Source organism: Panicum virgatum, chromosome 2K, assembly GCF_016808335.1.
Source record: "Panicum virgatum strain AP13 chromosome 2K, P.virgatum_v5, whole genome shotgun sequence".
NCBI lineage: Eukaryota > Viridiplantae > Streptophyta > Magnoliopsida > Poales > Poaceae > Panicum > Panicum virgatum.
This window is the reverse complement of record NC_053137.1, coordinates 26,898,733-27,042,911: the sequence shown is the minus strand read 5'-3', so window position 1 is coordinate 27,042,911 and position 144,179 is coordinate 26,898,733. Positions and strand designations below refer to the sequence as shown.

At 46.8% G+C, this 144,179-nt stretch overlaps 1 pseudogene; it reads right to left on the bottom strand.

The window, feature by feature from the left end:
- Positions 1-55,715: 55,715 nt before the first annotated feature.
- Positions 55,716-134,556, bottom strand: LOC120695213 (annotated as a pseudogene).
- Between the last annotated feature and the right edge of the window lie 9,623 nt (positions 134,557-144,179).

The following is a 144,179-nucleotide window of genomic DNA, read 5'->3' as shown; positions in this document are numbered from 1 at the left end:
CAAAAGAGAAATATAAATCTCAAGACAGAATACCACCAACAACTTGGCGACTCCTTTGACTATTCCAACAGCGACTTACATAATGTCATCAACATTGGTCGCAATGCAAAAACAGTCATCATCAACAAAGGAGAAGATCATGAAGAAGTCGAAGCCTACAGCCCAACATCCAACTTCAAACTACCTGAGAACTACGAGTACAACTTGCGAAAACGATGCAGTGACAGAACAGTACCTCCTCCTCAACCGACCAAGCAGTCGAAGATCGATTCCACACATCAAAAACTTCATTCAAGATGTTTTCTGCACCCCAAAGGGAAGCACTCGAGTTTCCAATGCATCAACCTTCGCAAAGCACTCGGAGCACCTCCACCTTCTGCCGACAAAGACAACAAGAAAAAGAGCCAACATGAGCAAAACCTCTTTTGACAATCAAAGAAGAAGGTGCTAGTCGGATGGGTTAAATATCCTCAGGGCCAACCCCCGGTCTTATACCCAATAAAGGCTAGGATGGGTCCGCCTGAACTCAGACTCAACCCCCGAACTACTCGAAGTCAAAGAAAAAGAAGTACTCCACCCAACATAGTCGGCTGGGTCCAACCACCTCAGGGCCAACCCCCGATCTTATATCCAATAAAGGCTAGGATGGGTCCACTCGAGGGAGGTTCAACCCCCGAACTATCAACAAAAACAAGATAGGAGTATAACAGCTACTCGCTTGAGCCACCTCAGGGCCAACCCCCGGTCTAACACCCAATAAAGGCTAGGATGAGTCAGCCCGAGTTCTGATTCAACATCCAAACCACTTGTGTCGGCAGAAGACAAATACTCAAGTCGAATCCCCTCAGGGACAACCCTCGGTCTTACACCCAATAAAGGCTAGGTTGGGTCCGCCCGAGCAAGATTCAAAAATAAAGAAGAAATCGAGTGCTTCAGAATCTGATGGAGTGTACTAAGAAAAATCCATTGTCAAGGACCCTAGAGACATATTCTCTACCTTCTTCAGGAGTTGTTACTCCATCAACTACATCGACTACCAATCTTTCTTTATTAAGTTAAAGTAAAAGGCACGGCGTATCGAGTAGTTGGGGTAAGAGACACGATCTCTGCGGCCCTAGAGACAAGTTCTCTACCGTCTTCAGGAGTTGTTACTCCATCAACTACATCGACTACCAACCTTTCTTTGTTAAGTTAAAGTAAAAGGCACGACGTATCGAGTAGTTGGGACTAAGAGACACGATCTCCGTGGCCCTAGAGACAAGTTCTCTACCGTCTTTAGGAGTTGGTACTCCATCAGCTACTTCAAATACCAACCTTTATTTGTTAAGACAAAGTAAAAGGCATGGCGAATCGAGTAGCTGGGGCTAAGAGACATGAGCTTCGTGGCCCTAAGAGACAAGATCTCTACCTCCCAAGAGGAGTTATTCATCCACGAAGATGAAAACCCGTCGACTACTACGGTACTCGACCCATGAAGAGATAAGATCTCTATCTCCCAATTATTCATCCATGAGATGACATGTCGACTACTACGGTACTCGACCCAAGACGAGACAAGATCTCCATTTTCCCAAGAGGAATTACTCATCCATGAGATGAAAAATCATCGACTACCAAGATACTCGACTCAAGCCGAGACAAGATCTCCATCTCCTAAAAGGAGTCATCATTCATTCACGAAAATAAAGACCTGTCAACTACTACGAAACTATTCGTCCATGAGATGATAATCAAATCGACTACTACGGTACTCGAAGACGCAACTCAAGGTAGCCAACGACAAGCTTCATGAAAAAGGCAACCACTCGACCAGTCGTCACCTCAAAAGAAAAGTAATATACATCCAAATGTTAAAAGTACTGCAGTGGACACACATCCACACAAGAGCCAAAAGAATATTACAACAAAGTGTTCAAGCCTCTCCCTCAGGCATCGGCTCCAAACCATTGATAACCTTATCAGCAAAGTGCTTCATCTCCGTGACATATTCAGAGAATTTCTCCTCTGAATATCCAACAGCCACCCCATCGCCAATAAGGGCCAAGTTCCCAGAAGGCAGAAAGGATTTCACTAATCCTAAGGCATGAGTCAAGTTTTCCCTAGATGTGTCAGAGAAGAAACTACTAAGTCGCAGGGGGACCTCATGAAGACGCTCCAACAGACTCTTGTCACCCGCATCTCTCTCCTCGACCATCCCAACAACTACTTGTGCCGCCGCCTCAAGATCAGCCAGCTGCTGGGCCTTCTGATCACAATCAGCCGCCAAGTCTTTGATTTGCTTTTATATCCCTGACCATTTGCTTGTCAGAGTCAGCCTTGATCTTGGTCAGATTCTCCACAGCATCTGTTTGGCGATACATAACATTGGTCAAGTCAGTCACCATTTCACCCTTTCTCAACAACAAGCTTTTAAGCTCAGTCAAAGCAAGGCGAACATGAGCACCAAAGAAGCCACTCGAAAAATACAAGCATCAATGAAGGAAAAGAATACCTTTCTTCTCCTTGGCGAGGCCCTTCGCCTTCGCCTGCAGCTTGGAGGCCTTCTCTTGGAGTGCAGAATTGTCCTACTCCAAAGTTTCAACCTGGACCTCCAGAAGATTAATATTCTCCAGCTGCTCCCGAGAAGATCTCTCAAGATCAGCCATCTTCTGCAACTGCTGCGCCTGGTCAATAGACAGTTGCAGACCCTCCCCGGTCCACCGAAGGTATTCGGCCTGCTCAGCGACTTGCTTAGCCAGATCTTGTCACGAAGACACAGTCAAGACAAAGTACTCGATTAATTACAAGTACTCAAATACAAAGCTACTTACAACAAGCACAGAGTGACAGCCCAAAATTCCCCAAGCCACGGTAGTCGACCCTTCGATCGACTTCTCCACCTCTTGATGCGGCATCTCCCGCACAACCAAGTCGGCACTGAAAGCAACCAAAGGACTCTTCGGCTGATCCTCAGCCTGCTTATCTGAAAGATACAAGAGAGTCAGCAAAACCCCAACAAACAACCAGTCGAATATATGTGGGAAACTACTCACCAGTGTCAGCAACGGGAGATTTCTTGCCCTCCCCATCCTCAGTCGCATGACTTTCTTGTGGCAGAACCACCTGAATTATCCCGGCTCAAGTGCGCTGGCCATCACCATAAAGGCAACACCGACTCAAACGCACTTCAAATGGAACAATTCTTGTTCTGTCGGGTAACATCCCGATACAACCACCGGATCTCGTATCGAACAAGCATACCCCGCACGAAGGCGAGTCCAGAGATATTACAACCATATATTTTACAACACAGGCATAGCAGTTATTACAACAAGTTCAAAGTATTATTACAAGTCCAAACTCAGTAAAACGTTATACAAAACATAAGTTTCAAGTTCAGAGTTTAAGCAGCAGAAAGAAAACACGACGGCTACAACACGTCGCAAAAGGATACCAAACTAGCCCAAGCAAGGTATCACTCGTCGGGGTCATTGCCGGCCGGAGACGGATCCCACTCTACGGACCAGCCAGGGGGCAAAGAGCAGGGCCAAGTCAGACTAGCGGTCTGGTCCTCAAAACTCATACCTGAAACAGGATTCAACAGCAAGGCTGAGTATACTAATACTCAGCAAGACTTAACCGTCAACGGATATACTTAGTCCACTTAGCTAGACTATGTAGGGTTCTGTAAGGCTCTGGTTTTCCTTTTGCTGAAAAGCAATAAAGAGTAGGTCCTTAATTTCACATTTTAGCTTTCAATATTCTAGTTGATTAACCATTCTATGTAAGCAACTAATTCTAATCAACCATGGTAGAACTTTAGTCAAACATCAAGATTGATCATAATAACATTACTTTTATTACTCTGTGTGGCAAAGGGATCAAGTAGTCTCAATATCCGCGAGAGACGGACGATTCGAATTGGATTTCAAACCTTGCAAGGTAAACCTAACACACACATTTGGAATACCGTCGGGTCGTTCCCAAACAACAGTTGACCTTTCATTCCGGCTTGTGGATAGGGTCACTCTCCCCGACTATAGGGCACCAACTTCCTCCCTGCACCAACATAAACATAAACCTATCTCTAAGAGAGAGTGAAAGGTATATCCACTCACCGGTCCGATCAGCTACTAGGCTTACCGCGTACCATATTTATGGCATGTGGCAAGTACATTCAAACACTTAACCACCGCTACCACACACCGCGACCTTAGCAGAATTCATCAACACAGACGGGGTCTCACCCAAGGTCATGATATCGAACATGACCCCGTCCGACGTCATTATAGTGATTACAGAAAGTAAACAAGCAACTCCTATAGAGCTCGCGACTGACAGGCAATCACTCGACTTTTACCGGTCCAATTAGCATAGCAATTACTCAAACTCAAGTCTAGTGTTTAGTACATAGGTTTCTAGGATCATGCATCAAGGTTTCAATTCAAATCCTAAGAACTGTAAATGCACAAGTAAGTAGTATATATAGTGCATAATTTAAAATACTGGGTTTATGTCCGGGGCTTGCCTTCTCGGTAGTCACTAGCTATATCAGCCTTGGGCTCTATCGGACTTTGGTCTGGGTCTTCAGTCAGTGTAGCGGTGTTCACCTGGGCTTCTTGATCAGCTAGTACGTCCCGTCCGCTGGAACAGTCGTATCTATATGCGATGCAAGAATCGGTATTACAACATACACATTTCGTGATTAAGTTGCAATCTAGCAATTAGCAAACATAACTTAGCATATGGGCAATCGTTTATAGAGTAGTTATTTAACATGTCTTACTACACAAAACAACATAATTAACTTCACAAGACAACTTGATTATCTTCACAAAGTAAGTTTTAGTTAATTCACATAGCATGTAAATCATGATTTGCTAAAAATTAAGTAACTCAGTACACAACCAGCATTTAAATTCAGAAAAATTACTTCAAATAGGAAGTACAGAGAGCAATCTATCCTGTAAATTTAATACCATTTCATGCAGTCTATTATTCAGAATAAAACATTTACTCAGACAGCACCTAGAACAAGATTGAATTCTACAGAACAAACTACAAACTTATGAAGCTCAAAATTTCTCAGAACAGGCTTCATATGCTTATGAACGTCCTATAAATTTTTTCAGAATTTATCTAGGCATAAAACAGAAGTAATAATTTTGACAAAATTAAACCATATATGATAAAACTAATTAGTACAGAAAGTTATGTGATGTTTGTGGATCCCAAATTTTACATAGATGAATATATGACCAAAATAGAGTTTAGCAAATATTCTTAGATTTTTCTAAGCAAAGAAACTATTTATCACAATTAAAGCCTACTTGAAAAGCATTAAATCAAATAAATAGCTAAAAACATATAAAATTTCTAAAACTTGCACAACAACAATTCTTTAGTGACATTCATGCATGGAAAAAGTTTCACACTCAGAACTTTACTATATCTACCATCATAAATACATTAGCAAAACTAGTAGATCTAGGAGTCTTGAAACTTTGACCTAGTTAATTGTGTCAAAAAGGGTTCAAATTTTTAACAGGTACTAGTAAAACTGCAAGACACATTCTAGCCAAAAACCACATGAAATTACTAAGTACAACTCTTAGAACAATTAAAGCCTATTTATTATATTCTTTTTCTTGGATTAACATGCAGACCAAAATTGAAATGTGTGTGTAACAAAACTTGCAGGTCTTGTAACAAGGATTCCAAAACATTTGGATTTGGATTTTTCTGTTTTTTCTACAAATTTCTAGGCATTTTCAAAGTTCAACCTAGAAACAAAAGAGAAGGAGCTGAAATCTTGCGGATAGGTCCCTAGAAAGAAAAAGATGCTTGCAAAATGACCCTTGGCCAGAGTCAGAGGTCAGGCGGGGTTTGACCGGCTGATTCTGACGGCTCTGGTCGTCGGCGACGAGGGTGGATGGACTGGGGAGCTTCAGGGCGCCAAGCGCTACCTGCTAGTGGGGTTGGGTCGATTCCAAAACACAATTAACCTTAAAATTTTAAAATAAGACCCTTGCTCAAGCAATTTAAGCACATGATGCATAAAATAAATGCAGTTCTACTATGCAGACACCTAGGGTGTCACATCTCTGCTGCACCAATAGCAGAATCATCCGGACGATCCCCAGCTTTCGACAGATAAGGGGGCAACTAGGCAATAGTGCTCAAGGAGTTGAAGATATCCTTCTCCGAATTATCAACTCCAAGAGCATCAGGGTTGCTACAAAACAAAGGAAGTACTCGTTACATTAGTACAAAAGCAAAGAAAGCAAAGACGAGTAGCCTATTAACAGCTACACTTACTGAGAAGATTGCTTCAACACGATTTTCTTCGACTTCATAAACTCCAGGACACCGCTCAGCCCCAAAGCACTCTGCACCCTGGCAGAACCACTCCCCCCAGACTCGCTCGGTGCAGCGGGTGTCGAGGCGGCCGGGCTCACAACAGAGCTCACTACCTACTTCTTGGAAGGAGAAGGGGGCCTAGGAAGAAGAAAAGTCGTCAAAAACAAATTCAAGACTTCAGAAAAAGCGACAGTCCGTACTCACCTATCACTGCTACCAGCAGAGGCAGACCTCCACTTCCGGGTCCTTGCCGACTTGACGGACGGCTCGTCCGCCGCCCCATCCCGGACATCTGATGCCGTCCGACTAGCCGACGGACCTGCACAAAAACAACCATGATCAGTCAAAAATCCAACAAACTCAATTGAGGAAAAGAGCAAAGCAAAGGTAGTCAGATGCACACTTGAGTTAGTATGCGCCACAGGCACAACTTCAAGCAGCGGAGGCCTGCTCTGATAATTTTTGGGATTAATCTGCACGAAGGACACCAGATCAACTCGACGACTCGACAAAAGTACTCGATTTAAACTACAGTCGACTACTCGAAGCAGTACCTCCCGAGGACGCCTTCTAGATCTGAACGTCCTAGAAATACTAGGCTTTCGGACTGCTGTGACACCCTAGGTGTCTGCACAGTAGAACAACATTTATTTTTGTGCTTCATGTGTGAAATTGCTTGAGTAAGGGTCTATTTTAAAAATATCAGGGCCATTTGTGAAAATATGAATTGATGTAGGGTCATTCTTATAGTTTTATTTGAATAGGATGTGTGATTATTGTTTTGGTGGAGGGTTTATTTGCAAAATTCAGTGCAATCATTACATGGCAGAAAATTTTACTTTTTAGTCTGAATTTAAGGTGAATTTGCATTGGAAAAGACAAAAGTCCATTAAATTCAAAATCCTTCTTATGTATTCAAAATAACTATTTAACCTTTGGTCAAATCAATTTTTCCACAACACCAAAGTTGTAGATCTTGAAAAGTTGAACAACTTTCATGTTGGACACTTTTTCAATTGAGCCCTAGTTTAGGAGTTATTTTTGTTTTACAGTAGGGCCCCTAAACTTTTTGGAAATTGCAAATCAGTCCAGAATTCATCTCCCACCTCTCTGCTTCTTTGTTTCTCTCTGCCGCCGGCGCAAAACGGCGCCGCCCACCACCGTGGAGGGCCACAGGCCACCTCCTGCTTCGCCCGCCGCCTCACGTGGCACCTCCGCAGCCTCTGGACGCACTTCCCCGCGCGCTGTACCCCTCATCCCCTCGCCACGTCGCCCCAGCGAGCTCCGCGGCCGCCACCTCGCCGCCGTCGTGGCCAGCGCAGCACAGTGCCCCAGCACCCCAACTCGCACGTGCCTCAGCACCTGGAGGAGCCCCGCATCCTTTTCCCCTTGCTCTTTCACCCGTTCCCTGCCCAAAACCACCAGAGCACCACCGCCTCTCCTCCGCAATTCCGGTGAGCTTGACGCCGCCGCGGGACCACCCCTCCAGACCTCCTCCGCCCGCTCTGACCCCGCCTTGAGCTCCGCCCTAGCCTTGCGCAGCTCCCAGGCCCCTCCACACCCCCAATCCGCCACCGCAGCACGGTCGCCGGCGAGCAGTTCGAGCCGCCACCGCACCTCACCATGGGGAATACCTCAATCAACCATCCTGGACCTCACCAAACCCACGAATCGATGCGCCCTGACCTCCTCGAGCTCCCTAGCCACCTCTAGTTCGCCGCCGGTGAGTCCCCTGGCCGGAACACGGCCGAATCCCCTCCCTGTCTTCTTCTTCGACGAGCCAGGGGCATATCTACTAGGAATCAAAAAGTTCTAAGGGCCTATTTTCTAGTTTCCAGCTCTTTTCCTTTTGTTTCTAGAATTCAAATCAGTGAACTTTGAAAATGCTTATAAATTCGTAGAAAAATTAGAAAAATGCAAATCCAAATGTTTTAGAATCCTTAATACATGATCTACAATGTTTGTTACATGCAAATCATCATTTTTGGTCTGTATTTTAATACAAGAAAAAGAATAGAATAAATAGACTTCATTTGTTCCATGAGTTCTACTCAGTAACTGTATGTGGTTTTTGGCTAGGATGTGTCTTGCAGTGTTGTTAGCATCTGGTAAAAATTTGAAGCCTATTTGAAATCATTAGCTTGGTCAAAGTTTCAAGATTCCTTGGTCTACTAGTTATGCTAATATATTTGTGCTAGTAGAAATATTAGAGTTCTGAGTGTGAAACTTTTTCCGTGCTTACATGTTACTAAAACCTTGCTGTTTACCATGTTTTAGAAATTTTCGATCTGTTTGGCTATTTCTTTGATTTAATGCTTATTAAGTAGACTTTAATTATGGTAAATAGTTTCTTTTAATGATAAGTTAATGATTTTGAAATAGCTCAGCTTGACCATGAAGTTTTAACAACTGATCATGTCTAGAACAGAAGTTAATAATGAATCTTGATGTGTTAATGCTAGTTTTGTTCTTTTTATCAGAATTAATTCTGTGCAGATAAAATCATGAAAAAATTACAGAAGCTTAGTTAACACTGTGTTGGTTTTCTGTTAAATTTATAGCTTCTGTTTTGCTTTAGTTTAACCTGTAGAATTTAATCTTATTCTAGGTGCTGTCTGAGTGAATGATTTATTCTGAATAATTGGTTGCATGAAATGGCATGAAATTTTCAGGGTAGATTGCTCTCCGTACTACCTGTGTGAAGTAATTTTGTTGCATTTAAATACTAGTTGTATTCTGAGTTACTCAATTCTTAGCGAACCATGTTTTAAATGCTATGTGAGTTAACTAAAACTTACTTTGTGAAGTTAATCAAGTTGTCTTGTGAGGTTAATCATATTGTTTTGTGTAGTAGGCAATGTTAAATAACTACTCTATAAACGATTGTCCATATGCTTAGTTATGTTTGTTATCTTTTAAATTGCAACTTTATTGTGAAGTGTGTGTTTATAATACCATTTCTTGCATCACATATAGATACGACTGTTTTAGCGGACGGGACGTACGAGCTAATCCCGGAGTCCGAAGAAGGTGATCAAGAAGCCCAGCTGAACGCCACCATACTGACTGAAGACCCGGACCAAAGTTCGGAAGAGCCTAAGGCTGTTTTAGCTAGCGACTACCGAGAAGGCAAGCCCCGGACATAACCCAGTATTTCAAATTATTACAATTTATCATTATTACTTACTTGTGCATTTACAGTTCTTAGGATTTGAATTGAAACCCTAGATGCATGATCCTAGGAACCTATGTACTGAACACTAGACCTGAGTTCGAATAATTGCTAAGCTTATAGGACCGGTAAAAGTCGAGTGATTGCCTGTCACTCGCGAGCTCTATAGGAATTGCTTGTTTACTTTCTGCTATCAATATAAGGACGACGGACGGGGTCGTGTTCGATATCATGACCTTGTGTGAGACCCCGTCTGTGTTGATGAACTTGCTAAGGTCACGGTGTGTGGTAGCGGTGGTTACGTTTTTGAACGTACTAGCCACATGCCGTAAATATGGTACGCGGTAAGCCTATTAGCCGATCGGACCGGTGAGTGGATATACCTTTCACTCTCTCTTAGAGATAGATTTTTATTTATGTTTATGTTGCGCAACACCGCGGCTATAGGGAGGAAGATGGTGCCCTGTAGTCGGGGAGAGTGACCCAATCCACAGGTCGGAATGAAAGGTAAACGGTTGTTTGGGAACGACCCGACGGTGTTCCAAATGTGTGTGTTAGGTCTGCCTGGCCAGGTTAACAAATTCGATTCGAATCGTCCGCTTCTTACGATTTGGGACTGCTTGATCCCTTTGCCACATAGAGTAATAAGAGTAACATTATTATGATCAATCTTGATGTTTTCTTAAAAGTTCTACCATGGTTGGATAGGATTAGTTGCTTACATAGAATGGTTAATCAACTAGAATATGGAAAGCAAAAATGCGAAGTAAGGACCTACTCTTTATTGCTTTTCAGCAAAAGGAAAACCAGAGCCTCACAGAAACCTGCATAGTCTAGTTAGGTGGGCTATGTATACCCATTGATGATTAAGTCTTGATGAGTATTAGAATACTCAGCCTTGCTGTTGAAACCTTTTTCAGGTATGAGTTTTGAGGACCAGATTGCTAGTCTATCTTGGCCCTGCTCTTTGCCTCCTGGCTGGTCCGTAGAATGAGATCCGTCTTCGGCCGGCAATGACCCCGATGAGTGATACCTTGCTTGGGCTAGCTTGGTGTCCTTTTGCGACGTGTTGTAGCCATCGTGTTTTCTTTCCGCTGCTTAAACTCTGAACATGAAACTTATGTCTTGTATAATGTTTTACTAAGTTTGGATCTGTAATAAGTACTTTGAAACTTGTTGTAATAAATACTATGCCTATGTTATAAAATATGTATGGTTGTAATATCTCTGGACTCACCTTCATGCGGGGTATGCTTGTTCGATCCGAGAACCGGTGGTTGTATCGGGACGTTTCCCGACAGACCAAGAATGGTTCAGTTTGAAGTGCGTTTGAGCCGGTGTTGCCTTTATGGTGATGGTCACTGCATTTGAGCCGGGATAATTCAGGTGGTGCTGCCATAACTGCATTCTTCAGCAGTCTGTCCACCCGACCCTTCAGATCAGCCGCAGAAATCTTGGCACGAGTATATCGGGTGGGATCCTCTTCTCCGGTATACTGGAAACCAAGATGAACTCGTCATTGCAGAGGCTGAATCCTCCGAAGAGTCCAATGCACTATCATGGAAGTACCGGTAATCTGATGATCCGCCTTCAACCTCTCAATCTCTCGGAGGAGAAAATTGACCTGATCCACGCTATCACCCCTGGAGTTCCAGTTCGGTTTCTTCATAGGGGAGCCAGGAGTCTGAACAGGAACAGAAGAAGAAAGATTTCTAACATAAAACCACATCTCCTTCCAGTCGAGGACCTTGTCACTCAACTCGTAGGGCATATACTTCGGTTTCTTCCCCTAGCTAAACTGCAACCCAGCACCGCCAACTACGTCTATCTTAGACTCATTGGGATGGGGTTTCAGATGAAAGAAATACTAGAACAAGATGAAGTGGGGCTCGATCCCCAAGAAAGCTTCACAAAGATGGACAAAGATCGAAATGTGAAGAATAGAATTAGGGGTCAAGTGATGCACTTGAACCCCCCAATGGTGAAGAAGGCCACGAAAGAAATCAGAAACAGGAAAATCAAGGCCTCGAAGAACATAGGGATGAAATACAACAGATTCATTCAACCCCTCGTGAGGAGGAGACTCCCCGTCGGATCTCCTCCAATGGACCACGTTCCGGGGCTGAAGAAGATGCTCTTCTACAAGACCGAGCAGATCGAAATCGGAACACTTACTCGATTTCCACTCATGGGTTTCCGCGGCATCTCCGCCCGCCTCGCCCTCCTTCCCCCTTCCGGCAGATCTCTTGGGAGCCATGGGAATGAGGAGAAAATGATTCTCTCTTGCTTCATGCTCGGAGGCTAGCGGTGGCTAGTTTCTCCCGGCACTCGGATGCAAGAACAGATGAGTTAGCGGCGGCGGAGCAAACTAAGTCCGGAAACGTGCTAAACCTAGGTTTACTCGAGTAGTTAAATAAGCAGAGCTAGTGGCAATTATGGTAAATAACAAGAAGCTCAAAGGTCGTGTGCCAGTTTCAGAGTTATTTCGGAATCTGCTCCAAAGGAAACAAAGTCAACACATAGAAGGAAATCTACATTCAAATATTACATTCCAATGGAGGAAAATACACAGATCTGAATGAGCATACCACTCAAAAACCACTCAAGCTCTACTACAAAACAGAGGCGACAGCCCTAGGGCACATACAAAGATACAAATCTTGTTACTCCAAAAAGGAAGTAATTCAGAAATGTTCAGGGAGGAAAGGCTTGTTAGCAAGAAGAGATGCACGATCAAGAACATCGCAAATCCTCTTCTTGCATCTGCTCTTCTCCCTAACACGTTTTGCAACAAAAACAATGCCATCTCTACAGAAGCCATCGAGGGGGAACCACTGAAACTTCCACCCGGAGAATGGCTCCAACAGACCGCAAATGCTTCTGACACAGCTTCCACCATCAGCCCACCAGGTACAAGACGGCCAGAATGGATAAGCCTAGAGAAGCAAGGCCGGCAGCCACGAAGATAGCAAGTGTTTTTGCTGCTCGCAAATAATCTTCTAGCAACTACCAAGACAAATTGACCACTTTCATCAGGAGGGCGAGTACTCTCCAAGGAGGAACTCCACTTGGAACCCATAACTACAAGTGCAAGATTGAAGAAACAAGTGCCAGAGACCATGCTTAAATAGAAGAAGTAGCAGGGCCGCAGTACACCCCGTGACACCCGAGGACAAGGAAGGTCACGAGTGAAACATAAAAGATTCTACAGCAATACTCGCCATGTGAACCCACGGGTACATAGTACACCGCAGAGTCATCTTTTCAGAAGATTCGCTGCAGTACTGCTGAGTTCAGAAAGATTGCAGAGGACATGATACGATCTCCTGGACCCTTAACCCCAAATCACGGATTTGAATTCAAGGCTCGGGGGCTGCGGGATACGTGTCATAAAAGGCAACTTTTTTGAAAATATTTTAGTCTCCAAACGAAAGTCTGGAGGACCTAGAAGACTGAATTGATCCCCAGCCTAATTGGTCAAATCAAAATGAGGCTATGGGGCTACTCCATATGGAGCGTGAGTACATCGCGCACCATATATCAAGACAGATTCAGGGCCTGAGCACCTCATAGCCTCGATGCAGTCGAAGAAGCACTTGGAAGACTACTCGAAGCACTCGATGGACTCTAAGGATGGTCAACCTGCTCTAGAAGCATCCGAAGCACTCGTTGCCTAGACAGAAGTCCAGAAGCTCTCGAAGCGCCCGACGAATGTCTCCAAAAGCAATCGACGCCTGCAGGACTCGACTACGAAGAGCTTGGGGGCTTGTCAGACCTGGGGCAGTGGGACTGCTCACAGGCACGGAATATTCTAGAGTAGGCGGTAGCACATGGATATGCCCTACCTCTATTGTATCTACACGAATAGGAGTAGAACTACTCGATGTACACGAAAACCAGCCGAACTCATCGGACTAGGGTCCAAATAGAACTCGACTAGGACTTTCCATGTAACCCTATTCCCACAGTTCATATAAGGGCGAACAGGGACCCCTCCAAAGGGGACAAGTGACATCGAACAACACCTAAGAGAATACAAACCACCACACAGGACGTAGGGTATTACGCTCCGGCGGCCTGAACCTGTCGAAATCTTTGTGTTCCTTGCACCATCGCATTCTGATCTCGGCGAGTCCCTACTCATAACCACTCTCCTCGGGATACCCCTTGGAGAACCCGATGTTAAAACACCGACAAGCTATACTTCAACAATTGCCCGAAAAGAAAAAGGATCCATGGTGCCCCACTATCAGTTGTTCAATAGGGGCATAGAGCTTCGACAATGCCTTATGTGATTTGGGTGCCAGTGTCAGTGTAATGCCTAAGGCGGTATTTGATCAGCTCAACTACTCAGTGCTGACTCCAACACCTATGCAGTTGCAGTTGGCCGATTCTTCTGTACGATACCCAGAGGGAATCGCTGAGGATGTCCCAGTAAGAGTACAAGACTATTTTGTTCCAGTTGACTTTGTGGTACTTGATATGAATAATCAGAAGGAAACCACTCTCATACTAGGACGGCCATTCCTCAATACCGTCAACGCACATATCGATGTTGGGGCCGGAGAAATCCGACTCCACATCAATAGTAGAGAGGAGAAATTTGACTTCCGGCCTAACAAGGAGCAATGCTTAATGATTCGGGTCAAATTTGGGCAAAATCCTCAAAAAATCAAAGAAGTCGAAGTCACACCTTCTCGGAAAGATAGTCTTATATCTTTCATGAAGATGTTCGTGATGGATGATCAGGCAAACTCAAAAAGGTCCAAGAAGAAGGGTAAATCAAAGGTCGCAGAGACCAAGGATCCTGCTCCTGCGCCGTCTATGCCACCAAAGAAGACCAAGAAAGTATGGCGCAAAAAGAAGAAGACGTCATCGCCTGCTACTACTTCTCCAGGTACGGACGAAACGACCTCAACCTGATTAGGTATGGAGAAAGGTCCAGCTTTTTGGACCCTAAACCAAGAGCTAGCTTGGGGGAGGTCCCCTCCCCTAAGTCAACTGTATCCTTTACTTGCTTTTGAATGAAATTTGATAAAAACTTTCAAAACAAAACAAACATTTACTGCTTTATTTCCCTTTATGCATGCGCAATAAGAATGTTTTAACTTCTTATCAAAGTTGAAAGGATGAGTTATGCTTTGTTCTACCTTTTTGTTGTGTCTAGTTTGGCAATAAAAGTTCTCTTAAGTTTAAGTCTGTTGGCTATGTAAACGCTTTGCCAATGAACCTGAAAGTTCCGTGGGTTGCATATGCTAGATCCAAGTCTAAGTTGTTGTGAGTATAGATATGGTAAATAAAGTTGTACAAACTTGTTCTAGTGATGTTTGAAATTTGGAGTCTTTGGTTTTCAAAAAACTAAAAAGGCAAGTTCCTCAGTGATAAGCAAGTCCTACCAGAGCCATATGTTTTATTCTATGAGAAAACATTACACATATGCTGCTTGACATACTATTGAGTTTTGTCAAATTGTGTGACCCTAGTAAGATCCTTTTCATGCTTTCTCGATCACAAGCACGTACACGTCACCATCCACTTGCTACATTCCTGGACTAGGAATCGGCACCACCAGCATCCATCCACTTATGCTCCATACTTTGGCAAACTCTCTCTCTTAGAACATCTGTGAAATAAAATAAGATGTTAGAATGGTTGCCCCAAAAAGAAAAAAGATGACATGCCGAAGAAGCATGACCCAAAAAAAAGAGAGAAAGAAAGAAAGGAAAAGAGAGGGGTAGCCATGTCTCAAAAAAAAAGAGAAAGAGAAAAGGGATGATACAAGAGAGAGAACCAATGCCTTAAGGAGTAAGCCATATCCATCCATCCATCAATACACTTGCACCTTTTGATCGAGATTGCATGACTTGTTTCTCCATGGATCCTCTCTTTGACATTACAATATATGGAATGCAAGTATGCCCTGTTCTTATCCTACCCTGAGCTCCACAAAAGCTTTATACATAGTAGGAAAGACTGAAGGCAGATACTGCCCTGGTGAGGATACTAAAAGTTGAGTGCTTCGAGAAAATCATCTTGGGAACTTTGCCATAATTTCAAAAAATTTCAAAAGAATATCTCCAGATGGATTGCAGATCTACAAACAAGTAATTATTATTTTGCATACCATTCTAACTCTCAACAGCCCAAAACGAGGAGTCAGCTAAGAAGCCCCATGAAGGAGTAAGGCACTTGAGCAAAGGTAAGAGAGCCAACTCATTTATACTTATAGATGGACATCCTTGCTTCAGACTATGACATGACAGGTAGGTATGAGTCAAAGTGATTTTCTGATCACTAACCTGATTTGTCCTACTTTGCTCGGGACGAGCAAAGGACAACTTGGGGGATCTTGTTGACGCTCACTAACGATCATTTCTAGGCATCAATTTGATCAGAAAATCATGATAGTTTGAATTTCTTACACACATCTTTATCCAAATAAATCCCTAAACCACACTTTACCTCTTAGAAAATGCAAGATGTGTTTTTGAGCTAATATGCAGGTTGCAAGCACACTTTGGCCCGACATAAAATCACAGAAAATATTAGAGCATCGATTTAGGCACAAACAGACCGAATGTAGCCCAAGAACCCAGCTCAAACCACTCAAGACATGCCGGGACCAACGTGGATCAGACAAGGCAGCTTAGGACAGCCCACCAGAAGAAGGTTGGGGGTGTTTGGCGCCATGGGCTGGCCGGCCGACCACCCTGGTCGGCAGACCAGGCCCATGGGCCCCACCGCCTCAACCTTAACACATGGTGCCTCCTCACTGGTTGCTTAGGTCAGTTCCAGGGGTTTCAGCCCATGGCTCCCTCCTATAAATACAAGGGGGAGGGGTAGAGAATGAACACACACACCACACTCACTTCTCTTCTTAAGTCCATCTTGTGTAGTCTATAGGTTTAGTGGAGTTTAGGGGAAGTCTAGGAGTTGTTGAGTCCCCGGAGTTGCTTGGGAGTTCTGGTATGGGTTTATCTCTAGTTCACTCTTGTAATATTCGGTCATTTGTAATAGAATTAGATTATGGTTACCGATATCTGCTCGAAGTATGTTCTGAGTTATCGGATATATGCTTCATGATCTGGTTGTGTTATCATTCAATGCTTGCATTGCATGATCGCCCTGTGCTTGCGATGGTTAACATATTAGCCTTAGAACTCTATCAACTGCCCCAGTATTCGTATGTTTACTCTAGTATGATGTCTGTCCATCCGGAGGGTGGGGGCTCCGCGCAGGATACTAGAGTATTGGTTTCTAGTGTAGACATGGTGTCTAGATTAGCTAAGTGTTGCTGGATGTCAAGCTTTCCCACGGTTTATAGAGGTAGCCGGCAGGTGGTGACAGCCCTGTTCGAGCCCTAGTACTCCTCCATGTTCGGATTGGGGGTAGGAGGTACATAAAGCTGTCGAGGTGTACGGGCTCCTCTCATTGCTTCGATAGCGGTCTCCCGGTTGTGTAGTTTAATCTCTGACAATCTAAACATAAGATAGCATAGATATAGCTAGCCTATCATAGTTGACTTGAGCTCTAACTTATGCTTTGCTCCCGGCCTATAGCATCTTCTTTTATTTTATTTATCTTGAGAGTAGTTGTGTGTGTGTCACACTACCTCCTACCATATTATATATCTTACCCCTATTTATGCAATTGAATATCCAATCTAGATAAAGTTCATCAACTAAGTCTTCATACCTTCACTCACCGCCTTCCCTGCGGAAATATAAATGATACCCCGGTATACTCCCGGGTAAAATGCTACAGCAATATTCCATGCGCTTGCGGATTTATTCGTGGTTCATGAAATACCTGCCACCCCCATTGGCGTCTACGGGCGTCACCGCTGTTCCCCAGTGGTGACGTTGGTAGGCGCCAACAATTACACTAAGGAATGCCAACGAGCATTTCTGACGCCGTTGCTGAGGTCATAACCACCTGGTAGCGACTTAAAAAATGCCAACATTCACACCACCAGGGCTAATCGTAGAAGAGAATCTCGAGTGCGCCGCCACCGGCGGCCATCAAGCCGTGGCTTATGTTGCCATCGTCCTCCTGTACATGGCCAATGGCGGCGCTGGGATCGACGCTACTGCTAGGGAGTACGTGAGACAGGCGGCCAGCATGGACGATGAGGAAGATTCAGTGGCGGCATCGGCGGGGTGTTGACGGCCATTATTTCACATTCTGACCGTCAACTTCTCGGGAATAAATTGAGCTTTACACTATGTTCCATTCATATTTTATTTAATGCTAATAAGTTCCACAAGTTTTGGATGAAAATGGGCACAAAACCCAGGCCGGCCAGCCTAGTACCCCTGAAGACCCTGCCACGTCTTCGATCCAGGGGCAAAGTGACACACTCACAATGCCTCTGAATCGTGGGTTGGATGTCAGTTTGATCAGAAGGACCGAAAAGATTGCACAAGGATCAAAGGACCCACAACTCAGTGCAAACTCATGTCCAGGTCACCAATCCACCTTCCAGGAAGATCACTAGTGTACAAGTATAATGTTGGTGCAATGGAAGGCCAAGATGTGCCAGAGGGAGGCCGGCCGGCCTCTCCTAGGCCGGCCGGCCTAGCACGTGCACGCATCGAAGTCAAGCAACTCACACCGACACCAGGAGAAGATCAGAAGGGTCCAGGAGAAGGAGGTGGCCAGATGGTCGCATCCCCAGGCCGGCCGGCCTAGGGGAGGCTGATCAGCCCCACCTGGAAGCCTCTGGAGCTGGGTCTTGGCGTGGAAGTTAAGTTCTACTGCCACACTTGCTTACTGACGCCAACTATTTTACCGGCCAAGAACCGACACTAGAAGCCTATAAATAGAACTCCCATCCATCACTTGTAACACACACCATTTGGAGCTCAATCTCACTTGCTTTCTAGAGTAGGTTAGTAGTTTGGGAGTTAGAGTCGAGTCGAGCTTTCTCGAGATTCCGGAGTCATCGGAAGTCTGGTATAGCTCTTGTATCTTTCTTTTGACTTTATTAATATAAGTTATCTTCTCTACTTTTTTGAGTCAGCTTTACTTTCCGCATTCTTTTATCTTCTGGAGTCTGAGTGATCAGCTCGAGCGTGGAAGTTGTATCCTTTAGCTTAGGCCAAGTTATCTTCCTAGTTTTCGGGATCTTACCTTACAGGTTTTCTCGCCCGGACTAGAGTAACTCAAGTTAGTTCTCTAGGTTAAGGGGGATTTCTCTCGAAGGCCTCAGGAGAAATCCTAACACTGATCTCGGGCGTGGTGTCCAAATTCGGTGTTAGCTAGAAAGTGTGTTCCACCCCACGGAACCATTGCGGTAGGTGGCAGGTGGTGACAACCCTGTCCGTCCCTTGTAGTCCACCATGTTCGGGTGCTTTCATAGCAGTAGTGCAGGTTGCCGTTGGACTCCCCTCTCATCCCTTTTTGAAGTCCTTCCTCTTCCAGCCGCCGAAGTAAGCTCTGCTATCTCGAAGATTAGTTAAGTAGTTTGTCTGATCTAGAGAGGCTAGCTCGATAGTTTAGAAGTGTTTGAGGTGTCTTATCTCGCTCATTGTCCTCCCAGCTCTTATCGCTCTAAGGAGTTGAGCCGCCGTGTGTCATTCGGTCATTGATTGACCATTTATCCTATCCTTATATCTGGCTTACCCCCGTCTAGTTAGTCGGTTGATTAAGCTAGTACGCTTATCATTCTATTTACGATACTCTTTACCATAGTGCTTCCCTGAGGAAAAATACAATACCCTAGAATACTCCAAGGTGAAGTGCTACATCGATGATTCTGTGCGCTTGCGGAATTTATATTGTACTAGGCATAAGAAACGCCAACAAGCATTCCTAGCGCCATTGCCGGGGAAGCAATTGGCTAAAGATATCATAAATAGTTTGATAAACTTTACTAGTTTGTCACTGCTAATCTTAGCGGCCTTACCATTGCTCTCTCTATCTTATGATTGATGTAGAGCAGTGCATGACCGGTTTTGACCTACCAAATAACTTTAACCCGAATCCAGAAAGAATTGGAAGGATTGTGAGACGCCGCGTCGTCCAGCCTCAGAAAAGACTCACTTGGCCTATTAGTTCTCCATCCACTTCAGCCTCATCACCCATGGCTCAGAAGACTCTTCGACAGTTCTTAGCCCCGTCCAATAGCCACATTCCTACTGGATTGAACCAAGACCAAGCCGGCAATGACGGCTTTGAGCTGAAAACTGGACTGGTGAACATGGTTCAAGCTAGTCCATTCTGTGGAAAGGCATCCGAAGATGCCAACGCCCATCTCCAGAACTTCATGGAGGTGAGTAACACCATCAACCCCAAAGGAACTACGATGGATATTGTCCGCCTTCGGCTTTCCCGTTCTCATTGCTTGGGGAAGCCAAGACATGGTTTTACTCCAACAAGGAAGCTTTCACGACATGGGAAGCTTGTTCAAATGCATTCCTGGCCAAATACTTCTCGGTGGGCAAGACAAATGCCCTTCGGGCCTGGGAGACTTTCTCCGGTATCCAACAACTACCGGATGAGACTATCCCAGAGGCCTGGGAGCATCTATAGGAGTACATACAAGCATGCCCACACCACGGCATAGAAGAATGACTGATTATTCAAAACTTCTTCCATGGCCTGAATCAGCAAGCCAAGGACCATGTTGATGCAGCAGCTGGTGATTCCTTCCTCTTTCTCTCGATGTTGTGGGAGCGAAGACGCTGATAGACAAGATAGCCTCCAACTAGAGTTGGAGAGGTGAAAAGCAGCCAGCCCGTCCCAGGGGCCTACATCGGATCGACAGTGTCGACATGCTGGCTGCCAAGATGGATCTTCTGATGAAGAAGCTGGAATCTCTGCACAAGGAGGGCAACCAGGTTTCGGAGTCTCGAATGACATGTGAAACATGTGGCAGACTGGGCACTCGGGCACCTCGTGCCCCCTGACTCAAGAGGACGCGAACATTGTTGGAACCAACAACAACAATCCCAACTCGAGATTCCGTCCACAGCAAGGTTGGAACTCAAAGCCCGACCTCCCCTTCGGTCAACAGCAAGGTATGAATTTTAATAACAATTTTCAGCGTACCTTAAAAGACCTAGTGTACGGCCAGAAGCAAATAAATGACAACATTAGCAAGAAGTTCCTTGCTAATAACAATATTTTGGAGTCTATGGCCGCACAACTAGAGGGCTTTAATCCGGTTATTAAAAATCAGTTGAGCTTCAACAAAATGATAGAAACTCAGGTAGCTCAACTAGCCTCTTCTTGTCCTAATGCTAGCACGGGGAAACTGCCTGGGCAACCGGAAGTTCCCTCGAAAGAGAACATTAGTGATATTTTTGCTTAATTTCCATAGGGGTTAACATCGAATATTCCAGAATATTTTTAATTTTTTAGTGTAAAATAAAATTACAATTGTCTTGAATTCCTTGCTTTACTTCAGCCATTTGATACCATTTCAGTTCCTCTTCCCTTAAAAGCTTGGCTAATCTATTGGTTTAGGGCATGTTTAAGATTTAGCTAATTGCCATCTAAAGGTATTGTTTCTGCCTTTCTACCTAACTCGTCCAATTTATTCAATAGTGATTTTTCCTTTTTGTATGCACCACTAATATTTTTGGCCCACCCCCTCAAATATTGCCGCAAGCGTCTTATATTTGCCTGCCACTTCTCTAACGGTGTATTGCCTTGTTGCACACTTTGCCAGATCTCTTTTACCATATAAAAAAAACTAACACACAACAACCAGCCTAGTTCAAATTTGAATGGTGATTGGTTGTTAACTGACGCCGCTTCACCCGTGTTCAGGAACAACAGAGTGTGGTCAAAGATCTCTCTAGTTAGTGCTTGAACTGTGGTATGCGGAAACTTCAGCTCCCATTCAGTGCAAGATAAGACTCTATCTAGCTTTTCGAATGTTGGGACTTGAAGATTATTTGCCCATGTGAATTGTCGCCCTGAAAGTTCTAATTCTCTTAGATTAAAGACATCTATTATTGCATTAAACATGAAAGACCACCCGTCACTATAATTGGCATTATTCTTCTCATGCCGTCCATGTATAATATTAAAGTCACCACCTACTAAGAATTGGTAAGATTTCTTTAGTACATAACTGGACAAGCTCTGTAAGAAATGCATCTTTGTACTGATGCTGTGCTAGGCCATACACAGACACTAACACCCAGTGGAAGCCATCCTTTTTGTTTCTCACTTTAAATTTTACAAAAAAGTCACCTTCCTCAATTTCCCCAATATCGAACAATAGGAGATTAACTCCCACTAACATGCCACCAGATCTACCTTGAGGAGCTTTACAATGCCACAAAAATTCCTCCCCCCCCCCCCCCCCCCACAAAGGTTCTTGAGAAATTTTTGTGAGAATCCTTCCTCCCAGTTTCCGATAAGGCAACAAAATCTAAGCTTTTCTCACCAACAAGATCAGAAATAAACTCGTATTTTTTTGGGTCTCCTAACGCGTTACAATTCCAAAAAATTCCTTTCAATGATTATTATTTTTGTGTTGTGGACCGTTCTTGCTACCTTTCTTTTGTTTTACACTATTTTTATTTCTTTCTAGGAACGGCTTTTAGATCACATAGATCACTGCCTTCCCCCTCACTTCGATCCTCCACTACATCGCCACAGAAATGGTTCAAAACGAGGATATTCAATTCCATGCTGAGCGTTGTAAGTTTCAAACATTCAACCTTTAATACAATGGTACGCACGTATTTGAGAAAAATGAAAGATCGGAGAATAGATGGTAAAAGATATTTAGCCTGAAATGATAATGAAATATTTGTTGCGAGGATAAATAATTTCTTTTGCATATGGCTGATCAATCTCTTTTCTCTCCACCTCTCTATGCAGCGGCTTCTACTGCTCCTGCAGCAGCTGGGTCCATGTCATCATCCTTGTGAAATTTTAGTGTAGCGCCTAGAATTGGGCACAGCATAGTTCTCCTTTTCTTCTTTGGCTTGTCTTTTCGCAAAAGCTGCAGCAGGTAAATCTCAAAACAATGAGACACGCAGTTTACCTATATATACTATACCAAGGGTGTATCATGGCTAAAAAGTAAAAACCCAAGAGAATATATCAATAAAGCTGACCTTCTTGATTGTTGTTTTCATCTGGCTCTCAAGTGTTCCTTTCTTTTGTAGCATGTACTCCCTCAGCTCATGGTTATCCATGGCTTCCATCCTGGCCATCTTTCAATTGACAGTAAATGGTTATATGAGATCAGTGTATGAATGGTACCAACCAAGATAGCTTTTACCAAATTGATATGGTAACAAAGCGGACGAGTAGTTTAAATCCTGTCTCGGTTTAGTGTGAATAATATGCTCTTCATACACAACATGGGGGGCAAGTAACAATAAAAAGGCAGTTTCTGTAAATATAATATAACACACCAACAACTGTTGTAGTGCTGCCAATTACCATTGAATTTGATTCTTCAGCTTCTTTCCTTATGGCTGTACGAACTGTGTTGGCGACATCTTTCTTTTCTAGCAAAGACAGCAGCTTCTTGCCCTTGCCTCCATGAGCCATATTAGGCACTAGAAGATCCAAGACTTCTATGGTTTTGAAGTTCTTAACTCTTAGCTTTGCAGAACTGAAGGGATGATCAGGTCTATTTATAGGGGAGAGTAAGGTTAACCGACTGATTACCCTTGACCCTTTTTCATATAAAGACACTGAAGAAAGGTCATGGAACTTTCTTGACCTTTTTCATGGTTTAGACTTTAGAGTGTGAATGGCTGCCAATAGTGTTTTTGCAGTTTTCAGAATGTCACGAGGCAGTTGATACATTCAGAATTTAAGGAGGCTCGATCACATGGATTTCTTGAGTAGTCCTATATTAGCATATTGCTTGTTTGGCATCTATGTATTCTTAGCTGCTGCTATATTTCTTTTGCTTTGTTTAAGAACCAATAATGCTATCATGAGCCGGCAGTTACTCTCTTTATGGTCCTTCATTTCTGCAATGACAGTTGTATTACGTTCGAAAGAGACGCTCCTTCTTTGGCTCTTCATAAATATACTAAAGCTGCTGCAATCTACTTCCTTGTCCGTGTGTATAACATGAAAAATGATATTTAGTAGATTATTACCTTTCACTGCATTTTACGATTTGTTTCTTTTTTGCAGATATTGTTTGTGGAAAAGTTTACCATTTGTTTTGTATTTCTATAGACCTGATCATGGACCGTCTGCCTCAGGGAACCAACTCAACCTGCTAGGGAAAAAATCTAGTCCAACCCGACCTGACTTGTTCTAAGAAGTCTCGGGCCCAATTCCTTGCCGCTGCAACTACCAGGCTATGCGCAGGCTGCAATATTTGACCCATAACGTAAAAAATCCGGCCAAACACGAAAAAACCTGTCCCAACATGTGCACACGGTACGGTGGGTACGGGTCATAATTTTGGGTCGGGCGTTGGGCTACGGTGAGCTCACAAAAATTTCATCATATCTTTTCTAAACCTTACTTGAACCTAACCTGCTTCCATTGTATTCAAGTCTATATGTGTTTCTGTACTTGTACCATGCTAAATGGAATGTCGACAGCAAGTTTCGATTACATAGGTGTATCTATCTATCTATATCTATCTAGACTATAAGTATCCATGGAATTTGAAACACCTTTCACCAAGATTAATCCCCATACCCACCTCACATACCACCACTTTGAGGCCCACATGTAAGCCTAGAAAGATTGATAGGGAACCAGGCAGACCGAAAACGACGCCCAACCCCGCTGTTCGTGAGGGCGCCCCCCCTATTGACGCTACTTTTTCCACCAGAATTTTTCCTACCCGTGCGTGTACCCACCTCCAGTTCCGCCCATCAATCACGCTGCCTGCCGCATCTTATCGCCGCCCCTCCGCTGCCCCACGCGATCGCGCATCCGCCAGACTCCGCCTCCCTCCTCGCGGCCTGCCTCCACCTCGCGACACCGCCTCCCCGCGAGTCCGCAACCCCACCGTGACCCCAGCCTCGACGGCATGCTGCCGGTTCACACGCGCCCCTCCGTCGAGCGCCGTGGCGGCGCCCTTCTTCCCGCGCATGCAGCCGGCCTCGAGGAGGGAGACCAGCAGCAGGATGGCTCCCGCGCAGCCGATGGTAGCCGTGGTGGCGCCGTCGAGCTGGGCCACCCAGAGTAGCACGCATGCTGCATTCTCCCGTGCGGCGGGCGAGGCGGGCACGTAGGCTGCGGCCGCCTGAAGCCCTCTCGGCTGTCGCCGCGCCACCGCCGTGGTCGATCCGACCCGGCCACAGCTCGGGGCACCCCGCCGCCGCCGTATCCTTCGAGGGCCGCAGGCGGAGTCGTTGTCTTCGGCAGCGGGAATTGGATGCCCCACGGAGTGGGCGGGAGGACCTTGCTGAGTTGAACACGGCGGTGAGGGGTGCAACGCGATGCCGGGGGTGCCGTCCGCATCGGGATCGAGGATGTGGTCGCGGTGGCGGGACGAGATCACGTTTGATCGCCTCCAGAAGGTACCGTCACGTGCTCGCTGCTCCGGTCGTAGGTTGGGTTCGATCCGGGTGATGGGGGAATCGGGGGTGGGTCGGTGCTCGTGGCCGCCGTGTAGTTTCTGCGACCAGGCTGGGTGCCGTTCTATGGTCTGACTTGATTTTTTTTACTCTCTGCTTGTGAGTAGCCAAAAACTGCGTGGGGATGGTGTTTCTGTGACTCGATTAAGGGAATTGCCTGCTGGGTTTAATGATCTCGAGGTTTCATTTTTGCCTTCTATAAGCGAAATAAAGCTGAAAATATGTTGAAGCAAGCTATTTAATTTGCCATGTTTCTAGATATTGAATATTTGTTCAATTTGAACATGCCAAAAGAGGACTCATGTTATCATAAGATCAAAGATAAGAGTCTGACTTTGATTATGATCACATTTGTTTAGCATCACTGGTGTCGAAATTTACAAATGGGGAAATGCATTCATGATGTTCTGAAAGCAATAATGTATTTCAATTTCTTAACCTGCTTTGAAAAAGAAAAAAAAGGCCACCATTAAAACATTTTAATATTGTCCCTTCGTGATTTATCAGTCTGCATGAGCAAGATGCGACACTAGCTTGTTATTTGAGCTTACAGATTATCGAGTAGTTTATATAAGAGAGCTACTCTCGAGTGGCTTATAAAAGGTGTTGATGATGTATTTCAGGTTGGAAGGATGGCTGATCAATTTGCAAAGCCAAGATCGAACCCAACTGAGACTAGAGATGGGGTAACACTTCCCTCCTACAGAGGGGATATCATCAACAGTGACGCTTTTGATGAAAAATCGCATGTATCAGATCCTGAAATGTTGATTCAGGCCTACAGCCAGTCCGCAAGCACCCTAAATCTTCTTAGAGGATTTGCTCGTGGAGGGTTCACAGATCTTCAAAGAGTCACATAGTGGAATCTCGATTTATTGAGGCACAGCAAACAAGGAGACAGGTACTTAGCCAGTGTCATCGAGTGACTATGCCTTCTGCAATTAATTTTATGCTACTCTTTTCACTTTTGTTTTCTCAATGAAAATTTCATGTAGGCTTGCACTGTATATACCATATTTAATGGTATTCATTTTTATATATTAAATTACAGATCATATATGATACTAACTTCTTGTGCTAGCAGTTATCTGGAGCTTTCATAGAGGGTTCAGGATTCCATTGGGTTTATGGGTGCTGCTGGTTTGACTCCTCAACACCCCATCATGACCACGGCTGAGTTATGGACTTCCATGAGTGCCTTCATTTACCATACTAGAACATTAGTATGCTAACATCAACGTGAGTACACTATCGATCATAAGTGTCTATCCGGCATTGTAGTGTGTGAATAAGCAGCCAGAATGTAGTTTGCCTCCAACATTATGTACTATTTTAGTCAAATACAAATTTTACATATCACATCATGTCGTATTGTAGGAACAATCCATGGGTTCATGACTTGGTGCTACAGAAGACGAATAAAAGTAATATCATCACAATAAGTACTCTATGTTTTAGATCGCTGCCTACTATTTGCTTCCGTAAATGCAAGATGGTAGCATAGTAAAAGGTAGCTGTTGTTTCATGGTCGTTTAGAGGCAAACTTTTCTAGTGCTAGTTGCTCTTGTCACACATATGTGATCGAAATAACGAACTGGGTAGCAGGTTCATGAGCATATCCAGCATGCTGGCCTGCACTCGTCGCTGTGCTTGAGCTCAAGATCGACCAGGACCACGTTGCCACGCCCTCTCGCCACCACCCGGGACCGATCCACAGTGACCCACCCCCATGGCCTTGCCTACCAGCCGCTCCAGACCGCACCCGAACGTGGTCACCTGTAGCAAAATTGGCACCAATGGTCACAGAGCCGGAAGAAAATTCCAAATAGGCCGGCGGCCTTTTCTTTGGTACGAGGAGCAAGGTACCAACGAAAAGGCAAAATCATTGAATTGACCCCCAACAACAATGACACACGCATTGAAGACAAATATAAGAGGCAATGTAGTGCAATTCAGCACAATGCCATCACATGCTTCGCTGTTTATCCAAAAAAGGGACAAGGCATAGACCACTGCAATAATATTATATTGTGTATAAATTTAAGACACTGAATTAGTGACACGGTCATTTGAATACATCCAAACCATATTTATATCAAGTTATTGATCAAAGACATTGTATGGTGTTCAGATATATGGTTCAAGTAATATTTCATAGAAATTATCAATACTATCCAAAATAATATTTTGATATATATGATAAAAAATGTAGCAGTCAATTTGGAATGAAAATTACTAAGAAAAGTACAAAAATTCTTGTCTCTTAACTGGAGGAAGTATTTCGATATTATTCCAAGCGTGTAGCTTTTACATGAACATCTAGGACCAAATTCGACCATCTTGAAAAAAACATGCATTTTTCCTATGCTGGAGATAGGTAAATGGGTTACAAAAAGTTGCCTCATTGCATTGAGCACCACCTTACCTGGAGGTCACTAATGGCCTAGCTACCTATTTCCTGCCAATTTTGAAATTTTCAAGCCGATATTCTATCAGCATCCCACACTGCATGAACAAACAGAAACATGGTAGTTAGTATGTGGCTCTAGACAAGAAAGCCTAGATACAGATTTACACATGTATAAAAACAGTCATACGGTTAAGGCAAACAAGGTCCATAAAACAATCAGATACAAAAAAAGGTGGAAACAAATTCCAGGTATCAGGCTACAAAAAAAGAAAGCACAGAGAAGCAAACGATTATGCAGGTTGTTCAGGGTAGGAAGCAAACGATTATGCAGATTGAGCAGTAACGCTGTTCTCTAGCCCATCCTAGGACTTACTGGCATGACTGCTCTCAGGTTATCAGAAAATGGGGTGCTCCAAATAAGACTGACTTTCTCTCTGTCTTACACAAGGCATGCTGAAGATGCGCAGCAGGTAACCAACTAATTACATTGTGGATGCAACTTTAGATGTTACATTTGTCCTCTTTAGTCTCCACTACTTGTCCTTCTATAAGCAATGCCTATTTTTTAAATGAAAATGAAGCATTACTATATCTGAATACAATAGCTTCAGTTTACTATATCTTAAACTTGAATTCTAAACCAATGGCCCGCATCTGCAAATGATTAACGGTAATAAAACCAAAGCCCTCAAGTTTTTCTTTCAAGTAAGAACGCAAACTGTTGTAAGCCAAATCTGCTAAGTCCTTGTTAGAAAGCGACAAATTAAAATATCGGTTTTTCATGGGTTTAAACCTTTGGAAATAATCTAAAACCGATTCATCTCGGTTTTGCTTAACCGATGTCAAATCCAACAATCTATCTTCGGTTTCTCCGCTAAAGAAGTGATCATGAAATTTGCGCTACAGTTGATTCCAATTTAAGATTGAACCCGGAGCAAGCGAAGAAAACCAATGAAAGTGGTCCCGGTCAATAACAAAGAAAATAAGCGAACGCGTAAAGCATCATTAAGACCGGCTTCTCCCAATCGCAAAATATATTGGCTAACATGTTCCCAACTCGTGCGAGAATCAACACCATTAAATTTAACAAACTCGGGAATACGCCAACCAGTAGGATATGAAACAAAATCAAACTCAGGAGGATATGGGTTTTGATATAAATGAGAGCTACCCATATCAATCCCAAGTTTTGTTTTAAGCACCCGAGCCACTTTGAACCTAAAGAAATTGGGTTGGTAATTATTACTGGTCGAAGCATGTAAAGAAGATGAAACACGTTGTGTATTAGGACCAGTGTAAGCCATGGTAGTATTAGAAATCGGTCCCCATTGGGGTCCATATCCCTGCTGTGCTGCAGTATGATGTGGTGTGCATGGCAGCATCTCACCAGTTCGGCTAGCGGCGGCCAAACTAGGGATAGTAGCAAGTGGCGTATGGGATGGTGGACTCTGCACCATCTCACCGGTCTGACTGGCCATGTAACCGGTTTGACCGCCCGAACCGGTCTGATCAGTCGCCTGGACCGGTCTGACCGATGGCGTGTGAACCGATGAAGGTGGCGGCGTTTGCCCTGGAAACGAGTTCGGCGGCATCCCATAAAATTGTTCTGGGCTAGCAGATGCACTGGCCGAATTCGGATCTGGGAAATAAGTGTCACTCTCTAAACTTTTACCTTTTTTCAATGGCACTATTTCATCATTAAGACCTAGAAAAGTCTCACCCGCGGCTACTTGCGCATCAGATATTTTCTTGTCGACCATGAGAGACCATTGCTTAATTAATTCAGAGGGATTGTTGGGAAGTACCTCAACCTTGGTGTTATTCAGTTTGAAACAAGGCATTACAAACTCCCCGACCCTCTTGAAAATGCCTCCACGCTCCTTCTTGAAGCCTTGAAGGAATTGCTCCTTCAAGTGTTCTTTAGCGATGACGTAGGCCCGGTGCTCGTCTTTAGTGAGCTCCTCCATGGTCTCCTTGATGACGTTGGTTGCGTTGATTTCAGCCTTGTCAGAGCCCATGTTGTTGGAGATTTGGATTAGATCGGTTCTAAAACCAGATTAATCTCGTTCCCTAGTGGAGTCGCCAAAAAGTGTGTTGACATAGAATCACGCCAAACACACTCGAATGCGCTAGAACGCGCGAACAATCGTCAAAACGATCAACACCCACGAAACCCTGGGCAGGACGGTCTGACCGGTACCGCCGACTGGTCTGACCGGTGCAGGCAAGGCTTCGCGAAAGCCTAGAACGGTGAGCTCGGGAGGGACCCCGTTAGAGCTCATCACGCTAGGGTTGCTCTGAGATCGGCAGGCCACTCAGAACATCATCAAATGCCATCGAGACGAGAGAAGAAATCAATTAGGGTTTCGAAAAAGCTAGGGTTTGATTGATTCGATTGGAATAACCTCAGTCGGCCTTAGCCTTCATATATACAGACCGGTCGGCCTCTGCAGGTGCCAATTTTGGTTGTCAACACAAAGGACCCACAACTCAATGAAAACTCGTGTCCAGGTCAGTGATCCACCACCCAGGGAAGATCACAAGTGTACAAGTGCAATGTCGGCGCAACGGAGGGCCGAGGCGAGCTAGAGGGAGGCCTGGATTTGTGTGCGTCGAGGCTAAGCAAGTGATCACAGACTCCAGGAAGAAATCCAAGACGTCCAGAAGAAGGTCGGTGCCAGATGGCACGATCCCTAGGCCGGCCGACCTAGGGGAGGCCAGGGGAGGTCGGCTGGCCCCACCTGGTGTCCTCCTTCGTCCCAGCTTCGCGTGAAAGTTACATGCACCGACTTCAACTGCTTACAACTGATGCCACGTGCTTTACCTACCCGGAGCCGACCTTGGAGCACTATAAATAGAGCACCCATCCTCACTTGTGAACACACAACATTGGAGCTCATTCGCTCTTCACTTTCTAGAGTACATTAGTAGTTTGGGAGTTAGAGTCGAGTCGAGCTTGCTCGGGATTCCGGAGTTGTCAGAAGTCTAGTATAGCTCTTGTATCCTTCTTTTGACTTTATCAACATAAGTTATCTTCTTTACTTGTCTGAGTCAGCTTTACTTTCCACATCCTTTTATCCTCTCAAGTGTGAGAGTTCAGTTTGAGCATGGAAGTAACTTTTACCATTAGCTTAGGCTAAGTTATCTTTCTCGTTTTTGGGATCTTATCTTACGGGTTTTCTCGCCCGGACAAGAATACTCAAGTTAGTTCTCTAGATTGAGGGGGCTTTCTCTTGAAGGCCTCGAGAGAAATCCTAACACCGAGTAAAGACATGGTGTTTGAGCTTAGTGTTAGCTAGAAAGTGTGTTCCACCCCACGGTATCGATGTGGTAAGCGGCAAGTGGTGACAGCACTGTTCGTCCCTTGTAGTCCACCACGTTCGGGTACTTTCATAGCCGTAGTGCCGACTGCCATTGGACTCTCTTCTCATCCCATTCTGAGTCCTTCCCTGAGGCTGCCGAAGTAAGCTCTGGTTTCTCGAAGGTTAGTTAGGTGTTTAGTCTGATCTAGAGAGGCTAACTCGATAGTTCAGAAGTGTATCAGGAGATTTTTCATGATCGTTGTCCTCCCAGCTGCTACCTCTCTCTAAGGAGTTGTGCCTCCGTGTGTTACTCAGTCATTGAATGGCCATTTATCTTACCTACCCATCTGGCTTACCCCTGCCAAGTTAGTCGGTTGATTAAGCTATTACAGTTATCATTCGATTTACAATACTCTTTACCATAGTGCTTCCCTGAGAAAAATTACAATACCTTGGAATACTCCAATGTAAAGTGCTACAGTGGTAATTCTGTGTGCTTGCGGAATACATATTCTATTGGCCATAAGAAACACCAACAGTCATCACATGGATTGGAGGGCCCACCAGAGCAAGAAACCGACATAACAAAAGTCACTCCACGTGCCAATGACAAGTGGGCCCAGAGGACAGCCCACAGGACAAAGGGGAGGTCGGTTGGGCCCATAGGGTGGGCGGTCGACCACCCTGGCCGGCCGACAACTTCATGTGGTCGGGAAATCGAATTTCTTAATGACTTCTCCCCCATGGTGGCACTAAAAGACTTAAGGCATTCACGCCTATATGCTTCTGTGGCCTTTTCCAGTTCAATCTTGTGTTCTTCGCTGAGCTTATCTTCATTTACAGGGATGTAATTGTCATCGTTGACGTCGGAGCCGTCCTTAGGTTTGGTCATGTTGAAGCCTCTCGTGTCCCACCAGGCGTGCCAAAAGATGTGTTACCGCAAAATCTACACATCAAGCTTGAGGGCACCGTTCGCCAAGCCCAGACTACAATTTCCTTCGAAACCAAGCGTGCCAGTCAATTTGACCTGTAAATTGACAAAGAATCGACAAACGTTAGATCTGAGAGCGTATCGGCTGGTTCTCTAAATATCTCTTGCACGGCGTATCAACAGGCTTTGCCAATGCAGAAAATAACAAGAGATAATTAAAGCTACTGATATGAATGTAAGATAGGCAGGCGTATCGGAAAATCTAGCCGATACAGAAAATGACAAATTGGCTCGGACAGCCGATTACACGCACGTAACAATATAAAAGCTACGAATGTGTTGCTTAAATAAACATACTCGACAGCACTTGAGACAGATCTAAATCGGCTTTATAATATTAGGATGATATCACAAAATTCCACAGCCAATTACAAGTGTTTCAAGGAAGATAGATCTAGTAAGGGCTAAAATGATAGAAAAAACCTATAAATATAGCAGATATCAGCAAATTGTGAATAAATCTAGACAAGAAAACAGCGATGCACCAGGAATCAAAGCCTACATAATATTTGATAAATATTGAACAGATTTGAACGAAGCAACAGCGATGCACCTGGAAGCTAAAGCTCAAATTTACACGGTAAAACGAACACTTACTAGCAAATCAAGTCGCTGGAATGTGAGACGTCCATGATCGACTTGAAAGAACTCGCAAAAAAAGAAAATAGCGAAGTCGCCGACAAGAAAGTAAATTGCAGAGAAATTATAAAGGTTTGTTTATTGGATGTGTATCAACCTCTTCTGGTCCCGTACAACTACTATTTATAGCCTAAGCTAACAAGTCCTAGCCCATTACGACAGATACATATCTTGGCAAAAAAAGAAAAAGATTTCCTAAACAAAATAAACAACCGAATCCAAGCCGAGCCCGCAGAATCAAATCCAGAATCTTCTCCAGCCGATCGGTAGTGGTATTATTGGCCAACATCCACACCGCACGCACTGGCACTCTCCAAATCGGCAACCTCCCTCTTCTGCAATGTCCATCTTGACACGTGTCAAAAAATGGTGTCAATACTAAATCATGCTGAGAAGAGAGGATGAATGGGCAAAATTTCATGTCTAAAACTCAAGAGGAAGTTGATGGATCATCACTCGCAACTTCGTTCGCAACCATTGGTGGTGAGATCAGGAATCCTACTGGGACTTGAGGGAAGAAAAGGAGAGATGAAGCCTGATGCATCAGGGAGCCCCTATTTATAAGCCCAGAAGGGAAGATGAATTGGCTAGGGGGAGATGAAGTGTCTTGACCCAGAAGGTGAAATGTCTCGGTGTGCATCGGTGGAGGAGAAGAGCTGAAGCTAGGGGCAGAGAAGAATTTTTGTACTTACCGCTAGCACAAGACGCAAAGGAGTTTATTGTGTGGAGTCAAAGTCCACGTGGAGGGATATGAAGGGAAACCGATCAAGCTGAAGGAATTTCGGAGTAAAAGATTATTTCACTCCAAAACTGGGGGCATGTGTTGACGCTGGTTTTTGGCACGTGTTAATCTGTTGGGCAAGCGGTCGATGGAGAATGGGTCCGCGCTGGATCAAACAAGGAAGGGAGAGCATATTGGGCCTTTGATGAGGACTAGGCCCGATCTTTCGAGAGGTAAGGGTACGTTCTATTGATGGAGATCTCGACATTGAAGATTCGGCTTCAAATCAGCAAGATTTGAACCCTGCAACCGCTACACCACTGCTCCATTGCTTATCAACCAAGCACAACTTGATTGACCTCGCCGAGAAGGCTTTTCCTGCAAGCGAATCGAAGGACACAATCAAGAAGATGTAAACACGCAATCTAATATTGCAAATATGGATGAAGCGAATCGAAAGAGGGGTTCAAGAACTCGATTCCAAAGGACTAATCGACACAGTGGAGGAGATCAAGAACGGGGGCCCTAGATCAATGTATAAGGACTTGTCGCCATAGATACAATGATGCAATATCTGTTCCTCGAAGGAAAACTCAAGACTAAACAAAACCCGAGTCTAAACGGTGGTGGCTACTGAGTTTAAGGGAGAACCAGGGGCGTCCTAGGGTTGGCGCGACCAGGGGGGCGCCCACAACATGGGCTTAAGGCCCGACACGATACAAAGCCTGAAAAGGCCCAAAACAGGTGATGCATATGACACCTCAGGTGTCTAGCTATTAGAACTTAGGGTAATGTGTGAATTTTGTATTTCTCCTTGTTTGATAGTTAAAAATTTTCAGCGCAAAGTCAGGGGTATATTTGTAATTATGAGAAATTACTAGCCCCTTTTTGCAAAAAGTTTTGACTTAGGGAGTAAATTCAACTTTTTAAAGGGCTTTCTTGCAGTTATGCAAGTAATCATGATTTTGGCAGCTTTATTGCATTTTAGTCCAAAATTGTGATGTATTTTCTATCAAAATGTATTTCTTCTTTTATTAAATAGAGTTCATTTGAACTTTTGAAAATATTCCAAAATCATTTGATCTAGTGAAAATTTGCACAACATGAAAGTTGTAGATCTTGAAAAATTGAACAACTTTCATTTTGGGCACTTTTTCATTTGAGCCCTAGAATAGTGGGAAATTTTAGTCTACAGTTAGACCCCTGAACTTTTCTATTTTTGCAAAATGGTCCCCATCTACTCTTCTTCAACCTCCAGACTCCTCGGAGCTCTGCTCTGCCGCCGCCGTGGGATTTCCTGCCTACCGGCTGCCCTGCGCCATCGCTGAGTGCCGCCTGGCCTCCCCAGCTACTCCTGGTCCCACTCCACCCTCGCTGGCCTTCTTTCCCCTTGCCACGTCACGCCGCAGAGCCGCCGCCCCTATTTCACCTCTCCAGCGAGCGCGCCGCCACGGTTTCGCTAGCCCGCCGCCTCGGAGCACTGCCACACCACCTCCACGCATCGCGCACAAACCTCCACCGCCACTGCTGGCCCTTCACGCACGCGCCACGCCGCCCACTCGCGCCACCTCGCCAGCCCGCCGTGGTTCTTCCTCGCCGCCGCCGGATTTATCCCCTCGACGCGCCTATCCCCTCCAGGAATCCTCTCCCATGCTCATCCCCCTCCCATTTGGGCTATAAAAAGCCCCGACCATCTCCAATTCCGGCATCCCTGGCCGCCGCCCCCTTTCCTTTACTCCGACGAGCCCCGCCACCGTGGACCCGCCGCTTCAGACACACTCCAACTCCCTCGACCCACCAACAAGCTTCGCCATAGACCAGTGAAGCTCCCCCGCTATCTCTTGCCACCATTTCCCCGCCGGAGCACCTTCGCCGCCGTGTGCCTTCGCTACCATGCTCTGCTCCCCGCCGACGAGCTCCTCCGGAAACCCCGCGTCCCACCCAAGCCACCCTGCAGGTGCGCCACGACCTCCTGAAACTCCCTGACCACTTTACCCTCGCCGCCGGCGATCACCATCGCCGGAATCGGCCGGTCAACCCTTCCCCTCCCATCTGACCCTGGCCAAGGACCTGATTGCAAGGATTGCAATCTTTCCTGGGATCTTTTCTGCAAAAAGACCTTTTCCTTTTATTCTTTTTGTAGTGAATTTTGCAAAATCCTAGAAAAATGTAAAAAAATCAAATAAATGTGAAATTAATTTTGTTGTGTTCCTTTTAATTAGATCTATCATATGGTGTGATGTGTTTGAAATATTTCCTTGTGTAATTAATTCTAAAAATAGGGTTAGGATATGGCTCCTTTTATTTATATCTTTATTTCTAAAGCTTTATTTTGAGTGAGCCTTTAACCACATGCTCTTTAGAGTATGTTGAGCTCTATAAAAATTTTCTAAAACTATTAGTGGACTCTAGTTCTTACTTTTAAAATTTATTTTGAGTGTTTTGTTTATTTTCTTTAGGATTTCTTTTAAAAAATCCTTTTCGTTGTTTGTTATATTGAAATCAAAACTCTTTTTCCATGCTATTTTATGGAATTTATTTGTGCTCATTTTTACTCTATAAACTATTGCCCAGTAAAGTAAAACTTTTAAGTTAATCTTAATTGTTTACTTTAATTGTTTACTTTAATTGTTTACAACTTTTTAGTGAAGGAAAGCTATACTCAAGCACTTCACTATTTTCAAATCACTGCATTGCACATAGAAACAACATCGTTAGTCGACGGAACATACGAGCTCATCCAGGAACCAGACGGGGATTTTTCATAAGCTCAGGCCAACGTTGGTGAACTAACTGAAGCTCCAAACCTTGATTCGGAAGAGCCAAAGTCCACTGACCCTATAGACACCTCTACAGGCAAGCCCCGGTGCATAATCCTATTGTTTTCAAATTATGCAACTTGTTATTATTTATTTGTGCATTTAAGTTATTGGAGTCGATTAAAAACCTTAGATGCATATTTCTAGGTACCTATTGATTGAACATTAGATCAGAGTCCGATTAGATGCTACGCTAATAGGACCGGTAAAAGTCGAGTGATTGCGTGTCACTCGCGATCTTTATAGGAGTTGACTGTTTAAATTCTTGCAATCACTATAAGGACCACAGACGAGATTTGGTTACGAGATTCATGGTTATATCCCGCCTGTGTAGTTGAATTTGCTAAGGCCGCAGTGTGTGGTAGTGTTGATTAAGCGTTTGAAAGTACTAGCCACATGCCATAAATATGGTACGCGGTAAGCCTAGTAACCAATCGGCCCGACAAGTGGACATACCTCCCACTCTCTCTTAGGGATAGGATGGATAGAATGATAAGATGGAAATTGTAGCGCCACACCACAGCTATGAGGGACGAGGTTGGTTCCCTATAGTCGGGGAGAGTGGCCCTGATCCATGAACCGGAATGAGAAGCAAACGGTTGCTTGGGAGTGACTCTATAGTGCTCCGAGCGTGTGTGTTAGGTTTACCTTGCAAGGATTGAAATTCGGTTCGAACTGTTCCGCCGCTCACGGATATGGAGACTGCTTAATCTCTTTGCCACATAGAGTAAGAAATGGAATAAAGATGATACTCAATCTTGTTGGATGCAAATATATCCTCTACCATGTTTGTGTAGATAGATGCTTGTCTAGACTGGTTAATTCAACTAGAATCTGGAAGCTAAAATTTGAAAGTAAGGATCTACTCTTTATTGCTTTTCAGCAAAAGAAACCCCAGAGCCTTCACAAACCTTGCATGTCTAGTTAAAGGGATGTTATATAGCGATATCAAGTGGTTTCATCGGAATGTTACCCAACATACCAATGATTATACCGGTTGAGGTGCCTTTAGATGTTTAGTGCACTCGAACTGGTGTAATTCAAACTAGTTATGCCTCAATGCACCACTTTTCCATGGTCACACAGAATGATCCACGAATCTTCTGGAGCTAGAACTAGAACCAAATGAAGTGTCTCGTTGTTAGCTTTCCAACGCATCCAAGATCACCTCATTTGGACGCCGTATGAGGGAGATATCGCCAAAACTGTGCAGGGGTGTCGGCTGAATCCGAGATGAACGCGATGACCGAGTTGGTGATGACTTATAACTTGGAGGATGTCCTCATCAGCCTTTGGGCCAGGAGGATGCGTCACAGCCGATGAAGCTATGGAAGGAGCTGACAGGTGAAGTCAGCAAGTTATCTTTTAGGTTTGATTCTATTTAAGTTAGGCAAGATTATTTTGTGTGTTGCAAGTTGTAATCTTGCCGTATCGGCAAGGGAGGTTAGGGTTAGGCTATAAATAGCTGACCTCCATTATTTGTAAACTTTGATCAACCACATCCAAACAAAACATTTACATTCAATGCATCTACATTTCCACACGGCGGCTTCGCCTTAGTTGTAGTAGCTTTTTCCCTTTACGAGTTCTTCTCAGCAGGTATGTTCCATCGTTTGTTGAAAAGTTTTGAGTAGAGTTGTGTAGATGGGTTCAGGTTGACGACGCATCACTTCTTCCTCCGTTTATGACGCAAAAAGTTATTGAGCATGTTAGATTTGTTCAGCGGGGTCTAACTGTTCACCAGTTATCGAGTGTTGGCGCTCCTTAAGTACCCCTTTTATCCCTTGTTTATCCTTGATAATGGCATGAATTCAATATCAAAATCACTAACCGTCCTAACCCCGGCCTAATTATTGGTCATTTTCACATATGCACATATATTTTGGAGGAACTTCGTTTTTGCAGGTTTTTGGCCTATTTTGGAGCATGAAATGACGAGGCCCGCGATCAGCGCTAACACGGAGAAAGACGAAGGGCAAAGCCCAAAGGAAGGACCAAAGCCCATGTTGATTCGAAACCCATTCACGCACATCCATCCTCCAAGAGAGCCCAAAGGACCGAGCCCACAAAGATGAGATCAAGATACTTCGGGATTAAGCAAAGCAAATGAAGATTTAAGGAAGGATTCCCTATCCTATCCTTTCCTCGAAGATATCTCCAAGATAACGACGTCCAAAGGGGTGCAATCGTGAAGGACATAAACTCTAGAAGATGCGAGGAGTCTGCACGCGAAAGGAGGACACGAGACGGCGAAGGAATGAGCCAGGCCGGCCGGCCTAGGCCCATTGGGCCGGCCGGCCCAGCCCTTTTTTAGGTCGGTTCGACCTCCCCTTCGACCGGTGGCTTCCTCGGCTTATAAATAGCTCGCACCTTATTCAACTCGAAGCATCCATCCACCCAGAACTCGATGAAAACCTAGGGTCAAGACCGGAGGGAGACGACAGCCGCCGCAAGTCTTCGAAGTTGTCTAGGAGATGGCTTAGGCCGACCCTAGCCGCCGTTGTAACACCCGGTTTATAAAAGAACATAAACCGAGCAATCATATACGTGCCAGGATCAAGTCACACGTATATACAACAGAATGAACGGTATATCATAGCACATATCACGAATAAGACATAATAAATCGAAATACGAATGTTATTTATTACAATAATGACAAAATGTCTGATACAGCGGAAGCGAATTACAAAATACGATAAAAGCTCTCCGAAGCTGAAGCAGGGCGCCACAGGGACGTCGACTGGGAGACGAAGCACCTAGAAGTCCTCGTAGTCCTGGTAGCGCTGGATGAACTCCCTCGTGTCGGCAGGAACTGAGCAGCAGTAGCGTAGCCAAGAGGAAAAAGTAGAGAAGAGGCAAGAGTGAGTACACAACTTGTACTCAACAAGTATAACACAAACTATGAGGCTCTAGGCTGGCTGACTCAACTGCATTAGCTTTTAAGTGTTGGCAAAATTTTATTAAAACTATTTACTACGAGTGGATGAGTTACCATTAACCCAGTTACATAGTAATTAATCAGAATTAATTATACTACTACTGAGAACCATACCAAAACCAAGCCACCAAGGTAAACCCCGAGAAGCACCTCCCTCGTCGGAAGGAGATAACTTCACTAATCAAAAGGAGGATCTGGGCCGCTCATAACCGTGAGCACGGCTAGTATACCAGTTTTACACTCTGCAGAGGTTGCACATCTTTACCCACAAGTCGTGAGCTACGCCAGTTGTTCATCACACTTCCTTAGGTGAGATGGCCAGCGACTCACTACGAGGCCTTTAAAAAGATTCTCGTTGGTAAGGCGTAACCGCGAGAGTTAGGTCGGCGACGATGGGGCCCACCTCCAGGGGTACAAGCACGTAGCACAGACCAAGCCGGAGGAGCAGGGACCATTGAAGCTTACTACTCTTGCCCCGCAGGTAAGTTACTCCAAACCAAAAAGATCTAGTTATTACGCCAAGTCTATCCCATTCTAGCCTTGTGGTAGCGCTGTTGTCCCAGGTTGTCGCTCTATGAACCGGTCCTTATGGAGAGTGGCCAACCAGGCAGTAAGCACCGTGCTGGCCCCCTAAACCATGTTTCTAAAAAAACATCTTTTAACGAGAAGTGAGCCACTCAAGCCACACAGAGTGCCACTCTCAGAATTAAGTTCAAGTAAAACATTAATCAATTTAATTAAAAAGGACCAGAGTGTGTTATAGCGCAGCAACCTAGCACAACTAACCAAAATGCAACCCAAAGGTATATATAAAGGATATAAAGTGGCTAGGAATGTCCTTATAGGCATACAGTATTAAAATGCAGTATGAAATTGTAATTAAAGGTGATAGGTTGTTCATGTTATACTTGCCTTCCTCGTACTGCTCCTGCTGCTGCTCAAACTGATCCGAAGACGGCTGCTCCGGGTACTGGTACTGAGGCTCCTCAGATGGATCAACGTCTACTCACGAACACATGGCCAAAACAATTCACAAAAAATAAGCATACAAGCAAACATTAACAAAAACTAAGAAACAGTACATCAATACATAAAAACAGCACACTAAACTACTCTAATACTGTTCTACGCGTTACAACGATCGCGTGGATATAAAGAACGCTAAAATCGGAGCTAAAACGCATTTTCTAGGCTAAAAACAAGTTCTAGGGGCTTATTTGTAAGAAAAACTAAGTTCCAGGGGGGTTTTCTGCAAAAACCGAGGACCAAAACATAATTAAACTAAAGATCTAGGGTCCAACGTGCAAAAACTACAACTCTGGACCGCGGGTTCGATTTCTAAGAAGGCCAGGGGTTAAAACGCCAAAAACTGGGCTCACATGCAAATACTTTTGCAAGCGTTTGGACGGCGGGTTTATTTCAAAAGAAAGCAGGGACTCTTTAGCAAAACGTCCAGGCCGAACCGGTATCTACGCGCGTGGGCCGTTGGATCTTGATCTAGTGGCTCGGAGCGTAAGGAATCGGGATCTAATCTGATCCGTTGGCCACGGATCGGGTGGTTCTGGAAGAAGGGGCGCGCAGGCGGCGGCGCGAGTCGCCGGACTTGAGGTTTCCGCGGCGGCGCTCGTCGATTCCTCGCCGGACATGGCCTAACTAGCGTTCCCGGGGTTGATTCAAGTAGCAGTTTGGCCCAGAAGCATGAGTGTGACATGCGTAAACCACTGGGCGTGTCTATGCGGGTCTATGGCGGCTCTAGCAGGGTGCGCAATGGCGGAGCGGCCATCGCGCTCCGGCGAGCAGGCGCAGAGGTGCTCGGTTGTCGAGGAGCAAGAGAAAAAGGGGCTGGGAGGTTCCTTACTACTCCATGAAGTCCATGCGGTGCTCGAAAACGGCGCAGAGAGCTCGCAGCAGCGGACCCTCCGCGGCGTGGCGGCTCGGCGATGCTCCGGTGAGCAATTCCCGTGCGGAGCTTGGAGTAGGGGCGGAGAGAGCGGCCGGCGTCGACCTCCTCCACCTTGCGATGCTCCTGCGGCGCTCGGTGGCCGGAGAGGGGCGCTGAGGAGGTGGGTCTACGGTGGCGCAGCGGCGGTTCCCGAGCGTAAGGTTCTACGGCGGCGGGGTGTTCTGCAGCTAGGGTTTGGGTGAGTTGCAGGGGCGAGGATGGGAGGGAGCGCAGGGGATTGCGGCGGTTTAAAGGAGGCAGACCGAAGATCTCGGCGTGGGAGCAAGGGAGGGCAGCGGGGATTTCGGCGAGAGGATCTCGGCGCGGATGCGGTGGAGAAGACGGGGCCGACAAGCGGGCCCCGCTGGTCAGCGGCAGAGGGGGCGGTTCACGGGGGAACGGGTGACGCGGGGCTAGCAGCTGCAGCAGCTGACGGGTGGGCCGCGCATGTCAGCGAACGGGGGGAGAACGGGTGACGCGCGCTGAGCTGCGGGACGGGCGCGGGAGCCGGGCCAAACGGCGTGGGCCGCGCGGTGCGGGAGAGAGGCGGGGCACGCGGGGAGGGGGCGTGCGGGAGGGGCTGTTGGGCCGCGGGGAAACGAACTGGGCCGGACCGGGATGGGCTGGAGCGGGGCGTGACACTGGGTCGTGCGCGAGCGGGGCGAGCGTGCTGGCTGACGAGGCGGGACGTGCTGCCTGCGGAGGGAGACGCTGGCAGGTGGGGCCGGCGGGCCGGGGTGTCGACGCGAGGCGCAGCGCACGGGGTGAGCGGAGAGAGTGGGGACGGGCCGAGGCGACATGCAGTGCTGGCTGGGCCAACACGGAGGGAAAGGACAGAGCGGATCGGGCTGGGAAGCTGGGCCGCGGGGAAGGAAAGGTGGGCCGCCAGGTTTGGGGATGGGGAGAAGGGAAGTGGGCCATGGGCCGGTTTGAGTGCTGGGTTTTCTTTCCTTTTCTATTCTCTTTCCTTTTTGCTAAAACAAACTAACTCAAACAAAACAAAACTATTTGAATTCAAACAAAATTTGAATTCAATAACCTTATGCACACAAGCAATTAAAATAAATGCTCCAGCATGAATGCAGCAACAAAGTTTAACCTATGTTAAAATTTTAATTACTTGAGGAACAAAAATTAGATTAAATGCAAATCTAAACACAATAAACCTTAGAAATTTAAATAAAGCCAATTAAATTTATTAAATACTGAATTTTGAATTAGGGTGTTACAAATCCTACCCCCTTACAGGAATCTCGTCCCGAGATTCTGGGCTGGCTAGCAAAGAGATCCGGGTATGTCTTCATCAACTCCTCTTCCTTCTTGTAGCAAGTCCCCCGGAGAGACATCCGGAAATTCAGACACCACGCGAATACCATCCGTGGGTCTAGCCTCCATCTGATGAAGAAAACCAGAAGACTCCGTAGCACTGACTGTCGTCTCTTGGCCATCAGATGCTGACAAGTGAACTGTCTGCTGAGCACAATCAATACGGACTCCCCATCTGGTAAGGGTCTCCATGCCCAAAATCACATCTATCTCTGAGGAATCAATGACGGTCAAACCAGTGTGGAATTCTGCCCCCTTTATGACAATACTAACTCGGGAGCAGATAGAACATGTATGTATCTGGCCCCCAGGTGAGGTAACTACCATAGCTGACCTCAGACACGAAACTGGAATACGATGCTGCTCGGCAAATGACTTGGAAATGAAAGAATGAGTAGCACCGGTATCGAAGAGCACCGTAGCTGGATAAGAGTTGACCATGAATGTACCAATAACCACATTAGGAGCCTCAGCAGCTGATTTGGCCGTCACATGGTTCACCTTCCCCTGTCGTGGTGCCCTGGGTTGGGCTGGGCGCCCCTGCTGTCCTGCCTGCCGTGGAGCCTGAGGTGCTGGACAACTTTTAGCATAATGACCTTTTTGCCCGCATTTGTAGCACATGCGATGGCGGTGAATGGCGCGACTTCGTTGACCTCCCTGTGAACTTATCTTCACATCTTGCATTATTTCTGCTGCTTGCTCTTTGGACTCCTTGCGACCGCGTGGCTGGATCACATTCATAGTGATAGTCAACCCATCAACATAATCATGGAGAGCTTGATTCTCGACCTGTGTATCTCTAGAGCACTTAGGATCCTTTCTCTTTGGCATGGTCTGTAGCTCTCCGACCGATGGACCGTCAAGGAAAAGGGAATCCTCCGCTAGCTGCCCTTGATGAGACCTCTTTCTCTTTGTACCGGAGAACAACCTCTGGTTCCTTTTAGTTGTGGCTTCATCTTCAGTCGCACGAACTTGACGACAAGGAACACCATAGAATTGGCAACACTGGCAAGTTTTCTCACCATCACCCATTGCACTGTCTCCAAGGTCCTTTTGTTCTGCCGACATCTGTGCTGGGGCAAAAGGAAACACAGATGGGTAAGGTCAAGGAAGAGAGAAAAACTCCATTATTTAAGGTTCTATCCTATTTAGATAACACTGCTCAGGCATTACTGCTGATAACTCCAGATAAATGTCACATAAATCTGGGAAAAAGGAACTAGAGCATAACTCTTCTGTTTCATCTGAGAGATTTTCAACTTCTCTTGTACTAAATATAGGCCGGGGTGTCACATCCCTACCCCCTTACAGAAACCGACGTCCTCGTCGGTGACGTCCTTGTCGGTGATCTCTGGATATCACATCCTCTTCGCACTATCCTTCTTCTCAACAAGTAAGACAGAAGAAACCCAAGGCAGGATAAGGTAGAGAGGATAGAGTGGATGGTTTTACCCCCAACGATCTAACTCATTTTATTAATTAGTTAACTTTAACATAAAAGTGATTTTCTTTAAACAAATTTAAACTACTATACTATGCAATCATTCAAAACTCCAAATCAAACATGTACCATAATAACAAGCAGACAATTTTCATGACTTAGCCGAGTTTAGCAATAGACTCGACTAACACAACGCGTCGCAGAATGTGCTATCGTTTTATTATAAAGGGTCACCTAGCTAACTCATGGTGGTCAGATGACTGATTCAGGCCAAATCTACGAAGCTATTCTTCAGAGAGAGAAATCAAGGCAAGAAGGGTAAAAGTCAAAGAAGTCAAGGGGTATAATAGTAAAATAGTTTCAGCAGGCAAGGATTGGTGAGAAGAAGTCCTAAAACTCGACCAGTTCTATCTAGGCTTCGTCCTACAGTCGATACGGCTCTGATACCACTCTGTAACACCCGGTTTATAAAAGAACATAAACCGAGCAATCATATACGTGCCAGGATCAAGTCACACGTATATACAACAGAATGAACAGTATATCATAGCACATATCACGAATAAGACATAATAAATCGAAATACGAATGTTATTTATTACAATAATGACAAAATGTCTGATACAGCGGAAGCGAATTACAAAATACGATAAAAGCTCTCCGAAGCTGAAGCAGGGCGCCACAGGGACGTCGACTGGGAGACGAAGCACCTAGAAGTCCTCGTAGTCCTGGTAGCGCTGGATGAACTCCCTCGTGTCGGCAGGAACTGAGCAGCAGTAGCGTAGCCAAGAGGAAAAAGTAGAGAAGAGGCAAGAGTGAGTACACAACTTGTACTCAACAAGTATAACACAAACTATGAGGCTCTAGGCTGGCTGACTCAACTGCATTAGCTTTTAAGTGTTGGCAAAATTTTATTAAAACTATTTACTACGAGTGGATGAGTTACCATTAACCCAGTTACATAGTAATTAATCAGAATTAATTATACTACTACTGAGAACCATACCAAAACCAAGCCACCAAGGTAAACCCCGAGAAGCACCTCCCTCGTCGGAAGGAGATAACTTCACTAATCAAAAGGAGGATCTGGGCCGCTCATAACCGTGAGCACGGCTAGTATACCAGTTTTACACTCTGCAGAGGTTGCACATCTTTACCCACAAGTCGTGAGCTACGCCAGTTGTTCATCACACTTCCTTAGGTGAGATGGCCAGCGACTCACTACGAGGCCTTTAAAAAGATTCTCGTTGGTAAGGCGTAACCGCGAGAGTTAGGTCGGCGACGATGGGGCCCACCTCCAGGGGTACAAGCACGTAGCACAGACCAAGCCGGAGGAGCAGGGACCATTGAAGCTTACTACTCTTGCCCCGCAGGTAAGTTACTCCAAACCAAAAAGATCTAGTTATTACGCCAAGTCTATCCCATTCTAGCCTTGTGGTAGCGCTGTTGTCCCAGGTTGTCGCTCTATGAACCGGTCCTTATGGAGAGTGGCCAACCAGGCAGTAAGCACCGTGCTGGCCCCCTAAACCATGTTTCTAAAAAAACATCTTTTAACGAGAAGTGAGCCACTCAAGCCACACAGAGTGCCACTCTCAGAATTAAGTTCAAGTAAAACATTAATCAATTTAATTAAAAAGGACCAGAGTGTGTTATAGCGCAGCAACCTAGCACAACTAACCAAAATGCAACCCAAAGGTATATATAAAGGATATAAAGTGGCTAGGAATGTCCTTATAGGCATACAGTATTAAAATGCAGTATGAAATTGTAATTAAAGGTGATAGGTTGTTCATGTTATACTTGCCTTCCTCGTACTGCTCCTGCTGCTGCTCAAACTGATCCGAAGACGGCTGCTCCGGGTACTGGTACTGAGGCTCCTCAGATGGATCAACGTCTACTCACGAACACATGGCCAAAACAATTCACAAAAAATAAGCATACAAGCAAACATTAACAAAAACTAAGAAACAGTACATCAATACATAAAAACAGCACACTAAACTACTCTAATACTGTTCTACGCGTTACAACGATCGCGTGGATATAAAGAACGCTAAAATCGGAGCTAAAACGCATTTTCTAGGCTAAAAACAAGTTCTAGGGGCTTATTTGTAAGAAAAACTAAGTTCCAGGGGGGTTTTCTGCAAAAACCGAGGACCAAAACATAATTAAACTAAAGATCTAGGGTCCAACGTGCAAAAACTACAACTCTGGACCGCGGGTTCGATTTCTAAGAAGGCCAGGGGTTAAAACGCCAAAAACTGGGCTCACATGCAAATACTTTTGCAAGCGTTTGGACGGCGGGTTGATTTCAAAAGAAAGCAGGGACTCTTTAGCAAAACGTCCAGGCCGAACCGGTATCTACGCGCGTGGGCCGTTGGATCTTGATCTAGTGGCTCGGAGCGTAAGGAATCGGGATCTAATCTGATCCGTTGGCCACGGATCGGGTGGTTCTGGAAGAAGGGGCGCGCAGGCGGCGGCGCGAGTCGCCGGACTTGAGGTTTCCGCGGCGGCGCTCGTCGATTCCTCGCCGGACATGGCCTAACTAGCGTTCCCGGGGTTGATTCAAGTAGCAGTTTGGCCCAGAAGCATGAGTGTGACATGCGTAAACCACTGGGCGTGTCTATGCGGGTCTATGGCGGCTCTAGCAGGGTGCGCAATGGCGGAGCGGCCATCGCGCTCCGGCGAGCAGGCGCAGAGGTGCTCGGTTGTCGAGGAGCAACAGAAAAAGGGGCTGGGAGGTTCCTTACTACTCCATGAAGTCCATGCGGTGCTCGAAAACGGCGCAGAGAGCTCGCAGCAGCGGACCCTCCGCGGCGTGGCGGCTCGGCGATGCTCCGGTGAGCAATTCCCGTGCGGAGCTTGGAGTAGGGGCGGAGAGAGCGGCCGGCGTCGACCTCCTCCACCTTGCGATGCTCCTGCGGCGCTCGGTGGCCGGAGAGGGGCGCTGAGGAGGTGGGTCTACGGTGGCGCAGCGGCGGTTCCCGAGCGTAAGGTTCTACGGCGGCGGGGTGTTCTGCAGCTAGGGTTTGGGTGAGTTGCAGGGGCGAGGATGGGAGGGAGCGCAGGGGATTGCGGCAGTTTAAAGGAGGCAGACCGAAGATCTCGGCGTGGGAGCAAGGGAGGGCAGCGGGGATTTCGGCGAGAGGATCTCGGCGCGGATGCGGTGGAGAAGACGGGGCCGACAAGCGGGCCCCGCTAGTCAGCGGCAGAGGGGGCGGTTCACGGGGGAACGGGTGACGCGGGGCTAGCAGCTGCAGCAGCTGACGGGTGGGCCGCGCATGTCAGCGAACGGGGGGAGAACGGGTGACGCGCGCTGAGCTGCGGGACGGGCGCGGGAGCCGGGCCAAACGGCGTGGGCCGCGCGGTGCGGGAGAGAGGCGGGGCACGCGGGGAGGGGGCGTGCGGGAGGGGCTGTTGGGCCGCGGGGAAACGAACTGGGCCGGACCGGGATGGGCTGGAGCGGGGCGTGACACTGGGTCGTGCGCGAGCGGGGCGAGCGTGCTGGCTGACGAGGCGGGACGTGCTGCCTGCGGAGGGAGACGCTGGCAGGTGGGGCCGGCGGGCCGGGGTGTCGACGCGAGGCGCAGCGCACGGGGTGAGCGGAGAGAGTGGGGACGGGCCGAGGCGACATGCAGTGCTGGCTGGGCCAACACGGAGGGAAAGGACAGAGCGGATCGGGCTGGGAAGCTGGGCCGCGGGGAAGGAAAGGTGGGCCGCCAGGTTTGGGGATGGGGAGAAGGGAAGTGGGCCATGGGCCGGTTTGAGTGCTGGGTTTTCTTTCCTTTTCTATTCTCTTTCCTTTTTGCTAAAACAAACTAACTCAAACAAAACAAAACTATTTGAATTCAAACAAAATTTGAATTCAATAACCTTATGCACACAAGCAATTAAAATAAATGCTCCAGCATGAATGCAGCAACAAAGTTTAACCTATGTTAAAATTTTAATTACTTGAGGAACAAAAATTAGATTAAATGCAAATCTAAACACAATAAACCTTAGAAATTTAAATAAAGCCAATTAAATTTATTAAATACTGAATTTTGAATTAGGGTGTTACAGCCGTGGCCTCCCTGCGTGGTTGTGCCATGGCGGAGTTCAAGAGCTAGTTGGATTCATCGATGGTGTGCACATGGCGGTGATGATCCAAATGAATCTATTATGTGAGTAATGATAATCATGTCTTCCGAATCTATTAGCGATCATGTTCTCTCTTTCGATTTCATTCTTCTCTTTGGGTTTGCTTCATCCTAGATCTATTATCGAGATAAATCGCTTAGCATGATCTTGTAGTCATGGTGGCTAGAGGTTCATGGCGGAACTACCAAAGGGGGTTCGACTTGCTTCAGGGTACTTTTGTCGAAAGGGGTGGCGTCGTGACAGGCCGTTGCCACTAAGTAGGTGGAGTATCGAGGGATCGGATTGGAGATTTTGAGTTTAAAGATGCTTTTGATTGAGATGCATGATTTATCCGCTCGTTAGCTTGAACTACAACTAGATGACGATAGGCCTAGTCATATCTTTGGTTTTGCTATGATTAAGCCTATGTTCATGGATGAGATCAACCTTCACATATCACTCATATCTATTAAAGGTTTACCCTTTATATGCAATCAATGCTTCATGTTAGGATAGATCCATTAGATTAGATGGAAAACCTTAGGAAGTTCTTTGTCGATCCACGGATTGATAAACCTTGGGGGGAATACTCTAAGGGAAAAGCTACACGAATCGTGCACTTGCGGTATACAAATCGGGGCGCTAAGGAGCGTCAACATCGAGCTCTCCATATCCTTTTTGCAGTGTTTAGTTTGCTCGCCAGTTATCGGTAAATGTTGGCGATCTGTTAGATTAGTTTGATCCGATTAGTCTAGCTTATTGTTGCTTTTACCACCAAGCTATCGATGTATGCTTAGGTCTTGCTAGGTTGTCTTTAATCTAGTTTGTTGTAAGTTTACATCACATCTATCCAGCCTAGATCTATTCGCTATCGGCTATCATCGTGTCGGATTCCGCCACAGCCGGTCACTATGGGATCTAGGTATTGCATGCAGGCAGGGTTATTATGAGCGTGGCCTGAAACCCCATGAATCGGTTGTACGATGGCCAATCAGTGCGTGCCTATCGTTATCAGCTAGCTAGCCGATAAGCCCCTTGGAATTTAACATCTACCTTCCTTGTCAATTGCAGGTCAAATTGACTGGCACGCCTAGCGCACTTTACGCATGCCGGTTGGGTTCGGTACGTCAGAGCAAAGAAGATCTCCCCGGCCATAGCATACGTGGAGCATGAGAGTCCCCCTACAGTGGGATTTTCGCGTCAACAGGATTAGATTAGATCGGTTATGACAAACCAAGATCAATCCTTTCCCAGTGGAGTTACCACAAAGTGTGTTGACATAGAATCTGGCCAAACACATTCGGATCCGCTAGAATGCGTGGTCATCATCAAAATGATCAGAACCAATGAAGCCCTGGGCAGACCGGCAGACCGGTTCAAGCATTATTCCACATAGACCTAGAACAATGAGCTCAGGAGGGACCCACCGGGGCTCGTGGATCTAGGGTTACTCTGGGATCGGTAGGCCACTCAGAATGTCTTCAAACGCTGTACAGACGCAGGAAGAACAACAGATGGGGTTGGAAAAGCTAGGTTTTGGAGAGGTAAAAGTGAAAGAGCATCTAGGCCCCTAGTGGGTTTTGGTGTATTGATTGATAACACGATTAAAGGACTAACTTGTTTGCAAGAGATTATGAGTAGGTATTTAATTCAGGGTTTAATGAAATTTGAGATAGCTCATGTATTGCAAGCAAATGTGTATGTTCCATTGGCAATCATTATATAAGACAAGCTAGAATGAGAAAAGAAAAATGGAGAGCAAGGTATTCATGTTTGATATGAAAGGCTCTAATATTTTGTTGAAGCTTGTTTATTTATGTGGGACTCAAAGTGGCAAGCAAAGTTGTAAAAGAAAATCGAGAGCAAGTGTTCATGATTGACATGAAGGCTCTAATATCTATCAAAGCTTGTTCGTCTTATGATGGAATTCAAAATGACAAGCAAAGGTTATGAGAATGAGACATGATATGTTGTTGCATAGTATCAAATTGGGAAGACTTGTCATATGAGATGAATATTGTTGTCAAGCAAAGCAAGCAAGAGAAAAGTGAATGAGACATGAGTTGATGTGCATATGTTGTCTCAAATTGGAAAGCTTGTATATGAAATTAAATAGTGAATTTATATTGATAAAGAAGATTTCATGCATGACACAAATCAATGTGAAGTTCAAAATGGACGGCTAGGATGAAGGTAGAGAGGACCGAGAGGCGTGTTTCAAGAGGCTACGCAAGCGTCAGCTTGGGGGGAGCAAGGAAACCGATATGGGTCAAAATACTGGAGATCCTAGAGTCATGGAGAGCTCTATGTTGAAGAGTGTCATTATTTGGAAAATGGAAGTCACTTGTGAATCAAACATGGATTTCATTCTTATATGAAGAAAAATTCAAAGTCATTAGCTCAAGCAGGCATGCTCACTGAATTTAAGGATGTTGACAATCTCAATATATTGATTGAAGAAAGTTCGGCTTGATCAAGACATGAAACTCAAGTGTTGTGTATATGTCATTTTATGTGAACTTGAGTATAGGATGCCGTACTATCAAGGGGGATGCAACATCAGTGGTTTGACATTACCAAAAGTGCTCATAGCTATCCCATGTGAGAAAAACCAGAGAGAAACACTTGGGAGCACAAAACCACCTGGGACCGGTCTGACCGGTCCAGCTGTTGGTATTTCTTAACTCTCACAGAGGAATCCGCAAGCGCACGGAAATACCATTGTAGCACTTCACCCGGGAGTATTCAGGGTATCGTATTTTCCACGAGGAACGGGTGTGTAACTATCTTCTAACTAGATTACCCCAAAGAAAATAAGAGATAAAGAGACCTTAGGATAGTGTGATTCTGATCTATGGATAGGTTCAAGCGAAGATACACTAATGTTTCCACTCGCTCGCTTTAGGCACCGGTTTGACCCTGGTCTGCCAAGGAATATCCGGTATCGCTCTATGTCGTATCCAGGCGGGGGGAGTGCACTAACCACGCAGACTGTCTCCGTAGCGGATGGACAGGGCTGTCACCACCTGCCGTCTATCCCTCAATACCAGCTGAATACAAGACAAACAAAGGTAATCTAAGTCCCATACACCACGCCTATGCCTTCGACTACTACTATAGAGTAGCACTGGGCTATCCCGTCTTTATCAGGGGCCCTCTTCTAGAGTATCCGCTACGAGAACGGACGATGAACCTGCGAACGAATGAGAACAAAAGAATAACTCTACTAGAACTCACCGAATAGAAGAACCTAGATATGTACTCCAAATGTACCGTATCCGTAGAGGTACAAAGCCGAAGAGACACCGACAAGTCCGGCTCTTCTCCGAACTCCTTCCTCACACACTCCCTAAGCTAATGATACAAGAGGTGGAGCCTCTCTACTCTTCTCCTTCACATAAGAAAAATGGTGTGTGTGAGAGAGGTGGAGGGAGCCCCCTTTTATAGTCTTCAAGGTCGATTCCCGCCAAAAGCATATATGGAAGGTGATCAGGAGGAGTAGGGGGCACGCCACGTCGAAGTGCAGGAGTAGGGGGCACGCCACGTCGAAGTGCACCTGGACGGGAGGCCGGCCAGGTTCGGCCGACCCAGGGGGTCGGCCGGCCCCACCTAGCAGTCTCTCATCCTTATCTTCCTCGGGGAGTCTGATGTGTGGGCCCATGTTAAGATCCAGTGGTGCATTTGCCATGGTTCCCCCGTTTTCTCTGACATGTGGGCCCTCCTTGTAAGTAACACATCTCAGTTTTGATCTTTTGTGCATTTTTCCTCGTGGTCACTTGTGTTTTCCCACTTTTGCAGATGTGGGTGCCTGCAGATGACAATTCACCAAAACTCATGGAAATGATCAGTAATACGCCCTATATCTAAGTTTGGAGATTATTTCCGGTAAAAAGCTGCAATTGTTGACGGTCGAAAACGACACTTAAGGACTGTCAACAACACCCCCACACTTAGTCCTTTGCTCGTCCTCGAGTAAAGTTTGAAGGACCAGGGTGGATGCTACTCCTTGAATTCAACCTGCATACAAGTTATTCCAAGCTTCTTCTCACCCTTGTGAATTTTTTGTCCGGCTACCATGTAGTCTTGGGTGATTGAACAAAGGAACGACTCAGAATTCAGGCTCCTAGCTCTTCCTGCTTAGCACTTGGAGAATTTTTTTTGAAAACGAAAAGATAGCCTTGCTCCTCAAATTACTCTCTGAACCGCTCTTGTGTTTTTGTATCCTTACCAAGGCAAAAATGTTGCCTTCCTTTTCCTACCATCTATTCAAGCTTTATGTGGAGCTCAGGTTAGGAGTGGAGAGGCATGTTTGCCTTGCTTGTATTGCTTAGTCAAAAACAAGATTCGAGCAGAAACGAGTCATACAGTCTGATCAAGATGTGCAAGTGTTTGAACTATTTCTAGTGGTTTGAGGATGAACTCTTTTTGCATGACTCTGTTTCTTTTGTTATTTCCAACACGGGCTATCAACATTTTTTTTACATGCCTTTGCAAGCATGTGGCATACCTTCTTTCGCTATGCATCTTTTCTTTCTCTTTTTTTCTCTTTTTTTAAGGCATAGTCATTGAGCATGTGGTCCACCTTCTTTGGGTAGACATCTTTAATTTTCTTTTTGCATAGCCCAAGTCGTTTTGGAGAGCAAGGTCATAGAGTTCTTATTTTTGTGGATGGATGTGGCGACTATCTCCCAGTGTGGAAGTATAGTATGTGTACGTGATCTTGATCAAGAGAGCATGACAAGTTTCTAACAAGGGTTGAAGAATTTGACAAAGCTCGAAGCAGCGGTAAACAACATTTGAAAGTTGGGCATGAAAACTTGTCTTTGGCTTTGGTAGGAATTTATGATAATTTGAGAAGTCAAGCTATATTTATTTTAATTTATGAAAAGGAAAACAAGTGCTTTTGCAAGGAAGAGCATGGCGCTATCAAACCAAGTCATATCTCAATGGTCAATTACTTAGAACGCATGGGGTCCCTATAGGAATTTATTCACAAGGTTAAAAAGCAAGCTAAGAATAAAATGCATGCAAAGTTTTATTCTTTGGAAACATAAGGAGTTTTTTTTAATTTTTCTGTGAAGAAATTCATTGAATTTAAATGAATGCAGGGAGGTTTAAGGTTTTGGGGATGCAAACCAACGATCTGGAGCTGGATGTAGTCGAGTGAGCTTCACCAGGGGCCGGCCGACCCATGGGTTCGACCGCCCCTGAGGTGGGCCCTCTCGCCCTCCTCTTTTGCATGCTGGTCGTGTCCGTTTTGTGTCGCATTTTTGTGAGGTGCATCCCCCCACACTTGTTTTTGTGCCTGTACAAAATCTCAAGACAAAATATGGCACAAATAAAAAGGGAACTCTGCCGAATTGGAATCCGGGGAGCTCAAACTTTATTATATTGAAATGAAAAGGGCGCTTAATACATAATGCAAAGGTAAACTCAAGAACTAAACATGAAAAGTAAATGCGCCCTGTCGCTTGGTGGAGGCGTAGACCTAAGCGATGTCCTTACCCTTCTCTAGGCGTGAGATCCTGGAGCTGAGGCCACGGCAGAGGGTATCAAGGTCGTCCTTGACCGATTTCAACTCTAATGACAACTCCGCCAGCTGGTCGCCCTGCTTCTGATTCTCTTTCTTTAATGCGACTATAGTCTTCAGAAGCTAGACGACCTTGGGCCCCTTTAGGACCTTCTCATCCTCACTCTCGTACTGCCCCCAGGACGTGTGATGGGAGGAGAAGTTAGGTGCCTCTTCACCCTTTTAGGGGTGGATGCAACGGATTCGGCCTCTCCCTTTTCCTTGGGGGAGAGCGCGGGAAAGAGGCCCTTACCGTACCCCCCTCTGGGAGTCCGGACTCCTACGACCCTAAAGCGTTTTGGAGAGTTGTCGCTAACGGGGGTGAGAGAAGTGGTGTAATGGTGGCTAACTACGCCGCCGCTTTTGTTCCTCACAGTGTAAGCGTTCTGCATTCCCTCTTCCATGGGCATCGGAGGCATCAGATCGGCGAATAGGCGAACGGCGGCATCCTTTGGGCGAAGTTCGCTCGTCGTCGGCCTTGGCGTAGTCCCTGGGCGCCTTCCCCTGCCCCTCTGGACAGAGGCCTTCTTGACGATGCGTCGTGCCGAAGGGGAGGCTGAGGGGCCTCCTCCCTGGTTCGGCGCTCCTCGGCGCTGTCTTCCTCCCAGGTGCTGGCAAGATCGCTAGTGCTGTCGTGGCAATATGCATTGCCTCTTCTTCCACTGCAGGGCTCGCTAAAGCTTGGTTGGCGGGAGACAGCTCGTCGTTGAGTCCGTACGTGGACTCGGACCCAACGAATAGAATGATCGTCTTTTCGGCCATGGAGATGGTGCTTTGTAGGTGCAAAAAGGCTGAGGAAAGGCGGAGTGCTTGGATCTTGGGTGAATGAGGAGAAGGAAAGGGGAGAAGATGAATTTAAAGGGAAGAGAGGATCAAAATGGTGCCAAACCTTCCGAAGTTCGGTGTCTCCACACAAGGAAACATGAAAAGGGACATTGGATAGTTCAAATTCAAAGATCCAGCACCAACGGCCACGAGGTGGGGCCGGCCGACTCCCTAGGTTCGGCCGCCCCCCTCTGGTCTCTATTGGACCTCAGGTTTCTCGTGTGGGCTTCTAAGGTCGTGGGCTAGGTGATTAGGGGGTGCATGGGCTTCATCTCTAAGATGAAGATGCGTAGAATCGAAGTCTACTAACTTAATTTCATCGAAAACTTCACCGGGTCGAAAAGGTTCATGAAAAAGTTTAAGCCGATGGCCATTTACCTTGAAGTACTCACCGTCATCATCCTGGAGTGTGATTGCCCCATGAGAAGATGTGTTGATGACGGTGTATGGGCCTTTCCATTTGCTGCGAAGTTTCCCTTCTCTGAAGAGTTTTACTCTGGAATTAAACATTAGTACCTTATCACCTGGCTTGAACTCCTTGGGCTTGATCCTCATGTCGTGCCATCTTTTGGTACGGTCCTTGTAAATCTTGGCACTGTGATATGCTTTCTCGCTCCTCTAACTCTGCTAGCTGCATTTGTCTATTTCTCCTAGCGAGCTTGTAGTCTATGTTCCATTTCTTAATGGCCCAGTGGGCCCTGTGCTCAAGCTCAACTGGGAGATGACACGTCTTCCCGTAGACCAGTTGATATGGCGACATGCCGATGGGGGTCTTGAATGCTGTTCTCTATGCCCAAAGTGCATCAGGCAGCATATTCTTCCATCCTTTACCCATCTCATTCACCATCTTCTGCAGAATATTCTTGATTTGTTTGTTAGAAGTTTCTGCCTGTCCACTATTCTAAGGGTGATACGGTGTAGCGATGTTGTGTCTTGCGCCAAGTTCTTTTAGGAAGCGACGGAAGGTCTTGTCGATGAAATGGGACCCCCCTCACTTATAACCATCCTTAGTGTTCCAAAGCGAGGGAAGATGATTTCATGAAACATCTTCCTCGTATGCTTGGCGTCTGCATCTCGGCAAGGTAACGCTTCCACCCACTTGGAAACGTAGTCCACAGCAACCAGGATGTACTCACAATCATGGGACTTTAGGAATGGTCCCATGAAATCAATACCCCAGACATCGAATAGTTCAACTTGGAGGTTGTATGTGAGGGGCATTGCATTGCGAGCAGTGATGCCTCCTTGCAGCTGGCATCTTCGGCACATTCGAATAAATTCTCTGGTGTCTTCATACATTGTGGGCCAGCAGAAACCACTTTGTCAGATTTTTGCTTGTGTTCTGAAAGCTCCAAAGTGGCCTCCATATGCTACAATATGGCATTTTTCTATAATCTGCACCCCTTCTGCTGTAGGGACACATCTCCACAATAATCCATCCGTACACACTATGTACAGGTACGGTGGATCCCAAAGGTGACGTCTGCTCTCGAAGATCAGCTTTTTCTTGTTTACCCCAAGTGGTACATAACCTGCAACCATGAAATTCACAATGTTTGCGTACCATGGGTTGGAGTCCGTCACCTTGAGCAGCATGTCGTCGCGTAGGAAATCATTGATTGGGGGTTCCTACAGGTTAGTAGCTTGCATACGCGACAAATGATCTACTACAGTATTCTCTATTCCCTTTTTATCTTTTATTTCAAGGTCAAATTCTTGGAGTAAGAGAATCCACCAAATCAAACAGGGCTTAGCATCTTTCTTGGTGAGCAAATATTTCAAAGCTGCATGGTCAGTATAAACAATAACATTTGCTCCAACCAAGTAAGATCTAAACTTATCAATAGCAAAAACAACTGCGAGGAGCTCTTTTTCAGTAGTAGCATAATTTAACTGTGCTCCTGTCAGAGTTTTGCTAGCATAAGCAATAGCATGATGCTTCTTGTCTTTGGTTTGGCCTAAGACCGCACCAACATCATAGTCGCTAGCATCACACATTATTTCAAACGGGAATGATTGGGGGTTGGATGATTGGAGCCGAGATGAGTGCCTTTTTTAGGATTTCAAAGGCGCGAAGGCACTCATCCGTGAATTCAAAGGGTGCATCCTTAGCTAAGAGGTTTGTAAGAGGTCTAGCGATCTGAGAGAAGTCTTTAATGAAACGGCGATAGAACCCCGCATGACCTAAGAAGCTACGGATCCCCTTGACGTTAACTGGTGGTGGAAGACGTTCTATAACGTCGATTTTGGCCTTGTCCACCTCAATCCCCCTCTCAGACACAAGGTGTCCAAGGACGATGCCTTCGCAGACCATGAAATGTCACTTTTCCCAATTCAGCACCAGGTCCTTTTCTTGGCATCGTTGCAAGACCCTATCTAAATTTTCGAGACAATGATCAAAAGTTTTCCCATAGACGGAGAAGTCGTCCATGAAAACTTCCATGGTTTCCTCGATCATGTCTGAAAAGATAGACATCATGCACCGCTGAAACGATGCGGGAGCTTTACAAAGCCCGAAAGACATCCTGCGATAAGCATAGGTTCCATATGGGCAAGTAAATGTGGTCTTGCTTTGATCATCAGGGTGGATGGGAATTTGGTGATAACTGGAATAGCCATCAAGAAAACAGAAGAAAGAATGCTTGACCAACCTCTCTAACATTTCGTCAATGAAGGGCAGCGGGAAGTGGTCTTTCTTTGTGACCGAGTTGAGTTTCCGATAGTCTATACACATCCTCCACCCCGTGACAGGTCGTTGAGGTATGAGTTCGTTCTTACTGTTCTGAACGATCGTCATACCTCCCTTCTTCGGTATAACTTGTACCGGGCTCACCCACTCGCTATGTGGCACAGGGTAAATGATCCCGACGTGCAAGAGTTTAAGGACCTCTTTCTTAACGACATCTCTCATCGTATTATTTAGCCTACGCTGAGGCTCCCTAGAAGGTGTGCAGGTAGAGTCGGTAGGGATACGATGAGTGCAAAGGGTAGGGCTGATCCCTTTTAGGTCCTTGAGTGAGTAGCCAAAGACGGGTCTATGCTTTTCTAATACGGCTAGGAGTTTAGCCGTCTCCTCGTCGGAAAGGTGACTACTAATGATGATGGGAGTTTGTGTGTCACCATTGAGGAAAGCATAGCGAAGGCCATCGGGAAGGACTTTTAGTTCTATTGGAGGTCGTGTCGGCTTCTCGTGAATAGGCAGTTCGAGTTGTTCCTCTAATTCATCCTCTTCTTGGATGAAGAGTTCAGCATCTTTTTCTAAAGAGGTTTTAGAGTCGTCATCTGGCATGATAGCCAACACTTCCTCAACGGGTCCTTCTTGGGGAACAGATTTGGCCAAGGAATTTTTGGCTTGGCCGATAAGTAAAGTGAATGGTTTCCCCCAAGAGACACCTGAAGTTCTCCTAGATTAAGAACATCTAGGAAGAGCTTTTCTACGGGATGCCCTATCAAGATGTCGAAGTCCTGGACTTCGAAGACATGGAAGTCTAGAGCAATCTCTGTTTCCCTGTGCCAAACTAGCACTTCGTGCATAATCCCGATCCCTCTTAATGTGGAACGTGGTCCAGTTCTAAGGGATTTTGTAGTTGGAGTAACACCTTTTTCGCCTAAGCGATCAGAAGCGAACAAGGCAGAAATAATGTTTACTCCAACCGTGGCATTGTAAAGAGCCGTGACTGCAGTCCCTTCTATGGAACATGGAATGGTTAAGGAGGGGGCATGAAATTGGATTATTTCGGAAGATGTTTCCCCTTCCTGTACCCATTCGTTGCTCATGATAGAGGTCACCCTTTTTACGGTCTCTCTAAGGGAAGCCATCGAGACCACCCGGTGGGTCTAAAGGGACTGGAGGCCTTTTCTGGAGGGGATATAATGTGGTATTGCCAAAGTCATAGAATATATCCTCCTCAACATTCAACAGGAATTCTGGAGGCAGAATTTCTTCCTCCTCCTAGTCTTTGGTTTAGGGGAAGATTTAGCCGGTGATTCATCATGGGTTACTACGGAATAAATGGGCTCGGCTATCGAAACTTCCTCTTCGCTTGAAGGTTGTACTATTGGGAGAGGTTCTGTGAAGGTGGTGTTCTCCAGGATATGATCCAGGAGTGCCACCCCTTCAAAAGTGGTTTTATAGGCGAAAGATCCCCCAGCAGTGATATCAAGCTGTTGGAGAAGGGACTCAGACTGGTATGAGAAGGGAGTCCAATGGCAGTCGGCACTATTGCTATGAAAACACACGAACGTGGTGGACTACGAGGGACGGACAGGGCTATCACCACCTGCCGCCTACCACAACGGTACCATGGGGTGGAACACACTTTCTAGGTAACACTAAGCTCAGACACCACGTCTGCACTCGGTGTTAGGATTTCTCTCGAGGCCTTTGAGAGAAATCCCCCTCAACCTAAAGCACTAACTTGAGATACTCTAGTCCGGGCGAGAAAACCTGTTAGATAAATTCCCGACTATCAGAAAGATAACTTAGCCTAAGCAAATGGATACAACTTCCGCACTCGAGCTGAACACTCAGACTCGAGAAGATAAGAGAAAGTGGAAAGTAAAGCTGACTCAGAAAAGTAAAGAAGATAACTTATATTGATAACTTTGAAAGAAGGATACAAGAGCTATACCAGACTTCCAAGGACTCCGGAATCCCGAGCAAGCTCGACTTGACTCTAACTCCCAAACTACTAATCCTACTCTAGAAAGTGAAGAGAGAATGAGCTCCAATGGTGTGTGTTACAAGTGAGGGATGAGTGCTCTATTTATAGCCTTCTAGGGTCGGTTCTGAGCAGGTGAAGCACGTGATGTCGGTTGGAGGCAGTTGTGATAGTTGAGCTTAACTTCCACACGAAGTCGGGACGCCAGAGGCCGCCATGTGGGGCCGGACGACCTCCCCTAGGCCGGCCGGCCAAGGGGTGTGGCCACGTGGCCGCCGCCTTCTCCTGGACGCCTCAGATCCTCTCCTGATGTCTGTAACAGTTGCGTAGTTGCAACGCTTGAACGTGCTAGACCGGCCGGCCTCCCCTAGGCTTGCCGGCCTCCCTTTGGCTCTCCTCGGCCCTCCGTTGCACCAACGTTGCAAGTGTACGCTTGTGATCTTCCTGGGAGGTGGATTGCTGACTTGGACATATCTTTGCACTAAATTGTGGGTCCTTTGATCCTTGTGCAAGCCTTTTGGTCAATTCGATTGAACCGACATCCAATCCACGACTCAGAGGCACTTGAGTGCATGGCATTGCCCCTGGATCGAAGCTGTGGCTCGGTGTGTGGAGGTGCCAGGTTGGTCGGCCTAGGATAGGCCGGTTGGCCTGGGGTTTTGCCCAAATTCATCCATTTTTGTCTTGTGTTCTCCTGAAATCAAAACTCATCCATAACTTATGAAACTTATTAGAATTAAATAAAATATGAATGAACATAGTATAAAGCTCAATTTATTCCTGAGAAGTTGACGGTCAGAATGTGAAATAATGGCCGTCAACAACCGGTCTGACCGGTTGGGAACTTGGCTGCATGTTTTAAGTGTTGGACCGGTCTGCCTGACCGATCTGACCGGTCACTGACTGACATTTGTGTTAAGCATTATAATCTACAAATTAGTTTTTAAACACCTATTCACCCCCCTCTAGGTGACATCACGCGATTAAGGTCCTTTCAATTGGTATCGGAGCAAGGTCTCCGGATTGAAGCTTAACCGCTTGGAGAATCACGATGTCGACACCACGTGAGGTACCGTTTGAGCTGCTTCGTTGTGATGTCTCAAACTATCCTTCTTGGTCTGCTCATGTACTTAACATTCTAAGGACCATGGGTCCGTCCTTTACACTATGTTCCATTCATATTTTATTTAATGCTAATAAGTTCCACAAGTTTTGGATGAAAATGGGCACAAAACCCAGGCCGGCCAGCCTGGTACCCCTGAAGACCCTGCCACGTCTTCGATCCAGGGGCAAAGTGACACACTCACAATGCCTCTGAATCGTGGGTTGGATGTCAGTTTGATCAGAAGGACCGAAAAGATTGCACAAGGATCAAAGGACCCACAACTCAGTGCAAACTCATGTCCAGGTCACCAATCCACCTTCCAGGAAGATCACTAGTGTACAAGTATAATGTTGGTGCAATGGAAGGCCAAGATGTGCCAGAGGGAGGCCGGCCGGCCTCTCCTAGGCCGGCCGGCCTAGCACGTGCACGCATCGAAGTCAAGCAACTCACACCGACACTAGGAGAAGATCAGAAGGGTCCAGGAGAAGGAGGTGGCCAGATGGTCGCATCCCCAGGCCGGCCGGCCTAGGGGAGGCTGATCAGCCCCACCTGGAAGCCTCTGGAGCTGGGTCTTGGCGTGGAAGTTAAGTTCTACTGCCACACTTGCTTACTGACGACAACTATTTTACCGGCCAAGAACCGACACTAGAAGCCTATAAATAGAACTCCCATCCATCACTTGTAACACACACCATTTGGAGCTCAATCTCACTTGCTTTCTAGAGTAGGTTAGTAGTTTGGGAGTTAGAGTCGAGTCGAGCTTTCTCGAGATTCCGGAGTCATCGGAAGTCTGGTATAGCTCTTGTATCTTTCTTTTGACTTTATTAATATAAGTTATCTTCTCTACTTTTTTGAGTCAGCTTTACTTTCCGCATTCTTTTATCTTCTGGAGTCTGAGTGATCAGCTCGAGCATGGAAGTTGTATCCTTTAGCTTAGGCTAAGTTATCTTCCTAGTTTTCGGGATCTTACCTTACAGGTTTTCTCGCCCGGACTAGAGTAACTCAAGTTAGTTCTCTAGGTTAAGGGGGATTTCTCTCGAAGGCCTCGGGAGAAATCCTAACACTGATCTCGGGCGTGGTGTCCGAATTCGGTGTTAGCTAGAAAGTGTGTTCCACCCCACGGAACCATTGTGGTAGGTGGCAGGTGGTGACAACCCTGTCCGTCCCTTGTAGTCCACCATGTTCGGGTGCTTTCATAGCAGTAGTGCAGGTTGCCGTTGGACTCCCCTCTCATCCCTTTTTGAAGTCCTTCCTCTTCCAGCCGCCGAAGTAAGCTCTGCTATCTCGAAGATTAGTTAAGTAGTTTGTCTGATCTAGAGAGGCTAGCTCGATAGTTCAGAAGTGTTTGAGGTGTCTTATCTCGCTCATTGTCCTCCCAGCTCTTATCGCTCTAAGGAGTTGAGCCGCCGTGTGTCATTCGGTCATTGATTGACCATTTATCCTATCCTTATATCTGGCTTACCCCCGTCTAGTTAGTCGGTTGATTAAGCTAGTACGCTTATCATTCTATTTACGATACTCTTTACCATAGTGCTTCCCTGAGGAAAAATACAATACCCTAGAATACTCCAAGGTGAAGTGCTACATCGATGATTCTGTGCGCTTGCGGAATTTATATTGTATTAGGCATAAGAAACGCCAACAAGCATTCCTAGCGCCATTGCCGGGGAAGCAATTGTCTAAAGATATCGTAAATAGTTTGATAAACTTTACTAGTTTGTCACTGCTAATCTTAGCAGCCTTACCATTGCTCTCTCTATCTTATGATTGATGTAGAGCAGTGCATGACCGGTTTTGACCTACCAAATAACTTTAACCCGAATCCAGAAAGAATTGGAAGGATTGTGAGACGCCGCGTCGTCCAGCCTCAGAAAAGACTCACTTGGCATATTAGTTCTCCATCCACTTCAGCCTCATCACCCATGGCTCAGAAGACTCTTCGACAGTTCTTAGCCCCGTCCAATAGCCACATTCCTACTGGATTGAACCAAGACCAAGCCGGCAATGACGGCTTTGAGCTGAAAACTGGACTGGTGAACATGGTTCAAGCTAGTCCATTCTGTGGAAAGGCATCCGAAGATGCCAACGCCCATCTCCAGAACTTCATGGAGGTGAGTAACACCATCAACCCCAAAGGAACTACGATGGATATTGTCCGCCTTCGGCTTTCCCGTTCTCATTGCTTGGGGAAGCCAAGACATGGTTTTACTCCAACAAGGAAGCTTTCACGACATGGGAAGCTTGTTCAAATGCATTCCTGGCCAAATACTTCTCGGTGGGCAAGACAAATGCCCTTCGGGCCTGGGAGACTTTCTCCGGTATCCAACAACTACCGGATGAGACTATCCCAGAGGCCTGGGAGCATCTATAGGAGTACATACAAGCATGCCCACACCACGGCATAGAAGAATGACTGATTATTCAAAACTTCTTCCATGGCCTGAATCAGCAAGCCAAGGACCATGTTGATGCAGCAGCTGGTGATTCCTTCCTCTTTCTCTCGATGTTGTGGGAGCGAAGACGCTGATAGACAAGATAGCCTCCAACTAGAGTTGGAGAGGTGAAAAGCAGCCAGCCCGTCCCAGGGGCCTACATCGGATCGACAGTGTCGACATGCTGGCTGCCAAGATGGATCTTCTGATGAAGAAGCTGGAATCTCCGCACAAGGAGGGCAACCAGGTTTCGGAGTCTTGAATGACATGTGAAACATGTGGCAGACTGGGCACTCGGGCACCTCGTGCCCCCTGACTCAAGAGGACGCGAACATTGTTGGAACCAACAACAACAATCCCAACTCGAGATTCCGTCCACAGCAAGGTTGGAACTCAAAGCCCGACCTCCCCTTCGGTCAACAGCAAGGTATGAATTTTAATAACAATTTTCAGCGTACCTTAAAAGACCTAGTGTACGGCCAGAAGCAAATAAATGACAACATTAGCAAGAAGTTCCTTGCTAATAACAATATTTTGGAGTCTATGGCCGCACAACTAGAGGGCTTTAATCCGGTTATTAAAAATCAGTTGAGCTTCAACAAAATGATAGAAACTCAGGTAGCTCAACTAGCCTCTTCTTGTCCTAATGCTAGCACGGGGAAACTGCCTGGGCAACCGGAAGTTCCCTCGAAAGAGAACATTAGTGATATTTTTGCTTAATTTCCATAGGGGTTAACATCGAATATTCCAGAATATTTTTAATTTTTTAGTGTAAAATAAAATTACAATTGTCTTGAATTCCTTGCTTTACTTCAGCCATTTGATACCATTTCAGTTCCTCTTCCCTTAAAAGCTTGGCTAATCTATTGGTTTAGGGCATGTTTAAGATTTAGCTAATTGCCATCTAAAGGTATTGTTTCTGCCTTTCTACCTAACTCGTCCAATTTATTCAATAGTGATTTTTCCTTTTTGTATGCACCACTAATATTTTTGGCCCACCCCCTCAAATATTGCCGCAAGCGTCTTATATTTGCCTGCCACTTCTCTAACGGTGTATTGCCTTGTTGCACACTTTGCCAGATCTCTTTTACCATATAAAAAAAACTAACACACAACAACCAGCCTAGTTCAAATTTGAATGGTGATTGGTTGTTAACTGACGCCGCTTCACCCGTGTTCAGGAACAACAGAGTGTGGTCAAAGATCTCTCTAGTTAGTGCTTGAACTGTGGTATGCGGAAACTTCAGCTCCCATTCAGTGCAAGATAAGACTCTATCTAGCTTTTCGAATGTTGGGACTTGAAGATTATTTGCCCATGTGAATTGTCGCCCTGAAAGTTCTAATTCTCTTAGATTAAAGACATCTATTATTGCATTAAACATGAAAGGCCACCCGTCACTATAATTGGCATTATTCTTCTCAAGCCGTCCATGTATAATATTAAAGTCACCACCTACTAAGAATTGGTAAGATTTCTTTAGTACATAACTGGACAAGCTCTGTAAGAAATGCATCTTTGTACTGATGCTGTGCTAGGCCATACACAGACACTAACACCCAGTGGAAGCCATCCTTTTTGTTTCTCACTTTAAATTTTACAAAAAAGTCACCTTCCTCAATTTCCCCAATATCGAACAATAGGAGATTAACTCCCACTAACATGCCACCAGATCTACCCCCCCCCCCCCCCCCCCCCCACAAAGGTTCTTGAGAAATTTTTGTGAGAATCCTTCCTCCCAGTTTCCGATAAGGCAACAAAATCTAAGCTTTTCTCACCAACATGATCAGAAATAAACTCGTATTTTTTTGGGTCTCCTAACGCGTTACAATTCCAAAAAATTCCTTTCAATGATTATTATTTTTGTGTTGTGGACCGTTCTTGCTACCTTTCTTTTGTTTTACACTATTTTTATTTCTTTCTAGGAACGGCTTTTAGATCACATAGATCACTGCCTTCCCCCTCACTTCGATCCTCCACTACATCGCCACAGAAATGGTTCAAAACGAGGATATTCAATTCCATGCTGAGCGTTGTAAGTTTCAAACATTCAACCTTTAATACAATGATACGCACGTATTTGAGAAAAATGAAAGATCGGAGAATAGATGGTAAAAGATATTTAGCCCGAAATGATAATGAAATATTTGTTGCGAGGATAAATAATTTCTTTTGCATATGGCTGATCAATCTCTTTTCTCTCCACCTCTCTATGCAGCGGCTTCTACTGCTCCTGCAGCAGCTGGGTCCATGTCATCATCCTTGTGAAATTTAGTGTAGCGCCTAGAATTGGGCACAGCATAGTTCTCCTTTTCTTCTTTGGCTTGTCTTTTCGCAAAAGCTGCAGCAGGTAAATCTCAAAACAATGAGACACGCAGTTTACCTATATATACTATACCAAGGGTGTATCATGGCTAAAAAGTAAAAACCCAAGAGAATATATCAATAAAGCTGACCTTCTTGATTGTTGTTTTCATCTGGCTCTCAAGTGTTCCTTTGTTTTGTAGCATGTACTCCCTCAGCTCATGGTTATCCATGGCTTCCATCCTGGCCATCTTTCAATTGACAGTAAATGGTTATATGAGATCAGTGTATGAATGGTACCAACCAAGATAGCTTTTACCAAATTGATATGGTAACAAAGCGGACGAGTAGTTTAAATCCTGTCTCGGTTTAGTGTGAATAATATGCTCTTCATACACAACATGGGGGGCAAGTAACAATAAAAAGGCAGTTTCTGTAAATATAATATAACACACCAACAACTGTTGTAGTGCTGCCAATTACCATTGAATTTGATTCTTCAGCTTCTTTCCTTATGGCTGTACGAACTGTGTTGGCGACATCTTTCTTTTCTAGCAAAGACAGCAGCTTCTTGCCCTTGCCTCCATGAGCCATATTAGGCACTAGAGGATCCAAGACTTCTATGGTTTTGAAGTTCTTAACTCTTAGCTTTGCAGAACTGAAGGGATGATCAGGTCTATTTATAGGGGAGAGTAAGGTTAACCGACTGATTACCCTTGACCCTTTTTCATATAAAGACACTGAAGAAAGGTCATGGAACTTTCTTGACCTTTTTCATGGTTTATACTTTAGAGTGTGAATGGCTGCCAATAGTGTTTTTGCAGTTTTCAGAATGTCACGAGGCAGTTGATACATTCAGAATTTAAGGAGGCTCGATCACATGGATTTCTTGAGTAGTCCTATATTAGCATATTGCTTGTTTGGCATCTATGTATTCTTAGCTGCTGCTATATTTCTTTTGCTTTGTTTAAGAACCAATAATGCTATCATGAGCCGGCAGTTACTCTCTTTATGGTCCTTCATTTCTGCAATGACAGTTGTATTACGTTCGAAAGAGACGCTCCTTCTTTGGCTCTTCATAAATATACTAAAGCTGCTGCAATCTACTTCCTTGTCCGTGTGTATAACATGAAAAATGATATTTAGTAGATTATTACCTTTCACTGCATTTTACGATTTGTTTCTTTTTTGCAGATATTGTTTGTGGAAAAGTTTACCATTTGTTTTGTATTTCTATAGACCTGATCATGGACCGTCTGCCTCAGGGAACCAACTCAACCTGCTAGGGAAAAAATCTAGTCCAACCCGACCTGACTTGTTCTAAGAAGTCTCGGGCCCAATTCCTTGCCCGCTGCAACTACCAGGCTATGCGCAGGCTGCAATATTTGACCCATAACGTAAAAAATCCGGCCAAACACGAAAAAACCTGTCCCAACATGTGCACACGGTACGGTGGGTACGGGTCATAATTTTGGGTCGGGCGTTGGGCTACGGTGAGCTCACAAAAATTTCATCATATCTTTTCTAAACCTTACTTGAACCTAACCTAGCTTGCATTGTATTCAAGTCTATATGTGTTTCTGTACTTGTACCATGCTAAATGGAATGTCGACAGCAAGTTTCAATTACATAGGTGTATCTATCTATCTATATCTATCTAGACTATAAGTATCCATGGAATTTGAAACACCTTTCACCAAGATTAATCCCCATACCCACCTCACATACCACCACTTTGAGGCCCACATGTAAGCCTAGAAAGATTGATAGGGAACCAGGCAGACCGAAAACGACGCCCAACCCCGCTGTTCGTGAGGGCGCCCCCCCTATTGACGCTACTTTTTCCACCAGAATTTTTCCTACCCGTGCGTGTACCCACCTCCAGTTCCGCCCATCAATCACGCTGCCTGCCGCATCTTATCGCCGCCCCTCCGCCGCCCCACGCGATCGCGCATACGCCAGACTCCGCCTCCCTCCTCGCGGCCTGCCTCCACCTCGCGACACCGCCTCCCCGCGAGTCCGCGACCCCACCGTGACCCCAGCCTCGACGGCATGCTTCCGGTTCACACGCGCCCCTCCGTCGAGCGCCGTGGCGGCGCCCTTCTTCCCGCGCATGCAGCCAGCCTCGAGGAGGGAGACCAGCAGCAGGATGGCTCCCGCACAGCCGATGGTAGCCGTGGTGGCGCCGTCGAGCTGGGCCACCCAGAGTAGCATGCATGCTGCATTCTCCCGTGCGGCGGGCGAGGCGGGCACGTAGGCTGCGGCCGCCTGAAGCCCTCTCGGCTGTCGCCGCGCCACCGCCGTGGTCGATCCGACCCGGCCACAGCTCGGGGCACCCCACCACCGCCGTATCCTTCGAGGGCCGCAGGCGGAGTCGTTGTCTTCGGCAGCGGGAATTGGATGCCCCACGGAGTGGGCGGGAGGACCTTGCTGAGTTGAACACGGCGGTGAGGGGGGCAACGCGATGCCGGGGGTGCCGTCCGCATCGGGATCGAGGATGTGGTCGCGGTGGCGGGACAAGATCACGTTTGATCGCCTCCAGAAGGTACCGTCACGTGCTCGCTGCTCCGGTCGTAGGTTGGGTTCGATCCGGGTGATGGGGGAATCGGGGGTGGGTCGGTGCTCGTGGCCGCCGTGTAGTTTCTGCGACCAGGCTGGGTGCCGTTCTATGGTCTGACTTGATTTTTTTTACTCTCTGCTTGTGAGTAGCCAAAAACTGCGTGGGGATGGTGTTTCTGTGACTCGATTAAGGGAATTGCCTGCTGGGTTTAATGATCTCGAGGTTTCATTTTTGCCTTCTATAAGCGAAATAAAGCTGAAAATATGTTGAAGCAAGCTATTTAATTTGCCATGTTTCTAGATATTGAATATTTGTTCAATGTGAACATGCCAAAAGAGGACTCATGTTATCATAAGATCAAAGATAAGAGTCTGACTTTGATTATGATCACATTTGTTTAGCATCACTGGTGTCGAAATTTACAAATGGGGAAATGCATTCATGATGTTCTGAAAGCAATAATGTATTTCAATTTCTTAACCTGCTTTGAAAAAGAAAAAAAAGGCCACCATTAAAACATTTTAATATTGTCCCTTCGTGATTTATCAGTCTGCATGAGCAAGATGCGACACTAGCTTGTTATTTGAGCTTACAGATTATCGAGTAGTTTATATAAGAGAGCTACTCTCGAGTGGCTTATAAAAGGTGTTGATGATGTATTTCAGGTTGGAAGGATGGCTGATCAATTTGCAAAGCCAAGATCGAACCCAACTGAGACTAGAGATGGGGTAACACTTCCCTCCTACAGAGGGGATATCATCAACAGTGACGCTTTTGATGAAAAATCGCATGTATCAGATCCTGAAATGTTGATTCAGGCCTACAGCCAGTCCGCAAGCACCCTAAATCTTCTTAGAGGATTTGCTCGTGGAGGGTTCACAGATCTTCAAAGAGTCACATAGTGGAATCTCGATTTATTGAGGCACAGCAAACAAGGAGACAGGTACTTAGCCAGTGTCATCGAGTGACTATGCCTTCTGCAATTAATTTTATGCTACTCTTTTCACTTTTGTTTTCTCAATGAAAATTTCATGTAGGCTTGCACTGTATATACCATATTTAATGGTATTCATTTTTATATATTAAATTACAGATCATATATGATACTAACTTCTTGTGCTAGCAGTTATCTGGAGCTTTCATAGAGGGTTCAGGATTCCATTGGGTTTATGGGTGCTGCTGGTTTGACTCCTCAACACCCCATCATGACCACGGCTGAGTTATGGACTTCCATGAGTGCCTTCATTTACTATACTAGAACAGTTAGTATGCTAACATCAACGTGAGTACACTATCGATCATAAGTGTCTATCCGGCATTGTAGTGTGTGAATAAGCAGCCAGAATGTAGTTTGCCTCCAACATTATGTACTATTTTAGTCAAATACAAATTTTACATATCACATCATGTCGTATTGTAGGAACAATCCATGGGTTCATGACTTGGTGCTACAGAAGACGAATAAAAGTAATATCATCACAATAAGTACTCTATGTTTTAGATCGCTGCCTACTATTTGCTTCCGTAAATGCAAGATGGTAGCATAGTAAAAGGTAGCTGTTGTTTCATGGTCGTTTAGAGGCAAACTTTTCTAGTGCTAGTTGCTCTTGTCACACATATGTGATCGAAATAACGAACTGGGTAGCAGGTTCATGAGCATATCCAGCATGCTGGCCTGCACTCGTCGCTGTGCTAGAGCTCAAGATCGACCAGGACCACGTTGCCACGCCCTCTCGCCACCACCCGGGACCGATCCACAGTGACCCACCCCCATGGCCTTGCCTACCAGCCGCTCCAGACCGCACCCGAACGTGGTCACCTGTAGCAAAATTGGCACCAATGGTCACAGAGCCGGAAGAAAATTCCAAATAGGCCGGCGGCCTTTTCTTTGGTACGAGGAGCAAGGTACCAACGAAAAGGCAAAATCATTGAATTGACCCCCAACAACAATGACACACGCATTGAAGACAAATATAAGAGGCAATGTAGTGCAATTCAGCACAATGCCATCACATGCTTCGCTGTTTATCCAAAAAAGGGACAAGGCATAGACCACTGCAATAATATTATATTGTGTATAAATTTAAGACACTGAATTAGTGACACGGTCATTTGAATACATCCAAACCATATTTATATCAAGTTATTGACCAAAGACATTGTATGGTGTTCAGATATATGGTTCAAGTAATATTTCATAGAAATTATCAATACTATCCAAAATAATATTTTGATATATATGATAAAAAATGTAGCAGTCAATTTGGAATGAAAATTACTAAGAAAAGTACAAAAATTCTTGTCTCTTAACTGGAGGAAGTATTTCGATATTATTCCAAGCGTGTAGCTTTTACATGAACATCTAGGACCAAATTCGACCATCTTGAAAAAAAACATGCATTTTTCCTATGCTGGAGATAGGTAAATGGGTTACAAAAAGTTGCCTCATTGCATTGAGCACCACCTTACCTGGAGGTCACTAATGGCCTAGCTACCTATTTCCTGCCAATTTTGAAATTTTCAAGCCGATATTCTATCAGCATCCCACACTGCATGAACAAACAGAAACATGGTAGTTAGTATGTGGCTCTAGACAAGAAAGCCTAGATACAGATTTACACATGTATAAAAACAGTCATACGGTTAAGGCAAACAAGGTCCATAAAACAATCAGATACAAAAAAAGGTGGAAACAAATTCCAGGTATCAGGCTACAAAAAAAGAAAGCACAGAGAAGCAAACGATTATGCAGGTTGTTCAGGGTAGGAAGCAAACGATTATGCAGATTGAGCAGTAACGCTGTTCTCTAGCCCATCCTAGGACTTACTGGCATGACTGCTCTCAGGTTATCAGAAAATGGGGTGCTCCAAATAAGACTGACTTTCTCTCTGTCTTACACAAGGCATGCTGAAGATGCGCAGCAGGTAACCAACTAATTACATTGTGGATGCAACTTCAGATGTTACATTTGTCCTCTTTAGTCTCCACTACTTGTCCTTCTATAAGCAATGCCTATTTTTTAAATGAAAATGAAGCATTACTATATCTGAATACAATAGCTTCAGTTTACTATATCTTAAACTTGAATTCTAAACCAATGGCCCGCATCTGCAAATGATTAACGGTAATAAAACCAAAGCCCTCAAGTTTTTCTTTCAAGTAAGAACGCAAACTGTTGTAAGCCAAATCTGCTAAGTCCTTGTTAGAAAGCGACAAATTAAAATATCGGTTTTTCATGGGTTTAAACCTTTGGAAATAATCTAAAACCGATTCATCTCGGTTTTGCTTAACCGATGTCAAATCCAACAATCTATCTTCGGTTTCTCCGCTAAAGAAGTGATCATGAAATTTGCGCTACAGTTGATTCCAATTTAAGATTGAACCCGGAGCAAGCGAAGAAAACCAATGAAAGTGGTCCCGGTCAATAACAAAGAAAATAAGCGAACGCGTAAAGCATCATTAAGACCGGCTTCTCCCAATCGCAAAATATATTGGCTAACATGTTCCCAACTCGTGCGAGAATCAACACCATTAAATTTAACAAACTCGGGAATACGCCAACCAATAGGATATGAAACAAAATCAAACTCAGGAGGATATGGGTTTTGATATAAATGAGAGCTACCCATATCAATCCCAAGTTTTGTTTTAAGCACCCGAGCCACTTTGAACCTAAAGAAATTGGCTTGGTGATTACTACTGGTCGAAGCATGTAAAGAAGATGAAACACGTTGTGTATTAGGACCAGTGTAAGCCATGGTAGTATTAGAAATCGGTCCCCATTGGGGTCCAGATCCCTGCTGTGCTGCAGTATGATGTGGTGTGCATGGCAGCATCTCACCAGTTCGGCTAGCGGCGGCCAAACTAGGGATAGTAGCAAGTGGCATATGGGATGGTGGACTCTGCACCATCTCACCGGTCTGACTGGCCATGTAACCGGTTTGACCGCCCGAACCGGTCTGATCGGTCGCCTGGACCGGTCTGACCGATGGCGTGTGAACCGATGAAGGTGGCGGCGTTTGCCCTGGAAACGAGTTCGGCGGCATCCCATAAAATTGTTCTGGGCTAGCAGATGCACTGGCTGAATTCGGATCTGGGAAATAAGTGTCACTCTCTAAACTTTTACCTTTTTTCAATGGCGCTATTTCATCATTAAGACCTAGAAAAGTCTCACCCGCGGCTACTTGCGCATCAGATATTTTCTTGTCGACCATGAGAGACCATTGCTTAATTAATTTAGAGGGATTGTTGGGAAGTACCTCAACCTTGGTGTTATTCAGTTTGAAACAAGGCATTACAAACTCCCCGACCCTCTTGAAAATGCCTCCACGCTCCTTCTTGAAGCCTTGAAGGAATTGCTCCTTCAAGTGTTCTTTAGCGATGACGTAGGCCCGGTGCTCGTCTTTAGTGAGCTCCTCCATGGTCTCCTTGATGACGTTGGTTGCGTTGATTTCAGCCTTGTCAGAGCCCATGTTGTTGGAGATTTGGATTAGATTGGTTCTAAAACCAGATTAATCTCGTTCCCTAGTGGAGTCGCCAAAAAGTGTGTTGACATAGAATCACGCCAAACACACTCGAATGCGCTAGAACGCGCGAACAATCGTCAAAATGATCAACACCCACGAAACCCTGGCAGGACGGTCTGACCGGTACCGCCGACTGGTCTGACCGGTGTAGGCAAGGCTTCGCGAAAGCCTAGAACGGTGAGCTCGGGAGGGACCCCGTTAGAGCTCATCACGCTAGGGTTGCTCTGAGATCGGCAGGCCACTCAGAACATCATCAAATGCCATCGAGACGAGAGAAGAAATCAATTAGGGTTTCGAAAAAGCTAGGGTTTGATTGATTCGATTGGAATAACCTCAGTCGGCCTTAGCCTTCATATATACAGACCGGTCGGCCTCTGCAGGTGCCAATTTTGGTTGTCAACACAAAGGACCCACAACTCAATGAAAACTCGTGTCCAGGTCAGTGATCCACCACCCAGGGAAGATCACAAGTGTACAAGTGCAATGTCGGCGCAACGGAGGGCCGAGGCGAGCTAGAGGGAGGCCTGGATTTGTGTGCGTCGAGGCTAAGCAAGTGATCACAGACTCCAGGAAGAAATCCAAGACGTCCAGAAGAAGGTCGGTGCCAGATGGCACGATCCCTAGGCCGGCCGACCTAGGGGAGGCCAGGGGAGGTCGGCTGGCCCCACCTGGTGTCCTCCTTCGTCCCAGCTTCGCGTGAAAGTTACGTGCACCGACTTCAACTGCTTACAACTGATGCCACGTGCTTTACCTACCCGGAGCCGACCTTGGAGCACTATAAATAGAGCACCCATCCTCACTTGTGAACACACAACATTGGAGCTCATTCGCTCTTCACTTTCTAGAGTACATTAGTAGTTTGGGAGTTAGAGTCGAGTCGAGCTTGCTCGGGATTCCGGAGTTGTCAGAAGTCTAGTATAGCTCTTGTATCCTTCTTTTGACTTTATCAACATAAGTTATCTTCTTTACTTGTCTGAGTCAGCTTTACTTTCCACATCCTTTTATCCTCTCAAGTGTGAGAGTTCAGTTTGAGCATGGAAGTAACTTTTACCATTAGCTTAGGCTAAGTTATCTTTCTCGTTTTTGGGATCTTACCTTACGGGTTTTCTCGCCCGGACAAGAATACTCAAGTTAGTTCTCTAGATTGAGGGGGCTTTCTCTTGAAGGCCTCGAGAGAAATCCTAACACCGAGTAAAGACATGGTGTTTGAGCTTAATGTTAGCTAGAAAGTGTGTTCCACCCCACGGTATCGATGTGGTAAGTGGCAAGTGGTGACAGCACTGTTCGTCCCTTGTAGTCCACCACGTTCGGGTACTTTCATAGCAGTAGTGCCGACTGCCATTGGACTCCCTTCTCATCCCATTCTGAGTCCTTCCCTGAGGCTGCCGAAGTAAGCTCTGGTTTCTCGAAGGTTAGTTAGGTGTTTAGTCTGATCTAGAGAGGCTAACTCGATAGTTCAGAAGTGTATCAGGAGATTTTTCATGATCGTTGTCCTCCCAGCTGCTACCTCTCTCTAAGGAGTTGTGCCTCTGTGTGTTACTCAGTCATTGAATGGCCATTTATCTTACCTACCCATCTGGCTTACCCCTGTCAAGTTAGTCGGTTGATTAAGCTATTACAGTTATCATTCGATTTACAATACTCTTTACCATAGTGCTTCCCTGAGAAAAATTACAATACCTTGGAATACTCCAATGTAAAGTGCTACAGTGGTAATTCTGTGTGCTTGCGGAATACATATTCTATTGGCCATAAGAAACACCAACAGTCATCACATGGATTGGAGGGCCCACCAGAGCAAGAAACCGACATAACAAAAGTCACTCCACGTGCCAATGACAAGTGGGCCCAGAGGACAGCCCACAGGAAAAGGGGAGGTCGGTTGGGCCCATAGGGTGGGCGGTCGACCACCCTGGCCGGCCGACAACTTCATGTGGTCGGGAAATCAAATTTCTTAATGACTTCTCCCCCATGGTGGCACTAAAAGACTTAAGGCATTCACGCCTATATGCTTCTGTGGCCTTTTCCAGTTCAATCTTGTGTTCTTCGCTGAGCTTATCTTCATTTACAGGGATGTAATTGTCATCGTTGACGTCGGAGCCGTCCTTAGGTTTGGTCATGTTGAAGCCTCTCGTGTCCCACCAGGCATGCCAAAAGATGTGTTACCGCAAAATCTACACATCAAGCTTGAGGGCACCGTTCGCCAAGCCCAGACTACAATTTCCTTCGAAACCAAGCGTGCCAGTCAATTTGACCTGTAAATTGACAAAGAATCGACAAACGTTAGATCTGAGAGCGTATCGGCTGGTTCTCTAAATATCTCTTGCACGGCGTATCAACAGGCTTTGCCAATGCAGAAAATAACAAGAGATAATTAAAGCTACTGATATGAATGTAAGATAGGTAGGCGTATCGGAAAATCTAGCCGATACAGAAAATGACAAATTGGCTCAGACAGCCGATTACACGCACGTAACAATATAAAAGCTACGAATGTGTTGCTTAAATAAACATACTCGACAGCACTTGAGACAGATCTAAATCGGCTTTATAATATTAGGATGATATCACAAAATTCCACAGCCAATTACAAGTGTTTCAAGGAAGATAGATCTAGTAAGGGCTAAAATGATAGAAAAAACCTATAAATATAGCAGATATCAGCAAATTGTGAATAAATCTAGACAAGAAAATAGCGATGCACCAGGAATCAAAGCCTACATAATATTTGATAAATATTGAACAGATCTGAACGAAGCAACAACGATGCACCTGGAAGCTAAAGCTCAAATTTACACGGTAAAACGAACACTTACTAGCAAATCAAGTCGCTGGAATGTGAGACGTCCTTGATCGACTTGAAAGAACTCGCAAAAAAAGAAAATAGCGAAGTCGCCGACAAGAAAGTAAATTGCAGAGAAATTATAAAGGTTTGTTTATTGGATGTGTATCAACCTCTTCTGGTCCCGTACAACTGCTATTTATAGCCTAAGCTAACAAGTCCTAGCCCATTACGACAGATACATATCTTGGCAAAAAAAGAAAAAGATTTCCTAAACAAAATAAACAACCGAATCCAAGCCGAGCCCGTAGAATCAAATCCAGAATCTTCTCCAGCCGATCGGTAGTGGTATTATTGGCCAACATCCACACCGCACGCACTGGCACTCTCCAAATCGGCAACCTCCCTCTTCTGCAATGTCCATCTTGACACGTGTCAAAAAATGGCGTCAATACTAAATCATGCTGAGAAGAGAGGATGAATGGGCAAAATTTCATGTCTAAAACTCAAGAGGAAGTTGATGGATCATCACTCGCAACTTCGTTCGCAACCATTGGTGGTGAGATCAGAAATCCTACTGGGACTTGAGGGAAGAAAAGGAGAGATGAAGCCTGATGCATCAGGGAGCCCCTATTTATAAGCCCAGAAGGGAAGATGAATTGGCTAGGGGGAGATGAAGTGTCTTGACCCAGAAGGTGAAATGTCTCGGTGTGCATCGGTGGAGGAAAAGAGCTGAAGCTAGGGGCAGAGAAGAATTTTTGTACTTACCGCTAGCACAAGACGCAAAGGAGTTTATTGTGTGGAGTCAAAGTCTACGTGGAGGGATATGAAGGGAAACCGATCAAGCTGAAGGAATTTCGGAGTAAAAGATTATTTCACTCCAAAACTAGGGGCATGTGTTGACGCTGGTTTTTGGCACGTGTTAATCTGTTGGGCAAGCGGTCGATGGAGAATGGGTCCGCGCTGGATCAAACAAGGAAGGGAGAGCATATTGGGCCTTTGATGAGGACTAGACCCGATCTTTCGAGAGGTAAGGGTACGTTCTATTGATGGAGATCTCGACATTGAAGATTCGGGTTCAAATCAGCAAGATTTGAACCCTGCAACCGCTACACCACTGTTCCATTGCTTATCAACCAAGCACAACTTGATTGACCTCGCCGAGAAGGCTTTTCCTGCAAGCGAATCGAAGGACACAATCAAGAAGATGTAAACACGCAATCTGATATTGCAAATATGGATGAAGCGAATCGAAAGAGGGGTTCAAGAACTCGATTCCAAAGGACTAATCGATACAGTGGAGGAGATCAAGAACGGGGGCCCTAGATCAATGTATAAGGACTTGTCGCCACAGATACAATGATGCAATATCTGTTCCTCGAAGGAAAACTCAAGACTAAACAAAACCCGAGTCTAAACGGTGGTGGCTACTGAGTTTAAGGGAGAACCAGGGGCGTCCTAGGGTTGGCGCGACCAGGGGGGCGCCCACAACATGGGCTTAAGGCCCGACACGATACAAAGCCTGAAAAGGCCCAAAACAGGTGATGCATATGACACCTCAGGTGTCTAGCTATTAGAACTTAGGGTAATGTGTGAATTTTGTATTTCTCCTTGTTTGATAGTTAAAAATTTTCAGCGCAAAGTCAGGGGTATATTTGTAATTATGAGAAATTACTAGCCCCCTTTTTGCAAAAAGTTTTGACTTAGGGAGTAAATTCAACTTTTTAAAGGGCTTTCTTGCAGTTATGCAAGTAATCATGATTTTGGCAGCTTTATTGCATTTTAGTCCAAAATTGTGATGTATTTTCTATCAAAATGTATTTCTTCTTTTATTAAATAGAGTTCATTTGAACTTTTGAAAATATTCCAAAATCATTTGATCTAGTGAAAATTTGCACAACATGAAAGTTGTAGATCTTGAAAAATTGAACAACTTTCATTTTGGGCACTTTTTCATTTGAGCCCTAGAATAGTGGGAAATTTTAGTCTACAGTTAGACCCCTGAACTTTTCTATTTTTGCAAAATGGTCCCCATCTACTCTTCTTCAACCTCCAGACTCCTCGGAGCTCTGCTCTGCCGCCGCCGTGGGATTTCCTGCCTACCGGCTGCCCTGCGCCATCGCTGAGTGCCGCCTGGCCTCCCCAGCTACTCCTGGTCCCACTCCACCCTCGCTGGCCTTCTTTCCCCTTGCCACGTCACGCCGCAGAGCCGCCGCCCCTATTTCTCCTCTCCAGCGAGCGCGCCGCCACGGTTTCGCTAGCCCGCCGCCTCGGAGCACTGCCACACCACCTCCACGCATCGCGCACAAACCTCCACCGCCACTGCTGGCCCTTCACGCACGCGCCACGCCGCCCACTCGCGCCACCTCGCCAGCCCGCCGTGGTTCTTCCTCGCCGTCGCCGGATTTATCCCCTCGACGCGCCTATCCCCTCCAGGAATCCTCTCCCATGCTCATCCCCCTCCCATTTGGGCTATAAAAAGCCCCGACCATCTCCAATTCCGGCATCCCTGGCCGCCGCCCCCTTTCCTTTACTCCGACAAGCCCCGCCACCGTGGACCCGCCTCTAACACACTCCAACTCCCTCGACCCACCAACAAGCTTCGCCATAGACCAGTGAAGCTCCCCTACTATCTCTTGCCACCATTTCCCCGCCGGAGCACCTTCGCCGCCGTGTGCCTTCGCTACCATGCTCTGCTCCCCGCCGACGAGCTCCTCCGGCAACCCCGCGTCCCACCCAAGCCACCCTGCAGGTGCGCCACGACCTCCTGAAACTCCCTGACCACTTTACCCTCGCTGCCGGTGATCACCATCGCCGGAATCGGCCGGTCAACCCTTCCCCTCCCATCTGACCCCGGCCAAGGACCTGATTGCAAGGATTGCAATCTTTCTTGGGATCTTTTCTGCAAAAAGACCTTTTCCTTTTATTCTTTTTCTAGTGAATTTTGCAAAATCCTAGAAAAATGTAAAAAAATCAAATAAATGTGAAATTAGTTTTGTTGTGTTCCTTTTAATTAGATCTATCATATGGTGTGATGAGTTTGAAATGTTTCCTTGTGTAATTAATTCTAAAAATAGGGTTAGGATATGGCTCCTTTTATTTATATCTTTATTTCTAAAGCTTTATTTTGAGTGAGCCTTTAACCACATGCTCTTTAGAGTATGTTGAGCTCTATAAAAATTTTCTAAAACTATTAGTGGACTCTAGTTCTTACTTTTAAAATTTATTTTGAGTGTTTTGTTTATTTTCTTTAGGATTTCTTTTAAGAAATCCTTTTCGTTGTTTGTTATATTGAAATCAAAACTCTTTTTCCATGCTATTTTATGGAATTTATTTGTGCTCATTTTTACTCTATAAACTATTGCCCAGTAAAGTAAAACTTTTAAGTTAATCTTAATTGTTTACTTTAATTGTTTACAACTTTTTAGTGAAGGAAAGCTATACTCTAGCACTTCACTATTTTCAAATCACTGCATTGCACATAGAAACAACATCGTTAGTCGACGGAACATACGAGCTCATCCAGGAACCAGACGGGGATTTTTCATAAGCTCAGGCCAACGTTGGTGAACTAACTGAAGCTCCAAACCTTGATTCGGAAGAGCCAAAGTCCACTGACCCTATAGACACCTCTACAGGCAAGCCCCGGTGCATAATCCTATTGTTTTCAAATTATGCAACTTGTTATTATTTATTTGTGCATTTAAGTTATTGGAGTCGATTAAAAACCTTAGATGCATATTTCTAGGTACCTATTGATTGAACATTAGATCAGAGTCCGATTAGATGCTACGCTAATAGGACCGGTAAAAGTCGAGTGATTGCGTGTCACTCGCGATCTTTATAGGAGTTGACTGTTTAAATTCTTGCAATCACTATAAGGACCACATACGAGATTTGGTTACGAGATTCATGGTTATATCCCGCCTGTGTAGTTGAATTTGCTAAGGCCGCAGTGTGTGGTAGTGTTGATTAAGCGTTTGAAAGTACTAGCCATATGCCATAAATATGGTACGCGGTAAGCCTAGTAACCAATCGGCCCGACAAGTGGACATACCTCCCACTCTCTCTTAGGGATAGGATGGATAGAATGGATAAGATGGAAATTGTAGCGCCACACCACAGGTATGAGGGACGAGGTTGGTTCCCTATAGTCGGGGAGAGTGGCCCTGATCCATGAACCGGAATGAGAAGCAAACGGTTGCTTGGGAGTGACTCTATAGTGCTCTGAGCGTGTGTGTTAGGTTTACCTTGCAAGGATTGAAATTCGGTTCGAACTATTCCGCCGCTCACGGATATGGAGACTGCTTAATCTCTTTGCCACATAGAGTAAGAAATGGAATACAGATGATACTCAATCTTGTTGGATGCAAATATATCCTCTACCATGTTTGTGTAGATAGATGCTTGTCTAGACTGGTTAATTCAACTAGAATCTGGAAGCTAAAATTTGAAAGTAAGGATCTACTCTTTATTGCTTTTCAGCAAAAGAAACCCCAGAGCCTTCACAAACCTTGCATGTCTAGTTAAAGGGATGTTATATAGCGATATCAAGTGGTTTCATCGGAATGTTACCCAACATACCAATGATTATACCGGTTGAGGTGCCTTTAGATGTTTAGTGCACTCGAACTGGTGTAATTCAAACTAGTTATGCCTCAATGCACCACTTTTCCATGGTCACACAGAATGATCCACGAATCTTCTGGAGCTAGAACTAGAACCAAATGAAGTGTCTCGTTGTTAGCTTTCCAACGCATCCAAGATCACCTCATTTGGACGCCGTATGAGGGAGATATCGCCAAAACTGTGCAGGGGTGTCGGCTGAATCCGAGATGAACGCGATGACCGAGTTGGTGATGACTTATAACTTGGAGGATGTCCTCATCAGCCTTTGGGCCAGGAGGATGCGTCACAGCCGATGAAGCTATGGAAGGAGCTGACAGGTGAAGTCAGCAAGTTATCTTTTAGGTTTGATTCTATTTAAGTTAGGCAAGATTATTTTGTGTGTTGCAAGTTGTAATCTTGCCGTATCGGCAAGGGAGGTTAGGGTTAGGCTATAAATAGCTGACCTCCATTATTTGTAAACTTTGATCAACCACATCCAAACAAAACATTTACATTCAATGCATCTACATTTCCACACGGCGGCTTCGCCTTAGTTGTAGTAGCTTTTTCCCTTTACGAGTTCTTCTCAGCAGGTATGTTCCATCGCTTGTTGAAAAGTTTTGAGTAGAGTTGTGTAGATGGGTTCAGGTTGACGACGCATCACTTCTTCCTCCGTTTATGACGCAAAAAGTTATTGAGCATGTTAGATTTGTTCAGCGGGGTCTAACTGTTCACCAGTTATCGAGTGTTGGCGCTCCTTAAGTACCCCTTTTATCCCTTGTTTATCCTTGATAATGGCATGAATTCAATATCAAAATCACTAACCGTCCTAACCCCGGCCTAATTATTGGTCATTTTCACATATGCACATATATTTTGGAGGAACTTCGGTTTTGCAGGTTTTTGGCCTATTTTGGAGCATGAAATGACGAGGCCCGTGATCAGCGCTAACACGGAGAAAGACGAAGGGCAAAGCCCAAAGGAAGGACCAAAGCCCATGTTGATTCGAAACCCATTCACGCACATCCATCCTCCAAGAGAGCCCAAAGGACCGAGCCCACGAAGATGAGATCAAGATACTTCGGGATTAAGCAAAGCAAATGAAGATTTAAGGAAGGATTCCCTATCCTATCCTTTCCTTGAAGATATCTCCAAGATAACGACGTCCAAAGGGGTGCAATCGTGAAGGACATAAACTCTAGAAGATGCGAGGAGTCTGCACGCGAAAGGAGGACACGAGACGGCGAAGGAATGAGCCAGGCCGGCCGGCCTAGGCCCATTGGGCCGGTCGGCCCAGCCCTTTTTTAGGTCGGTTCGACCTCCCCTTCGACCGGTGGCTTCCTCGGCTTATAAATAGCTCGCACCTTATTCAACTCGAAGCATCCATCCACCCAGAACTCGATGAAAACCTAGGGTCAAGACTGGAGGGAGACGACGGCCGCCGCAAGTCTTCGAAGGTGTCTAGGAGATGGCTTAGGCCGACCCTAGCCGCCGTGGCCTCCCTGCGTGGTTGTGCCATGGCGGAGTTCAAGAGCTAGTTGGATTCATCGATGGTGTGCATAGGGCGGTGATGATCCAAATGAATCTATTATGTGAGTAATGATAATCATGTCTTCCGAATCTATTAGCGATCATGTTCTCTCTTTCGATTTCATTCTTCTCTTTGGGTTTGCTTCATCCTAGATCTATTATCGAGATAAATCGCTTAGCATGATCTTGTAGTCATGGTGGCTAGAGGTTCATGGCGGAACTACCAAAGGGGGTTCGACTTGCTTCAGGGTACTTTTGTCGAAAGGGGTGGCGTCGTGACAGGCCGTTGCCACTAAGTAGGTGGAGTATCGAGGGATCGGATTGGAGATTTTGAGTTTAAAGATACTTTTGATTGAGATGCATGATTTATCCGCTCGTTAGCTTGAACTACAACTAGATGACGATAGGCTTAGTCATATCTTTGGTTTTGCTATGATTAAGCCTATGTTCATGGATGAGATCAACCTTCACATATCACTCATATCTATTAAAGGTTTACCCTTTATATGCAATCAATGCTTCATGTTAGGATAGATCCATTAGATTAGATGGAAAACCTTAGGTAGTTCTTTGTCGATCCACGGATTGATAAACCTTGGGGGGAATACTCTATGGGAAAAGCTACACGAACCGTGCGCTTGCGGTATAGAAATCGGGGCGCTAAGGAGCGTCAACAAGCTTTTCTGGCGCCATTGCCGGGGATCGGCAACACGAACCCTAGGGCGATCTATCTAGTTTTTGGACTAACCCTAATTTTATTATTGCATATATCCTATGTTTCTTGTTTGTGTCCATGAATGCAGGTAAAACCCTAGACACAAAGTGATTGAGAAGTTCTCAATGTCCGTACTTTGACAAGTCCAATCTCACTCAAGCAAGTTGCTGGCTACGTGAAGACCCGCTCTTTAGTGGTAGATGCTAACTTTTGTTAGTGGCCCAGCATCCGCTATCGAGTCCCTACTCCCCAAAGCAAAATATGATAAATAAGGTACGCTGCCGTGTCAATTGATTTTAAAAACTAATGTTTTTGGAAAAAATTATTTGTTCAAGCAATAGGTATGAAGCATGCCCGCGAAGAAAATCGTGCGATTGGATCATCATCATCTCCAAAGTGTTACTGTTGTAATGAGTTTTTCGTCCAAGATCAGAGAAGTACCATGAGCAAATAATAGATTATTTTGAAGATCCATCAAGTCTACTTTCCAACGCATTAATAATCATGAATTTTGGAGATTGGTGTGAAGAGTTATGGTAAAATCTTTCAACGCTGCGCGTTCTGAAATGTCTCGGGACAAAGCGTAGTGCCGGAGTAAAACGACCTTAACTTCTTCATCCGGAGTCCGTTTGGGATCAATGACCACTCATTGAAAAGGTAATTTCATAAGGCTTTCTATGGAGTAGAATTTTGGTACATGTTCTGTGCAGGATGATCAAGGAATTCAACGAAGAAGAGGCAGCAACAAACAATGGAGAAAGTGATGACGATGTCACAAGATGTTTGGAGAACCTTGTGCACAAAAATTGATGATTTGAAGTTGACCAACTCTAGAGGAAACAAAATTAGATGAACCATGATGCCACCCATCTTCTCCATGGGATGCTCAAGAAGCTTCTAGTCGAGTGCAATCAAAGAAAGAGACCGCTCTGATCATTGACACAAAGCACGGGAGCCTCCTTCGATCCCGACACCTTAGGCAAAGCAAGAACCATGGAGACAGACCATTGGAGCCATGCTACTCGCTGGTGAATCAATGGTGATGACCTTGAAGCCAAGGACACACGACAAGACGCTCCAAAGACCACATGATTGAGATCATTGACATCTTCGGATGAATTCACAAGAAGATACTGTTCTCATCAATATTCTGCTCGACCTCAGAAGAAAATTGCAGTATATTTTTGGATATTCAAAAGCTCCACAAAGTTATGATTTCAACGAATCAAGAATGAAGTCAATCGGAGATTCCTACAATCGGGTATGGCCAAAACATTGAAGGTTGTGCACTCTGGAAATTTCTGGACAGCACGCAGCGCCAAAAGTGAAACGGGCATAACTCCCTCGTTTGGACTCCGTTTAAAGCGAATGACCACTCATTGGAAAGGTAATTTCATAAAAATTTCAATAGATCTATATTTTGGTATATGTTCTGTTGAGTATACAGGAGAGATTCCACGAAGAAGAGGCAGGAGCAATGTGATGGGAACAAGATAGAGAAGATGACGATGATAACAATGAAGGCGAGCTTGGGCGATGTTTTCATCAAGTGTACATGATAAAATTCAGAGGCTTGGAGCAGAGGAAGAACCCCAATGACATTGGAAAATGAAGGCACAAGCGGTCGACCTTTGACAAACGAAGATGTTGCAAACAAACCACGACGGATTACAAGAGCGCAACATTCAACACATGCAGACGTGAGAAGCAAACCACGACGGACCACGAAGAATGCATCAAGATGACATCTCGCACAAAGCTCCATGACTCCATTGAGTATGAAAAAGTTCCGAGGCTAAGGTATACAGTGAATTCTCAAGCTTCTATTGGTTTTGTTGATAATCTTTAAAAATCTCATGCTCGAACCGATAGTCGGAATGAAAGTTTAAATTATATGCCTTGTTCTTTTCATGATGATAGGCTAGAGTTTCTTGAGAAGGTTGATTTCATGCTTAATGAACCTCTGACTAATAATGAGTTCCGCGCTATGCAAGAAACACATGCTGCATTTAATTACACCATATCTTGTTGATGAAATTTAATTGAGGATGTGATTATGTTGCATATGTTTACAAATAATTGCAAATCTCGATCTTGCTTTGCGTTTGGTCAAGCTCATGACCCTAAAAGAGCACATGTCGGGAGAAGCCCCGAATTTCACTAACCATGCAGGACATGAAACTCAAATGATGAGGAGGGAAACTGTGCCCAAAATTTTGAACACCATCATCAACATCTTCAAGTTTCAAGAACGGACGTCGCTAAGCCTCATCAATTTTGTGCGCAAGTCCAGAGATTTACAATGCAAGAAAGTTGAATATTCAGGATCTCCATCAAGTCCTCGGTTCAACGCATCCATGATCGATACAATTGAAGACCCACTGGAGGAGCTATGTCTCAAACATCGGAGATGCACGTGCTGAAATCAGCACGGGGCAGATTGCAGTGACGGGAAAAAGGGGCATAACTCTCTCAATTGGAATGCGTTTTGGGCAAATAAAGACTTGTTGGAAAGAAGATTTCGTGCACCTTGCATTGGATCAGTTGTTTGGAGCAATTCCCTATCTGGACAGAGAGGAAAATCCGTGAAAAGAAAGGTAGCGACAAAGGACAACAAAGAAGGAGGTGACCATGATGTGAGAGACGATTGGGCAAGTTTTCCATTAAGTGTGATTGATCATGTCCAACATGGGAAGTGGAATAAGAGCTGCATGGAACACCTTTACCTCTTGCATGAAGGACCATGGCTTCGCATCAATGAGAAGGTATGTAAGAAAGTCGAGCTCTATGACTCTAAATGAAGCGCTTTGCGGGAGGCAACCCGATCTTTTATTTTATATATATATTAATATGACGGTCTACATTGCACTCTTTAATCGGAATATCAAGTAACATTGTACCATTGTTCTAACAAAAACCACAACTTCATGTTGTTCATTCTAAATGTTATTGAGGGAGCACTTTGTTATTTGGTCTTGGGAAACTTGTAGACCTTTTTGTGTGCCTATTATTGTTTAGAGTTTTTTTTATTTGTGACCTTTAGAGGGAAATATGAAGTGTTGCACCACCCTTTGATTCTAAACTTGTGGCTAGTTAACTTAGGCTAACTTTTTGTTTTGTTTTAGACCACCTCATCATGTCATATCATTTTATTCACGCACCCCGTGTTGCATTGCATACCATGTTGTTTGTCTCACCCTTGCATTGCATTGCATTGCATGTTGCATTAAAAAAAAACCTTTTTTCTAAAAACATTGACTAGCCTCGCTTTTGAGATCCTAAAACCCTTAGAAAAACCACTCAGAACAATCCCAAAACCATAGGGTATGTTTTTTTATTCAAAAAAAATCTAACTTTTGTTTCTCTCTAGTTTTTTTGAAACCACCTTAGATAGAATTTCTATACCTAACACTCTCTCTTCAAAAATTTTGTTTTAAGACCAAAATATAGGAAACCCATAAACCTACTTCTAAAACCTTGTTAGCTCGGTTGCTTGATCCTTTTTCGATAAATAACCTTTTCATTGATAAAAGCCTCACTTCTTATGAAGTGTCGCGAAGGCTTTTTGTCACTCTTAGCAATTGTTTTTGAATAAACTAGTTGCGGAACAACATCGAAAGGTCCTTTCAACCTTGCTAACACTTGTTTTTGCTAACATTGCATTTGCACTTTGCATCCATTCCATTGTTCATGCCCTCATTTTGCTAGCTTGGTCTCAATCTTATTGATGTATGCTTTCCTATCCATGTAATGCTTGTCATGACAGCATTTACCTTTTGCAATCTTGTGTAAACGTGGTGTTTAAACTTGTTTGCGGACTTCCATCTTTAGGCTCTTTTGACCAAGATAACAATCCATTTTGTTCTCATGTTGCATTTGGTTGGTTTATAAGCTTTGCAATGCGCTTTATTTTTTTTTCTTGTGCTATGAAGGCCTATTGATCTTGGGATAGACATGGTGTTTTGACCTTGGTTAAATAAGTCTTTGTGGCTATGGAGAAGTTCGGCAACCTAGTTGTAAACATGGTGTTTAGAACTAGGTGTAAACATTGTCTTTGTTTATATACCTTCCTCTCATTTGCATTTACACTAGCACACACGTACACTCACTAGGTTTTTATTTTTTTCGCTAAGCTAGCTATGCCACAAATTGAGATCTTAGGAATGGTAGGGTTGTTGGCAATTGTCTCTACTCCCGACCATCACCTTGGGGGTAGATTGTGCACTTGGATTGTTTTGCAGGCATGACAAAGCGTTCCCATGAATTCGTGATCAAAGAAAAAATCAAATTCGTCAACATCTCCAAAGTTCCAAAGCAAGCAGCTGTTTTCATCAATTTGGGAACATGTTCAGAGCTGTACAAGAAGCAAAAAGTTGATATTCAGAAGGTCCATCAAATTCCCATTCCAACACATTCAAGATCAATGAATTTGAAGACCCGTACAAGGAGATATGGCAAGAACATTGGACGTTGCGCGTTCTGAAATTCGTTGGGACAGATTGCAGCGCTGGGATAAAATGGACATAACTCTCTTGTTCGGAATCAATTTTGTGCGAATAAGGACACGTTGGAAAGGAAAATTCGTGCACTTCACAATGGAGCAATGTTTCAGTACATGTTCTGTTTTGGAAATTGAAAGAAAAAATTCATGAAGATGAGGCAGCAATGGGACAACGAGGAATTGAAGGAGGCGACGACGATGTGAAGCAATGATTGGGACCATGACTAGTACAAGAAGAAGTTGAAGGAAATTGAGGCAACAAAGGTGAAGACAAATTGAAGATGATATTCATACACATGAGGGAAGGACTTCAAGAATTTCAAGATGGTCCATCTTCTCCTTCCACGCCTAGCATCATGCTAAGCATGGGGGAGGATTTCGTGGACAAGGAAGAAAGATCTCATGGAGTAAGATAATCACAGTTACCACAAGATGCTCATGATTCTTCTTCCATGCTTAGCTCAATGCTTAAGTATGGGGGAGGCCGCGCTACACTTCATTACGAGCATCGAGAAGGACGGTAATTCTTCCTCAACTCTCTCTTTTTCTAAATGCTTGTACATATATGCCTTCAACCATAGATGCAACCTTTGTATATACCTCTCAACCTATCACATGGCTTCTAGGAGGACAACCTAGTTTTGTTTTTTGTTTTCAATAAGTGTAGGATCACCATCACTTTGTTCTCACCACATTGATACATTTTGGCAATGCCTTATGCTTATGGAAAAATGATGAAAGTTGCTGCTTTGTTTTACCTACGCTATGTTGTATATGACTTGACCATTTGCTCTCAATTAAATGGAATTAAAATGATTAAATACCGGCTCTTTTATTTGTGGAGGTTAAATGACTAAATTCTAAACCCACATATTCTATGTTGCTCTTTGATTTAAGTCTACCGATAACCTTACACCTTGTGATTGTTTAATTTGAAAACCTAATTCCTATGCTATCTACATTTGTAAATCTCTTGCAAAGTTCTACCTACCAAAGCCTATACATACATATTCTTTCATGATGAAACCTTTAGATTGCAAACTTATATTTTGATGAGTTGGATTAAGATTGATTTCTTTGGTATGAGACTAAGAAGCTGGTCATTCCGTTTTTTTTGTGTAACCTTCTTTCTGCTAGCCTATTTATCCATGCATTGTGAGTTTCTACTTTGGGAATTTTGCAAACCTCGCTGGATATCCACCCTAAACCAAAAATATCTTTTTGTGATTACCTCCTTGACCACAACCCAATTTGAGTATGGATTATCATTTCGACGGAATCAAAAGAGTCAAGGGCACCATATAAAGAAAAATTTTGGGAGACAAGGCTCCCCGGAGATTCAAGTGGTTCTACGAAGAAGAAGGTGAATTTGAGATACTTACCCTAGCTAGTTGGTTCTCCCACTATTCATACTCGAGGACGAGCATTCGTTCAAGCATGGGGGGATGGCTGGGTAAGTATTCTATGCTATCAAAAGTTCTAAGGAGCAAAAAGAAAGAAAAAAAAGAAAGAAAGAGAAAAATGAAAAAATGAAAAAAAGAGAAAAGGAAAGAAAAAAAAAAGAGAGAAGAATAAAATGCTCCTTAGTTCTTTTTGGCTTCATTAATTTTCCAAGTTACTTTGAAGAATTATTCCATACTCAAATCTTCCAACCATGTGCAATCCGATAACGAGAACTTCATTCGTGTCTCGGGATCATCCATTTGCCACTTGCACATGTCCACCTATCTAAATGTGTGTGTTTCATCTTTCTCCCTCTCCAACATTATTTTCCAATGGCCTTTTTGACTAGTCTCAGTAAATCCAATAGATCTCTCTCTTAGCTTGACAATATTTCAGATATAATGTTTTGCTAGGATTGTTTTTACCTACTAAGCTCCACATAAGCCTTCCACTTTTACATATGAGTAGAATAGGTTGAAGACAATCTAATGTAGGCTTGAGCGACTTGATGAGATGAGTATTTCCATGATCTTTTGCAAGAGAACCTCACTTATGTTTGATATGCATTCTTTTGAAAACTCTTCACGATGAAACAAGGTAAAGGTTTGAAGTTCGCTTAAGTTTGAGAGCATTGCATTTATTTATTGTTGTGGCTTGTTCTTTAGCTAGTTTATCTTCCATAATGAAAAAGTAGCCGGTCACAACATGAACTTAAATGCTAAATACTTGACAGAGCAATATGTCTTGTTATGTATGACTAAGTGCAGAGAGGACATTGAGGGCAACGTTGATTTCTATAAGCAAAGCTCCTGGACTTACTCGAGGACGAGCAAGGTTTAAGCATGGGGGGAATGTTGGCGCTCCTTAAGTACCCCTTTTATCCCTTGTTTATCCTTGATAATGGCATGAATTCAATATCAAAATCACTAACCATCCTAACCCCGGCCTAATTATTGGTCATTTTCACATATGCACATATATTTTGGAGGAACTTCGTTTTTGCTGGTTTTTGGCCTATTTTGGAGCATGAAATGACGAGGCCCGTGATCAGCGCTAACACGGAGAAAGACGAAGGGCAAAGCCCAAAGGAAGGACCAAAGCCCATGTTGATTCGAAGACCATTCACGCACATCCATCCTCCAAGAGAGCCCAAAGGACCAAGCCCACGAAGATGAGATCAAGATACTTCGGGATTAAGCAAAGCAAATGAAGATTTAAGGAAGGATTCCCTATCCTATCCTTTCCTTGAAGATATCTCCAAGATAACGATGTCCAAAGGGGTGCAATCGTGAAGGACATAAACTCTAGAAGATGCGAGAAGTCTGCACGCGAAAGGAGGACACGAGACGGCGAAGGAATGAGCCAGGCCGGCTGGCCTAGGCCCATTGGGCCGGCCGGCCCAGCCCTTTTTTAGGTCGGTTCGACCTCCCCTTCGACCGGTGGCTTCCTCGGCTTATAAATAGCTCGCACCTTATTCAACTCGAAGCATCCATCCACCCAGAACTCGATGAAAACCTAGGGTCAAGACCGGAGGGAGACGACGGCCGCCGCAAGTCTTCGAAGTTGTCTAGGAGATGGCTTAGGCCGACCCTAGCCGTCGTGGCCTCCCTGCGTGGTTGTGCCATGGCGGAGTTCAAGAGCTAGTTGGATTCATCGATGGTGTGCACATGGCGGTGATGATCCAAATGAATCTATTATGTGAGTAATGATAATCATGTCTTCCGAATCTATTAGCGATCATGTTCTCTCTTTCGATTTCATTCTTCTCTTTGGTTTTGCTTTATCCTAGATCTATTATCGAGATAGATCGCTTAGCATGATCTTGTAGTCATGGTGGCTAGAGATTCATGGCGGAACTACCAAAGGGGGTTCGACTTGCTTCAGGGTACTTTTGTCGAAAGGGGTGGCGTCGTGACAGGCCGTTGCCACTAAGTAGGTGGAGTATCGAGGGATCGGATTGGAGATTTTGAGTTTAAAGATGCTTTTGATTGAGATGCATGATTTATCCGCTCGTTAGCTTGAACTACAACTAGATGACGATAGGCCTAGTCATATCTTTGGTTTTGCTATGATTAAGCCTATGTTCATGGATGAGATCAACCTTCACATATCACTCATATCTATTAAAGGTTTACCCTTTATATGCAATCAATGCTTCATGTTAGGATAGATCCATTAGATTAGATGGAAAACCTTAGGTAGTTCTTTGTCGATCCACGGATTGATAAACCTTGGGGGGAATACTCTAAGGGAAAAGCTACACGAACCGTGCACTTGCGGTATACAAATCGGGGCGCTAAGGAGCGTCAACATCGAGCTCTCTATATCCTTTTTGCAGTGTTTAGTTTGCTCACCAGTTATCGGTAAATGTTGGCGATCTGTTAGATTAGTTTGATCCGATTAGTCTAGATTATTGTTGCTTTTACCACAAAGCTATCGATGTATGCTTAGGTCTTGCTAGGTTGTCTTTAATCTAGTTTGTTGTAAGTTTACATCACATCTATCCAGCCTAGATCTATTCGCTATCGGCTATCATCGTGTCGGATTCTGCCACAGCCGGTCACTATGGGATCTAGGTGTTGCATGCAGGCAGGGTTATTATGAGCGTGGCCTGAAACCCCATGAATCGGTTGTACGATGGCCAATCCGTGCGTGCCTATCGTTATCAGCTAGCTAGCCGATAAGCCCCTTGGAATTTAACGTCTACCTTCCTTGTCAATTGTAGGTCAAATTGACTGGCACGCCTAGCGCACTTTACGCACGCCGGTTGGGTTCGGTACGTCAGAGCAAAGAAGATCTCCCCGGCCATAGCATACGTGGAGCATGAGAGTCCCCCTACAGTGGGATTTTCGCGTCAACAGGATTAGATTAGATCGGTTATGACAAACCAAGATCAATCCTTTCCCAGTGGAGTTACCACAAAGTGTGTTGATATAGAATCTGGCCAAACACATTCGGATCCGCTAGAATGCGTGGTCATCATCAAAATGATCAGAACTAATGAAGCCCTGGGCAGACCGGCAGACCGGTTCAAGCATTATTCCACATAGACCTAGAACAATGAGCTCAGGAGGGACCCACCGGGGCTCGTGGATCTAGGGTTACTCTGGGATCGGTAGGCCACTCAGAATGTCTTCAAACGCTGTACAGACGCAGGAAGAACAACAGATGGGGTTGGAAAAGCTAGGTTTTGGAGAGGTAAAAGTGAAAGAGCATCTAGGCCCCTAGTGGGTTTTGGTGTATTGATTGATAACACGATTAAAGGACTAACTTGTTTGCAAGAGATTATGAGTAGGTATTTAATTCAGGGTTTAATGAAATTTGAGATAGCTCATGTATTGCAAGCAAATGTGTATGTTCCATTGGCAATCATTATATAGGACAAGCTAGAATGAGAAAAGAAAAATGGAGAGCAAGGTATTCATGTTTGATATGAAAGGCTCTAATATTTTGTTGAAGCTTGTTTATTTATGTGGGACTCAAAGTGGCAAGCAAAGTTGTAAAAGAAAATCGAGAGCAAGTGTTCATGATTGACATGAAGGCTCTAATATCTATCAAAGCTTGTTCGTCTTATGATGGAATTCAAAATGACAAGCAAAGGTTATGAGAATGAGACATGATATGTTGTTGCATAGTATCAAATTGGGAAGACTTGTCATATGAGATGAATATTGTTGTCAAGCAAAGCAAGCAAGAGAAAAGTGAATGAGACATGAGTTGATGTGCATATGTTGTCTCAAATTGGAAAGCTTGTATATGAAATTAAAGAGTGAATTTATATTGATAAAGAAGATTTCATGCATGACACAAATCAATGTGAAGTTCAAAATGGACGGCTAGGATGAAGGTAGAGAGGACCGAGAGGCGTGTTTCAAGAGGCTACGCAAGCGTCAGCTTGGGGGGAGCAAGGAAACCGATATGGGTCAAAATACTGGAGATCCTAGAGTCATGGAGAGCTCTATGTTGAAGAGTGTCATTATTTGGAAAATGGAAGTCACTTGTGAATCAAACATGGATTTCATTCTTGTATGAAGAAAAATTCAAAGTCATTAGCTCAAGCAGGCATGCTCACTGAATTTAAGGATGTTGACAATCTCAATATATTGATTGAAGAAAGTTCGGCTTGATCAAGACATGAAACTCAAGTGTTGTGTATATGTCATTTTATGTGAACTTGAGTATAGGATGCCGTACTATCAAGGGGGATGCAACATCAGTGGTTTGACATTACCAAAAGTGCTCATAGCTATCCCATGTGAGAAAAACCAGAGAGAAACACTTGGGAGCACAAAACCACCTGGGACCGGTCTGACCGGTCCAGCTGTTGGTATTTCTTAACTCTCACAGAGGAATCCGCAAGCGCACGGAAATACCATTGTAGCACTTCACCCGGGAGTATTCAGGGTATCGTATTTTCCACGAGGAACGGGTGTGTAACTATCTTCCAACTAGATTACCCCAAAGAAAATAAGAGATAAAGAGACCTTAGGATAGTGTGATCCTGATCTATGGATAGGTTCAAGCGAAGATACACTAATGTTTCCACTCGCTCGCTTTAGGCACCGGTTTGACCCTGGTCTGCCAAGGAATATCCGGTATCGCTCTATGTCGTATCCAGGCGGGGGGAGTGCACTAACCACGCAGACTGTCTCCGTAGCGGATGGACAGGGCTGTCACCACCTGCCGTCTATCCCTCCATACCAGCTGAATACAAGACAAACAAAGGTAATCTAAGTCCCAGACACCACGCCTATGCCTTCGACTACTACTATAGAGTAGCACTAGGTTATCCCGTCTTTATCAGGGGCCCTCTTCTAGAGTATCCGCTACGAGAACAGACGATGAACCTGCGAACGAATGAGTACAAAAGAATAACTCTACTAGAACTCACCGAATAGAAGAACCTAGATATGTACTCCAAATGTACCGTATCCGTAGAGGTACAAAGCCGAAGAGACACCGACAAGTCTGGCTCTTCTCCGAACTCCTTCCTCACACACTCCCTAAGCTAATGATACAAGAGGTGGAGCCTCTCTACTCTTCTCCTTCACATAAGAAAAATGATGTGTGTGTGAGAGGTGGAGGGAGCCCCCTTTTATAGTCTTCAAGGTCGATTCCCGCCAAAAGCATATATGGAAGGTGATCAGGAGGAGTAGGGGGCACGCCACGTCGAAGTGCACCTGGACGGGAGGCCGGCCAGGTTCGGCCGACCCAGGGGGTCGGCCGGCCCCACCTAGCAGTCTCTCATCCTTATCTTCCTCGGGGAGTCTTATGTGTGGGCCCATGTTAAGATCCAGTGGTGCATTTGCCTTTTTTGCCCCGTTTTCTCTGACATGTGGGCCCTCCTTGTAAGTAACACATCTCAGTTTTGATCTTTTGTGCATTTTTCCTCGTGTTCACTTGTGTTTTCCCACTTTTGCAGATGTGGGTGCCTGCAGATGACAATTCACCAAAACTCATGGAAATGATCAGTAATACGCCCTATATCTAAGTTTGGAGATTATTTCCGGTAAAAAGCTGCAATTGTTGACGGTCGAAAACGACACTTAAGGACTGTCAACAACACCCCCACACTTAGTCCTTTGCTCGTCCTCGAGTAAAGTTTGAAGGACCAGGGTGGATGCTACTCCTTGAATTCAACCTGCATACAAGTTATTCCAAGCTTCTTCTCACCCTTGTGAATTTTTTGTCTGGCTACCATGTAGTCTTGGGTGATTGAACAAAGGAACAACTCAGAATTCAGGCTCCTAGCTCTTCCTGCTTAGCACTTGGAGAATTTTTTTTGAAAACAAAAAGATAGCCTTGCTCCTCAAATTACTCTCTGAACCGCTCTTGTGTTTTTGTATCCTTACCAAGGCAAAGATGTTGCCTTCCTTTTCCTACCATCTATTCAAGCTTTATGTGGAGCTCAGGTTAGGAGTGGAGAGGCATGTTTGCCTTGCTTGTATTGCTTAGTCAAAAACAAGATTCGAGCAGAAACGAGTCATACAGTCTGATCAAGATGTGCAAGTGTTTGAACTATTTCTAGTGGTTTGAGGATGAACTCTTTTTGCATGACTCTCTTTCTTTTGTTATTTCCAACACGGGCTATCAACATTTTTTACATGCCTTTGCAAGCATGTGGCATACCTTCTTTCGCTATGCATCTTTTCTTTCTCTTTTTTTCTCTTTTTTTAAGGCATAGTCATTGAGCATGTGGTCCACCTTCTTTGGGTAGACATCTTTAATTTTCTTTTTGCATAGCCCAAGTCGTTTTGGAGAGCAAGGTCATAGAGTTCTTATTTTTGTGGATGGATGTGGCGACTATCTCCCAGTGTGGAAGTATAGTATGTGTACGTGATCTTGATCAAGAGAGCATGACAAGTTTCTAACAAGGGTTGAAGAATTTGACAAAGCTCGAAGCAGCGGTAAACAACATTTGAAAGTTGGGCATGAAAACTTGTCTTTGGCTTTGGTAGGAATTTATGATAATTTGAGGAGTCAAGCTATATTTATTTTAATTTATGAAAAGGAAAACAAGTGCTTTTGCAAGGAAGAGCATGGCGCTATCAAACCAAGTCATATCTCAATGGTCAATTACTTAGAACGCATGGGGTCCCTATAGGAATTTATTCACAAGGTTAAAAAGCAAGCCAAGAATAAAATGCATGCAAAGTTTTATTCTTTGGAAACATAAGGAGTTTTTTTTAAATTTTTCTGTGAAGAAATTCATTGAATTTAAATGAATGTAGGGAGGTTTAAGGATTTGGGGATGCAAACCAACGATCTGGAGCTGGATGTAGTCGAGTGAGCTTCACCAGGGGCCGGCCGACCCATGGGTTCGACCGCCCCTGAGGTGGGCCCTCTCGCCCTCCTCTTTTGCATGCTGGTCGTGTCCGTTTTGTGTCGCATTTTTGTGAGGTGCATCCCCCCACACTTGTTTTTGTGCCTGTACAAAATCTCAAGACAAAATATGGCACAAATAAAAAGGGAACTCTGCCGAATTGGAATCCGGGGAGCTCAAACTTTATTATATTGAAATGAAAAGGGCGCTTAATACATAATGCAAAGGTAAACTCAAGAACTAAACATGAAAAGTAAATGCGCCCTGTCGCTTGGTGGAGGCGTACACCTAAGCGATGTCCTTACCCTTCTCTAGGCGTGAGATCCTGGAGCTGAGGCCACGGCGGAGGGTATCAAGGTCGTCCTTGACCGATTTCAACTCTAATGACAACTCCGCCAGCTGGTCGCCCTGCTTCTGATTCTCTTTCTTTAATGCGACTATAGTCTTCAGAAGCTAGACGACCTTGGGCCCCTTTAGGACCTTCTCATCCTCACTCTCGTACTGCCCCCAGGACGTGTGATGGGAGGAGAAGTTAGGTGCCTCTTCACCCTTTTAGGGGTGGATGCAACGGATTTGGCCTCTCCCTTTTCCTTGGGGGAGAGCGCGGGAAAGAGGCCCTTACCGTACCCCCCTCTGGGAGTCCGGACTCCTATGACCCTAAAGCGTTTTGGAGAGTTGTCGCTAACGGGGGTGAGAGAAGTGGTGTAATGGTGGCTAACTACGCCGCCGCTTTTGTTCCTCACAGTGTAAGCGTTCTGCATTCCCTCTTCCATGGGCATCGGAGGCATCAGATCGGCGAAGAGGCGAACGGCGGCATCCTTTGGGTGAAGTTCGCTCGTCGTCGGCCTTGGCGTAGTCCCTGGGCGCCTTCCCCTGCCCCTCTGGACAGAGGCCTTCTTGACGATGCGTCGTGCCGAAGGGGAGGCTGAGGGGCCTCCTCCCTGGTTCGGCGCTCCTCGGCGCTGTCTTCCTCCCAGGTGCTGGCAAGATCACTAGTGCTGTCGTGGCAATATGCATTGCCTCTTCTTCCACTGCAGGGCTCGCTAAAGCTTGGTTGGCGGGAGACAGCTCGTCGTTGAGTCCGTACGTGGACTCGGACCCAACGAATAGAATGATCGTCTTTTCGGCCATGGAGATGGTGCTTTGTAGGTGGAAAAAGGCTGAGGAAAGGCGGAGTGCTTGGATCTTGGGTGAATGAGGAGAAGGAAAGGGGAGAAGATGAATTTAAAGGGAAGAGAGGATCAAAATGGTGCCAAACCTTCCGAAGTTCGGTGTCTCCACACAAGGAAACATGAAAAGGGACGTTGGATAGTTCAAATTCAAAGATCCAGCACCAACGGCCACGAGGTGGGGCCGGCCGACTCCCTAGGTTCGGCCGCCCCCCCTCTGGTCTCTATTGGGCCTCAGGTTTCTCGTGTGGGCTTCTAAGGTCGTGGGCTAGGTGATTAGGGGGTGCATGGGCTTCATCTCTAAGATGAAGATGCGTAGAATTGAAGTCTACTAACTTAATTTCATCGAAAACTTCACCGGGTCGAAAAGGTTCATGAAAAAGTTTAAGCCGATGGCCATTTACCTTGAAGTACTCACCGTCATCATCCTGGTGTGTGATTTCCCCATGAGAAGATGTGTTGATGACGGTGTATGGGCCTTTCCATTTGCTGCGAAGTTTCCCTTCTCTGAAGAGTTTTACCCTGGAATTAAACATTAGTACCTTATCACCTGGCTTGAACTCCTTGGGCTTGATCCTCATGTCGTGCCATCTTTTGGTACGGTCCTTGTAAATCTTGGCACTGTGATATGCTTTCTCGCTCCTCTAACTCTGCCAGCTGCATTTGTCTATTTCTCCTAGCGAGCTTGTAGTCCATGTTCCATTTCTTAATGGCCCAGTGGGCCCTGTGCTCAAGCTCAACTGGGAGATGACACGTCTTCCCGTAGACCAGTTGATACGGCGACATGCCGATGGGGGTCTTGAATGCTGTTCTCTATGCCCAAAGTGCATCAGGCAGCATATTCTTCCATCCTTTACCAATCATTCACCATCTTCTGTAGAATATTCTTGATTTGTTTGTTAGAAGTTTCTGCCTGTCCACTATTCTAAGGGTGATACGGTGTAGCGATGTTGTGTCTTGCGCCAAGTTCTTTTAGGAAGCGATGGAAGGTCTTGTCGATGAAATGGGACCCCCCTCACTTATAACCATCCTTAGTGTTCCAAAGCGAGGGAAGATGATTTCATGAAACATCTTCCTCGTATGCTTGGCGTCTGCAGCTCGGCAAGGTAACGCTTCCACCCACTTGGAAACGTAGTCCACAGCAACCAGGATGTACTCACAATCATGGGACTTTAGGAATGGTCCCATGAAATCAATACCCCAGACATCGAATAGTTCAACTTGGAGGTTGTATGTGAGGGGCATTGCATTGCGAGCAGTGATGCCTCCTTGCAGCTGGCATCTTCGGCACATTCGAATAAATTCTCTGGTGTCTTCATACATTGTGGGCCAGAAGAAACCACTTTGACAGATTTTTGCTTGTGTTCTGAAAGCTCCAAAGTGGCCTCCATATGCTACAGTATGGCATTTTTCTATAATCTGCACCCCTTCTGCTGTAGGGACACATCTCCACAATAATCCATCCGTACACACTATGTACAGGTACGGTGGATCCCAAAGGTGACGTCTGCTCTCGAAGATCAGCTTTTTCTTGTTTTCCCCAAGTGGTACATAACCTGCAACCATGAAATTCACAATGTTTGCGTACCATGGGTTGGAGTCCGTCACCTTGAGCAGCATGTCGTCGCGTAGGAAGTCATTGATTGGGGGTTCCTGCAGGTTAGTAGCTTGCATACGCGACAAATGATCTACTACAGTATTCTCTATTCCCTTTTTATCTTTTATTTCAAGGTCAAATTCTTGGAGTAAGAGAATCCACCGAATCAAACGGGGCTTAGCATCTTTCTTGGTGAGCAAATATTTCAAAGCTGCATGGTCAGTATAAACAATAACATTTGCTCCAACCAAGTAAGATCTAAACTTATCAATAGCAAAAACAACTGCGAGGAGCTCTTTTTCAGTAGTAGCATAATTTAACTGTGCTCCTGTCAGAGTTTTGCTAGCATAAGCAATAGCATGATGCTTCTTATCTTTGGTTTGGCCTAAGACCGCACCAACATCATAGTCGCTAGCATCACACATTATTTCAAACGGGAATGATTGGGGGTTGGATGATTGGAGCCGAGATGAGTGCCTTTTTTAGGATTTCAAAGGCGCGAAGGCACTCATCCATGAATTCAAAGGGCGCATCCTTAGCTAAGAGGTTTGTAAGAGGTCTAGCGATCTGAGAGAAGTCTTTAATGAAACGGCGATAGAACCCCGCATGACCTAAGAAGCTACGGATCCCCTTGACGTTAACTGGTGGTGGAAGACGTTCTATAACGTCGATTTTGGCCTTGTCCACCTCAATCCCCCTCTCGGACACAAGGTGTCCAAGGACGATGCCTTCGCAGACCATGAAATGTCACTTTTCCCAATTCAGCACCAGGTCCTTTTCTTGGCATCGTTGCAAGACCCTATCTAAATTTTCGAGACAATGATCAAAAGTTTTCCCATAGACGGAGAAGTCATCCATGAAAACTTCCATGGTTTCCTCGATCATGTCTGAAAAGATAGACATCATGCACCGCTGAAACGATGCGGGAGCTTTACAAAGCCCGAAAGACATCCTGCGATAAGCATAGGTTCCATATGGGCAAGTAAATGTGGTCTTGCTTTGATCATCAGGGTGGATGGGAATTTGGTGATAACTGGAATAGCCATCAAGAAAACAGAAGAAAGAATGCTTGACCAACCTCTCTAACATTTCGTCAATGAAGGGCAGCGGGAAGTGGTCTTTCTTCGTGACCGAGTTGAGTTTCCGATAGTCTATACACATCCTCCACCCCGTGACAGGTCGTTGAGGTATGAGTTCGTTCTTACTGTTCTGAACGATCGTCATACCTCCCTTCTTCGGTACAACTTGTACCGGGCTCACCCACTCGCTATGTGGCACAGGGTAAATGATCCCGACGTGCAAGAGTTTAAGGACCTCTTTCTTAACGACATCTCTCATCGTATTATTTAGCCTACGCTGAGGCTCCCTAGAAGGTGTGCAGGTAGAGTCGGTAGGGATACGATGAGTGCAAAGGGTAGGGCTGACTACTAATGATGATGGGAGTTTGTGTGTCACCATTGAGGAAAGCATAGCGACGGGTCTATGCTTTTCTAATACGGCTAGGAGTTTAGCCGTCTCCTCGTCGGAAAGGTGACTACTAATGATGATGGGAGTTTGTGTGTCACCATTGAGGAAAGCATAGCGAAGGCCATCGGGAAGGACTTTTAGTTCTATTGGAGGTCGTGTCGGCTTCTCGTGAATAGGCAGTTCGAGTTGTTCCTCTAATTCATCCTCTTCTTGGATGAAGAGTTCAGCATCTTTTTCTAAAGAGGTTTTAGAGTCGTCGTCTGGCATGACAGCCAACACTTCCTCAACGGGTCCTTCTTGGGGAACAGATTTGGCCAAGGAATTTTTGGCTTGGCCGATAAGCAAAGTGAATGGTTTCCCCCCAAGAGACACCTGAAGTTCTCCTAGATTAAGAACATCTAGGAAGAGCTTTTCTACGGGATGCCCTATCAAGATGTCGAAGTCCTGGACTTCAAAGACATGGAAGTCTAGACCAATCTCTATTTCCCTGTGCCAAACTAGCACTTCGTGCATAATCCCGATCCCTCTTAATGTGGAACGTGGTCCAGTTCTAAGGGATTTTGTAGTTGGAGTAACACATTTTTCGCCTAAGCGATCAGAAGCGAACAAGGCAGAAATAATGTTTACTCCAACCGTGGCATTGTAAAGAGCCATGACTGCAGTCCCTTCTATGGAACATGGAATGGTTAAGGAGGGGGAATGAAATTGGATTATTTCGGAAGATGTTTCCCCTTCCTGTACCCATTCGTTGCTCATGATAGAGGTCACCCTTTTTACGGTCTCTCTAAGGGAAGCCATCGAGACCACCCGGTGGGTCTAAAGGGACTGGAGGCCTTTTCTGGAGGGGATATAATGTGGTATTGCCAAAGTCATAGAATATATCCTCCTCAACATTCAACAGGAATTCTGGAGGCAGAATTTCTTCCTCCTCCCAGTCTTTGGTTTAGGGGAAGATTTAGCCGGTGATTCATCATGGGTTACTACGGAATAAATGGGCTCGGCTATCGAAACTTCCTCTTCGCTTGAAGGTTGTACTATTGGGAGAGGTTCTATGAAGGTGGTGTTCTCCAGGATATGATCTAGGAGTGCCACCCCTTCAAAAGTGGTTTTATAGGCGAAAGATCCCCCAGCAGTGATATCAAGCTGTTGGAGAAGGGACTCAGACTGGTATGAGAAGGGAGTCCAATGGCAGTCGGCACTATTGCTATGAAAACACACAAACGTGGTGGACTACGAGGGACGGACAGGGCTATCACCACCTGCCGCCTACCACAACGGTACCGTGGGGTGGAACACACTTTCTAGGTAACACTAAGCTCAGACACCACGTCTGCACTCGGTGTTAGGATTTCTCTCGAGGCCTTTGAGAGAAATCCCCCTCAACCTAAAGCACTAACTTGAGATACTCTAGTCCGGGCGAGAAAACCTGTTAGATAAATTCCCGACTATCAGAAAGATAACTTAGCCTAAGCAAACGGATACAACTTCCGCACTCGAGCTGAACACTCAGACTCGAGAAGATAAGAGAAAGTGGAAAGTAAAGCTGACTCAGAAATGTAAAGAAGATAACTTATATTGATAACTTTGAAAGAAGGATACAAGAGCTATACCAGACTTCCAAGGACTCCGAAATCCCGAGCAAGCTCGACTTGACTCTAACTCCCAAACTACTAATCCTACTCTAGAAAGTGAAGAGAGAATGAGCTCCAATGGTGTGTGTTACAAGTGAGGGATGAGTGCTCTATTTATAGCCTTCTAGGGTCGGTTCTGAGCAGGTGAAGCACGTGATGTCGGTTGGAGGCAGTTGTGACAGTTGAGCTTAACTTCCACACGAAGTCGGGACGCCAGAGGCCGCCATGTGGGGCCGGACGACCTCCCCTAGGCCGGCCGGCCAAGGGGTGTGGCCACGTGGCCGCCGCCTTCTCCTGGACGCCTCAGATCCTCTCCTGATGTCTGTAACAGTTGCGTAGTTGCAACGCTTGAACGTGCTAGACCGGCCGGCCTCCCCTAGGCTTGCCGGCCTCCCTTTGGCTCTCCTCGGCCCTCCATTGCACCAACGTTGCAAGTGTACGCTTGTGATCTTCCTGGGAGGTGGATTGCTGACTTGGACATATCTTTGCACTAAATTGTGGGTCCTTTGATCCTTGTGCAAGCCTTTTGGTCAATTCGATGGAACCGACATCCAATCCACGACTCAGAGGCACTTGAGTGCATGGCATTGCCCCTGGATCGAAGCTGTGGCTCAGTGTGTGGAGGTGCCAGGTCGGTCGGCCTAGGATAGGCCGGTCGGCCTGGGGTTTTGCCCAAATTCATCCATTTTTGTCTTGTGTTCTCCTGAAATCAAAACTCATCCATAACTTATGAAACTTATTAGAATTAAATAAAATATGAATGAACATAGTATAAAGCTCAATTTATTCCTGAGAAGTTGATGGTCAGAATGTGAAATAATGGCCGTCAACAACCGGTCTGACCGGTTGGGAACTTAGCTGCATGTTTTAAGTGTTGGACCAGTCTGCCTGACCGATCTGACCGGTCACTGACTGACATTTGTGTTAAGCATTATAATCTACAGAATTAGTTTTTAAACACCTATTCACCCCCCCTCTAGGTGACATCACGCGATTAAGGTCCTTTCAATTGGTATCAGAGCAAGGTCTCCGGATTGAAGCTTAACCGCTTGGAGAATCACGATGTCGACACCACGTGAGGTACCGTTTGAGCTGCTTCGTTGTGATGGCTCAAACTATCCTTCTTGGTCTGCTCATGTACTTAACATTCTAAGGACCATGGGTCCGTCCTTTGAGCGTGCTGTCAAGACAAGTGTCCTTCCCAAGGACGTTGATGATTTGTACAAATTATCAACTGAGGAAAAAGAATGTTTGTCTTGCAACCATCGTGTTACTGACCTCTTGTTTGAGTATATGGATAGAGAACATTCAGATTCTATACAAGAGGAAAAATTATTGAGAAAGACACGAAGTGAAACTCATCGTCTTTGGACCTTCTTAGAGAAGATATATGAAGACGAGAGTGACAATGAAGATCAAGAAGATGAAGAGGAGTCACTAGAAGAGTATTCTACTGCAACAATAAATACCCATCCTCATGTGACTCCTCATGAAGATCAAGGAGCAAGAACTGCAATATCTGATGGTTCCCTATTGGAAGTGGTCAGACCGGTCTGCAAGACCGGTTAGACCGGTCCTACCAGGGGCAGCGCAAAGAAAGCAAGAAATGCTCCTGTAGGCGATCAAGACAAGTTTCAGCTGGGTCAGCATCATCAAGTGATGTTGATCACCAATGCTTGATGGCCTATAGCAACAAAGAAGATGTCCAAGCAGTCGATCAAATAAAAGCCATAAGAAAGGAGCCTGAATGTCTCAAGCTCAACTATGACTTCTTGGTAAGCAAATCGGAAGCTTCTTCTACAAATTCTTCACATCGTATAGATTCATTGCAGAAGGAGAATCAAGTGCTAAAGACTAAATTGGAGAAGCTCTCAAGTGAGCACGTCACACTACAAGGAACTCATGTGGATCTTAAAAAATCCTATGAGAAGCTTGTGGAATGACATGAGTCGCTAGAAGTAGCTCATGAGGTTATGGTTAACATGGTAAAATCCTATAAACCTCTCACACACACTTGGACATGCTCACAAGTTCAAATTGATTTGACTTGCACTAAACCATGTTGTTCTTAAGCAAGCCAATCTAGTATTGAGCAAGTGTTTGTAGAATCTTGTGATGACTTCATAGCACAAGAAAATAAAGATCTTATGTGTGAAGTGGAAAGGCTCAAAGAAGAAGTGACCAAGTTGAAAAGCAAGGGGCAAGTGAGACCATCTCAAGATAACCGTGATCTCGTGGTGAAGAAGCTTGAGATGGGTTCAAACGTCACTAGCTCAGCCTATCAACAAGGTCAAAAGAGCATCAAGCACAAGATTCCATGAAAGAAATGCCTAGAACACATCAAGTGTTTCAAGTGTCTAGAGAAAGGGCACTATGCAATAAATTGCCAAATCATGTCAGATGAGGAAGCTCAACTCTCAAGAAATCAAAAGAAGCTTCTAGAAAATAGAGTGTGCCATGGATGCAAGAAATTGGGGCATATGGTTCACTGCTATCCACAGCAGTGCAGGTCTGATCAGCGGTAACACCCGATCGGTCAGACCGGTCCAGACCAGTGCAACTGCTGGACCTCTCAAGAAGCCCACAAGAAGCACTCTTGCACCCAAAAAGGCTATTGATGCCCAGAAGCCCAAAATGCAAGTCAAGAGCACCTTTGTCAAGCTCAATCATCGAATTTGCTATACATGTCGAACAAAAGGTCACATGAGCAAGGATTGCCCAAATGGTAAAGTACTTGTCGGTGTTCCGACCCGGGGGGGCTGAATCCCAACTAGTAAATGCTGCGTGTTTCCTCGTCCCAGATGATGATGCAAGAGGCAACACACAGCATTTTCTAGTTGGGATTCAGGCCCCCCGGGTCGGAACACCGACAGTTGGCGCGCCAGGTAGGGGCCGCTGCGTGACTTTTTCTCTTATTCCCATTTGATCTCCAGGAATGGCGAGCAGAGCCAACCCATACCCTATGGGTGTTTCGGATCCGTTTCCAGCGGGACGCGCGATCTCGTTCGGGAGTCTCGAGTTCAGGACAACCGGCAACGGTAACCTCATGCAGCTCCTCTCCTCCGAACGCAACCTCAACACTCCGACTTCGCCAGCCCGGCGCAACAGGTGCTCGGGTCAGCGTTCGCGACAAGCACGCGCGGAGCGGCGTCGTGCGGCACGCCACAGCTCCCCCACGTGGGTCGAGGCTGGCGCGTCGCAACTCAGCATCACGGCCAATGGGGCAACCGTTTCGTCATCACGTGCCTCGGCGTCATCTGCGCCGGCACCATCGCCTGTGGCAACACTAGTGCCTCCCAGGGGGGACTCGACTTCGGCGTCGCCCTTCCCCTTCGGGATGCGCAACGCTACCGCCCACGCCTCGTCAACCAGCGCTAGCTTCATCGAGCATGAGGATCTGCTGGGTCATTATCTTCTGCCGATCCGCAGCCTCATCGCGTCGTCCCCTGACGAATCCTACCCCGAGACGGCGAGCTCGATCGCCGACGACGTCGACTTCTTCATGAACAACTTCACGGCCGAGGAGGCCGAGGACTACTCCAGGGTCTACGACCCCGACGGTCTCCGCTCGTTCCAGCTGGCGACGGCGTACTGCCTCACCTGCTCCGAAGACTCCAACGAGGGGGATTTCGATCCTTCCTGGGAGTGCTTCATGGTGGACCTTGCGAACGAGCAAAATGACAACGCCCCAGGCAACGACGGGGAAGCCGGGGCGGACGCGCGGGCAAAGCAACCGGCGAACCCGCCTGCAACACCTTCCTCGTCAAGCTCGGCAGCGCGACAAGCCCAGCTGGTGCAGCTCAAAGAGCTTCAAGCCAAGCTCGACGAGCAGCGTCGACAAACCCAGGAGCTACGCGCCGCACTCGAGTAGCAGCGTGCCGTGCCTGGTGCTCACGCCCAAGCGGCGGGACGTGTTGCACGGGAGCGCATCCTGGCCGATGACAACCTCGACAAATCGCCGAAACTGAAGACGGTGGGCGAGAAGCTCGTCGCTGCGGCTTACCTACTCCAAGCTATGCCCGAGCCATCGACACCTTCGGGCCGCAACCTGCGCCGCGAGGCACAGGAGCTCATCGAGCAAGCTGCCGTGCAACAGGCCGAGAGTTCTGCGTCTCGCATGCGCTCGAAGGCCCCGGAGCAGTGTGATGGGACTGCGCACTAGGACCGTGAGGTTTCCGTGAACACACCCCCAGCGGCGAAGGGCAAAGCAGCCGTAGCGCCCGGCGCGAGGGCACCCTCGGTGCACGAGCGCATCGGGAGAGTTCCCGTAAGGGAGCGAATCCGTGACACTCGCAGGCACGCTGGCGACGGCGACGCCCGCAACGTCATCGACGGCAGGAGGTACACCCCTCGACGGGGCGGACGCTTCGACCCCGAGCACGACAGGGGTGAGTCACCGGAGCCTCCGGGCACTCGGGTGTTCAGCCGGGAGATTCGAACCGCGCTTTTTCCCCCGCGCTTCCGACAACCCAACACCCTCATCAAATACTCGGGCGAGACTGATCCTGCAGTCTGGCTCAACGACTACCGCCTAGCGTGCCAGCTAGGCGGCGCGATGGAGGACGCGGTCATCATCCGCAACCTTCCACTTCATCTTGCGGACGCCACACGAACGTGGCTTGAGCACCTGCCTGCGGATCAGATCCACAACTGGGCCGATTTGGTCCATATCTTCGTGGGCAATTTCCAGGGCACGTATGTGCGCCCTGGGAACTCTTGGGACCTCAAAGGGTGTCGTCAAAAGCCCCGCGAGTCCCTGCGTGACTACGTACGACGCTTCTCCAAGCAGTGCACCGAGCTCCCCAGCGTCACCCACGTCGAGGTCATTAACGCTTTCCTCGAGGGTACGACGTGTAGGAACTTGGTGCATGAGCTTGCGAGAAGCTGGCCCGTTAACACCAATGAGTTGTTCGACGCTGCCACCAACTACGCCGCCGGCGAGGAAGCGGTTGGTGCCATCTTCGATGACAAATCGAGCAAGCGCAAAGACGATGCGCCCGCGGAGGGCGGCAATGTCAAGCCCAATGCCCCCGCCAAGAAATTGAAGCGGGGGAGGAAGGCAAAGAAGCCGGTCCCACCAAACTAGCGTGAGTCGGGGCGGGCGGAGGACTCCGAGGAGGCCTTCGCTGCCGCCCCAGACCGAAAAGGTCCTCGAGGCCCCCCTCGAGGCGGTGGTGGCCAGTTCGACGACATGCTTAAGAAGCCGTGTCCTTACCACAAGGGCCCGGTCAACCATACCCTCGAGCAGTGCGAGATGCTCAAGAAATACTACAACCGCATCGCGCATCGCAACGAGGACAAGAAGAAGGATGCTGGCGACAAAGGTGGAGATGACGAGTTCCCCCCAGTGGAGAACGCCTTCTTCATCTTTGGAGGAACAACGACGAATATGACTTCTCGGCAGCGCAAGCGTGAGCGCTGCGAAGTCTTTTCCGTTACCAAAGCCACGCCATCCTACCTCGACTGGTCGAAGGATACCATCGCCTTTGGCCGCGAGGACCACCCCGACTACATCCCGCATCCGGGACGGTATCCGCTCGTTGTCGACCCCATCGTCGGCAACACTCGCTTCTCCAAGGTGGTCATGGACGGAGGCAGCAGCCTCAACATCATGTACGCCCCTACCTTGGAGCTCATGGGGATCGGACTGGACAAGCTTCACCCCAGCAAGTCGCCATTCCATGGCGTTGCGCCGGGGAAGCGAGTCCAACCCCTCGGCCAGATCGATCTGCCTGTATGCTTCGGCACAGCAGCCAACATCCGCAAGGAGGTTCTCACTTTCGAGGTGGTGGGATTTCGAGGGTCCTATCATGCCATCCTTGGTCGTCCTTGCTACGCCAAGTTTATGGCTGTCCCCAACTACACCTACCTCAAGCTCAAAATGCCGGGTCCGAAGGGTGTCATCACCATCGGCTCTTCGTTCGAGCACGCCTACAAGTGCGACGTCGAGTGCGTTGAGCGCGCGGAAGCTCAAGCGGAGGACGAGGCCCTCGCAGCCACCCTTGACAAAATGGCAAGCGAGGCCTTGGATTCCATGCACCGGCATGCCGGGAGCTTCGAACCCGCCGAGTGTATCAAGAAGGTGCCTCTCGACCCGGGCCACCCCGACGGCAAGGCATTGCAGATCAGCTCCACCCTCGACGACAAATAGGAAGTGGTGCTCGTCGATTTCCTCCGCGCCAACGCAGATATCTTTGCGTGGAGCCCCTCGGACATGCCTGGCATACCGAGGGAGGTCGCTGAGCACTCTCTTGATGTCCGACCCAACTCCAAGCCGGTGAAGCAGCGCCTAAGACGCTTCGACGAGCTCAAGCGTCGGGCGATCGGCGAGGAGTTGCAGAAACTTCTGGCGGCCGGATTCATCAAAGAGGTATTCCATCTCGAGTGGCTAGCTAATCCAGTATTAGTGAAGAAAAAGAGTGGAAACTGGAGGATGTGTGTGGACTACACTAGTCTAAATAAGACATGTCCGAAGGTTCCCTTTCCTTTGCTACGAATTGATCAGATTGTAGATACTACTGCGGGATGTGAGCTCTTATCCTTTCTTGATGCTTACTCCGGTTACCACCAAATCAAGATGAAAGAGTCCGACCAGCTCGCGACTTCTTTTATCACACCTTTCGGCATGTACTGCTACGTTACGATGCCCTTTGGCCTCAGAAACGCCGGAGCTACCTATCAACGGTGTATGCTCCACGTTTTCGGAGACCATCTCGGGCGGAGCGTAGAGGCATACGTCGATGATATCGTTGTAAAATCCAGGAAGGCGGACGACCTGGTTGTCGATCTCAGGATCGCATTTGATTGCCTACGGGCCAAAGGGGTAAAACTTAACCCCGAGAAGTGCGTATTCGGGTGCCTCGAGGCATGCTCTTGGGTTTCATTGTCTCCCAGCGGGGCATCGAACCCAACCCTGACAAAGTCTCGGCCATCACTCGGATGGGACCGATCCGAGATTTAAAGGGGGTATAGAGGGTCATGGGATGCCTAGCGTCCCTTAGCCGTTTCATCTCGCGTCTCGGCGAGAAAGGCTTACCCCTGTATCGACTCTTGAGGAAAACCGAGCACTTCACGTGGACCCCCGAAGCTCAAGAAGCCCTCGAAAGGCTGAAGGCATCGCTCACTCATGCTCCCATTCTTACGCCACCTACGGACGGCGAACCCCTCTATCTGTACGTAGCTGCGACAACCCAAGTGGTCAGCGCGGTGATCGTGGTTGAAAGACAAGAGGAGGGTCAGGCTCTGCCCGTCCAGCGGCTGGTGTACTATATCAGCGAGGTGTTGTCCGAAACCAAGACACACTATCCGCAAATTCAGAAGCTGCTCTACGCAGTAGTGCTAGCTCGACGCAAGCTGCGCCACTACTTCGAGGCTCACCCCGTCACCGTGGTCTCGTCTTTCCCCTTGGGAGAGATAGCCCGCAACCGGGAAGCCGAGGGTAGAATTGCCAAATGGTCTGTGGAGCTGATGGGAGAGACTCTCGCCTACGCCCCTCATAGAGCGATCAAGTCCCAAATCTTGGCTGACTTCGTGGCTGAGTGGACGGACACTCAGCTACCCCCATCACAAATCCAAGGCGAATGCTGGATTATGTACTTCGATGGGTCGGTGATGAAAACTGGTGCCGGTGCTGGCCTCCTCTTCATCTCAACCCTCGGAGAACACATACGGTACATGATCCGCTTGCATTTCCCTGCTTCGAACAATATGGCGGAGTATGAGGCCCTCCTCGGTGGCCTCCGCATCGCCATCGAGCTCGGCGTCAAATGCCTCGACGCGCGCGGTGACTCTCAGCTTGTCGTCAACCAAGTAATGAAAGAGTCTAGCTGTCACGACCTGAAGATGGAGGCATACCGCAACGCGGTGCGCCGCCTCGAAGACAAATTCGACGGTCTCGAGCTCAATCATGTCCCGCGCAAGTACAACGAGGACGCCGACGAACCGGCCAAGATAGCCTCGGGGCGGACCACTGTCCCCCCGAATATCTTCGCCCGCGACATCGCCAAGCCCTCCGCTGAATTGAAGGACCCGCCGAAGCCGGGCCCCTCGTCCACCGGGTCCCCCGGCGGGAACCCCCCGGCGGACGGGGTCGAGCCCATGGACATTGACTTCGGGACCACCTCCGCGGATGAGGCCGAAGCAATGGAAGTCGACGAGGCCCCCACCTCGCGATACTGGCGCGTCCAGTACCTTGACTGGATGATTTGAGGGATCTTACGCACGAACCGTGCTCAGGCACGGCGCCTCGCCAGGAGGGCCAAGTCCTTCGTTCTAATCGACAATGAGCTACACAAGCGCAGTCCCTCGGGTGTCTTGCAGCGATGCATCCCCCTCCCCGAGGACAAGGAGCTGATCCGCGACATCCACGCTGGCATCTGCGGCCATCACGCCGCGCCACGTACCCTCGTGGGTAACGCGTTTCGGCAAGGATTTTACTGGCCCACCACGGTTGCCGACGCCACCGACGTCGTGCGGACCTGCGAGGGTTGCCAGTTCTATGCTCGAAAAACACATCTTCCGGCCCATGCTTTGCAGACCATCCCCATCACGTGGCCGTTCGCCGTGTGGGGGCTGGACTCGTCGGTCCGCTGAAGAAGGCGCCCGGGGGCTTCACCCACTTGCTGGTGGCGATCGACAAGTTCTCCAAATGGATCGAGGCTCGACCCATCGGCAAGATCAAATCCGAGCAAGCAGTCCAATTCTTCACCGACATCGTCTTCAGGTTCGGGGTCCCGAACTCGATCATCACCGACAACGGCACCCAGTTCACAGGCAAGAAGTTCTTGGCATTCTGTGACAGTTTCCACATACGTGTGGACTGGTCGGCTGTGGCACACCCACAGACGAACGGGCAAGTGGAGCGTGCCAACGGCATGATCCTCCAAGGACTAAAGCCAAGAATCTTCAACAAGCTGAACAAGTTCGGCCGGAGGTGTCTCACGGAGCTACCCTCGGTCATCTGGAGCCTGAGGACGTCCCCAAGCAGAGCTATAGGTTTCTCTCCGTTCTTCCTCGTCTATGGCGCCGAGGCCATCCTCCCCACTGACTTGGAATACGGATCGCCAAGGCTCAAGGCATATCAAGAGCAACGAAACCAGCGAGCTCGCGAAGACTCGCTAGACCAAGTGGACGAGGCTCGAGACATGGCGCTCCTCCACTCTGCGCACTACCAGCAGTCCTTGCGAAGGTATCAAGCGCAGAGGGTCCGGCGCCGAGACCTCAACGAAGGGGACTTGGTGCTAAGGCTTCGACAGGACAACAGGGGCCGCCACAAGCTCTCACCTCCATGGGAAGGACCATACATAATCGCCGAGGTGCTCAAGCCCGGCACGTACAAGCTGGCCAATGAAAAAGGCGAAGTCCTCACCAACGCTTGGAATATACAACAGCTACGTCGTTTCTACCCTTAGCATTTCAAGCTATTTCTATATTGTTCGTAATCGCATTTTCAATTTCCCGAAATAATAAGGAAGCACCCTTCACTTATCGCTTTTTGGGAACCTTCCCGACCCTCGAGGGCTCGGGCGCGCACGAACATTGAGGTACGCTCGGCTTTACCCTCGGCAAAGCCGAGCCTCCCTCGGGGGCTACTACGGGGGGAACCCCCGAACGTCCCCAAAAAGTCGCCAATATTTTTCGAAATATTTCCGTCTCGACCCTAAGCTTCTCGTATCCTTGGAAAAAACCGGCGCGAGGCATAAGCAACTACGGACGAGGCTGGCCGAGTCGAGGGGCCGCCTACGCCTCCGGGATACGGCACCCCCCTCACCACCCTACGCCTATGTTGCTTATGAACGCGAACCCCCTCGCAGACGTTCATCCAAGTCGCATACAAGAACACGAAAATAAAGTAAAGAAACACAGGCTCGAACACACGAGGCCTCGACAGACCACACATTCAAATTATGAAATAAAATTTCATATATTCATAGGATGCAATTACAAAGCGCGACTGTGATAAACACTAATCTATTTACAATGGGCTTCGAGGCCCAACTTTCCTACAGGCTACCATCCCCCCCTGCAGGTCTTCAGGGGCGTCGAATTCAGTGATGGGAGGGATGACTGCCTCGAGCTTCTCGGTGAGGACGGTGGCGAACTCCTCCGCGGCTGCGTCAGCTTCATCCATGATGACCGACGCGGCATCCGCATCCGCATCATCGGGAACGACGTACCCCGACGACACCCTCTGGAGATCCATGAGGTAATGCGTCGAGGCCACGGCGAGAGCCCGCAGGACACCGAGGCGGAAGGTACTCTTGGCGTGTTCGGCAATCCGGCCGCCTAGCGCGCGCAGGCGGCTGATCACCGAACTGCCCGAGACGGCGCCCTCCCCCTCGAGCTCTTGACACACGCTCACGGCGGTCTGCTCCAGCTCAGCAAAGTCCATCTGTGCCGCCGTGAGCACGGTGTGGACCGCTTCCTTCGCCGCGGTCTCATCCGCCACCTTTTGCCTCAGCTCTGAGCAAAGGAAATCGACATTAGCCACGAAGGAAAGCAAATCGACGAAAAATCGAAGGTACTCACCCACCATGTTTTTCTACGCTTCCTCCCTCTGGGTACGGGCGACCTCTTCGAGTGAGGACAAGGAGGCTTCCTTTTCTCTAAGGGCGGCCCCCATATTCTGGAGGGCCACCTCCTTCCCCTCGAGGGCCTCGCCCTTTTCCCGGAGGGTCCCGGTGAGCGCGACCACGGCTAATGTCGATTTCCTTTGCTCAGAGGGGATGCTTCTCGGCGAGGACGGTCCCCTCCAGGAATCCTCTCCCATGCTCATCCCCCTCCCATTTGGGCTATAAAAAGCCCCGACCATCTCCAATTCCGGCATCCCTGGCCGCCGCCCCCTTTCCTTTACTCCGACGAGCCCCGCCACCGTGGACCCGCCGCTTCAGACACACTCCAACTCCCTCGACCCACCAACAAGCTTCGCCATAGACCAGTGAAGCTCCCCCGCTATCTCTTGCCACCATTTCCCCGCCGGAGCACCTTCGCCGCCGTGAGCCTTCGCTACCATGCTCTGCTCCCCGCCGACGAGCTCCTCCGGCAACCCCGCGTCCCACCCAAGCCACCCTGCAGGTGCGCCACGACCTCCTGAAACTCCCTGACCACTTTACCCTCGCCGCCGGCGATCACCATCGCCGGAATCGGCCGGTCAACCCTTCCCCTCCCATCTGACCCCGGCCAAGGACCTGATTGCAAGGATTGCAATCTTTCCTGGGATCTTTTCTGCAAAAAGACCTTTTCCTTTTATTCTTTTTCTAGTGAATTTTGCAAAATCCTAGAAAAATGTAAAAAAATCAAATAAATGTGAAATTAATTTTGTTGTGTTCCTTTTAATTAGATCTATCATATGGTGTGATGAGTTTGAAATGTTTCCTTGTGTAATTAATTCTAAAAATAGGGTTAGGATATGGCTCCTTTTATTTATATGTTTATTTCTAAAGCTTTATTTTGAGTGAGCCTTTAACCACATGCTCTTTAGAGTATGTTGAGCTCTATAAAAATTTTCTAAAACTATTAGTGGACTCTAGTTCTTACTTTTAAAATTTATTTTGAGTGTTTTGTTTATTTTCTTTAGGATTTCTTTTAAAAAATCCTTTTCGTTGTTTGTTATATTGAAATCAAAACTCTTTTTCCATGCTATTTTATGGAATTTATTTGTGCTCATTTTTACTCTATAAACTATTGGCCAGTAAAGTAAAACTTTTAAGTTAATCTTAATTGTTTACTTTAATTGTTTACAACTTTTTAGTGAAGGAAAGCTATACTCAAGCACTTCACTATTTTCAAATCACTGCATTGCACATAGAAACAACATCGTTAGTCGACGGAACATACGAGCTCATCCAGGAACCAGACGGGAATTTTTCATAAGCTCAGGCCAACGTTGGTGAACTAACTGAAGCTCCGAACCTTGATTCGGAAGAGCCAAAGTCCACTGACCCTATAGACACCTCTACAGGCAAGCCCCGGTGCATAATCCTATTGTTTTCAAATTATGCAACTTGTTATTGTTTATTTGTGCATTTAAGTTATTGGAGTCGATTAAAAACCTTAGATGCATATTTCTAGGTACCTATTGATTGAACATTAGATCAGAGTCCGATTAGATGCTACGCTAATAGGACCGGTAAAAGTCGAGTGATTGCGTGTCACTCACGATCTTTATAGGAGTTGACTGTTTAAATTCTTGCAATCACTATAAGGACCACAGACGAGATTTGGTTACGAGATTCATGGTTATATCCCGCCTGTGTAGTTGAATTTGCTAAGGCCGCAGTGTGTGGTAGTGTTGATTAAGCGTTTGAAAGTACTAGCCACATGCCATAAATATGGTACGCGGTAAGCCTAGTAACCAATCGGCCCGACAAGTGGACATACCTCCCACTCACTCTTAGGGATAGGATGGATAGAATGGATAAGATGGAAATTGTAGCGCCACACCACAGCTATGAGGGACGAGGTTGGTTCCCTATAGTCGGGGAGAGTGGCCCTGATCCATGAACCGGAATGAGAAGCAAACGGTTGCTTGGGAGTGACTCTATAGTGCTCCGAGCATGTGTGTTAGGTTTACCTTGCAAGGATTGAAATTTGGTTCGAACTGTTCCGCCGCTCACGGATATGGAGACTGCTTAATCTCTTTGCCACATAGAGTAAGAAATGGAATAAAGATGATACTAAATCTTGTTGGATGCAAATATATCCTCTACCATGTTTGTGTAGATAGATGCTTGTCTAGACTGGTTAATTCAACTAGAATCTGGAAGCTAAAATTTGAAAGTAAGGATCTACTCTTTATTGCTTTTCAGCAAAAGAAACCCCAGAGCCTTCACAAACCTTGCATGTCTAGTTAAAGGGATGTTATATAGCGATATCAAGTGGTTTCATCGGAATGTTACCCAACATACCAATGATTATACCGGTTGAGGTGCCTTTAGATGTTTAGTGCACTCGAACTGGTGTAATTCAAACTAGTTATGCCTCAATGCACCACTTTTCCATGGTCACACAGAATGATCCACGAATCTTCTGGAGCTAGAACTAGAACCAAATGAAGTGTCTCGTTGTTAGCTTTCCAACGCATCCAAGATCACCTCATTTGGACGCCGTATGAGGGAGATATCGCCAAAACTGTGCAGGGGTGTCGGCTGAATCCGAGATGAACGCGATGACCGAGTTGGTGATGACTTATAACTTGGAGGATGTCCTCATCAGCCTTTGGGCCAAGAGGATGCGTCATAGCCGATGAAGCTATGGAAGGAGTTGACAGGTGAAGTCAGCAAGTTATCTTTTAGGTTTGATTCTATTTAAGTTAGGCAAGATTATTTTGTGTGTTGCAAGTTGTAATCTTGCCGTATCGGCAAGGGAGGTTAGGGTTAGGCTATAAATAGCTGACCTCCATTATTTGTAAACTTTGATCAACCACATCCAAACAAAACATTTACATTCAATGCATCTACATTTCCACACGGCGGCTTCGCCTTAGTTGTAGTAGCTTTTTCCCTTTACGAGTTCTTCTCAGCAGGTATGTTCCATCGCTTGTTGAAAAGTTTTGAGTAGAGTTGTGTAGATGGGTTCAGGTTGACGACGCATCACTTCTTCCTCCGTTTATGACGCTAAAAGTTATTGAGCATGTTAGATTTGTTCAGCGGGGTCTAACTGTTCACCAGTTATCGAGTGTTGGCGCTCCTTAAGTACCCCTTTTATCCCTTGTTTATCCTTGATAATGGCATGAATTCAATATCAAAATCACTAACCGTCCTAACCCCGTCCTAATTATTGGTCATTTTCACATATGCACATATATTTTGGAGGAACTTCATTTTTGCAGGTTTTTGGCCTATTTTGGAGCATGAAATGACGAGGCCCGTGATCAGCGCTAACACGGAGAAAGACGAAGGCCAAAGCCCAAAGGAAGGACCAAAGCCCATGTTGATTCGAAGCCCATTCACGCACATCCATCCTCCAAGAGAGCCCAAAGGACCGAGCCCACGAAGATGAGATCAAGATACTTCGGGATTAAGCAAAGCAAATGAAGATTTAAGGAAGGATTCCCTATCCTATCCTTTCCTCGAAGATATCTCCAAGATAACGACGTCCAAAGGGGTGCAATCGTGAAGGACATAAACTCTAGAAGATGCGAGGAGTCTGCACGCGAAAGGATGACACGAGATGGCGAAGGAATGAGCCAGGCCGGCCGGCCCAGCCCTTTTTTAGGTCAGTTCGACCTCCCCTTCGACCGGTGGCTTCCTCGGCTTATAAATAGCTCGCACCTTATTCAACTCAAAGCATCCATCCACCCAGAACTCGACGAAAACCTAGGGTCAAGACCGGAGGGAGACGACGGCCGCCGCAAGTCTTCGAAGTTGTCTATGAGATAGCTTAGGCCGACCCTAGCCGCCGTGGCCTCCCTACGTGGTTGTGCCATGGCGGAGTTCAAGAGCTAGTTGGATTCATCAATGGTGTGCATATGGCGGTGATGATCCAAACGAAAATCTATTATGTGAGTAATGATAATCATGTCTTCCGAATCTATTAGCGATCATGTTCTCTCTTTCGATTTTCGTTTTTCTCTTTGGGTTTGCTTCATCCTAGATCTATTATGGAGATAGATCGCTTAGCATGATCTTGTAGTCATGGTGGCTAGAGGTTCATGGTGGAACTACCAAAGGGGGTTCGACTTGCTTCAGGGTACTTTTGTCGAAAGGGGTGGCGTCGTGACAGGCCGTTGCCACTAAGTAGGTGGAGTATCGAGGGATCGGATTGGAGATTTTGAGTTTAAAGATGCTTTTGATTGAGATGCATGATTTATCCGCTCGTTAGCTTGAACTACAACTAGATGATGATAGGCCTAGTCATATCTTTGGTTTTGCTATGATTAAGCCTATGTTCATGGATGAGATCAACCTTCACATATCACTCATATCTATTAAAGGTTTACCCTTTATATGCAATCAATGCTTCATGTTAGGATAGATCCATTAGATTAGATGGAAAACCTTAGGTAGTTCTTTGTCGATCCACGGATTGATAAACCTTGGGGGGAATACTCTAAGGGAAAAGCTACACGAACCGTGCACTTGCGGTATACAAATCGGGGCGCTAAGGAGCGTCAACATCGAGCTCTCCATATCCTTTTTGCAGTGTTTAGTTTGCTCACCAGTTATCGGTAAATGTTGGCGATCTGTTAGATTAGTTTGATCCGATTAGTCTAGCTTATTGTTGCTTTTACCACCAAGCTATCGATGTATGCTTAGGTCTTGCTAGGTTGTCTTTAATCTAGTTTGTTGTAAGTTTACATCACATCTATCCAGCCTAGATCTATTCGCTATCGGCTATCATCGTGTCGGATTCTGCCACAGCCGGTCACTATGGGATCTTGGTGTTGCATGCAGGCAGGGTTATTATGAGCGTGGCCTGAAACCCAGTGAATCGGTTGTACGATGGCCAATCCGTGCGTGCCTATCGTTATCAGCTAGCTAGCAGATAAGCCCCTTGGAATTTAACGTCTACCTTCCTTGTCAATTGCAGGTCAAATTGACTGGCACGCCTAGCGCACTTTACGCACGCCGGTTGGGTTTGGTACGTCAGAGCAAAGAAGATCTCCCCGGCCATAGCATACGTGGAGCATGAGAGTCCCCCTACAGTGGGATTTTCGCATCAACAGGATTAGATTAGATCGGTTATGACAAACCAAGATCAATCCTTTCCCAGTGGAGTTACCACAAAGTGTGTTGACATAGAATCTGGCCAAAAACATTCGGATCCGCTAGAATGCGTGGTCATCATCAAAATGATCAGAACCAATGAAGCCCTGGGCAGACCGGCAGACCGGTTCAAGCATTATTCCACATAGACCTAGAACAATGAGCTCAGGAGGGACCCACCGGGGCTCGTGGATCTAGGGTTACTCTGGGATCGGTAGGCCACTCAGAATGTCTTCAAACACTGTACAGACGCAGGAAGAACAACAGATGGGGTTGGAAAAGCTAGGTTTTGGAGAGGTAAAAGTGAAAGAGCATCTAGGCCCCTAGTGGGTTTTGGTGTATTGATTGATAACACGATTAAAGGACTAACTTGTTTGCAAGAGATTATGAGTAGGTATTTAATTCAGGGTTTAATGAAATTTGAGATAGCTCATGTATTGCAAGCAAATGTGTATGTTCCATTGGCAATCATTATATAAGACAAGCTAGAATGAGAAAAGAAAAATGGAGAGCAAGGTATTCATGTTTGATATGAAAGGCTCTAATATTTTGTTGAAGCTTGTTTATTTATGTGGGACTCAAAGTGGCAAGCAAAGTTGTAAAAGAAAATCGAGAGCAAGTGTTCATGATTGACATGAAGGCTCTAATATCTATCAAAGCTTGTTCGTCTTATGATGGAATTCAAAATGACAAGCAAAGGTTATGAGAATGAGACATGATATGTTGTTGCATAATATCAAATTGGGAAGACTTGTCATATGAGATGAATATTGTTGTCAAGCAAAGCAAGCAAGAGAAAAGTGAATGAGACATGAGTTGATGTGCATATGTTGTCTCAAATTGGAAAGCTTGTATATGAAATTAAATAGTGAATTTATATTGATAAAGAAGATTTCATGCATGACACAAATCAATGTGAAGTTCAAAATGGACGGCTAGGATGAAGGTAGAGAGGACCGAGAGGCGTGTTTCAAGAGGCTACGCAAGCGTCAGCTTGGGGGGAGCAAGGAAACCGATATGGGTCAAAATACTGGAGATTCTAGAGTCATGGAGAGATCTATGTTGAAGAGTGTCATTATTTGGAAAATGGAAGTCACTTGTGAATCAAACATGGATTTCATTCTTGTATGAAGAAAAATTCAAAGTCATTAGCTCAAGCAGGCATGCTCACTGAATTTAAGGATGTTGACAATCTCAATATATTGATTGAAGAAAGTTCGGCTTGATCAAGACATGAAACTCAAGTGTTGTGTATATGTCATTTTATGTGAACTTGAGTATAGGATGCCGTACTATCAAGGGGGATGCAACATCAGTGGTTTGACATTACCAAAAGTGCTCATAGCTATCCCATGTGAGAAAAACCAGAGAGAAACACTTGGGAGCACAAAACCACCTGGGACCGGTCTGACCGGTCCAGCTGTTGGTATTTCTTAACTCTCACAGAGGAATCCGCAAGCGCACGGAAATACCATTGTAGCACTTCACCCGGGAGTATTCAGGGTATCGTATTTTCCACGAGGAACGGGTGTGTAACTATCTTCCAACTAGATTACCCCAAAGAAAATAAGAGATAAAGAGACCTTAGGATAGTGTGATCCTGATCTATGGATAGGTTCAAGCGAAGATACACTAATGTTTCCACTCGCTCGCTTTAGGCACCGGTTTGACCCTGGTCTGCCAAGGAATATCCGGTATCGCTCTATGTCGTATCCAGGCGGGGGGAGTGCACTAACCACGCAGACTGTCTCCGTAGCGGATGGACAGGGCTGTCACCACCTGCCGTCTATCCCTCCATACCAGCTGAATACAAGACAAACAAAGGTAATCTAAGTCCCAGACACCACGCCTATGCCTTCGACTACTACTATAGAGTAGCACTGGGTTATCCCGTCTTTATCAGGGGCCCTCTTCTAGAGTATCCGCTACGAGAACGGACGATGAACCTGCGAACGAATGAGAACAAAAGAATAACTCTACTAGAACTCACCGAATAGAAGAACCTAGATATGTACTCCAAATGTACCGTATCCGTAGAGGTACAAAGCCAAAGAGACACCGACAAGTCCGGCTCTTCTCCGAACTCCTTCCTCACACACTCCCTAAGCTAATGATACAAGAGGTGGAGCCTCTCTACTCTTCTCCTTCACATAAGAAAAATGGTGTGTGTGTGAGAGGTGGAGGGAGCCCCCTTTTATAGTCTTCAAGGTCGATTCCCGCCAAAAACATATATGGAAGGTGATCAGGAGGAGTAGGGGGCACGCCACGTCGAAGTGCAGGAGTAGGGGGCACGCCACGTCGAAGTGCACCTGGACGGGAGGCCAGCCAGGTTCGGCCGACCCAGGGGGTCGGCCGGCCCCACCTAGCAGTCTCTCATCCTTATCTTCCTCAGGGAGTCTGATGTGTGGGCCCATGTTAAGATCCAGTGGTGCATTTGCCATGGTTCCCCCGTTTTCTCTGACATGTGGGCCCTCCTTGTAAGTAACACATCTCAGTTTTGATCTTTTGTGCATTTTTCCTCGTGTTCACTTGTGTTTTCCCACTTTTGCAGATGTGGGTGCCTGCAGATGACAATTCACCAAAACTCATGGAAATGATCAGTAATACGCCCTATATCTAAGTTTGGAGATTATTTCCGGTAAAAAGCTGCAATTGTTGACGGTCGAAAACGACACTTAAGGACTGTCAACAACACCCCCACACTTAGTCCTTTGCTCGTCCTCGAGTAAAGTTTGAAGGACCAGGGTGGATGCTACTCCTTGAATTCAACCTGCATACAAGTTATTCCAAGCTTCTTCTCACCCTTGTGAATTTTTTGTCTGGCTACCATGTAGTCTTGGGTGATTGAACAAAGGAACGACTCAAAATTCAGGCTCCTAGCTCTTCCTGCTTAGCACTTGGAGAATTTTTTTTGAAAACGAAAAGATAGCCTTGCTCCTCAAATTACTCTCTGAACCGCTCTTGTGTTTTTGTATCCTTACCAAGGCAAAGATGTTGCCTTCCTTTTCCTACCATCTATTCAAGCTTTATGTGGAGCTCAGGTTAGGAGTGGAGAGGCATGTTTGCCTTGCTTGTATTGCTTAGTCAAAAACAAGATTCGAGCAGAAATGAGTCATACAGTCTGATCAAGATGTGCAAGTGTTTGAACTATTTCTAGTGGTTTGAGGATGAACTCTTTTTGCATGACTCTCTTTCTTTTGTTATTTCCAACACGGGCTATCAACATTTTTTTTACATGCCTTTGCAAGCATGTGGCATACCTTCTTTCGCTATGCATCTTTTCTTTCTCTTTTTTTCTCTTTTTTTAAGGCATAGTCATTGAGCATGTGGTCCACCTTCTTTGGGTAGACATCTTTAATTTTCTTTTTGCATATCCCAAGTCATTTTGGAGAGCAAGGTCATAGAGTTCTTATTTTTGTGGATGGATGTGGCGACTATCTCCCAGTGTGGAAGTATAGTATGTGTACGTGATCTTGATCAAGAGAGCATGACAAGTTTCTAACAAGGGTTGAAGAATTTGACAAAGCTCGAAGCAGCGGTAAACAACATTTGAAAGTTGGGCATGAAAACTTGTCTTTGGCTTTGGTAGGAATTTATGATAATTTGAGGAGTCAAGCTATATTTATTTTAATTTATGAAAAGGAAAACAAGTGCTTTTGCAAGGAAGAGCATGGCGCTATCAAACCAAGTCATATCTCAATGGTCAATTACTTAGAACGCATGGGGTCCCTATAGGAATTTATTCACAAGGTTAAAAAGCAAGCTAAGAATAAAATGCATGCAAAGTTTTATTCTTTGGAAACATAAGGAGTTTTTTTTTAATTTTTCTGTGAAGAAATTCATTGAATTTAAATGAATGCAGGGAGGTTTAAGGTTTTGGGGATGCAAACCAACGATCTGGAGCTGGATGTAGTCGAGTGAGCTTCACCAGGGGCCGGCCGACCCATGGGTTCGACCGCCCCTGAGGTGGGCCCTCTCGCCCTCCTCTTTTGCATGCTGGTCGTGTCCGTTTTGTGTCGCATTTTTGTGAGGTGCATCCCCCCACACTTGTTTTTGTGCCTGTACAAAATCTCAAGACAAAATATGGCACAAATAAAAAGGGAACTCTGCCGAATTGGAATCCGGGGAGCTCAAACTTTATTATATTGAAATGAAAAGGGCGCTTAATACATAATGCAAAGGTAAACTCAAGAACTAAACATGAAAAGTAAATGCGCCCTGTCGCTTGGTGGAGGCGTACACCTAAGCGATGTCCTTACCCTTCTCTAGGCGTGAGATCCTAGAGCTGAGGCCACGGCGGAGGGTATCAAGGTCGTCCTTGACCGATTTCAACTCTAATGACAACTCCGCCAGCTGGTCGCCCTGCTTCTGATTCTCTTTCTTTAATGCGACTATAGTCTTCAGAAGCTAGACGACCTTGGGCCCCTTTAGGACCTTCTCATCCTCACTCTCGTACTGCCCCCAGGACGTGTGATGGGAGGAGAAGTTAGGTGCCTCTTCACCCTTTTAGGGGTGGATGCAACGGATTCGGCCTCTCCCTTTTCCTTGGGGGAGAGCGCGTGTAACACCCGGTTTATAAGAGAACATAAACCGAGCAATCATATACGTGCCAGGATCAAGTCACACGTATATACAACAGAATGAACAGTATATCATAGCACATATCACGAATAAGACATAATAAATCAAAATACGAATGTTATTTATTACATTAATGACAAAAATGTCTGATACAGCGGAAGCGAAGTACAAAATACGATAAAGCTCTCCGAAACTGAAGCAGGGCGCCACAGGGACGTCGACTGGGAGACGAAGCACCTAGAAGTCCTCGTAGTCCTGGTAGCGCTGGACGAACTCCCTCGTGTCGGCAGGAACTGAGCAGCAGTAGCGTAGCCAAGAGGAAAAAGTAGAGAAGAGGCAAGGGTGAGTACACAACTTGTACTCAACAAGTATAGCACAAACTATGAGGCTCTAGGCTGGCTGACTCAACTGCATTAGCTTTTAAGTGTTGGCAAAATTTTATTAAAGCTATTTACTACGAGTTGATGAATTACCATTGACCCAGTTACATAGTAATTAGTCAGAATTAAATATGTAACTACTGAGAACCAAACCAAAACCAAGCCACCAAGGTAACCCCGAGAAGCACCTCCCTCGTCGGAAGGAGATAACTCCACTAATCAAAAGGAGGATCTGGGCCGCTCATAACCGTGAGCACGGCTAGTATACCAGTTTTACACTCTGCAGAGGTTGCACATCTTTACCCACAAGTCGTGAGCTACGCCAGTTGTTCATCACACTTCCTTAGGTGAGATGGCCAGCGACTCACTACGAGGCCTTTAAAAAGAATCTCGTTGGTAAGGCGTAACCGCGAGAGTTAGGTCGGCGACGATGGGGCCCACCTCACGGGGGTACAAGCACAGGAGCGCAATCCAAGCACAGACCAGCCGGAGGAGCAGGGACCATTGAAGCTTACTACTCTTGCCCCGCAGGTAAGTTACTCCAAACCAAAAAGATCTAATTATTACGCCAAGTCTATCCCATTCTAGCCTTGTGGTAGCGCTGTTGTCCCAGGTTGTCGCTCTATGAACCGGTCCTTATGGAGAGTGGCCAACCAAGCACTAAGCACCGTGCTGGCCCCCTAAACCATGTTTCTAACAAAAGCCAATTTTAACGAGAAGTGAGCCACTCAAGCCACACAGAGTACCACTCTCAGAATTAAGTTCAAGTAAATCATTAGTCAATTTAATTAAAAAGGACCAGAGTGTGTTATAGCGCAGCAACCTAGCACAACTAACCAAAAATGCAACCCAAGGGTATATATAAAGGATATAAAGTGGCTAGGAAAGTCCTTATAGGCATACAGTATTAAAATGCAGTGTGAAATTGTAATTTAAGATGATAGGTTGTTCATGTTATACTTGCCTTCCTCGTACTGCTCTGGCTGCTGCTCAAACTGCTCCGAAGACGGCTGCTCCGGGTACTGGTACTGGGGCTCCTCAACTGGATCAGCGTCTACTCACGAACACATGGCCAGAACAAAGCACAAAAATAAGCATACAGGCAAACCTTAACAAAAACTAAGAAACAGTACATCAATACATAAAAACAGCACACTAAACTACTCTAATACTGTTCTACGCGTTACAACGATCGCGTGGATATAAAGAACGCTAAAAACGGAGCTAAAACGCATAAACTAGGCCAAAAACAAGGTTCAGGGGCTTATTTGTAAGAAAAACAGGATTCCAAGGGCTTTTCTGCTAAAACCGAGGGCTAGAATGTAAATAAACATTAGTTCCAGGGTCTAGCGCGCAAAAAGGTCAGGGCTGGACTGCGGGTTCCATTTTAAAGAAGCTCAGGGGGTTTTGTGCTAAAAACGGGACTAAACTGTAATTATTTTTCAAAGGCTATGGAGCGCGGGTTGATTGTAGAAAACTTCAGGGGTTCTTTAGCAAAAGTGCGGGGCGAACCGGTACGCGCGATCCTCGGCCGTTGGATCTGGATCTGATGGATCAGATCAGGGTGGCCCACGATCTAATCTGGGCCCTAGGCTTCGGATCGGACGGCTCTTAGGCGATTGGGGCTCACCGGCGGCGCTGGGTCGCCGGAGCGCCTCTGCACCGCGGCGGCGCGGGCTGAAGCTCGCCGGAGTTCGCCGCAATGGCGCCTCAGGGCTCTACTCAACCAGATTTCGGGTCTAGGGGAACGCGCGCAACGCACCTAATCCAACTACAGCCTCGGCAAAGGGCCGTGGCACGGCGGCGTGCGAGCGCAGCGGCGGGGCGGGTCGGCGCCACGCCGGTGAGCAATCGCTCACGGTGCAGGGGAAATCTAAGGGTGACTGGGCACGGGAAGGTTATGTTACCACGGCGCGAAGGTCCTGGGACGCGTAGACGTGGGAGAGCGGTGGTGCCGGGGCGGATCCGCGGCCGCGCGGCGGAGATCCGAGCTCAGCGGGGTGGCGGAGTCCGGTGGATGGCCGTGCAGTGCCTCCCTGGTCGTCCGGCCCGGTGAGAATCGACGCGCGACTGCCCTGCAAGGCGAGAGGGCAGGTCAGGGAGGGGAGGCACGCTGATGGCGCCGGGTTTGGCGAGCTCACCGTGCTCGGCGGAGATTCACGGCGGGGGAGATGGTGGGCTAGGATTTGCGGGGTGGCGGCGCTAGCGGGATGGGGTGCAGGGGTCCGCGGGCTGGGGTTAAGAAGGGCAGGGCGAGTCTCGGCGTGCGGGTCATGCGGAAACGGATCACGGCGAGATACACGGCGGGATTGCGGAGAGGCCGGTGCTGCGTGGCGCGGGCGCGGGGGAGAGATGGAGCTGACCGGCGGGCCACCCCTGTCAGCGAAGGTGCGAGCGCTGGCAGGTGGGCCTGCGGTTTGGGCGCTGAAGCTGAGCGCGGGACGGGCCGTTGCGCGGGGCGAGCGGGCTGGGTACTGGCGCGCGCGTTGGGCCCGCGGGGAGGCCGGCTGGGCCAGCGGAGCGAACTGGGCCGAGGGGGTGTGGGCCGCGCGTGGGGGCAGGGAAAAGGAGGCCGGGCCGCTACTGGGTTGGGTTTTGGGTTTCGGGTTGGGCTGGGTTTTCTATTTTTCCTTTCTATTTCTATTTACTCCCTCAAAGCAAAACCTAAATCAAACAAAGTTTGAATTCAAATTTGAATTTGAATCCAAACCACACTCAAATAAAAGTATGCACCAGCATGAATGCAACAAAAATTTAAACCTATGATAAATTTTAATTACTTGAGGATCAAAATTAGATTAAATGCAAGTCTAAACATAGTAAATCTTTAGAAAATTAAATAAAGCCAATTAAATTTATTAATAAATACTGAAATTTAAATTAGGGTGTTACATACCCTACCCCCTTAAAGAAATCTCGTCCCGAGATTTAGCTGGGCTGGCTAGCAAAGAGATCTGGATATGTCTTCTTTAGCTCATCTTCTCGCTCCCAAGTAGCCTCAGCTTCACTGTGGTGACTCCACTGAACTCTGCACATCTTGATGCGCTTGTTCCGAGTAACCCTCTCTGATGTTTCCAGAATCTTCACCGGATGCTCAATATAAGTTAGATCTTCCTGCACATCGACTCCCTCCAGGGGTGCCTGCTCCTCGGGTACTCGCAGACACCTCTTCAGCTGAGATATATGGAAGACATCATGAACTCCTGAGAGACTGAGAGGTAACTCCAGGCGATAAGCAACTTCGCCTTTCCGCTCTAGCACCTTGAATGGCCCCACATAACGAGGTGCTAACTTCCCTTTGACATTGAATCTGCGGATTCCTCGCATCGGAGACACCTTCAGATACACATAATCACCGACACTGAAAGTCAGATCCCTCCGTTTGCCATCTGCATAGCTCTTCTGTCTGCTCTGTGCAATCCTCAGATTTTCCCGCACAGCCTGAACCATCTGCTCTGCATCATCTATGATCTCAGGACCGAAGAGCTGCTTTTCACCAATCTGATCCCAATAGAGAGGAGTCCGGCACTTTCTGCCATACAATGCCTCAAAGGGAGACTTCTTTAGACTGGCCTGATAGCTGTTGTTATATGAGAACTCAGCAAATGACAGGCACTTATCCCAACTAGTACCATACTGAATAGCACAAGCTCTCAGCATATCCTCCAACACTTGGTTGGTTCTCTCTGTCTGCCCATCTGTCTGAGGGTGATAAGCCGTACTGAAACGCAGCTTCGTATCCAACGAATCATGGAGCTGCTCCCAGAAACGAGAAGTGAACTGAGACCCTCTGTCAGATATAATCTTCTTGGGCACACCATGCAAGCAGACAATCCGAGAGATGTACAACTCTGCAAGTCTAGCACCGGAGTAAGTAGTGTTCACTGGAATGAAGTGAGCAACCTTCGTCAGACGATCCACTACTACCCAAATGGAGTTGTACCCTTTCTGAGTACGAGGCAATCCAACAATGAAGTCCATAGTGATTTCTTCCCATTTCCACTCTGGAATCTTCAAAGGCTGTAATAGACCTGCTGGCCTCTGGTGCTCAGCCTTGACACGCTGGCAGGTGTCACAAATAGCCACGTACTCTGCCACTGAACGCTTCATCCCATACCACCAGAAACGTTCCTTCAGATCATAGTACATCTTCGTGCTGCCCGGGTGAATAGAGTAAGCTGTATCATGGGCCTCACTCAGAATCAACTTTCGGATATCCTTCACATCTGGTACACAGATCCGGTTCTTGTACCACAAAGTACCCTGATCATCCTCTCTGAAATGAGGAGCCTTGCCCTTCTTGAGCAACTCACGAATCTCCTGCAGCTTCTCATCATCTTTCTGATGCTGCCTGATCTCTGACTCTAGAGTCGGTACTGCCTCAAATGCTGCACTGGAGGTATGATGCAAGAAGCCCAGACTCAACTGCTCGAACTCCTCGCATAACTCTGGAGGCATCTGGAAAGCCACGGCCATGTTGACATAACTTCTTCTGCTCAGAGCATCTGCTACAACATTGGCCTTGCCCGGATGATAGTGAATCTCCAGGTCATAGTCCTTGACTAACTCTAGCCATCTTCTCTGCCGCATGTTCAGCTCATTCTGCGTGAAAATGTACTTGAGGCTCTTGTGATCAGTGTAGATATCACACCGCTGCCCATACAAGTAATGCCTCCAAATCTTCAGAGCATGCACAACTGCGGCTAACTCAAGATCATGAGTAGGATAATTCAGCTCATGCCGACGTAACTGCCGTGAAGCATAAGCTATCACTCTGCCCTCCTGCATCAGAACACACCCAAGACCGTCCTTCGAAGCATCACAATATACCGTGAACCTCTTCGTCTGGTCTGGCAGAGTCAGGACTGGCACCGTAGTCAACCTTTTCTTCAGCTCATCAAAGGCCATCTGACGCTCATCAGTCCATATGAATGCCGCATTCTTCTCTAGCAAAGAAGTCAAAGGCTTCGCGATCTTGGAGAAATTCTCGATGAACCTCCGATAATATCCTGCTAAGCCCAAGAAAGACCTGACTTCCTTTACTGTCTGCGGTGTCTCCCACTCTAGCACATCCTTCACCTTGCTTGGATCAACAGCAATGCCTCCCTGAGAGATAATATGACCGAGGAATGGAACCTCGTCAATCCAGAACTCGCACTTGCTGAACTTGGCATACAACTGATGCTCTCTCAATCTCTGCAACACGAGCCTCAGATGCTCCTCATGCTCTTCTTCTGTCTTGGAGAAGATCATAATATCATCAATAAAGATCACCACGAAAACATCCAGATAATCCATGAAGACCATGTTCATCAGATGCATGAAGTAAGCCGGGGCATTAGTCAAGCCGAAGGACATGACTGTATACTCATATAGCCCGTACTTGCAGGTGAATGCCGTCTTCGGAATATCCCCAGGACGGATCCTCAGCTGAAAATAACCCGAACGAAGATCAATCTTCGAGAATATACGAGCACCTCGAAGCAAATCGAAGAGATCCTCAATACGGGGCAGTGGATGCTTGTTCTTGATAGTGACTGCATTCAGCTCACGATAATCCACACACATCCTCTTCGAGCCATCCTTCTTATCTACCAGCAACAACGGAAAAGCCCAAGGAGAGAAGCTGCGACGGATATAGCCCTTGGCTAGCAACTCATCAATAGTCTTCTTTACTTCTTCATGCTCTATAGGTGCCATACGGTAGGGCCGCTTTGCAATAGGAGCTGTGCCAGGCAAGAGATCAATACAAAACTCAATGGCGCGTTCAGGCGGCATACCTGGCAAATCATCCGGAAAGACATCCGGGAATTCAGACACCACGCGAATACCGTCCGTGGGTCTAGCCTCCATCTGATGAAGAAATCCAGAAGGCTCTACTGCACTGATAACAACCTCTTGGCCACTGGAAGCTGACAACAAGACTGTCCTCTGAGCACAATCTATCCGAACTCCCCATTTGGCCAGAGTCTCCATTCCCAGAATGACATCAATGCCCTTGGTGTCTAGCACCATCAGATCAGTACAGAACTCTACTCCCCTCAAAGAAACACTGACTCTCGGGCAGTAAGTGTGAGACCTCAACTGTCCTCCCGGTGAAGATACTAACAGGCACCTCTTTAATGTGCTAGTATGAATACCATGATGCTCGACAAAAGACTGAGTAATGAAGGAATGCGTAGCACCAGTATCAAAAAGCACTGTAGCTGGATATGAATTAACCATGAACGTACCAATAACCACGTTGGGAGCCTCGGCCGCTGACTCGGCCGTCACGTGGTTCACCCTGCCCTGTGCTGGCGCCCTGGGCTGAGCTGGGCGCCCCTGCTGTCCCGCCTGCGCCTTCCGGGGGCAAGCGTTGGCGTAGTGCCCCGGCTGGCCGCAGTGAAAGCAGGTGCGAGGAGGTCCCTGAGCCTGCTGTCCGGTAGGAGCTGCCGGACGTGGAGCCTGCGGTGCCGGTGGAGCTGGTAGAGCAGTACGAGCCGGAGGTGCCGGTAACCTCTGGCCCTGACCTGCCTGCTGCTGTCGAGGCGGGTACTGCTGCGGTGGCCTCTGCTGGTACTGCTGAGGAGGCCGGTACTGCTGCTGGTACTGCTGGGGCTGCTGGAGTCGAGGACGAGTGTTGCTGCCGGAAGCAACGGGGACAACCTTCCTCTTCTTGTCCTCCATCTCCAGGTGCTTGCGCTCGGTGTTGAGCGCGCTGTCAACCAGATGGTTGAAGTCGTCGAATCGGAGGTTGAGCAGCGCGTACTGGAGGTAGTCCTCAAGACCCTCCATGAAGTGCTCCTGCTTCTTGCGGTCATCCGCAACCTCGGCAGGGGCGTAGCGTGCCAGCTGAAGAAAGCGATCACGATACTCCGTGACCGACATAGTCCCCTGGATTCACAAAGACAGATAGATATCGGAAGATTATCTCAAAATTCATAAGGATAGAACAAGGGGCATTAGCTCAAAAGGAAACGCTGAATGATTATACTTATGATTACCTGCTTCAGCGCAAGGAACTCCTTCTGCTTCATCTTCATAACGCCCGTGGGGACGTTGTGGCTGCGGAAACGCTCCCTGAACTGGAGCCAAGTGAGAGACTCGCGGTCGTGAACTGGGTGGGACTCCCACCAGTCCAAGGCTGCCCCTCGCAGCTGTCCTGCTGCGTACAAGACGCGCTCACGGTCATCGCACTGGGCGATGTCCAGCTGACGCTCCACTGCACGGAGCCAGTCATCGGCCTGAAGAGGGTCGGACGTGTGAGAAAACATCGGCGGGTGACCCCTCAGGAACTCTGCACGCCTATCGCGTGGCTGCGGCGGTGGAGGAGGCGGAGGCTGAGTGTGAGCGTGCTGAAGAGCCTGAACAGTGTTGTTCAGGGTAGCCATCATCTGCATCTGGAGCTGGAAGTACTGCTCCGGAGTCAAAGGCGGCGGCATCGGGATCCCAGTACCCTGGTTGTTCTGACCCTGCTGCTGGCCAGAACCGGAACCGGTGCTCCTGGTGTTCACCATCTGATTTGAATAAAAGATTTCACGAGTAAGGATATTGCAGGAATAAATTCAGATGGATATGATAACTCTTTGCGGAAAAAGACTCAGTCATGATAAAGTAGACAGGATAGAGTGGACTGTTTTACCCCCAACGATCTAACTCATTTTATTAATTAGTTAACTTTAACATCGGAGTGATTTTCTTTAAGCAAATTTAAGCTACTAAGCTATGCAATCATTCAAAAATCCAAATCAAACATGTAGCATAATAACAAGCAGACAATTTTCACGACTTAGCCGAGTTTAGCAAAAAGACTCGACTAACACAATGCGTCGCAGAACGTGCTATCATATTATTATAAAAAGGTCACCTAGCTATGCTCATGGTGGTCAGATGACTGATTCAGGCCAAATCTACGAAATATTCTTCAGAGAGAGAAATCAAGGCAAGAAGGGTAAAAAGTCAAAGAAGTCAAGGGGTATAATAGTAAAATAGTTTCAGCAGACAAGGATTGGAGAGAAGAAGTCCTAGAACTCGACCGGTTCTATCTAGGCTTCGTCCTACAGTCGATACGGCTCTGATACCACTCTGTAACACCCGGTTTATAAGAGAACATAAACCGAGCAATCATATACGTGCCAGGATCAAGTCACACGTATATACAACAGAATGAACAGTATATCATAGCACATATCACGAATAAGACATAATAAATCGAAATACGAATGTTATTTATTACATTAATGACAAAAATGTCTGATACAGCGGAAGCGAAGTACAAAATACGATAAAGCTCTCCGAAACTGAAGCAGGGCGCCACAGGGACGTCGACTGGGAGACGAAGCACCTAGAAGTCCTCGTAGTCCTGGTAGCGCTGGACGAACTCCCTCGTGTCGGCAGGAACTGAGCAGCAGTAGCGTAGCCAAGAGGAAAAAGTAGAGAAGAGGCAAGGGTGAGTACACAACTTGTACTCAACAAGTATAGCACAAACTATGAGGCTCTAGGCTGGCTGACTCAACTGCATTAGCTTTTAAGTGTTGGCAAAATTTTATTAAAGCTATTTACTACGAGTTGATGAATTACCATTGACCCAGTTACATAGTAATTAGTCAGAATTAAATATGTAACTACTGAGAACCAAACCAAAACCAAGCCACCAAGGTAACCCCGAGAAGCACCTCCCTCGTCGGAAGGAGATAACTCCACTAATCAAAAGGAGGATCTGGGCCGCTCATAACCGTGAGCACGGCTAGTATACCAGTTTTACACTCTGCAGAGGTTGCACATCTTTACCCACAAGTCGTGAGCTACGCCAGTTGTTCATCACACTTCCTTAGGTGAGATGGCCAGCGACTCACTACGAGGCCTTTAAAAAGAATCTCGTTGGTAAGGCGTAACCGCGAGAGTTAGGTCGGCGACGATGGGGCCCACCTCACGGGGGTACAAGCACAGGAGCGCAATCCAAGCACAGACCAGCCGGAGGAGCAGGGACCATTGAAGCTTACTACTCTTGCCCCGCAGGTAAGTTACTCCAAACCAAAAAGATCTAATTATTACGCCAAGTCTATCCCATTCTAGCCTTGTGGTAGCGCTGTTGTCCCAGGTTGTCGCTCTATGAACCGGTCCTTATGGAGAGTGGCCAACCAAGCACTAAGCACCGTGCTGGCCCCCTAAACCATGTTTCTAACAAAAGCCAATTTTAACGAGAAGTGAGCCACTCAAGCCACACAGAGTGCCACTCTCAGAATTAAGTTCAAGTAAATCATTAATCAATTTAATTAAAAAGGACCAGAGTGTGTTATAGCGCAGCAACCTAGCACAACTAACCAAAAATGCAACCCAAGGGTATATATAAAGGATATAAAGTGGCTAGGAAAGTCCTTATAGGCATACAGTATTAAAATGCAGTGTGAAATTGTAATTTAAGATGATAGGTTGTTCATGTTATACTTGCCTTCCTCGTACTGCTCTGGCTGCTGCTCAAACTGCTCTGAAGACGGCTGCTCCGGGTACTGGTACTGGGGCTCCTCAACTGGATCAGCGTCTACTCACGAACACATGGCCAGAACAAAGCACGAAAATAAGCATACAGGCAAACCTTAACAAAAACTAAGAAACAGTACATCAATACATAAAAACAGCACACTAAACTACTCTAATACTGTTCTACGCGTTACAACGATCGCGTGGATATAAAGAACGCTAAAAACGGAGCTAAAACGCATAAACTAGGCCAAAAACAAGGTTCAGGGGCTTATTTGTAAGAAAAACAGGATTCCAAGGGCTTTTCTGCTAAAACCGAGGGCTAGAATGTAAATAAACATTAGTTCCAGGGTCTAGCGCGCAAAAAGGTCAGGGCTGGACTGCGGGTTCCATTTTAAAGAAGCTCAGGGGGTTTTGTGCTAAAAACGGGACTAAACTGTAATTATTTTTCAAAGGCTATGGAGCGCGGGTTGATTGTAGAAAACTTCAGGGGTTCTTTAGCAAAAGTGCGGGGCGAACCGGTACGCGCGATCCTCGGCCGTTGGATCTGGATCTGATGGATCAGATCAGGGTGGCCCACGATCTAATCTGGGCCCTAGGCTTCGGATCGGACGGCTCTTAGGCGATTGGGGCTCACCGGCGGCGCTGGGTCGCCGGAGCGCCTCTGCACCGCGGCGGCGCGGGCTGAAGCTCGCCGGAGTTCGCCGCAATGGCGCCTCAGGGCTCTACTCAACCGGATTTCGGGTCTAGGGGAACGCGCGCAACGCACCTAATCCAACTACAGCCTCGGCAAAGGGCCGTGGCACGGCGGCGTGCGAGCGCAGCGGCGGGGCGGGTCGGCGCCACGCCGGTGAGCAATCGCTCATGGTGCAGGGGAAATCTAAGGGTGACTGGGCACGGGAAGGTTGTGTTACCACGGCGCGAAGGTCCTGGGACGCGTAGACGTGGGAGAGCGGTGGTGCCGGGGCGGATCCGCGGCCGCGCGGCGGAGATCCGAGCTCAGCGGGGTGGCGGAGTCCGGTGGATGGCCGTGCAGTGCCTCCCTGGTCGTCCGGCCCGGTGAGAATCGACACGCGACTGCCCTGCAAGGCGAGAGGGCAGGTCAGGGAGGGGAGGCACGCTGATGGCGCCGGGTTTGGCGAGCTCACCGTGCTCGGCGGAGATTCACGGCGGGGGCGATGGTGGGCTAGGATTTGCGGGGTGGCGGCGCTAGCGGGATGGGGTGCAGGGGTCCGCGGGCTGGGGTTAAGAAGGGCAGGGCGAGTCTCGGCGTGCGAGTCATGCGGAAACGGATCACGGCGAGATACACGGCGGGATTGCGGAGAGGCCGGTGCTGCGTGGCGCGGGCGCGGGGGAGAGATGGAGCTGACCGGCGGGCCACCCCTGTGAGCGAAGGTGCGAGCGCTGGCAGGTGGGCCTGCGGTTTGGGCGCTGAAGCTGAGCGCGGGACGGGCCGTTGCGCGGGGCGAGCGGGCTGGGTACTGGCGCGCGCGTTGGGCCCGCGGGGAGGCCGGCTGGGCCAGCGGAGCGAACTGGGCCGAGGGGGTGTGGGCCGCGCGTGGGGGCAGGGAAAAGGAGGCCGGGCCGCTACTGGGTTGGGTTTTGGGTTTCGGGTTGGGCTGGGTTTTCTATTTTTCCTTTCTATTTCTATTTACTCCCTCAAAGCAAAACCTAAATCAAACAAAGTTTGAATTCAAATTTGAATTTGAATCCAAACCACACTCAAATAAAAGTATGCACCAGCATGAATGCAACAAAAATTTAAACCTATGATAAATTTTAATTACTTGAGGATCAAAATTAGATTAAATGCAAGTCTAAACACAGTAAATCTTTAGAAAATTAAATAAAGCCAATTAAATTTATTAATAAATACTGAAATTTAAATTAGGGTGTTACAGCGCGGGAAAGAGGCCCTTACCGTACCCCCCTCCGGGAGTCCGGACTCCTACGACCCTAAAGCGTTTTGGAGAGTTGTCGCTAACGGGGGTGAGAGAAGTGGTGTAATGGTGGCTAACTACGCCGCCGCTTTTGTTCCTCACAGTGTAAGCATTCTGCATTCCCTCTTCCATGGGCATCGGAGGCATCAGATCGGCGAAGAGGCGAACGGCGGCATCCTTTGGGCGAAGTTCGCTCGTCGTCGGCCTTGGTGTAGTCCCTGGGCGCCTTCCCCTACCCCTCTGGATAGAGGCCTTCTTGACGATGCGTCGTGCCGAAGGGGAGGCTGAGGGGCCTCCTCCCTGGTTCGGCGCTCCTCGGCACTGTCTTCCTCCCAGGTGCTGGCAAGATCGCTAGTGCTGTCGTGGCAATATGCATTGCCTCTTCTTCCACTGCAGGGCTCGCTAAAGGTTGGTTGGCAGGAGACAACTCGTCATTGAGTCCGTACGTGGACTCAGACCCAACGAATAGAATGATCATCTTTTCGGCCATGGAGATGGTGCTTTGTAGGTGGAAAAAGGCTGAGGAAAGGTGGAGTGCTTGGATCTTGGGTGAATGAGGAGAAGGAAAGGGGAGAAGATGAATTTAAAGGGAAGAGAGGATCAAAATGGTGCCAAACCTTCCAAAGTTCGGTGTCTCCACACAAGGAAACATGAAAAGGGACGTTGGATAGTTCAAATTCAAAGATCTAGCACCAACGGCCACGAGGTGGGGCCGGCCGACTCCCTAGGTTCGGCCGCCCCCCTCTGGTCTCTATTGGGCCTCAGGTTTCTCGTGTGGGCTTCTAAGGTCGTGGGCTAGGTGATTAGGGGGTGCATGGGCTTCATCTCTAAGATGAAGATGCGTAGAATCGAAGTCTACTAACTTAATTTCATCAAAAACTTCACCGGGTCGAAAAGGTTCATGAAAAAGTTTAAGCCGATGGCCATTTACCTTGAAGTACTCACCGTCATCATCCTGGAGTGTGATTGCCCCATGAGAAGATGTGTTGATGACGGTGTATGGGCCTTTCCATTTGCTGCGAAGTTTCCCTTCTCTGAAGAGTTTTACCCTGGAATTAAACATTAGTACCTTATCACCTGGCTTGAACTCCTTGGGCTTGATCTTCATGTCGTGCCATCTTTTGGTACGGTCCTTGTAAATCTTGGCACTGTGATATGCTTTCTTGCTCCTCTAACTCTGCCAGCTGCATTTGTCTATTTCTCCTAGCGAGCTTGTAGTCCATGTTCCATTTCTTAATGGCCCAGTGGGCCCTGTGCTCAAGCTCAACTAGGAGATGCCACGTCTTCCCGTAGACCAGTTGATACGGCGACATGCCGATGGGGGTCTTGAATGCTGTTCTCTATGCCCAAAGTGCATCAGGCAGCATATTCTTCCATCCTTTACCCATCTCATTCACCATCTTCTGCAGAATATTCTTGATTTGTTTGTTAGAAGTTTCTGCCTGTCCACTATTGTAAGGGTGATGCGGTGTAGCGATGTTGTGTCTTGCGCCAAGTTCTTTTAGGAAGCGACGGAAGGTCTTGTCGATGAAATGGGACCCCCCTCACTTATAACCATCCTTAGTGTTCCAAAGCGAGGGAAGATGATTTCATGAAACATCTTCCTCGTATGCTTGGCGTCTGCAGCTCGGCAAGGTAACGCTTCCACCCACTTGGAAACGTAGTCCACAGCAACCAGGATGTACTCACAATCATGGGACTTTAGGAATGGTCCCATGAAATCAATACCCCAGACATCGAATAGTTCAACTTGGAGGTTGTATGTGAGGGGCATTGCATTGCGAGCAGTGATGCCTCCTTGCAGCTGGCATCTTCGGCACATTCGAATAAATTCTCTGGTGTCTTCATACATTGTGGGCCAGAAGAAACCACTTTGCCAGATTTTTGCTTGTGTTCTGAAAGCTCCAAAGTGGCCTCCATATGCTACAGTATGGCATTTTTCTATAATCTGCACCCCTTCTGCTGTAGGGACACATCTCCACAATAATCCATCCGTACACACTATGTACAGGTACGGTGGATCCCAAAGGTGACGTCTGCTCTCGAAGATCAGCTTTTTCTTGTTTTCCCCAAGTGGTACATAACCTGCAACCATGAAATTCACAATGTTTGCGTACCATGGGTTGGAGTCCGTCACCTTGAGCAGCATGTCGTCGCGTAGGAAGTCATTGATTGGGGGTTCCTGCAGGTTAGTAGCTTGCATACGCGACAAATGATCTACTACAGTATTCTCTATTCCCTTTTTATCTTTTATTTCAAGGTCAAATTCTTGGAGTAAGAGAATCCACCGAATCAAACGGGGCTTAGCATCTTTCTTGGTGAGCAAATATTTCAAAGCTGCATGGTCAGTATAAACAATAACATTTGCTCCAACCAAGTAAGATCTAAACTTATCAATAGCAAAAACAACTGCGAGGAGCTCTTTTTCAGTAGTAGCATAATTTAACTGTGCTCCTGTCAGAGTTTTGCTAGCATAAGCAATAGCATGATGCTTCTTATCTTTGGTTTGGCCTAAGACCGCACCAACATCATAGTCGCTAGCATCACACATTATTCCAAACGGGAATGATTGGGGGTTGGATGATTGGAGCCGAGATGAGTGCCTTTTTTAGGATTTCAAAGGCGTGAAGGCACTCATCCGTGAATTCAAAGGGCGCATCCTTAGCTAAGAGGTTTGTAAGAGGTCTAGCGATCTGAGAGAAGTCTTTAATGAAACGGCGATAGAACCCCGCATGACCTAAGAAGCTACGGATCCCCTTGACGTTAACTGGTGGTGGAAGACGTTCTATAACGTCGATTTTGGCCTTGTCCACCTCAATCCCCCTCTCGGACACAAGGTGTCCAAGGACGATGCCTTCGCAGACCATGAAATGTCACTTTTCCCAATTCAGCACCAGGTCCTTTTCTTGGCATCGTTGCAAGACCCTATCTAAATTTTCAAGACAATGATCAAAAGTTTTCCCATAGACGGAGAAGTCGTCCATGAAAACTTCCATGGTTTCCTCGATCATGTCTGAAAAGATAGACATCATGCACCGCTGAAACGATGCGGGAGCTTTACAAAGCCCGAAAGACATCCTGCGATAACCATAGGTTCCATATGGGCAAGTAAATGTGGTCTTGCTTTGATCATCAGGGTGGATGGGAATTTGGTGATAACTAGAATAGCCATCAAGAAAACAAAAGAAAGAATGCTTGACCAACCTCTCTAACATTTCGTCAATGAAGGGCAGCGGGAAGTGGTCTTTCTTCGTGACCGAGTTGAGTTTCCGATAGTCTATACACATCCTCCACCCCGTGATAGGTCGTTGAGGTATGAGTTCGTTCTTACTGTTCTGAACGATCGTCATACCTCCCTTCTTCGGTACAACTTGTACCGGGCTCACCCACTCGCTATGTGGCACAGGGTAAATGATCCCGACGTGCAAGAGTTTAAGGACCTCTTTCTTAACGACATCTCTCATCGTATTATTTAGCCTACGCTGAGGCTCCCTAGAAGGTGTGCAGGTAGAGTCGGTAGGGATACGATGAGTGCAAAGGGTAGGGCTGATCCCTTTTAGGTCCTTGAGTGAGTAGCCAAAGACGGGTCTATGCTTTTCTAATACGGCTAGGAGTTTAGCCGTCTCCTCGTCGGAAAGGTGACTACTAATGATGATGGGAGTTTGTGTGTCACCATTGAGGAAAGCATAGCGAAGGCCATCGGGAAGGACTTTTAGTTCTATTGGAGGTCGTGTCGGCTTCTCGTGAATAGGCAGTTCGAGTTGTTCCTCTAATTCATCCTCTTCTTGGATGAAGAGTTCAGCATCTTTTTCTAAAGAGGTTTTAGAGTCGTCGTCTGGCATGACAGCCAACACTTCCTCAACGGGTCCTTCTTGGGGAACAGATTTGGCCAAGGAATTTTTGGCTTGGCCGATAAGCAAAGTGAATGGTTTCCCCCAAGAGACACCTGAAGTTCTCCTAGATTAAGAACATCTAGGAAGAGCTTTTCTACGGGATGCCCTATCAAGATGTCGAAGTCCTGGACTTCGAAGACATGGAAGTCTAGAGCAATCTCTGTTTCCCTGTGCCAAACTAGCACTTCGTGCATAATCCCAATCCCTCTTAATGTGGAACGTGGTCCAGTTCTAAGGGATTTTGTAGTTGGAGTAACACATTTTTCGCCTAAGCGATCAGAAGCGAACAAGGCAGAAATAATGTTTACTCCAACCGTGGCATTGTAAAGAGCCGTGACTGCAGTCCCTTCTATGGAACATGGAATGGTTAAGGAGGGGGCATGAAATTGGATTATTTCGGAAGATGTTTCCCCTTCCTGTACCCATTCATTGCTCATGATAGAGGTCACCCTTTTTACGGTCTCTCTAAGGGAAGCCATCGAGACCACCCGGTGGGTCTAAAGGGACTGGAGGCCTTTTCTGGAGGGGATATAATGTGGTATTGCCAAAGTCATAGAATATATCCTCCTCAACATTCAACAGGAATTCTGGAGGCAGAATTTCTTCCTCCTCCCAGTCTTTGGTTTAGGGGAAGATTTAGCTGGTGATTCATCATGGGTTACTACGGAATAAATGGGCTCGGCTATCGAAACTTCCTCTTCGCTTGAAGGTTGTACTATTGGGAGAGGTTCTGTGAAGGTGGTGTTCTCCAGGATATGATCCAGGAGTGCCACCCCTTCAAAAGTGGTTTTATAGGCGAAAGATCCCCCAGCAGTGATATCAAGCTGTTGGAGAAGAGACTCAGACTGGTATGAGAAGGGAGTCCAATGGCAGTCGGCACTATTGCTATGAAAACACACGAACGTGGTGGACTACGAGGGACGGACAGGGCTATCACCACCTGCCGCCTACCACAACGGTACCGTGGGGTGGAACACACTTTCTAGGTAACACTAAGCTCAGACACCACGTCTGCACTTGGTGTTAGGATTTCTCTCGAGGCCTTTGAGAGAAATCCCCCTCAACCTAAAGCACTAACTTGAGATACTCTAGTCCGGGCGAGAAAACCTGCTAGATAAATTCCCGACTATCAGAAAGATAACTTAGCCTAAGCAAATGGATACAACTTCCGCACTCGAGCTGAACACTCAGACTCGAGAAGATAAGAGAAAGTGGAAAGTAAAGCTGACTCAGAAAAGTAAAGAAGATAACTTATATTGATAACTTTGAAAGAAGGATACAAGAGCTATACCAGACTTCCAAGGACTCCGGAATCCCAAGCAAGCTCGACTTGACTCTAACTCCCAAACTACTAATCCTACTCTAGAAAGTGAAGAGAGAATGAGCTCCAATGGTGTGTGTTACAAGTGAGGGATGAGTGCTCTATTTATAGCCTTCTAGGGTCGGTTCTGAGCAGGTGAAGCACGTGATGTCGGTTGGAGGCAGTTGTGACAGTTGAGCTTAACTTCCACACGAAGTCGGGACGCCAGAGGCCGCCATGTGGGGCCGGACGACCTCCCCTAGGCCGGCCGGCCAAGGGGTGTGGCCATGTGGCCGCCGCCTTCTCCTGGACGCCTCAGATCCTCTCCTGATGTCTGTAACAGTTGCGTAATTGCAACGCTTGAACGTGCTAGACCGGCCGGCCTCCCCTAGGCTTGCCGGCCTCCCTTTGGCTCTCCTCGGCCCTCCGTTGCACCAACGTTGCAAGTGTACGCTTGTGATCTTCCTGGGAGGTGGATTGCTGACTTGGACATATCTTTGCACTAAATTGTGGGTCCTTTGATCCTTGTGCAAGCCTTTTGGTCAATTCGATTGAACCGACATCCAATCCACGACTCAGAGGCACTTGAGTGCATGGCATTGCCCCTGGATCGAAGCTGTGGCTCGGTGTGTGGAGGTGCCAGGTCGGTCGGCCTGGGGTTTTGCCCAAATTCATCCATTTTTGTCTTGTGTTCTCCTGAAATCAAAACTCATCCATAACTTATGAAACTTATTAGAATTAAATAAAATATGAATGAACATAGTATAAAGCTCAATTTATTCCTGAGAAGTTGACGGTCAGAATGTGAAATAATGGCCATCAACAACCGGTCTGACCGGTTGGGAACTTGGCTGCATGTTTTAAGTGTTGGACCGGTCTGCCTGACCGATCTGACCGGTCACTGACTGACATTTGTGTTAAGCATTATAATCTACAGAATTAGTTTTTAAACACCTATTCACCCCCCTCTAGGTGACATCACGCGATTAAGGTCATTTCAATTGGTATCAGAGCAAGGTCTCCAGATTGAAGCTTAACCGCTTGGAGAATCACGATGTCGACACCACGTGAGGTACCGTTTGAGCTGCTTTGTTGTGATGGCTCAAACTATCCTTCTTAGTCTGCTCATGTACTTAACATTCTAAGGACCACGGGTCCATCCTTTGAGCGTGCTGTCAAGACAAGTGTCCTTCCCAAGGACGTTGATGATTTGTACAAATTATCAACTGAGGAAAAAGAATGTTTGTCTTGCAACCATCGTGTTATTGACCTCTTGTTTGAGTATATGGATAGAGAACATTCAGATTCTATACAAGAGGAAAAATTATTGAGAAAGACACGAAGTGAAACTCATCGTCTTTGGAACTTCTTAGAGAAGATATATGAAGACGAGAGTGACAATGAAGATCAAGAAGATGAAGAGGAGTCACTAGAAGAGTATTCTACTGCAACAATAAATACCCATCCTCATGTGACTCCTCATGAAGATCAAGGAGCAAGAACTGCAATATCTGATGGTTTCCTATTGGAAGCGGTCAGACTGGTCTGCAAGACCGGTTAGACCGGTCCTACCAGGGGCAGCGCAAAGAAAGCAAGAAATGCTCCTATAGGCGATCAAGACAAGTTTCAGCTGGGTCAGCATCATCAAGTGATGTTGATCACCAATGCTTGATGGCCTATAGCAACAAAGAAGATGTCCAAGCAGTCGATCAAATAAAAGCCATAAGAAAGGAGCTTGAATGTCTCAAGCTCAACTATGACTTCTTGGTAAGCAAATCGAAAGCTTCTTCTACAAATTCTTCACATCGTATAGATTCATTGTAGAAGGAGAATCAAGTGCTAAAGACTAAATTGGAGAAGCTCTCAAGTGAGCACGTCACACTACAAGGAACTCATGTGGATCTTAAAAAATCCTATGAGAAGCTTGTGGAATGACATGAGTCGCTAGAAGTAGCTCATGAGGTTATGGTTTACATGGTAAAATCCTATAAACCTCTCACACACACTTGGACATGCTCACAAGTTCAAATTGATTTGACTTGCACTAAACCATGTTGTTCTCAAGCAAGCCAATCTAGTATTGAGCAAGTGTTTGTAGAATCTTGTGATGACTTCATAGCACAAGAAAATAAAGATCTTATGTGTGAAGTGGAAAGGCTCAAAGAAGAAGTGACCAAGTTGAAAAGCAACGGGCAAGTGAGACCATCTCAAGATAACCGTGATCTCGTGGTGACGAAGCTTGAGATGGGTTCAAACGTCACTAGCTCAGCCTATCAACAAGGTCAAAAGAGCATCAAGCACAAGATTCCATGAAAGAAATGCCTAGAACACATCAAGTGTTTCAAGTGTCTAGAGAAAGGGCACTATGCAATAAATTGCCAAATCATGTCAGATGAGGAAGCTCAACTCTCAAGAAATCAAAAGAAGCTTCTAGAAAATAGAGTGTGCCATGGATGAAAGAAATTGGGGCATATGGTTCACTGCTATCCACAGCAGTGCAGGTCTGATCAGCGGTAACACCCGATCGGTCAGACCGGTCCAGACCAGTGCAACTGCTGGACCTCTCAAGAAGCCCACAAGAAGCACTCTTGCACCCAAAAAGGCTATTGATGCCCAGAAGCCCAAAATGCAAGTCAAGAGCACCTTTGTCAAGCTCAATCATCGAATTTGCTATACATGTCGAACAAAAGGTCACATGAGCAAGGATTGCCCAAATGGTAAAGTACTTGTCGGGGTTCCGACCCGGGGGGCCTGAATCCCAACTAGTAAATGCTGCGTGTTTCCTCGTCCCAGATAATGATGCAAGAGGCAACACGCAGCATTTACTAGTTGGGATTCAGGCCCCCCGGGTCGGAACACCGACAGTTGGCGCGCCAGGTAGGGGCCGCTGCGTGACTTTTTCTCTCTTTTTCCCATTTGATCTCCAGGAATGGCGAGCAGATCCAACCCATACCCTATGGGTGTTTCGGATCCGTTTCCAGCGGGACGCGCGATCTCGTTCGGGAGTCTCGAGTTCAGGACAACCGGCAACGGTAACCTCATGCAGCTCCTCTCCTCCGAACGCAACCTCATCACTCCGACTTCGCCAGCCCGGCGCAACAGGCGCTCGGGTCAGCATTCGCGACAAGCACGCGCGGAGCGGCGTCGTGCGGCACGCCACAGCTCCCCCACGTGGGTCGAGGCTGGCGCGTCGCAACTCAGCATCACGGCCAATGGGGCAACCGTTTCGTCATCGCGTGCCTCGGCGTCATCTGCGCCGGCACCATCGCCTGCGGCAACACTAGTGCCTCCCAGGGGGGACTCGACTTCAGCGTCGCCCTTCCCCTTCGGGATGCGCAACGCTGCCGCCCACGCCTCGTCAACCAGCGCTAGCTTCATCGAGCATGAGGATCCGCTGGGTCATTATCTTCTGCCGATCCGCAGCCTCATCGCGTCGTCCCCTGACGAATCCTACCCCGAGACGGCGAGCTCGATCGCCGACGACGTCGACTTCTTCATGAACAACTTCACGGCCGAGGAGGCCGAGGACTACTCCGGGGTCTACGACCCCGACGCTCTCCGCTCGTTCCAGCTGGCGACGGCGTACTGCCTCACCTGCTCCGAAGACTCCAGCGAGGGGGATTTCGATCCTTCCCGGGAGTGCTTCATGGTGGACCTTGCGGACGAGCAAAATGACAACACCCCAGGCAACGACGGGGAAGCCGGGGCGGACGCGCGGGCAAAGCAACCGGCGAACCCGCCTGCAACACCTTCCTCGTCAAGCTCGGCGGCACGACAAGCCCAGCTGGTGCAGCTCAAAGAGCTTCAAGCCAAGCTCGACGAGCAGCGTCGACAAACCCAGGAGCTACGCGCCGCACTCGAGCAGCAGCGTGCCGTGCCTGGTGCTCACGCCCAAGCGGCGGGACGTGTTGCACGGGAGCGCATCCTGGCCGACGACAACCTCGACAAATCGCCGGAACTGAAGACGGCGGGCGAGAAGCTCGTCGCTGCGGCTTACCTACTCCAAGCTATGCCCGAGCCATCGACACCTTCGGGCCGCAACCTGCGCTGCGAGGCACAGGAGCTCATCGAGCAAGCTGCCGTGCAACAGGCCGAGAGTTCTGCGTCTCGCATGCGCTCGAAGGCCCCGGAGCAGTGTGATAGGACTGCGCACCAGGACCGTGAGGTTTCCGTGCACACACCCCCAGCGGCGAAGGGCAAAGCAGCCGTACCGCCCGGCGCGAGGGCACCCTCGGTGCACGAGCGCATCGGGAGAGTTCCCGTAAGGTAGCGAATCCGTGACACTCGCGGGCACGCTGGCGACGGCGACGCCCGCAATGTCATCGACGGCAGGAGGTACACCCCTCGACGGGGTGGACGCTTCGACCCCGAGCACGATAGGGGTGAGTCACCGGAGCCTCCGGGCACCCGGGTGTTCAGCCGGGAGATTCGAACCGCGCTTTTTCCCCCGCGCTTCCGACAACCCAACACCCTCATCAAATACTCGGGCGAGACTGATCCTGCAGTCTGGCTCAACGACTACCGCCTAGCGTGCCAGCTAGGCGGCGCGATGGAGGACGCGGTCATCATCCGCAACCTTCCTCTTCATCTTGCGGACGCCACATGAACGTGGCTCGAGCACCTGCCTGTGGATCAGATCCACAACTGGGCCGATTTGGTCCATATCTTCGTGGGCAATTTCCAGGGCACGTATGTGCACCCTGGGAACTCTTGGGACCTCAAAGGGTGTCGTCAAAAGCCCCGCGAGTCCCTGCGTGACTACGTACGACGCTTCTCCAAGCAGTGCACCGAGCTCCCCAGCATCACCCATGTCGAGGTCATTAACGCTTTCCTCGAGGGTACGACATGTAGGAACTTGGTGCATGAGCTTGCGAGAAGCTGGCCCGTTAACACCAATGAGTTGTTCGACGCTGCCACCAACTACGCCGCCGGCGAGGAAGCGGTTGGTGCCATCTTCGATGACAAATCGAGCAAGCGCAAAGACGATGCGCCCGCGGAGGGCGGCAACGTCAAGCCCAATGCCCCCGCCAAGAAATTGAAGCGGGGGAGGAAGGCAAAGAAGCCGGTCCCACCAAACCAGCGTGAGTCGGGGCGGGCGGAGGACTCCGAGGAGGCCTTCGCTGCCGCCCCAGACCGCAAAGGTCCTTGAGGCCCCCCTCGAGGCGGTGGTGGCCAGTTCGACGACATGCTTAAGAAGCCGTGTCCTTACCACAAGGGCTCGGTCAACCATACCCTCGAGCAGTGCGAGATGCTCAAGAAATACTACAACCGTGTCGCGCATCGCGACGAGGACAAGAAGAAGGATGCTGGCGACAAAGGTGGAGATGACGAGTTCCCCCCAGTGGAGAACGCCTTCTTCATCTTTGGAGGAACAACGACGAATATGACTTCTCGGCAGAGCAAGCATGAGCGCCGCGATGTCTTTTCCGTTACCAAAGCCACGCCATCCTACCTCGACTGGTCGAAGGATACCATCGCCTTTGGCCGCGAGGACCACCCCGACTACATCCCGCATCCGGGACGGTATCCGCTCGTTGTCGACCCCATCGTCGGCAACACTCGCTTCTCCAAGGTGCTCATGGACGGAGGCAGCAGCCTCAACATCATGTACGCCCCTACCTTGGAGCTCATGGGGATCGGACTGGACAAGCTTTACCCCAGCAAGTCGCCATTCCATGGCGTTGCGCCGGGGAAGCGAGTCCAACCCCTCGGCCAGATCGATCTGCCTGTATGCTTTGGCACAGCAGCCAACATCCGCAAGGAGGTTCTCACTTTCGAGGTGGTGGGATTTCGAGGGTCCTATCATGCCATCCTTGGTCGTCCTTGCTACGCCAAGTTTATGGCTGTCCCCAACTACACCTACCTCAAGCTCAAAATGCCCGGTCCGAAGGGCGTCATCACCATCGGCTCTTCGTTCGAGCACGCCTACGAGTGCGACGTCGAGTGCGTTGAGCGCGCGGAAGCTCAAGCGGAGGACGAGGCCCTCGCAGCCACCCGACGACACCCTCTGGAGATCCATGAGGTAATGCGTCGAGGCCACGGCGAGAGCCCGCAGGACACCGAGGCGGAAGGTACTCTTGGCGTGTTCGGCAATCCGGCCGCCTAGCGCGCGCAGGCGGCTGATCACCGAACTGCCCGAGACGGCGCCCTCCCCCTCGAGCTCTTGACACACGCTCACGGCGATCTGCTCCAGCTCAGAAACTCCATCTGTGCCGCCGTGAGCGCGGTGTGGACCGCTTCCTTTGCTGCGGTCTCATCCGCCACCTTTTGCCTCAGCTCTGAGCAAAGGAAATCGACATTAGCCACGAAGGAAAGCAAATCGACGAAAAATCGAAGGTACTCACCCACCATGTTTTTCTACGCTTCCTCCCTCTGGGTACGGGCGGCCTCTTCGAGTGAGGACAAGGAGGCTTCCTTTTCTCTAAGGGCGGCCCCCATATTCTGGAGGGCCACCTCCTTCCCCTCGAGGGCCTCGCCCTTTTCCCGGAGGGTCCCGGTGAGCGCGACCACGGCCACCTCTTTATGGAGGAGCTCGGCCTTCTGCTGCTCGAGCGTCGCGCTAAGGCGCTGCAGCTCAGCGCTCTGCACCTCCGCCTCGCGAGCCCTCTCCTCGAGCGCCGTCCGAAGGCGCTGCAGCTCGGCAGCTCGTGCCTCGGCCTCCTGGGCCTTCTCCTCCGCTGCCGCCTTCTGGACGTCCCGCTCACCAGCAACCCGCGCCAGCTCCTCCTCCAGCGCCTGCTGATGCGCTCCCAGATCGGCCATTTTTGTATTGGCGTCGATGTTTTTGAGCACTAGCTCGGCGTTGTGTTGCCTGAGCTGGCTCATCTGGGAGTACAGCCGGTTCATCTCGATGCTCTTTTGGCGCGAGATTTCTCTCAGCTGCTGCAGAAGGGGAGGGCGTGGGTGAAGACGCGCAAAATCTAAAACTGAATCCGAGTAATTTCTGGGGGGAAATATTTACCTGGCTGACCTGGTAATCCG